Source organism: Nelumbo nucifera, chromosome 7 (genome assembly GCF_055504915.1).
Source record: "Nelumbo nucifera cultivar China Antique chromosome 7, China Antique-T2T, whole genome shotgun sequence".
Lineage (NCBI taxonomy): Eukaryota > Viridiplantae > Streptophyta > Magnoliopsida > Proteales > Nelumbonaceae > Nelumbo > Nelumbo nucifera.
The window spans coordinates 42,391,114-42,535,292 of record NC_142655.1 but is presented as its reverse complement, the minus strand read 5'-3'; the positions used below and the strand labels follow the sequence as shown (position 1 = coordinate 42,535,292).

At 39.3% G+C, this 144,179-nt stretch overlaps 1 protein-coding gene across 4 annotated transcripts; it reads right to left on the bottom strand.

Annotated features, from left to right (window-relative positions):
- Positions 1-46,796: 46,796 nt before the first annotated feature.
- On the bottom strand, positions 46,797-123,250 carry GSNAP (gamma-soluble NSF attachment protein). Of its 4 annotated transcripts, XM_010248868.3 has the most exons (10): positions 123,098-123,250; positions 122,851-122,962; positions 97,462-97,529; positions 97,274-97,358; positions 97,017-97,175; positions 96,000-96,137; positions 72,773-72,851; positions 63,115-63,194; positions 52,511-52,640; positions 46,797-47,162 (listed from the first exon to the last, which is right to left on the bottom strand). In XM_010248868.3, exons 2-10 carry the CDS (start codon positions 122,895-122,897, stop codon positions 47,058-47,060), a joined length of 891 nt encoding a protein of 296 aa, XP_010247170.1. In that variant the 5' UTR covers positions 122,898-122,962; positions 123,098-123,250; the 3' UTR covers positions 46,797-47,057. The 4 variants fall into 4 exon arrangements, 2 of the variants coding, with proteins under 2 accessions (XP_010247170.1, XP_088747480.1); XM_088891354.1 differs by lacking the exon at positions 123,098-123,250 and having other exon boundaries at positions 122,851-123,065; XR_016078570.1 differs by lacking the exons at positions 52,511-52,640; positions 63,115-63,194; positions 72,773-72,851; ... (4 more) ...; positions 122,851-122,962; positions 123,098-123,250 and adding exons at positions 49,375-51,671; positions 51,751-51,890.
- Between the last annotated feature and the right edge of the window lie 20,929 nt (positions 123,251-144,179).

The following is a 144,179-nucleotide window of genomic DNA, read 5'->3' as shown; positions in this document are numbered from 1 at the left end:
AAATATTCTACATATTATTTACATATTTAAATAACTAAATATTTTAAATAACAAAATATTTAACATAACTAGATTTTAAATAGTTAAAATAAATAAATTATGTAATAAATTTAAAAAATTATAAAATGTAGAAAAATAATTATAACATAATGTTGAAAATAATAATAATTTAATATTTTTACAAAATATTATAAATAATTAATTTCACTTATATCAAGTAATAATTCGAGAAAATAACTTTCAAAAAAATAATATTTATTAATAATTATTTTAAACTCTTAATCTGTATTTATTATATAATTATATATACTAAAATTAAAATTAATATTTATTGTATTTTGTGATAAAAGTATTTTCAATGATTATATATAAATTTATTTTGTTTAGTTATTTAGTAGAAACCTTTCAATAATTATTGGAGATTAGATTACTACTATTGAAAATTTAAATTTAATTTATTGTACTTATTATATTTATTGTATTTTTGTTATAATCTATTAATTAATATTTATTAGAGATTATACTATTTATTGAATAAGTTAATATATTTTTAGTACTTATTGTATTTTTGTCATTTCTGTAATTATTGTATTTTTCATTATCAATATATTCTCAATAATTGTGTATTTTGATATAATTTTTCAATAATTATCGGAGATTAAACTATTGTTATTTATCAGAGATAAGATTTTCAATTTAGCTGAGATAATGAGTGTTCATGAATTGGTTCGGTTTGGTGGTAGGCTATTTGGCCAACCAAACTGACTTGGTTAGGTTAGGGAGCTGGTAAGCTAAAACCGACTAACCTTTAGTGAAAACCGACTCACTCAAGTTGTACCGGTTTGGGTCGATTTTTTAGTTTGGTTAGTCAGTTCAAAAGATTTAAACTTAAAAATTTAATTTAATTTTAAAAATTATAGTGAAATTATTAAAAAATAAATTTAAAAATTAGATTTATGATATAAAACATTTTAGACTAAGAAATATGGGAAAATTCTCACTTTTTTGTATTAAAAATTATATTTAAAATATAAAATATTAATATATATCAATGGTTAGGTCATTCGGTTTTGGTCGGTTTACAAATGGCCAAAGTGAAACTGATCCAACTTAGTCAAATTGGGAAGTTTTTGAACGAAAACCAACCTAAAATACTAGAAAATCGACCAACTCGGGTCGAGTTAATCGGGTTGGTCGGTTTCATCAGTTTGATAAATAAACCTAACTAAAATTAATTATTGTTATTTTTGTATTATAAAAAATTTATTAAAAGTAGTATATAAAATATGAATAATTATTAATTATTTAAAAAGTTGAAAATATAAAACAATTGTATACTCTTATGTGTTTCTATTAGGGTCATTTATTAGAACACACTTTTAGGGATGGCAATTTTCTCCATCCTCGATAGGGACCCGACTTCCCCGACCCGATGGGGTTGGGGATGGGGATTGTTTTGGCGGGGCAGGGGCGGGGATTAATAGGAATCCTCGGTTGTGGTCGGGGTCGGGGTTGGGGATGGGGATTGAGGTCCCCGCCCCGCCCTAACCCCGATTATATATATATATATATATTAAATGTTATTTATATTAAATATACTATTATATTATTTATATTATATGTATCAAAACATATTTAAAACATTATTTATAATTTAAAATTTTATCTATTTTAAATAAATTTATTTTAAAAAATTACTATTATCTGAAAACATTTTGGGGATTTGGGTCCCCACAAGGAACCCATCCCCATCGAGGATTAGGGATGGGGGTTAATTTCAGAATTGGGGTCGGGGATGGGGAATATGATCCTCGCCCTCTTACCATTTCTACACACCTTATAGTTTTACATATTTACTTAAACCTACCTTATAGTTTTCATTTTACTAAAACATCCCATTTATTTTACAACTTATTTACTTAATCAACCTTTCATTAATGAGTGTTTGTTTTGCCCTTAGGCCCATGATTTTTTATTCAAAAAATACCCTTAACACTTTTTTATATAAAAAATAAAATTGACCAAATATAGCCAATAGAGTGGTTGCCCGTGTTTTATTAAGGGAAAAATGGTATTTTTATTTTCTTTTGATTAAATTTATTTAAATGAACATTAGGGTTAACACTGCCATTTTCACTGTCATTTAATGGTATATTTATTAAATCCATTGCAGATTATAAGTGGTGTTTTAGTAAAATGCTAACGATAGGGTAGATTTTAGTAACTCCATGAAACTATAAGGGGTATTTTAATATATGACCATTTCTATTATTTAGCTTTCTCTTTATATATCCCGTACGGGTCCCTGCTAGTTAATATTTAAAATAGAACATTTTGCAACATAAATGACCAAGTTAAGTCAAATTCTGTTTGCAAAATAGTGTTGGATGTAGGGATCGAAAGGAATCTGGGCCATTTTTCCTTCAACTTCTTTTTCATTTTCATTTGAAGATTGCAGAATATCCATTCATGCAGACGGATTGAGTGAAAGATCGACAGAGAAAAGATGTAAAAAAAAAAAAAAAAACACTTATTACAGATGGGTCTTTGCCACCGTTTAGATTTCAAGTTGAAACGCTGATGACTCAGTAGTGAGATGGTCACTCGGCATCACTCCGAATATATAGAGACATGAGATCAAGATTTGTGCTGCAATTTACACATACTTATATTTGTAATTTTGTATTTATACTCGTCCTAAACTGAGCCAAAGGGTCAGATGTTATAAATCAAACATAAAATTGACATTTTTGGTCTTGTTTACAATTTTTGATACAAAAGGTGCTGACATGTTGAGATCATGACGGAAATCTAGGAACAATCTTTTCAAGTCTGATACGCGCTAACCTGAAATTATGGTCTCTATACTTGCTAATGTGATATGAGTTCGGCTTCGGTCAGGGCAACGCCCATTCAAACAGCCTTTACAGCCTTGTATAAATTGTATTGAGAATATCTTTGTATTTATGTACTTTATTTTATAGGAGATATTCCTGATGCAAGGTTGAAAGTGGTTGTTTTGTGGGTGTGAGCACGGGCTTGCCCTGAAGCCAATCTCATCTGATATATGCTTAGTTTGAACAAGACATTATGCGTCTAATAAAGCCAGTTCATATATTCATGTCTACGCAAAAAGGCAGAAGGCATGGTTCGAGAGTTAATGATGCATTATTTACACTTAATTTGCACCCAATCTGATGCCAATCTCCTCATAATAATCCATAGAATTAGATCTGCATCTTTTCCATTCCTAAAACTTCGGCTTCACTTTTAGAAATCAGATCCACCTCAAGATTCAAACATCTACGCCTAACATTTGTTGCAACTCCATGGCTAAGAGTCAAAAAGCCTTTTGGTGGGGGGATAGTGAGGATAGGATAAAAAGTAAGATGGGTTAGTTGGGACCAAATAAGTATAAACAAATCCAATGGAGGCATGGGTTTTAGAGACTCTCATGCCTTCAATCTGGCCCTTCCGGCAAAGTTGGCTGGAGGCTTTGCTTTGACACATCTAATCTTTGGACTAGGCTCTTAAAAGCAAAATACTACCAGAATTCCTATTTTTTCTAAGCATCCATGAAAAGCAAACCTTCTTTGGGTTGGAGAAGCATCCTGGCTGAAAGAGCAGTTATTGAAAAATGTATCTATTAGAAAATTGGTAGGGGTACTGAAGTGAATCTATGGAATGATCCGTGGATTTCTGCACTTCAAGGCTGCAAGCTCATGGGGTCTAGAATTGAGAACATTGTGTCCTCTCTAAGGATTGAGAACATTTGCAAGAGGTTTCCATTCTTTTAAGGATTGGCTAAAAAACATTGTGTCCTCTCTAAGGGGTGGGACCTTGGACCTTGGACCTTTTAACCAATTTAGTGAGCTGTATGTGGGGAAAAGTTGGAAAGATAGAAACCCTTTTTGCTTTGATAAAGAGGGTGTGAGCCCTTTTATTGTGATTTCTAACATCCGCAGGTCAGTAGTGGAGAGATCTCTTCATAGGCAGTAGAAATTGGAAGACTCTTCCAACTTTAAAAAAATGGAGGATGTTTTTTTTGGAAAGATAGAAACCTTTTTTGCTTTGATAAAGAGGGTGTGAACTCTTTTGTTGTGATTTCTAACATCCGCATGTCAATAGTGGAGAGATTTCTTCACAAGCAATAGAAATTAGAAGATTCTTCCAAATTTAAAAAGATGGAAGATGGTTTTTTGTAGAAGCCTCCTGAGCAAGGATGCTTGAAGATGAACTATGATGTAGGTTTTGTGACTATAAAACTTCTTATGGCATCATTTTGCAAGATCATTGGGGTGTGTGCTGGGGTGTCGGTTGCGGACCCTTGAAAGCATCATCACCACTTATAGCTGAATTAAGGCTTTATGGGAAGCTGTTTAGTTTGCTGACCAAATGGGGCTATTAAATGCAGTTTTTGAATCAGACAGTTTCATCTTGGTGAAGGTTTTTGTTGAGAGGTTCTCTGACCCTCCTATTGATTTTCTTTTTGGCTATCATGACATTAAATCTATAGCTGAGAAGAGAAACTACAGGTTCATTTGGTGCTCTAGGAAGAAGAATAGTGTGGCTCATACTGTAGTAAAGTTAGGATTATCTACTTCTTTTAATTCTTGTAATGCTGTCTTTCAAACTTTTGGATCCCCTTTATCGGGACCTCCTTGCTTTCCTGTAGCTCTGTTTTCTGTTTGTTCTTGCTTCTTTTAATGAAAGATTTCATTACAAAAGAAAGAAAAACTCTCTCCAACCGGTTTGATGCATTCTGGTGGCTTACCAAGTGCAAGGAAGGAGTAAAGGGAGGGGATTTACTTGACAAAAAAATGGAATAGATACTTTGTTTAGGGTTTGCAGGAGAATTGGATCCATGAAAAGACAAAACAAGGAGAACCCACAAAAATAAAAAATAGATAGTTCTTTCAGGATGGATAGTTTTGCCAAAAAAAATTTAAGTTTTGTTAATTCACAAAAATTATATTTATTTTGCAAGTAGCCCTTCAGATGCATGTATGCCTGTATGAAATGTTGTCTAAGCTAAGGTGGACATGCATCAAATAATGTCCTGATGAGTTGAGGTGGATCCGATGACTTTCAAACACAAAAGTTAGAGGCCCTGAGGTGGTTCCCTGAGGAGGAGCACTACGCTCATGTCAGTAAGAGGAAGAAGAGGTTGGCTAGGTCAAGTTAGTGAAGATGAGATCGTTGTAGTTGAGTATGGCTGAAGAGCTTAAGAGAGCTAGAGAGCTAGAGAGCAACGGTGTCAGAAGTGGAAGGAGAAGGAATACCTTGGGTGGCATGCCCTTATATAACTGTATGGAAGTGTCATTGTGCTCCATATTTTTTGGCATACATGGAGTATACTAAAGTGTTTTCCAACTGAGGTCCCCGGTTTGGTTCCACGCTTATCGCATGGAGGATGAGATAATCCCAACATTCACCAATTGGCCAAGCACTCAACTTGGTGTTCATCCACATAAGTGTCCACGTGGTTATTCAACTGGGGTGAGATATGGCCCCACCACTAGCCCCCCAGTTCCAAAATCGAGGAATAGGGCGTTTGCTAGTCGTCAGAGGGACGAGCTCCTTGTGGAGAGTATTAATGTATTCTAATATTGTAGCCCTTGTTGCATTATATCTTTTATTACTTTTTTTCTCTTTCATCCCCTAGGTTTTTCTTGTAATTCTTTTGGCCTATAAGAGCCTTCTTATAAATTCTTTAAGCTCATATAGGCTTACTTGTAAATACTCATAATATAATAAAGGCTCTTTGGGGATGGGGGTTGGATTCATTTAGAGACACCCCTGAAACTTGGTTTTAGACTCTATTGTTCATCTTATTGACATGGTATCAGAGCAGATTCTATGTTCCAGCTCTAGCATCTGATTTCTGCTCAAGATTAAGGTTAGTATTGAGTTTTCACATCTAGTTTGAAGCTTCCATTGAATGTTTTGATCAGTCAACACTATACTATGTTTCGTTCTGGACTCCTATGCTAGCAACTTTAGGTCTTTCTTTGGTTCTCTTGTTTTCAGCAATAGATTTGCATAAAACTTTGTATTTGGTGTTGCCCAAAGGAGCTGTACTGATATCTCCTTGCTTGGTTTGGTTCAAATTAGTTTGGAAAGGGTTTTGAGTTCTCCTTCTTCTAGTATTTCTCTTAGAAAAGGATGCCTACTAGGTAAAGTTTCCTCTAATTTCTCTTGATTAGTTGCTTTGTTCATCTTGAAACTCTAGAGTTGGTGTCGCCCTAGCCTACTCTAGATACTATTTGGTTTGGTTGAGGATTTCAATATGTTTTTCTAGGGTTTTGATCCCTTCTTTGAATTGGTAAGATTGCAATCTCACCTTCTTGGACTATTAACTTTGAATATTTTTCTAGTTGGACTTGTTTCTTAGGAAATCCTTCTTCTATTGTGGGACTCTTCTTCATAGTTTGTTGAAGTATTTCATATTCTTTGTCTTGAAGATTAGTCATTATTTGTCCAGTCGTAGGCTCGACTTCAATATTGGCATAGTTTTCATCAGTGAACTGTTCTATAAAATGGTGGAAAAAATAGACATCATTCTAACTACAGCTTATGGAAGTTCTATTTTGATTTTTTTTTTGTTGAGGGAAAAGGTTTAGAGGGTTATTTGAATGGTAAAGTCACTAAACTTGAAGAAACTGATGTGAAAGCATTTCAATAATGGAAACTTGACAATGGAAAGTTGCTCTCTTGGATTCTAAGTTCGATAGAGACCTATATTTCAGTTCCTATGAGAAGAATGAGGATTACATATGATATGTATGCATATTTGGAGAAGGTTTACTATTAATCAAACATATCAAGGCAGTATCAAATTCAATATGAAATTTTTGCTTATTGCCAAGGGGACAAAAATATACAAGAATACTATTATGGATTTTGGGATTTATGGGTTGAATATGAGTTGGTCCACAATGACCCCTCAGATTCTACTGAATGTGTCAAATACCTTTAAAAACACTTTGAGAAATGAAAGGTAAATTAAGTTTTGGTGAGACTCAAACCCGAACATTGAAAAATTATGTCTAACATCTTGAGCCGAGGGACTTTTCCTGACCAAGACTCATGATGGGTGAATTCCTTAAGGAAGATAATATATTCTTAACCATTACTGCCCATCACAAACATATTGTTATTACCAATGGTGAAAAATTGGACATCATTGGTGGTAATGATTTGTCCATTAGGCTTTCTTTCTCTTCTTCCCTCTCCCTTACCAAGACCTTTCTTGTCCTAAATCTCATTGCAAACCTGATTTTAGTTGGACAACTTGTTGGTGAAGACCATATTCTTACTTTTTCTTTTAATGGCTATTTAATTCAGGACCGGTGCACTAGGAAGGTGGAAGGGAAGGAGCGTAGGTTGGGCCAACTATTTGCATTAGAGTTTGAGAAGCCGCTCACAATCATGTCATCTACTTATTTCAACTCCTTATTTAATTCCTTTTTTGGTCAAAGAAATAGTGTCTAGACTCTAGTTTTATAAGAAACATAATTTCCTCTTTGCAAACTTTGATACTTCATGTGTTTCTTATTGTTTGAGTAAGAACCATACTTTGCCATTTTCTCATAAGTCTAAGTATGCTATACATGGATTTATTTTATTTGGCACAATTAGAAGTCTTCCCAACATTTCAGTTATTTCATGCAATGGCACGAGTCCGGTTTCAGTGGAAGAGTACATTGATGGAGACTTCTTGTCTTTCTTGAAGACTAATGGGATACAAGTTCAACAAAGTTGTCCAGATACCCCCAGCAAGATGGAGTGGCCGAGCACAAGAATTGGCATGTCCTTAGTATGGTGAAGACCTTATTACAGGAGTCACATGCTCCCCTTTCCTTTTGGGTGGAGGCAACTAGTATGGTTGTGTTCTTTATCAAGGACATTCCTTCTTCTATTTTTTCAAAAGTCTTTCATTTTGAAAAATTGTTTGGTCATGCACCAAACTTTTCTTCTCTTATTGTGCTTGGTTGTCTATGTTTTGTACATCTTCCCTCTTGTGAGTGCTCCAAATTATCTACTCAATCTACTATGTGTTCCTTTGTGGTATCTCTTATAAGGGATTTTTATGCTATGATCCACTTGTTTGACATATCCATATCTCCCATAATGTTGTTTCCTTGAACATATTTCTTTCTTTGTTGGTGTTGCTAAATTACATATCCCTTCAGTTTTTATCTTGTATGACTTTAATTCACAGGACAATTCCTCTTCGATGGCTATGAAGGACCTTCTTGTCTTTTTCCAAAAACAGTTGCATGCACGAAACCCTACTCTTGCCCTTCTTTCCAATTGGTTTGGGTCATCCCATTGTTGTGCCTATAAGTGATACTCCTCTTCTCTTTTTCTTCTTCGTCGTTCTACTTGCATTTCTAGACCTCCTGAATGCTATGGTTTTCCTTCAAACTATAATTCCTTTTCTACAGTCTTCTCCTCTATAGATATTCCTCATACCTACCAATAAGCTAGTAGCAACCCTCAATTGAAAGCAGTTATGGATGTAGAGATTAATGCCTTACATGAGAATGAAAGTTGGGATCCTGTCCCTACATCCTCAGATGCTTCTGTTATTGGGAGTTGATGAATCTACACTATCAAATTGAAATATGATTGTTCTTTAAACCAATATAAGGTTTGGTCTATTCATTAGTTGGATGTGAAATGGGATGTCCCTACATCCTCAGATTACTATAGTTTGTGTTCATCTAACTCTATCAGTTGACATTCTTGGTCTATTCATTAGTTGGATGTGAAATGCCTCTCTTCATGGCCAGCTCAAGGAGTCAGTGTATATGAAACCTCCTCTTGAGTATTGTAGTGATCCTTCGCTTATTTGTAGATTGAAAAAGTCTCTCTATGGTCTGAAATAAGCTCCTCGAGAGTGGTTTGAGAAGTTTTGTGATGTTGCTACCGACAAGAGCCAAAGTTCTTCTAGCTATTCTTTATTCGTTTGTAGAAGATCTCAAGGCATCACAATCCTCCTTTTGTATGTTAATGATATGTTTTTGATGGGGGATGATGATGAGGGAATTAGAGAACTTAAATCCCTATTTCATAGTTCATTCCATATGAAGGATTTGGGTACTCTCCCCTACTTCCTAGAACTTGAGGTTCAATGGTGTGATTACGGATACTTCATTTGTCAACTAATGTATGCAATTGATCTTCTTAATTGGCTGATCTCACTGATAACAAGAAAGTTGATGCTCCCTTAGAATTAAGTAATAAGTTATCCAAAATAGAGGCTCTCGTTTATTTCAGCCTAGGACTTGTGGGTTCTCTCATTTATCTCACTACACTTGTCCTAACATCTCTCATGTGGTTCAAATTGTGAGTTAGTTTGTTTTCGCCTCTCGTCATCCCCATTTAATTGTTGTTCATCAGATTCTTCAATATGTTTGTAGAACATTATCCAGGCCTATTCATTTCAGCCTCCTCTCCTATTTAGTTGCAGGCCTATGTTGATGCTAATTGGGTAGGTTTCCCTAACACTAGATGCTCTACTACAGGGTGGTGCGTCTTCCTAGGTGATTCCCTTATTTCTTGGAAATGAAAGAAGAACAAACAACCTCCAAGTCCTTTATAGAAGCAGAGTATAGAGCTATGTCATCTATCTGTAGTGAAATTGTTTGGCTACAATCCCCCTTTGATGATCTTGGTGTTCATCCCCCTACTCCAATTCCTCTTTATGCTAACAATACTATTGCTATCACAATTGCCTCAAATCATGTTTTTTATGAGAGGGCTAAACACATTAAATTGGATTGTCACTTTATCCAAGACATTTTTATTGCTTGATTTATTTTCTCTTCTTCATGTGGCCTCAAATATGCAAATTGTTAACATTTTTACCAAGGCCATGATGAGGGAAAAACATCTATTTCTTATGGGCAAACCAATGCTTATGACTTCGCATTAGTTTGAGGGGGACTCTGGAGAGTATTGATGTATTCTAATATTGTATCCTCTATTGCATTATATCCTTTATTACTTTTTTCTCTTTCAACCCCTATAAGGGCTTTCTTGTAATCCTTATGGCCTATAAGGGCCTTCTCGTAAATTCTTTAAGCTCATGTGGGCTTACTTGTAAATACTCATAATATAATAAAGACTCTTTGGGAGTGGGGGTCGGATTCATTTAGAGACACCCCTGAAACCTAATTCTAGACTCTCTACTGTTAATCTTATTGACACTCATTGCGTGCTTGGCTTTGGAGCTATTTTGTTTCTATTGTAAATTGAGTTAAACCATTTAAGCCAAGATTAAATCCAGTTTGTATATTAAGTGCTAATGATAATAGGTCGCGTGGAAAATTTTGAATTTTGAAATTTGAATTCAAAGTTGCTGGGTTATGACATTTCACCTTCCTGATCTCACACGTGTGTGTGGTGTGTAGGACACAATTTGGGTCATTGATCAACCCCATCTAGGCCATCTACTGCTTCTAAAAAAGGGGAGGATAGAGCCATTTATTGGAGCAAGATTGCTTATTAGAGTTTGACTAGCATCCTTGTCCTTGTTTGGTGCATTCCCATTATGGTGTAGAGCTCATCTTCTGTAAGCATCCCATGTCTTTGTCTCATTTTTATTTAGGGTTTGGTGGCTTCAGCTCGGAGAGAAAGTAAATCTTTAAGTTGTTTTGCCAGGAGGTAGTTGAAGTGGTGGTCCTCGAGACTGATGCCAACGAGGCCAAGGTTGAGGTGGATATCCTTAGAGTGGAGTTTGGAGGAGCTTGGGAGGAGTAGGACGAGGACTTCATTCTAATAGAGATTGGGGTAGAGGGATTGATTAAGGAGGTGGAGGTCCTGTTGTGTGATTTATGCACAGTTAATTCAAGCAAGTGTACCTTAGTCAAATGTGCGTATAATGCTGAGAAAAGTATCGATCCCACAGAGACTAGATCACAGTACCAAATCAATTTTAAACTAACCTAAGTTGAACTCATGAATCATTTAAATAAAAACTAAAAGAATGAATGCAAATCCAAGAACTTAATAAAAATTGAATTGATGGATGAATGCAACTAGGGTTTAGATTTCATTCAATCAAGGTTACATAATTACCTATTTAATCCAACTCAAGACCGAAATTACCCTAAGGTATATTAAAGTTACTTGCATGTGATGGTGGATTTCCCTAAATTAATTAATAAGCTTTCTCAAGTCATATTAATCCTTTATTAATCCAATTCTACCATCAAATTTCTAAGTAGTTGTCAAAAGAAAAAATAAGCATTAATTTCTTTGGAAACCTCTAATCGTAAAAGGGGATTTGACTCACTAAGCTTCATTGATTCTCACACATGAGCTAATAATCTTTCGATATCATAGTCTATCATGCGATTTTTATTGCCTAGGGATCTAATTCATAACAATCCTTTGGTCAGTCATGCATGAATCATCAAATCACTAAAAGATTGACCAATTCTTTTAAAGCACTAAGCATAGCAATAAAAATTCCTCATGCAAATAATAAAGGTCTTGAATTGAATTAAACAAATAACTATATAATCTTAAGATCAAAATCCATTTAAACCCTAGCTAAGAGAATTTAGCTAGACATCATTAAATTCAACATACTCAAGAAAATTAAAGGGAAAACACAGCAAGAACACATCAAATAATAAATAGAATAACAAGAAAACTTTAGCCTTTGAAGGTAGAAGACGAGTGCAACAGCTAAGCCTTTTTCCCTCTTGATTTCAGATTCTTCCTCTCCTTCTCTGGCATGCTAAAATTGCTTCATCTTCTCTTATCTATTGAATTCTCTCTAAGGATGTGCCCCTTTGCCTTGAGTCTATGGTCCTTTTTATAGTGCAACCTCCTCTCAATTTCTTCTCAATGTAGACTCCTAATTCAACACAAATTAGGTCTCTTAGTCTTTATCTCAGTTGAATTCCTATCTCTTATGCATTGCCAACTGCCAGAGCCGAAACTTGTAGCTCGAATTGCACTTAGTTGGTGGCGGAATTAGGTTGAGTGATAAAGACAAGAGTTTTAGCCCTATCCCTAACCCTTCAACTAGAAATAAAAACTTACAGACACCTCATGATGAAAACGCAGCTTCTAGATGAGAAAGGGGCGAACTCTTGCTTCTTCCTCCTTGGTTGCTGATTTCCCTCTCTGAAGACTGAAGCTCTCTTGGAGGAATTGATGCCTTGGGTGCTGGTCTGCCCCCCTTTATATAGGTTTGGGGAGAGGGCTGCTCTCTAACTCCCTTAAGGAGATTATCCTCAAACTGGAAAGTCCTAATCTAATTTGAACTTATCCTATCTAACTCTTATCTCTTATCTTTCTAGGATTACAATTTGAGAATTTAAATCTGATAAAACTCTTTTATTGAGATTACATTCAACTTCTATTCTAATGCGACTCTTGGATTTTGAATTCGAATTGGGCTTCTTTAACAATTCGGGCTTGCTTCAAGACTCTTTTGCGAAATGGGCTTCAGCTTATGAAATGGGTTTTGCTGCGAAATTACTCTGACTTTGGGCCCGAATTCGTCTTCGATGCGGACCGATTCTGCCAAAACCCAAAACATAAAAGTTGTGGGTTTTTTCCTTATCATTCCAGTGCTTCTTGAATTGTCCAAATCGGAGTTTGGAATTGAGAGTTATGCCCAGATCACTGATCGGTGCCGAAACTGTGCAAAATCATCTGATTAGCCTTGTTTTCTTCCAATCGCCTTCTTGCTTGCCCTGAATCGAAATACAAGAATAATGAGTCCAATTAGGTACCAATTAAGTGTAAAATACTGAATATTGAGAGATAAAGATATGACAAATTTTATTCTCATCAAATCCCCCCACACTTAAAACTTTGCCCGTCCTTGGGCAAGTCAAAATTCAAGTAAAAAAAAGAACAAGAATAAACTAGCTATCCTACAATTTTTTTTTTTTTTTAAACTCAACTCTCCTTCATCTTTCTCTACAAATATTCTAGGTTAGTTGTTGCGAACCTTTAAATGAGCACAACCAAGTTATGCACAACTCATTCATCAGTCAATCCAATTTTTGCCACTACAAACCAGGTAGTAAACTAGGGAAAACATATTTCTCTTCTCTCTCTTTTTGTTTTCTGTGTTCTTCTTCTGAAGGAGTGAGTGCATTTTATGCTCCATCTCACTCTTGGATTACTTGGTCAGTAGGTGCATTTTATGCTCCATCCTACTGTTTGAATTGCTAGCTAGTAGGTGCATTTTATGCTCCGTCCTACTATCAGATGACTTGGCTGGTAGGTGCATTTTATGCTCCATCCTACCATCGGATTACTTAACCAGTAGGTGTATTTTATGCTCCATCCTACCAATTGTAGCAATGTTTGCCCCATTTACTTAAACCTGAATTTAGGACTAGCTTCAAAGGGGATGACTTTAGATAGGTTGTGTACTTTTTACTTTCACCCCATTACTAGGTCCACAAAAATTTTCCCAGAATATTGTTTCAATTGATTTCAAAAGAGTTGAGTTTTTTTTTTTTTTTGACGGAAATAAATACTACTTATCAGATCCTATACTTCCCCCCCCCACACTTAATCTGTGCATTGTTGAAATGTAAAGAAAAAGGAAAATAACTAAACTATAGATGAAAAAACAAGAAGAAAAAGAAAAAACAAACTTCCCTATCATAAACCGGATCCTCTAACTTTTGTAGTTGCAACTTCCGGTGTCTTCTCCTTTCATCCATCATGTGTGGGTTCAAATCTGGAATAGGAGCCTGCAAAACAGAGGGTAAAAGTTTCTTGTCAGAAATTGGTAATATAATATAAGGAGCATTACCTGACTATTGTAGCTCTGGAGAACCATTCAATGCTGCAACGGTTTCCTGCAATTTAGGACTCAAGGTTGACTCCTCTTTCTCAGGATGCTTAGTAATGGAAATTCCAAATCCCTCCTTCCCACCAAGTTCAAAAACTTCCTCCTTCTCTTACTCCTCCTTCTTGGATTTTTCAAAGCGGCTAGGAAAGGGTGGAGTTATCACTATGGCTTGGGGTTGTTCACTGCTTGCATCTTGAGTTTGGGGTGGAGGTGCTTCCTTTTCTATTTCTTCTTCAATTGTATTCTTAGGCACTTCCTTGCTATGCCTATTCAGCTCCCTTCTGCTTCTTAAAGTGATTGCACTAGCATTTTGCTTAGGGTCGACCATGGTCTAGGAGGGTAGCCTTCCTGATACTTGAGATTCCATTCAACTCATAGCAGTTGCCAATTGGCTGACTTGATTCTCCAAGTTTCGGATGCTTGTCCTTGTCTCCTGTTGAAATTGTTGAGTGTCAGTTGCAAGTGCTTTAACAATTTCATCTAGAGACATACCTGGGTTAGACGATGAATATTGTGGAGCCGGTGGTCTAGACTGATATTGTTGGTGGAAGCCAAAGGGCTTGGCTCCGTAGCTAAGGTTAGGATGATCCCTCCATCTTGCATTGTAGGTATTTGAGTAGGGATCGTATCTCTTCTGTGGGAAGCCTCTAACAACATTGGCTTGTTCATAGGGTTCATCTTGAAGTGTAGGGCACATGTCGGTTGGATGTCCCGTAGATGAACAAATCCCGCAAGCTTTCACCGTTTGCATGTTATCTACAGCCATTTGACGGACAAGAAAGGTTAGACTTGCAATTTGTTGTTCTAGGGAAGAGATGTTTACATCATTATCATGGTTTGCTGGAGGGTTGAGCCTATAGCCAAACTGTTGAGAGTTGGCCGCCATGTTTTCAATTTCGGGATCGTATTTGAGCTCACCTACATGAGAAGAATGAGGCATAAACCAAGAAAAAGGAAATAAATCTACTTAGGACACCAATCCCCGGCAACGGTGCCAAAATTTGGTGGGTGCCGAACCCAACCAAAGATAAATAGTCTTGCTCTGGGTTAATAATTTGCAGATAGTGATGAGTAAGGTCGTTCTCCATAGGGATTGGGTGGATTTATTTCCAAGTAGATGGATTAAGGGGGGTTGTAAAGCTAAGGAAAATAAGAAATAGCAGAAAATAACAGAAAACAAAGATTAAATCGATGGGAGATGGCTTCCGGTTGAAGGGACAAGTTCAGCTTTGATTCGTAGCATTGATCCTTGATGCAAAGATAGATTCATATGTCTATGAATAAATTGGTTCTAGCTGTTAACAAGCTCTAACAGCCAGCCTCTACTCTTATTATTCGACAACCAAAACAAGCTCTTTGATTGCTTCTCTTATTAATAGGCAGTCCTAAACAAGCTCTTAGGATTTAACCTATTAATAGCATTAAGAGGGGAGAGACCCAATTCTGGTCAGCGATCTCACAAGCTTGGACCGTTTAAACCAGATCATACATTTTCCTAACATAGATCGAAAATTTTTTTGCAATCAATTTATGCTAGTTGCTACCATGATCGAACCTACCAATTATATACGAAACTAGAGGTTCAATCGGCCATGGATTATTTCCATTGAATAAGCAAGGGGCCCTTCTTGCTTAATCAACAAAAGTAATCCTCACAATTAATTCGCAGAAAATATATGAATACGCATAAACAATGAACTGAAATAAAAATCAATTAGATCTCACAATGCTTACAGAATCAAGGCTTCCCTAACCCTTCAACTAGAAATAAAAACTTACAGACACCTCATGATGAAAACGCAGCTTCTAGATGAGAAAGGGGCGAACTCTTGCTTCTTCCTCCTTGGTTGCTGATTTCCCTCTCTGAAGACTGAAGCTCTCTTGGAGGAATTGATGCCTTGGGTGCTGGTCTGCCCCCCTTTATATAGGTTTGGGGAGAGGGCTGCTCTCCAACTCCCTTAAGGAGATTATCCTCAAACTGGAAAGTCCTAATCTAATTTGAACTTATCCTATCTAACTCTTATCTCTTATCTTTCTAGGATTACAATTTGAGAATTTAAATCTGATAAAACTCTTTTATTGAGATTACATTCAACTTCTATTCTAATGGGACTCTTGGATTTTGAATTCGAACTGGGCTTCTTTAACAATTCGGGCTTGCTTCAAGACTCTTCTGCGAAATGGGCTTCAACTTATGAAATGGGCTTTGCTGCGAAATTACTCTGACTTTGGGCCCGAATTCGTCTTCGATGCGGACCGATTCTGCCAAAACCCAAAACATAAAAGTTGTGGGTTTTTTCCTTATCATTCCAGTGCTTCTTGAATTGTCCAAATCGGAGTCTGGAATTGAGAGTTATGCCCAGATCACTGATCGGTGCCGAAACTGTGCAAAATCATCTGATTAGCCTTGTTTTCTTCCAATCGCCTTCTTGCTTGCCCTGAATCGAAATACAAGAGTAATGAGTCCAATTAGGTACCAATTAAGTGTAAAATACTGAATATTGAAGGATAAAGATATGAAAAATTTTATTCTCATCACCATGCTAATTCCAAAAACATTATTACCAAAATCATCATGTTAGAGGTATAAAAATATGTAAAAATATAGGGTTATCAGGTCCCAACTTGGGCCATGGAGCACTTTGATAGTGCTTCCTATTCCTTGTGAGAGAGATCTGCAAAGAATTGGAGAGGTGTACCCCATCACTCCAAAGTTTGAGCTTAGGTGCCTGAGAAGGGGAGATAGGGTTGACTCACCTCAGCCATGTGAACTTTGCGTTTATGAGGACATCCTCTATGCAAGCCTTAGGTTCCCCCCCCTAGATTAGGAGTTGGGGGCCATGCTAAGATGGCACCACGTTTTGCCCATCTAGTTGGTAACCAATTCCTTTAGATATATGATTAAGCTCCTTTGTTTCTACACCATCCACAATCTTTGAAAGACCTTCCTTATCTTCCATACTCTCTTTCACCTTAAGAAATACTAGAATGGGTACTATTATTTTTTATCTTGGTTGAACACAAAGGTGCTCTTCGGAGCTTCCTCCTTATCCATGGATGGAAAGGGAGGTTCTTTTTTGTTAAGTGCAAGGATGGATGGCCCCTAGAGCCTAAGCTATTCATTCAAAATACCAAAATGAATGTGCCTAATCCAAAGTGTTTACCCAAGGAGGACCAGGGAGCCTTGGAATATATAGCCAAGTTTGAGGTTGGCATTAAGGAGTTTACCTCCGCGGTTATGTTGGTATGAGCTGCATTAAGCCCATATCAGCCCGGTTGGTCACAGATCAATTAAGCCTTAGGTTTCTCAATGCTTCCTTCTTAGTGCCGACCTTGGTTGGTGTTGTATAGGTACTACTATGGGTTCCAGCATTGAACAATCTGTGTTGTGTTTCCAATGGGCGTAAGAAAGGAAGAAAGCAATGACCATGGGCTTGGCCCCAGCTCTAACACAACTACGAATTGACGAGCATGCAATGAAGCCATTCAAGAAGCAATAGGCTACTATAAAGGATGTAGTGGTGGTGAACTGCAATGAAGCAGAGTCTGTAGTTAGTGACATTGAAGAGCACAAAAGGTCAGATCTTGAGGTAGGGTAAGGACGATATATACCACTTGGGTTGGTCAATATGGCGTAGTGATACTTTGGAGATAGAAGGGTGGCCAAGTAGATTGCCTAGATAGCCTTGCTTCCAAAAGTAAGGGCCAGGATGATGGGGTACGCAATTGATGTGTTGGAGAGTTCAGTGGTCAATGCGGTTGTGGAGTGGTAAATAGATTCCTTTTGATTAGAATTTATGAGCTCGAACCCATGCTATCTAAGTTATTCTTGTAGAGCATCTATGTGGTCACCCAAGCAGTGAATCGAATATGAGGCAAGTAGATGTGTAGTAAGAATGGAGTGTAGTCTCGATGTTGCAAAGGCCAAGCTAGGGAAGGAAGACAAAGGCTGCCACCAAGGCAAAGGAAGAGGAAGCTTGTAAGATGAAAAATTGGGTATATGACTTAAAGGTCAAGCTAAGTTCAGCAATGTAGCTGCTCAATGAGGTTGAGGTGAAGGTGAGAAAGGAGAAGGAAGAAGCTTGGCCAAGTTTCAAGCCTTAACTGAATTCAAAGATTTGTCAGATGACTTTGGCACTAATTCCTATATGCTCAGCTTTGAGCACTACAAGAGGAGGGTCTTGAAGTTTTTTTTCGTTGGACAGTTTATGCCCTTAGCTCCAATCATATTGATGTATACTATGTTTTTGTATTAATAAATTGGACACATGTATTACTTATCTTAGTTTAAAAGGTTCTCACCTATTGGATAAACTTGGGGAATTTATCCTAACAAGGCTGACACTGATGTACTACCGAAATGGTGGAGCAACTTGTCTCAATTTCTAGTGTTAGACCCTAAGTATAGTTAATGGGTGTTTGTAAGAAACATTAAACATGGACCAAAATCTAGTTATGTTTTGGACCTTGGAGATAGATGGGCAATACCAAAATGTTACACTTAACCCAAGACTTGATAATGATACTACACAAGGTCTTAGATTGGGTTACTTTTGATTTGCCAACCAGTGAGATTCTCTTAGGGTCAAATACCTAGGTATATTGGAGTAGTTCAAAATATTGCTTGAGTGTTGATAATTGTGATAGGATTAACCCCTTTGTTAGACAAAGAAAAGATTAGAGTTTATACTCTCTCTGATGGAAACCTAAAATTATCAGCATCAGATTTCAATTGTTTTCGAAATCTCTTTGCAAAATATATTTATATTTATGATATATTGTTTTATAAAAAAAGGTTTGTAAAAGGTTTTAATCCTGGGATCCATTTGAGTAGAGGGTATAACACTACATTTAGCAGTCAAAGAAGAGGTCCTTCCTTATAAGCAATGTTTTGATCATTTAGAGTTGAGAGTTTACAACAAAAGACCATTATAGGGCTGAAACTTGATGGGCTTTATGTTATTACAATCCATTATCATTAGAATTCATTCTCGAAGAGATTAAGTGCATGAAAGAGATTCCTTATGCCTCAGCCGTAGGGAGTGTCATGTATGCCATGTTGTGTGCTCATCCTAACATTGCTCAGGCAGTGAGTGTGGTAACTAGATACTAATCTAACCAAAGGCATGAGCACTGTACCACTGTAAAAAACATATTGAAATACCTTTGAAGGACAAAAGAGTTTTGTCAGGTATTCGATGGTAGTTCACTACAGATCCAAGGGTATACTGATGTCGATTTCCAGTCAGATCTAGATGATAGAAAGTCTACATCTAGTTACATATTCATAATGGGATCGTATGTAGTTAGCTGAAAAACCAACAAACAAGGGTCCACTACAGATTCCACAACCGAGGCTGAGTACATTGCTGCAAGTGAAGTTTCCAAGGAAGCCATATGGATGAAGAAGTTCTTTTAGGAATTAGGAGTAGTTCCATCGAGCACATCACCCATTCCACTGTTGTGTGACAACACTGGAGCCATTGCTCAAGCTAAGGAGCCACGAGCCCACTCGAAGTCAAAGCACATCGAGAGGAAGTACCATGTACTGCAGAAGATAGTTGGAAGAGGGGACATTCTGATTCAGAAGGTAGCATCAGTGGAAAATGCAGCAGACCCATTGACTAAGCCACTGACACAGAAAGTGTTTGAGAAACATGTGGAAAGTATAGGACTCCGATTTGTACCCAATTGGAACTAAGTGCAAGTGGGAGCTGTTAGATAGTGTATGACCTTAGCTCCAATCAGATCGATGTACATTATGTCATTTATTGTAAATGAATAAAGTGCATGATTGATTCATGTGATTTGGTATGTTTCTATGTAATACCCTTAAACTAGACACTTATGTGACTCATGTTAGTCACATATGTCTTTGATATGCCAATCGTTGATATCCTTAGAGGGGGTTAAAACCTGGGTATGTTGGGACAGTCCGAGAATTCACCTGAGTGGGTGATCATAGTGATAGGATCTGCCCCTTTGTCAGATAAAGTGGATGATCGGGGAATGCATTCTCTCTGGTCGAAACCTAAACTATCGATAGTGGATTTGAAATGTGTTTTGAAAAATATATTTATATAGAGAGATACATATATATATTATGGTTTCAAATTGTTTGCAAATCGTTTTAATTCCTAGGATCCATGTGAGTAAAGAGTGCAGGACTGTACCTTGCAGCCGAGGGAGAGGTCCTCTCTTGTTGGGAAGTGTATGATCATTAAGGGCTGAGAGGTTAAGTGTAAGACCATTTAAGGATAATAAACCTAATGGGCTAATTTCACATAAGTCCATAGTCCCTGAGCCTTAATAAGGTGTCTGGACTTAGGGACCATCTAGTATAGATGTTGAGCCCACTAAGAGCCCATATTGATGGGTTCAGGTGTTTATTCGACGAACCTTGTAACAAAGGCTGGGTTGAACCCATATGGCTTTTGTGGAAATTAATGCTAGGGTCCCACACCATACAAAGCCCATTTTTCCATGGGTGGATGTTTGAAGGATAGCAATCTTGTTGAAGCCTTAAGAGTCTAGAACTCTCCCAACAATTTCATACATTGCACTTAGAGTACCCATACATAGGAGCCTTAGACGGGAGTAGGATACAAAGACCTTAGCAAAATTAGGACAATGACACTAAGAGTGTTGCACTATTTAGTTGCCATCCTTGGAAGTAAGATCAAAATAAACCTTAAATTCCTTGAAACAAAAAACCTTAATCTAAAAAGCATCAAAGTACCCTTTAAGCTATCAATGTTACACCAAAGATCAAAGTCTAAAAATTCAATCAAATCTAAAATCAAGATCAAAATCCATTAAGTTCTCCAAATCTAAAGCTACCATTTGAAATACTTAAAGAAGCCTATCTTACCACTCAAGGTTGTTGTTCTCAAGACTAAGTAGATGCATGCCCTTATGAGATTAGCTCTTGGGAAGAAGCATCAAAAGGCCAATTTGACCTCTTATGTGCTTCATCATGTGCCCATCTCAAGGCTAAGAAGATGTCCTTCATTATGAATAGAGTTTTGATGATTATGGGTCGAGAGATTAAGTATAAGAGACCATTATAGGGTTGATTACTTGGTGGGCTTCATCTTACATAAACCCATCATCCTTGAGTCTTCATAAGGTGGTTGAATCCAAGGATCATTTTTCTTTAAATGTTGGGACCAAATTGAGCCCAAGTTGATTAGGTCAGGGGTTCACTACCCCTAGGTAGTGAATACATTTAACCTCTTCCAATCGTGGGGCCGAATCCTTGTGGACTTATATGAGACCTTTGTGGGTCCCATGCTAATACAATGATCAGACCTATGTGGCCATGCAATGCCCATGTTAGTAAGCTATTAAAGAAAATGGACCTAAGGCGTATTACTAATGTGATTAGTCAAGTGGCCAAGTTGTCATGTGATTTGGATCAGAAATGGGTATGAAGCATCCATTCTATTAAAAAGATAATGCTTATCTTAATAGAGATAAAGTCTCAATCCAAATATGATTTGGATTAGTTCCTATAGGATTAGGAGAGTGCTCTATATAAGGGACTAAGAGGAGAGGAACAATTCCACTCTATTCTCTCCATCCTCTTGCTCTCTCTTCTTTTCCCTTGCTTCCTAGAAACCCTAGTTTGAACCATGTATGGTGGGGCTAAAATTCCTTTTACCTTTGATATGTTTTGGACAAAAACCTAAGACACACTTATACTTACATTGTTGCAACATATCCAAGAAAATTTGGAGATCAGTTTTGCAAAAGTGGGCATTGTTGAATTGGCTTTGCATTGCACTATGCCATCTTTAATTGGTGACTGGTTTGGCTCTGATATTGGGCGTGAACCACCACTTTGGGAGTTATTTTTGTGGACTCTATATCAAGTATGAACAAAAATTAATTTGGGTTTCAAATATGGTCTGGTTCAGTGAAGTTCGATCTTAAAATTTTAGATTTCAAATTATCGGAAAATCGGTTCCTATATTGGGTTAAAAAAATTTTAAAATTCAACCAGCCACTAGATCTGGTTCGCCATGTCTAATATGATTTCTAACCCTTCCAATAGGAAGTTCAATTATTAAGGTCATGCAAGCACCTTGAAGCCTTGCTAATTGTAAGGTTGGACTAGCATCTAAAGTCCCAATCGATTTTAGTGGAATTTTTAGGAAATTTGCTGAAGAGAGAGCATTAGGTTGGGTTTGGATGAACCTTTATAAAAATGTTTGTGTGCTTTTACTTTCCTACGATCTTTTACTTATTTATTTGTTTAAGATTAATTATTTTACTTTCCCTTACACTTTCAGAGCCCATACACAACCTTTCATTGTTATTACATTCATCATCTTAGAAGGCTTTAGTTAGGGAAGAAAAGTTTTTAGTACCCAATTCGCCCCCGATCTTGGGTTAGGCTAATTAGACAACATGCACATCATGAATAATCAAGACATAATTAATGATGACCTAATACGAGATGAATGCATTTTGATTAGAATTGAATACACAGTACAAATCTAATTCTATTAACTAAAACTATTTCAATGATTTTGTATATTATATTACACAAGCTTGTGAGCTGACATTGGATAGCATATTTACAATTCTTAGTCTATGGGATTAGTGTTATAAAAATGGTGTTAATCTTTTCAAGCATAGGCTCATTTAAAAAGAAATTATCACTTATGACATCATCTCCCACTACATTTTAATTCTTTTATAAAAAGTTCTTTTTGGGTGTTGTGAAAAAAAAAGGAGGTCAACAAACCATTTAGTTTTAGAGCTTTTTAAGGTGTCATTCGATAGAGAATTTCTTTGAATTCTTCTATCTAAGCTTCCGTTTCACCTTCTCTCATATGGGATTCTCTAATTTGTGTGAAATGGCAAATCTCAAAATTTTCAGATGTAAAAATGTTTGAAATAAAAGGACTTCAATTTGATCATGTTCTTCCATCTAACAACCATTCTTATTTCTTAAGAATTTTATTCCTACTTAATGATTAAAACATGAAAAAAGGTATGCTTATATTTCCTAAAAGGTTTTAATCCTGACCTTTACTATTTATATATTGTTTTCAAGTATCTTAATTTTTATGGTAATTGTCTAAAAACTCATTTGGTATTAACTTTTCGTCACAGTCTATTCACATGTGACATCACATGACTGATATAAAATAAAAATCCTAAAATACCCTTAGCCTTCTCTCATGTGACATCACATGACATCGGCAAAAGAGTGGTAATATGTCATCCCCCAATCACTTCTTTGACAAATTTTCTCTCATTCTCTCTCTCTCTTCCTCTTTTTGTTATTCTTCTTCTCCTCTTCCTTCAGTTCCGATCTCCTCTATAACTGCCGAAGCTACGGTGGTGACTCCATTCTCATTCTCTCTCTATCCCTTTCTCATTTTTCTTTCTCTTGATTCTCCTCCACCAGTTCCCTATTTTTTCTCGTTCAAGCTAAATCATTGCGCCGCCGTAAATTCTAGTGGTGGTGGTTCTTCTCCTTTCTCCTTTTCTCACTTCTTTCTTTCAAATTTAACAGTCGATATTTCTTGTTAAAGAGATCATACTGTTTCGGATTCAAGAGAGACTTCATAATGGATCGGTTTGTGATGGAGCCGACAACAACTTCACCTTGGAGATATCGTAGAGGGAGATTTTGGAGAAAGCGGCCATCACCTATTAGCTCATTGTCTAAACCAAGGGTTTTCTCTTTTTGTTACTACAGGGGCATGAAATATCCTTTATTTCGATGGAGAGAATTGTTTCCACTATCAGAATCAAGCGTGAGATCCTTCGGCGGAGGATCGTCAAAATGGACTAAGTCGTTGACCAGCCCTATCTTCATGAGATCGTCGGTGGTGGTAGAGTTCTCGTCTAGCCGATTGAGGTTCAAAGATCTTGAGGCATTTCTATCACCAGAGAGATTGAATTTGAGCCGAAGATAACATGATTGGAAAATGATCCAGAATTAGATCACCGACGAGAATTACCGGAAATTAACAGTGGCGGTGGGTTGGGGGTATAAATATCTAGGGTCATTTCTTTAATGGAGGTCGCATGCCGAAATTAATGAGTTGCCAGCTTTATAGTGGCTAGTGGTCATGACTTACAAAAGAATGGGGCAATTAATAAAAATAGATGAGTGAACCTAAGGAGCTTTCTTCCTCTCTTCGGTTTGCTTTGGTGTATATACCTCCGAAGACTGTTCTAGGGGCAACATCAAATACTGGTTTGCTTGTTACTTGTGTCAAAAACCTCCTAAAGAGCCAAGACATCATGTTGGTTCTGATGAAGGGGTTCATTGGCCTCAACAGAGCTGTGATGACGCAACTTTACCTTGCCATTTATGGGAGCAACTCCAAATCTCTTATCCTCCTCCTTGCGTGGCTACCGACCATTCATTTTCTATTACTTTCTCATCAATTGGATTTTATTTTGAAATTTTAAGAAAAATGGAGGGTAATTTTGATATTTTTTTTTTCCGTTAACGATGATGGCAATTGTCAGAAAACTTGGAGGGTACTTTAAGATAGTATATAAATAGTAAGGGTAGAGTTAGTCAATTTCATAAACCATAGGGGTACTTTTAAGATATTTGCCCTCAAATAAACTATCTAATTGTTGTTTAAACTTTTTCCCATTTAATTTCTTTCCAAACTTATTCTTCTCATTTTTAATGTCAACTAAAAAGTATAAGTTGGAAAATAGATAGACGAGAACATGTTAAAGCAAAATGTAATTTTTGGGGCTTTGAATAGAAGAGTAGTGGTTTTACTCATTTGAAACAATATTTGGATAGAAGATATCTAAATAATCATGATTGTCCTAAATGTCATTTGAAAATTTCTCATGCAATGAAGAAGCATTTAACTGAATTGGACTAAGAAACAAAAAAAAAGGCAATGGATAAGGAATTTCATAATGGATGATGATGGCATTAGATCATGACCAAGCTAAATAAGTTGATCATCACATTGATGTTGATGGTGATGATTACAATGTTAGAGATATAAAGTAAAGGGATTTTAAAATAGGAAGGCAGACTCCAGATCTCCTGCCCACAAGAACTCTACCCACTTCTACCCACAACACACTACCCCAGTGCATTGGGAACATCTCCCGTACATAATACTATGCAAGAGGATGAGATGTTCTCCATGTGTGGCTGCAACGTTAAGTGGGTAAAGGTGGGCTGAGTTCTTGTAGGCAGGAGATCCGTCATGTGTTATGAGTCACTTACTTGATTGAAGGAAGAGTAAAGACAATGGTTGGAAAGAACCATTCTTGAATTTATAGATTCATTGCATCAGCAAGGTGGCTCGTCATCATGTTCCTCTTTGTTTAGGAGTAAAAGAGCATCAATGTAGTCATAGAGTGTCAAAGAAGTGTTTGATAAATTAAAATTAAAGAAGAAGGAAATTCTTCAAGGAAAGACATTCTAAATGTAGAAGAGATGGACTCATATTTATATAAAAATAAAGATGCTTCATAGAAGAAAAATGAAGAGAGTTGGGAAAGCTCATTTGTAAGAAAGTGTTATGGATATGCTATCAATGGAATTGCAAATTTTTTATTTGTATAATCATATTCTTATAAATATAGAAATATCTCCATCATCATCATCATCATCTAAGCCATATCCCAACTATATGGGATCAGCTACATAAATCCTATTTTTCCAATACATTTTATTTAGTGGCATATCCATTATTAGACTATGAACACTAAAACCATTTCTTACTACTTTGACCCATGTTTTTTACGGTTTGCTCCTAACCCACAAAATAGAAGAAGTAGGAAAATGGTTCAAGCCCTACACTTTATGAGATCATGAATAATTTTTATTTGTAGAGATTGATAAATTAATAGATTATTTCAAATTATTTTACCACAAAAACGAAACATACAGAGTTACCATTGTGTGTTATGGGTAGATAATGTAGACAAGCAATCTTTCACAAGTCATTTAATGTTATCTGAAAACTGATCGCACAATATTTCTTTAAGATGATGGACAAAGTAGTTAAATATAGCGGATAAAAACAAGTTGTCCAAATTATGACTTTTGATAATGGAAGTATATACAAGGCAATTAAAAATTTGTTAAGTAGAAGAAAACACTTAATTATATTAGACACTGTATGAATAGTTCATTGTATTGACTCATTCAATATTAATGTGCAATGATTTAACCAATAGTCAAATTTCTTCGAATAGTTGAAGATGAGGAGTAAACAATAACTTGAGTTGTCTATGAAGCTATAGTAGAGCAAAGAAAATCATTAAAGAAATTACTCCAAAATCTGAAGGCACTTCTTAAACATTATAGAAAAGAGATGAAATAGTCAACTTCTTCATTACATATATTCAACAAGTTTATTTTTCAATTAATATTTTTAACTTTATATTAAATGAATAATTAAATAATAATATTTTATTATTTAAATTTCAACATATTATTTGAATCTAACACTTCAATATTTTATAGACCATAATGTTAACCAAGATCTATTGAGATTCTTAAAAAAAATTAATAAGGAATTGGGGATAAATGCAGATCATGTTTTCCGAGCATTCTAAGAGGTAAAAGTGTCAATAACCAAGGTTCGAAATTTTGATACATATCGGGCCGTATCGGCTGATATGTATCATATTAGGGGATTCCCAATATGCCCCTCCAGGGGGTGTTTCGGGATTTCAACTGGTTCAGGGGGTGGACGGTTAAATCGGCTCCTCTGAACCGAATTTGAAAAAAAAAACTAAAAAAACGCTATTAATACTGTCCGATACACCTCTACCAACGTATCGGGTGTATCGATATTTTGAATCTTGTCAATAACTAATAAATCTATAAATTATAAGAAAAATATATTTTGAGTTTAGATATCAATATTGCTTATCTTAAAAAATGGTAAAACAATTTTTGTGAGGTAATATATTACAATTGAGTGAATAGCATTGTAAGAAATATCATCATAAATGATTTTTTTTATTAGTTGTGAACACTAATGATGATGGTGGTTGTGGTGAGGGTGATGAAGAAAGTGATAAGCATGATGGTGATGATTGTAATGCTGACAGAATTGGTTTATAATAAAGAAGGTTACTGGGAATTAATGGTAGTAATGGACATCTTTGATTGCATAAATAATGGTGATTCCATGCAATATATTGGAAAACAACCTCTCAATTTTAAAGATGTGAGTAATTAATGCATAACTGTGGAAGACAACAATGAAAATTAATTAAAATTCGAATTCTGAACATATTAGTCAAGACAAGTGAAATAAAAGTTAATATAGATCTATACATGGAATGATGCAAGCTTGGGCAGCTTGAGCATATGTTCATTTTCAATTATAGTCTTTATGAACATGGGCACGATAAGGACTACTGTTCTTAGGTCCTAGTCTGCAATAGGTTCTTTGACCTTTTAGTTATAGATGGTCTGATAGAAGACGTGAGAATGATTTAAATTCATATAGTATACAAAAACATAATAGTATGGTTATAAATACTCCGTTTATCAACCTCCCTCAGAGTTAAAATCAGTCCCCCACAACGTCCCACAACACATCCTTCCCGTCTATTAATAACATCTCCCTATGATAATTATCTGGAATGATGATGTCATCATTGGGAGATGTTCCCAATACATGACGGGGATGTGCTGTGGGACATTGTGGGGGGCAATTTTGTTGGGAGCTGATTCGGTCTCCCTCAATAATAATTGTTGATGCTCGGTTTGGAAGAGGGTAATAAAGTAAATTAGCTCTCAAGCTTCAAAGGAAGGCCGAAGGCTTTGAGGGTGTAGAGGAGATGAGCCGAGGTCGAGGACTGGAGGCCGAGGCGAATCGCTCCTTCGGATACTGTAGAAGCCGAGGGCTAGTACTGAGAAGGGCTTCCGAAGGAGGACGAAGTTATGTTCCCGTAGTGATGAATCTGCAAGGGAGGTGTCAGAGGCCTCGGGTGAGAACCCGAGGCGAGGACTCTGATGGTAAAGTTAGTATGCGTGCAAGGTAAGTAGTGAGTCTGGATCCGTGGGGTCCAGATGAGGTCTCAGATAGCGCTAATTCCTTGGAGGAGAGAGCACCAGAGATCACAAAGGTTTCGAATCCCTTACCATGTGGGGGGTGCCTTACATTTATAGTCGGAGCTGCTAGGGAGTAGTTAGGCTCGGATGGTCCTGATGTGAGCCGTACGAGGGCCTGGCGAGATGTTCTGCCAGAGCCACGCAGCACCCTACGATTGGGTCCGCTTGGACAGCGTCGGGTAAACCTGAGCGTCCTCAATTGGCGAACCTATGCTAGCACCTTCGATTCGACATGCGTTAGTCTTGTACAAGCCAGTCGAATGCACCTACATCACTTGCCCCCCACTCCCAAGGCCGAGGTGGGGGTTTGGAAGGGGCCTCGGCTTTGGCCAAAGGGAGTGCCGATATTGGTTGCTGCCATCTGGCATGTTCAGCGGAGTGTACCCTGCAGTGGTGTCGCCTTTGTCTCGCTTCTACTTCAGCTTGATTTCAGTTCATGGAAGAGAGGTGAAGCTGTGGATGCCTCGGCTTCGACTAGGGAGCCCGAGGTGGAGGGGGCCCGGCTGAGCCGAGCTTGTGCCTTGTACTCACGCAGTGATGGTCTGGGGCCATGCGTGGTATGGGATTCACGGGCTGGCACGCCAGGGTCGTGCCCAATATGGGTCTAGCGTGCGGAGGGCCTTCCGTAGGGGAGATGGGCACTCTGGGTGAACCGGTCTACGCATCCATCAGGTATGTGCACCCAAACCGGTGGGTTGCGGCAAACGGGCTTGTCAGTACGCTCGGCGTCGTTTTGTCTTCCCGAGGTTGGGGGTTGGCTCACTAGGCATTGTTTCATTTCCCCGAGGCTCGGCACACACTGGTTCACTAGGCGTCATTTCATTTCCTCGAGGCTGGGCGCGAGTGTCACATCGCTGATGGTTAGCGAAGGCGAAGGCCTCACGACTATTGGATTCGACAGGATCTGAGCCGTTCATTCTTCCATAAATAAGGGCCTTAGTGGTGACTTTTCTTCGTCATTTGTCTCTAGGCACCCTTGCTATCGAGTGAACTCTGCTCCCAGACCTTGCTATCGAGTGAACTCTGCTCTTAGACCTTCAACTCTTCGACACACCTCGTCTTCCTCCTTTTTCTCTCCATCTCTAGGTAATTCTTTAAACCATGTCTTTCTCTGATTCTGGCCCTAAGTGCTATGAACTTCCGGCTGGTTCGAAAGGGAGCTCTATTCGAACTCCTTCCCCCCTTTCTCCCCTAAGTCCACTGGCTGTCGTCCCCCTTCAGCAAGAGGTGATGGTGTTGAGGGAGAGGGTAGCCTCCACGGGTGCCGAGGGCAACCACTGAGGCGATGACCCTCCCTGTGAGAGTGTTGCATCCGTGATGCCGAGGGATCCAAAGGGGTCCCCCCAAGCCAAGGGGGAGCGGATCCCAGAGCCCGTCCCAGGGACGATGGCCGAAGGCACTACCCAAAGGGTGGCCAAGGCTGACCTTCCACGTTTGGAGTTCGACAACACTTTGGACATGGACCAAGTGAAAGCCCTAGTTAGGAGGTTTTATATACCTCGGTCCTACTAGCTTAGGGTTCCTGATGTTGGTGACCGGGCGTGGACCCTTGATGAGGGGGAAATTTGTTTATACCAACACTTTTTAGAATTTGGCCTTGGGCTCCCTCTTCATCCTTTAATTCCGAGCTACTAGAGTGGTACGACATCACGATTAGCCAGCACGTTCCCAATGCCATTAGGACCATAGTGGCCATGCTGGTGTGGGCACGACTTCGGAACGTTGAGCTGACCCCGAAGTTATTATGTGCCATGTTTGTGCTGAGGAAGCATTCTTCGGAGGCCAGCATGTACTATCTCCAGCCACAGAGGAGGAATCCCGTCGATAACTCTACGTACGTCCACAACTGGAAGGGCAAATTCTTTTTCATCTCATGCCCCAAAGGTTGGACGTTTAGGTCAAGGTGGGGAGAGGCCTGCACGACAGTTGAGAAGTGTCTCTCTCCACTTCGGGATGAGGAGGCAACTATCGAGGCTCACCTGCTCGTGTTGGGGACAGTCAAGGCCAAGGCTTTGGTGGAGGAGGAGCTTCCCCTGATGTTCGCGGGGCTCAACCCTACCCCCTTTGTAGGAGAGGTTTGATAGTTTTCTTTAACACGTTCCTTTCATCCTCGTCTTATGGTGCTAACTTGCCTTCTTTTGCTTGCGGAGGTGCCGATGGACGCTTGGAAGTTGTTGTTGGAGAGTGCTCGGAATAAGCAGAAGGCCTAAGCCGCCAACAAGAAGAAGGGAGGGCAGACATTGAGAAGGCCTACCGAGGTCGTGCCCGCGAGGGGTGAGCGGGCATCAGTCCCTGCCAAGGGGGCCGCTCAACAACAAGTCCCCGCCAAGGGGGCCACTCAACCACAAGTCCCCACAGGTCGAGGGGACAAGAGGAAGAGGCCGGCTGAGGGGGATAAGAAGCTAGCCAAGGTAACCAAGAAGCCTGCCGAGGTGGTTGAGGCAGGTAAGAAGAGGCCTGCCGAGGAGGCCCTGAGAGAACAACCGCCAAAGAAGGCGGCGCACGGTGAGCATCCTACTAGGGATGCCACGATGAAGAAGCCTCCCACCAAGGGGTACCCTACAGGGCCCCCATCCACCCCCACATCTGTGTTGGAGCTTGCTAGAGGAGCCGAGCAGCCCTTCAAAGTCTTTCACCCCCGGTGGTCGGTTTGCAAGGGGGACTCGATTACTGAGGAAGGGGTCGGGCAGGCCCTGGTGAGTGGGGCGATCCTTTCGAGGGATCATTTCAGGATGATGTAGAGTGAGCCTAAATCTGCCCACAACAAGGGGTTATACCACTAGGCCGAGGTAAGCTTTTGTCCTCATGCTTCGTCTTTTGGTTCTTTCTTTGTTGTAGTCCTTACTGATGATTCTTGTTGCAGGCCTGTCTCATTTCGTCGGTCTGGGAGACCGGATGAGGCTCAACTTGGCGCACCTGGGCAGGCTTCAGAAGGAGAAGGAGAAGCTCCAAGAGACTATTGCCACTACCAAGGACAAGCAGGACACGTTTAGGAAGGCCCATAAGGATGAGCAGCTTCTCCAGACAAAGCTGGAGGCCGACCTGAAGGAAGCATGAGCCCACCTTGTCTAGGAGCAAGAGGAGAGGGTTCACCTCGACAACATTATATCAGACGCTCAGCGGTGGGCAACCCAGGCTGAAGGTCGGGCTACCGAAGCTGAGGCAGAGAAAAGGGCTGTTGAGGCAGTGGGCAACTAAGGCAATGGTCGAGGCAGTGGATGCCTTTAAGAAGTTGCTCGAATACCAGCAGCCCCTCGTGGAGTATCCCTCCACATTGTAGTTAGACAACATCGAGGACACCAAGAAGGCCCTCCTGCAGGTGATGCCCAATTTTGACGTTGAGGGGCTGAAAGTGATTCCCGACTCCCCTAAAGAGACTCAGGCTGCGGATGACTTTTTCCTCCCCCCGGCTGGCGGTGAAGCTTAGTGGGGTTCCTCCTATTTTTGTTTTTTCTTTTTTGCTGTAAATGTGCACGGCCTATGAGGTCGTAAATTTTTTATAAATGCTTACACTGAATGGAATGAAAAATATAAGCATTTTTTATACGATGTGTTCTCTCCTTTTCTCTTATATATATATATATATGCTAGGCCAATGCAGTCTGCCGAAGTATGGGAGGAAGGCCGAGGCCAAGGTGTAGCTTGCCTGGCTGATCTCTTTCCTTAGCGGTTACTTCAATGAGGCCGAGGTGGCGCTCCAAGGAGGTCAGGGGTCCCGGGCCTAGGTGAACAGCCGAGTTGGTCAGGGCTGCTACTTATTTAATTGCGCTAAGTATATACGACCAGGAGGGCACCCATTGTCGAGGCAAGTAGCGAGGCATGCGATGCCTCAGTCGTCTTGATGTATTTTTATTTGGCAAGGCATTAAGTTAGGGTGTTCGCCGCCAATTATGTGCCCTGGCGACGGTCCAGCTCGAGTGCATGGTCCTCGGGAGAGGCTGTGCGCTTCGACCAGTTGTGAAGTTGAGGGGTCCTAGGGACTTAGTGAGAATATGCAGTAAACATTGAGTCGAAGAGGAACTTTGCATTTCATTCATCAAAATTTGCACTTACTGGTAAAACAACCGGAGGTTCTCCGAGTTCCACATCCGAGGGACGGGTCTTCCATCTAAGTGTTCCAAATGAAAGGTGTCGGGGCTGATGACTTGCTTGATTTTGTAGGGGCCTTCCCATTTGAGACCAAGTTTACCCACACTTGGCTTGGGGACCATGACTTTCTTGAGGATGAGGTCTCCCTCTTTGTAGTGCCTCTCTTTTACCCTGGAGTTGTAGTAGCGGGCCACCTGTTGTTGATAGGGACCCACCCATACTTGTGCCTGCTCTCGGGCTTCTTCCAGCAAGTCTAGGTTTGCTTTGAGTGCTTCACTATTCTCGACTTTGTCGCTTGCTTCAATTCGGAGCGTCAGCTGGCTGATCTCTATTGGGATAACGACTTTCATACCATAGGTCAATTCAAACGGGGTTTCTCCCGTGGCCGTCCGAGGTGTGGTCCAGTATGCCCAAAGTACACTTCTTAGTTCGTCAGCCCATAGGCCCTTAGCTCGGTCGAGTCTGGTCGTCAGCCCATCCAATATAGTTCTATTGGTGACCTCGGCTAGGCCATTTGTTTGGGGGTAGCCTACCGAGGTGTAATGCTGCTTGATGCCAAGGGAGGTGCACCACTCCCTGAACTTGGCGTTGTCAAATTGCTTCTCGTTGTCGATGACTAGCATGTGGGGGAGGCCAAAGCAGCAAATAATGTTCTTCCAAAAGAAGCTCTGAATTGCTTGAACTGTAATGGAGGACAGGGGTTCGACTTTTACCCACTTTATGAAGTGGTCCATGGTGACAAAGAGGTATTTCCTGCCCCCCATTGCTAGAGGGAAAGGGGTAAGGTGGTCCATTCCCCATTTGGTGAAGGGTAAGTGACTGCTAAGAGCTGAAAGTGTTGTGGCCAGCTTATGGCAAAGGTTGGCATGTCTCTAGCCTTGGTCACACCTTCGTACCATCTTAGTTGCGTCTTTGTGAAGAATCATCCAAAAGTATCATTGCCTAAGTGTTTTTTGGGCTAGGCTCAGGTGCCGAGGTGCTTACCGCAAATGCCTTCGTGAATTTCTCGGAGCACGTACTCACCCTCCTCCTGATAGAGGCATCGGAGGTAAGGTAAGGTGAAGGATCTTCTGTACAACTTTCCTTCCAGCAAGGTGTAGTAGGCTTCCTGACGTCGGAGTCTCCTGGCTTTGTTCCTGTCTGAAAGAATGGTAGGATCCATCTAATGGACGCCATAAAGGTTGCGGAATGGGTGGGGCGAATTTCAAAAATTTCCTACCTTCTCCCAACTGGGAATCATATTCCCTGAATTTAGAATACAATATTCAAGGATCTACTTGAACCCTAATCAAACCAGATCTGTACCAAAAGATAAATGGGAGGATTATACCTGATCCGGAGAAGCAGTATCTCCCAAAGTTGGTGTTCACGCCCAAAGAATGCTCCAAGATCTGTCCCTGCTGAAGATGACACAGCTGTGGATGGAACAGAACCAGCAGGGTGCGTCCTACACACTGGATCCTTCACAAGAATCCCCTGGATGTACTAAACACTGAATCCTTTCAGTCTTTCTTGCAAGACTGATGTCAAGAACTGGTTTCTTGACTTTCTTTTCTGCAAAGATCAAATCTTGCAACAATGCAGATGGCGGCGGCAGGAGGAGATTTCCAGAAACGAAAAGGCTGAACTGTTTTCTTTTCTGGAGAGAATGAGATCTAATCTCAATTCGCAGGAACCTTTCTTGCTTACCAGAACCTCTTGGATCGAAATCTGATTTCCCTCTCTTGGTTCATTCGAAAATCTCCTCTCTTTTCTTCTTGATTAAGAAATCTCCTAATTAGGAGTTATCCCAATCCAAATCAGTATTTGGATAGGGGATAATCTTAATCCCTTTCCCAGATAGAGTTAGCTTACTCCTGATCTTATCAGGAGGTTACCAGATTCAAATCTGATTTGAATTTGGTCTCTAAGAGTGGATAAGGCTAAGAGCCCAATCCTTTTTGCTAACTTCAATCTCAAATTCGCCCCATTGATGGGTGATCATATCAGCCCACTTCGAAATGGGCTTTTGGCCCATTAAGCATTCAGTGTTTAATTAGTTTCCAATCTGCTGCCCAGTTGGGCTTCTTTGTATGGCGTGGGACCCAAGCATTGATCTACACACCAGCCACATGGGTTCGGCCCAGCCTTTAATACAAGGCCTAGCCAAATTCACTGAAAATCTCAATGAACCCCTTGAGTCCATCGTATGAACCCTATGGGCCCAACACTTACATTAAGTGGTCCCTGGGCCAAACCATCTTATAAAAACCCAGGGACTGTGGGCAGGTGCAAGATTAGCCCATCAGGTATTATCCTAAATGGTCTTACACTTAACCTCTCAGCCCTTAATGATCAAGCACTGCCCGACAAGAGAGGACCTCTCCCTCGGCTGCAAGGAACAGTGCCGCACTCTCCTCTCACATGGATCCCGGGAATTAAAACCATTTGCAAACATTTTGAAACCGTACATATATATGTAAATATATTAATTTTGCAAAAACAAAATTCCAACGATTGAAATCAACTGCCGGCAGTTTGGTTTCCATCAGAGAGAGTGCATTCCCGATCATTACCCTTTGTCCGACAAAGTGGCTGATTCTGTCACTATGACCACCCACTCAGATGAATTCTCAAACTGCCCCAACATACCCAGGTTTTGATCCCCACTAAGGATCTCACTGATTGGCATATCAAAGGCAGCCTGATCCAGCACCTAGTGAAGTGTCATAATCGAGTCTAGGGGTCAGGTGTAACTTTCCAGTTTTGCCCATCTGTCTCCAAGGTCCAGGGCTAGACTGGAAATCTGGTCCGGTTCAAGGATTCAAGTAATCCCATGCTGTATGTGCCTCGGGTCTTACCCTGATGGCTGAGACAGGCCATCCCAACACTTGGTGGCACACTAGTATCAGCCTTGGCAGGATAAATCTCCCCAGACTTATCCAACGGCTGTGAACTTTTAAAACTAACATGAGTCTCTATAAATGTCCAGTTTTAGGGTTTTACACAGAATTAAACCAAACAACATGAATCAAACATGTACTTTATTTATTTCCACTAAATAACAAAAGTGCATCAAAATGATTGAAGCTAAGGGCATACAAAACTGTCTAACAGCTCCCACTTGCACTTAGGTCCAATCTGGTACAAGCCGGAGTCCCATACTTTCCACGTGTTTCTCAAACACCTTCTGTGTCAGTGGCTTAGTCAATGGGTCTGCCACATTATCCGCTGATGCTACCTTTTGAATTAGGACGTCTCCTCTACCAACGATCTCCCGCAGTACATGGTACTTCCTCTCGATGTGCTTTGACTTCGAGTGGGCCCGAGGCTCTTTAGCCTGGGCGATCGCTCCATTGTTGTCACACAACAACGGGATGGGTGATGTGCTGGATGGAATCGTTCCCAATTCGTGTATGAATTTCTTCATCCACACGGCTTCCTTGGCAGCTTCACTTGCGGCAATGTACTCGGCCTCGGTTGTGGAGTCTGCAGTGGACCCCTGTTTGCTGCTTTTCCAGCAAACAGCACACGATCCTATCGTGAAAACATACCCAGATGTAGACTTTCTATCATCTGGATCCGACTGGAAATCGGCATCGGTATACCCTAGAACTTGTAGTGAACTACCATCGAATACCAGACAAAACTCTTTCATCCTTCGAAGGTATTTGAGTATGTTCTTCACAGCGGTCCAATGCTCCTGTCCTGGGTTTGCCTGGAACCTGCTTACCACACTCACCGCCTGAGCTATGTCCGGGCGAGTGCACAACATGGCGTACATGATGCTCCCCACAGCTGAGGCATAGGGAACGTCTCTCATGCTCTCAATCTCCTCAGAAGTCTTGGGAGACATCTTCTTGGAGAGAGTGACTCCGTGCCTGAAAGGAACGTTTCCTTTCTTGGAGTTTTCCATGCTGTATCTTTTGACAATTTTGTCAATGTAAGCAGCCTGGGATAATCCAATTATCCGCTTCGATCTATCTCTATAGAGTCGAAGACCCAGTATGTATGAAGCTTCTCCAAGATCTTTCATGGAGAACTGCTGTGATAGCCATACCTTGACCGAAGTCAACATTCCTACATCATTCCCAATGAGTAGGATATCGTCCACATACAAGACTAAAAAGGTGATCTTATCCCCACTGGATTTCCTGTAAACACAGGGCTCATCCGGATTCTGCTCAAAGTCAAACGTTTTGACTGCAGAATCAAAACGGATGTTCCAACTCCTAGAAGCCTGCTTAAGTCCATATATGGATCTATTAAGTTTACACACCATGTGTTCCTGACCAGCAGCAATGAAGCCTTGCGGCTGCTGCATGTAGATATCTTCACTAAGATCTCCATTCAGGAACGCTGTTTTGACATCCATTTGCCAAATCTCGTAATCATGGTACGCTGCTACAGCTAGCAGGATCCTAATGGATTTAAGCATGGCCACCGGTGAAAAGGTTTCCTCATAGTCGATGCCTTCTTTCTGAGTATACCCTTTCGCCACCAAACGAGCTTTAAAGGTCTCAATCCTGCCATCGGGGCCCTTCTTCCTCTTGTAGATCCATTTGCAACCAATTGCTTTTACCCCGGAGGGCGGATCCACTAGAGTCCAGACTCCATTGGTCTCCATTGAGTCCATCTCGGCTCTCATGGACTCCACCCACTTCTGGGAGTCTATGTCTAACATAGCTTCCGCGTAAGACACGGGATCCTCTTCACTAGTCAAGGCTTCCACCAGGTAACTATCCTGGTCATAACCATATCGGACTGGTGGTCTGGATACCCGGGTGGACCTTCTAGCTTGGTCATTACCTGGAACTTGTGGGTCATCTCCCACTGCTCCTGAGCTCTCCTCGTCAAGAACTATTTCCTGACGATGGGTCTCCAGGATGTAATCGGATTCTAAGAATCGGGCGTTTCGATTGCAGAACACTTTCTGCTCACTTGGGTCATAGAATAGATAACCCACCGAATCCTTTGGGTAGCCTATAAACAGGCAACGGCTGGTTTTAGATTCCAACTTGTCCGCACTTGTTCTTTTAACGTGTGCAGGACAACCCCAAATCTTCAAGTGTCTCACACTTGGCTTCCTTCCGGTCCAAAGCTCATATGGAGTTTTCGGAACTGATTTGGTTGGAACCCTATTCAGCACGTAGATAGCAGTCTCTAATGCGTATCCCCAAAAGGATGTGGGTAATTCTGAGCGTACGAGAAGTGACCGGACCATGTCTAATAAGGTCCTATTTCTCCTCTCTGAAACACCGTTGAGTTGAGGTGTAGCAGGAGGAGCTAGTTGTGACACTATCCCATTGGCCTTTAAGTAGTCCCTGAATTCGTCAGAGAGATACTCGCCACCTCGATCTGATCGAAGGGCCTTAATTTCTCTCCCTAACTGTTTCTCGACTTCCTGTCTGAACTCTTTGAACTTTTCAAATGATTCAGACTTATGTCTCATTAGGTACACGTAACCATATCGTGAAAAATCATCTGTAAAGGTGATGAAGTACACGTGTTGATTCCGTGTCCTAACACTCAGGGGACCACATACATCAGTATGTATTAGGTCAAGTGTGCCTGCACATCTTTCAGGCTTACCGTCAAATGGCCGCTTAGTCATCTTACCTTGGAGGCAAGGTTCACAAGTGGGAAGATTTTCTACGGTTAGAAAATCCAAAGGACCATCCTTTACCAGTCTTGTGATTCGGTCGACACCGATGTGGCCAAGTCGGTAATGCCAGAGGCACGTGAGATTTACTGTATCACGAGTCCTTTTCTTGGGATTTTCGACCGACGTAGTTTCGGTTAAGTTAGTTTCCAAAGAAGGATGCAGAACATAGAGACCGTTCTCTAGCTCTCCGCATGCGATGAATTTATTATTCCGTTTAACAGTAATCATATTACTAAAGTAAACAGTATATCCATCAGCACACAATTTTGAAACAGAAATTAAATTCCTTCTCAAGTTCTGTACATAAAGACAATCTTTAAGTACAAGGACTCCTTCTTTAAAAACTAATTCTACGGTTCCTATTGCCGCAGCTGCAACACTTGCAGTTGTTCCCAAGAACAGTGTCACTTCACCTTCACTCAGCCTTCTGCTAACTTTGAACCCCTGCAGTGAGTTACACGCATGAGTTGAAGCCCCGGAGTCAACACACCAGGACACAGAAGTAACTAACATATTAGTTTCTATGACACAAGTTTCGATATTACCTTTCTTAGATTCCAGGTAGGTAGGACAGTTCCTCTTCCAGTGGCCGGTCTGCTTGCAGAAGTGACAGACATCAGATGCCTTGTTCTTCTTCTGCTTCTTGGGTTTGGTAGTCTTCTTCTGGGGCTTCTTTGCCTTTCTCTTTCTCTTGCCCGATTTGTTAGCTTCAGCAAGCATAACCACAGGCTCATCCTTCTTGAGTAAATCCTCGGCCCTCTGCAACATATTGCTGAGTTCCTGGACGCTGACATTCAGCTTATTCATATTGTAGTTCATAGTGAACGCATTGAAGGAAGAGGGCAAAGAATTTAGGATGGCATCCACTTGCGTGCCAAGATCTAGCCCGGATCCAAGAGCTTCAAGTTCGTTGATGTACCCCATCTTCCGAAGACAATGGTCATGAACTTTCTGCCCTTTGGTCATCTGCGCGGTCATGAACAATTTCAGGACCTTCTGTCGAGTAGAACGGTTCTGCTCTTCATACATTGTCCTTAGACTGTCCAATATGTCCTTGGCAAGTTCGATCTGATCGAACTGCCTCTGTATTGAGTTGTCTAATGAGGCAATGACAAAGCAGCGGGCTAGGGAGTTCTTATCCTCCCAATCTTGGTAGTCCCTCCTACGGGCCTCAGAAGCCCTATCACCCGGACGTTCCGGGGCAGGATTTTTCACTACCTTGTCTAACTTTTCAGAAGTTAGGACCAGCATAAGATTTCTGTACCAGTCGGCATAGTTTGGGCCCTTAAGCTTGTTATCGTCTAGAAGCTTTGCAAATTGACCGTTTGCCATTTTCTGATAAAACAGCAAAATCATTAGTCCACAACCTTAGTTTGATTCATGTTTACCTACATAGATATGGCTTTTAATCTATGTTCCATTCCCATTTGTTCATCTCTGAGATTTCCCTCCTATCTCAGTGACGGAGACGACGAAATGTCTCTGAAAATGTGGGAAATCACATGGGGTGCGTGAAGCCAACTGTTTCAGCTGCATAACCCCACCACCTTTCTGTGACGGATCATATCCACTCATCAAATGAGTTTCCCTTTGGCCTCTGTCAGACAAGGTTCAGAGCCGTTTTCAGGTAAACCCTTCTGTCAGTGAGTGCACACCCATCATATTCAGGTTACGCCAAGGTACCGTGAGAGAGTTCCCATTTTCTGGTGAAGCCCCTCCCACATCGGTCTATGACGCCCCTATCATCTTATGAAACACTCTAACAGATCCAACAGCAAATGGATAGCCCAATTTTATGGTGCGTTTCCTCATTACTGATGGACCCATCATTGTGCTAATGACGGAAGGCCTTTAGAGAGTCCATCATATGGATCTCCCTATCACTTGCATTCATATTTGCTGGAGGGAACAAAATTACGGCCTAGTTCTAATTTAGGTCAAACCAAAGTGGCTCCCACTGACTTTCATAAAGTCAGATTTCTGGTGGGCCTTAATCGGCTAGGGGTTCCGTACGCATCCCTTTTCAGGGTTGTGGGGCCCACCAGGCAAAGAGGGGGGTCATCCAATGACCTTCAGGGACACCATGGCAATGATGTGCATTCAGCCATGGTGTGCGCAAGAGCCACTAACGAGTCATCACGGGCCAAGTACTTATGGCCCATGGTCGCAGCACATCAAACATCCAAACATCACATGTAAAGGAGGAATTGATCCAATCAATTAATTGCTGTAAAGCCCATTCAACGGCCCATTTAAAAACCAAGTCATTAACGATTAATGTCCACTAGGTGTATGGGCTGAATCGCAGATAGCAGTTCGGCCCATACAGCTTATCTCACAATAATGGGCTTTTGCAGTTTTAACCCTTTAAAACTGGGCTTTACAGGTGGGCCGAATTAATCCCTGTAATTGAACATCAGATTTGGAACAAAAGTGTGAGACAATTGGACTGAGAACAGCCCCTTTCGAAACCCAGATTCGGTCCAAACAGTTTTGGTCCAATCTAGTCCGAAATGGTCCAAAACTGATTTTCAATTCAAGAATTAATTATTGAATGATCTGAAATTAATAGTTTTGATTTCTAGCAAACACAAAACAATTATGGACTGTTCGCACCACCTGCAAAACAGAGGTTAATCACAAGGGTTGCAGTTTCATAAACTGCAAATCGCAGAAAACGATTTCTCCATCTGCAAATCTCCAGCGCCGCCATCTTCTTCCATCTTCTTTAATCAAGAAAAATAACAGAAATCCTATTTCTATTAATTACATTCTTGATCAAATCCTATACATTCAGTCTAAAAAATAAAAAAAATTATTTACAGACCGAATTGAATGAAATAAATAAATAGAAAAGAAAAAGGGTGCGCAGACCATCTGCGCTAAAACTGCACTGCGATCTCCAGGTTTGAACAGTCCATTAAATCAAAATAAATAAAGAACAATTCCAAATAAATTTTGGATTTAATAGAAATTAATTTCAGATCAATCGCCCTTAACAAGAAACAGTTTCTTGAAAAAAAAAGAAAACAATCTGCGCAAATCTTGAAAGAACACCTTCTATCCATCTGCGCAGGGTCAGATCTGATTTTCTTTTGGTTCAAGATTCGAACCTGTGGCTCTGATACCACTGAAAGAATGGTAGGATCCATCTAATGGACGCCATAAAGGTTGCGGAATGGGTGGGGCGAATTTCAAAAATTTCCTACCTTCTCCCAACTGGGAATCATATTCCCTGAATTTAGAATACAATATTCAAGGATCTACTTGAACCCTAATCAAACCAGATCTGTACCAAAAGATAAATGGGAGGATTATACCTGATCCGGAGAAGCAGTATCTCCCAAAGTTGGTGTTCACGCCCAAAGAATGCTCCAAGATCTGTCCCTGCTGAAGATGACACAGCTGTGGATGGAACAGAACCAGCAGGGTGCGTCCTACACACTGGATCCTTCACAAGAATCCCCTGGATGTACTAAACACTGAATCCTTTCAGTCTTTCTTGCAAGACTGATGTCAAGAACTGGTTTCTTGACTTTCTTTTCTGCAAAGATCAAATCTTGCAACAATGCAGATGGCGGCGGCAGGAGGAGATTTCCAGAAACGAAAAGGCTGAACTGTTTTCTTTTCTGGAGAGAATGAGATCTAATCTCAATTCGCAGGAACCTTTCTTGCTTACCAGAACCTCTTGGATCGAAATCTGATTTCCCTCTCTTGGTTCATTCGAAAATCTCCTCTCTTTTCTTCTTGATTAAGAAATCTCCTAATTAGGAGTTATCCCAATCCAAATCAGTATTTGGATAGGGGATAATCTTAATCCCTTTCCCAGATAGAGTTAGCTTACTCCTGATCTTATCAGGAGGTTACCAGATTCAAATCTGATTTGAATTTGGTCTCTAAGAGTGGATAAGACTAAGAGCCCAATCCTTTTTGCTAACTTCAATCTCAAATTCGCCCCATTGATGGGTGATCATATCAGCCCACTTCGAAATGGGCTTTTGGCCCATTAAGCATTCAGTGTTTAATTAGTTTCCAATCTGCTGCCCAGTTGGGCTTCTTTGTATGGCGTGGGACCCAAGCATTGATCTACACACCAGCCACATGGGTTCGGCCCAGCCTTTAATACAAGGCCTAGCCAAATTCACTGAAAATCTCAATGAACCCCTTGAGTCCATCGTATGAACCCTATGGGCCCAACACTTACATTAAGTGGTCCCTGGGCCAAGCCATCTTATAAAAACCCAGGGACTGTGGGCAGGTGCAAGATTAGCCCATCAGGTATTATCCTAAATGGTCTTACACTTAACCTCTCAGCCCTTAATGATCAAGCACTGCCCGACAAGAGAGGACCTCTCCCTCGGCTGCAAGGAACAGTGCCGCATTCTCCTCTCACATGGATCCCGGGAATTAAAACCATTTGCAAACATTTTGAAACCGTACATATATATGTAAATATATTAATTTTGCAAAAACAAAATTCCAACGATTGAAATCAACTGCCGGCAGTTTGGTTTCCATCAGAGAGAGTGCATTCCCGATCATTACCCTTTGTCCGACAAAGTGGCTGATTCTGTCACTATGACCACCCACTCAGATGAATTCTCAAACTGCCCCAACATACCCAGGTTTTGATCCCCACTAAGGATCTCACTGATTGGCATATCAAAGGCAGCCTGATCCAGCACCTAGTGAAGTGTCATAATCGAGTCTAGGGGTCAGGTGTAACTTTCCAGTTTTGCCCATCTGTCTCCAAGGTCCAGGGCTAGACTGGAAATCTGGTCCGGTTCAAGGATTCAAGTAATCCCATGCTGTATGTGCCTCGGGTCTTACCCTGATGGCTGAGACAGGCCATCCCAACACTTGGTGGCACACCAGTATCAGCCTTGGCAGGATAAATCTCCCCAGACTTATCCAACGGCTGTGAACTTTTAAAACTAACATGAGTCTCTATAAATGTCCAGTTTTAGGGTTTTACACAGAATTAAACCAAACAACATGAATCAAACATGTACTTTATTTATTTCCACTAAATAACAAAAGTGCATCAAAATGATTGAAGCTAAGGGCATACAAAACTGTCTAACACTGTCATCGGGCAGTTGTTCTGTTAGTAGGAAGTCGGTCATGGGGTCTATCCATGATGGCTCGGCCTCTACTAGAAGTACTTGGGCTTCTTCTATAGAGGGCCGAGGTAGCTTCTCCACACAGAGAGTGCAACTGAGGGCTACATCCGAGGTGCTAGCCAACTTAGAAAGGGCATCGACTCTTGTGTTCTCAGCTCGCGGGACTTGCTACAGGGAGAAGCGCTGTAAGTGGCGGGCTAGCTCTTGAACTTTGGTGAGGTACTTGGACATTATCTGTTCTTTGGCCTCGTACTCGCCGTTGACTTGGTTCACCACCAGTTGTGAGTCGCCAAAGGCTTTGACGTGTAGGAAGCTGAGGTCCCTGGAAAGCTGTAATCTAGCGAGGAGGGCCTCGTACTCGACTTCATTGTTGGATGCCAGGAAGTCGAACCTTAGCACATACTCTATGACTACATTATCTGGGGTGAGAAGGACGAGACCCGCTCTGCTTCCTTTGGCATTGGATGAACCATCAAAAAAGTGTTTTCATTTAGGATGAGTCCCCTTTGCATTTTCGGGGGCTCGACAAAGGGCTTAGTTGAAGGTGCATTCTGCTACAAAGTCTGCTAGTGCTTGTGCTTTGATGTCGCAGAAGAAGGGAAGGCAGTAGTTCATTGACTTCGACATGAAATGGTTGAGAGCAGCTTTCCAGCCGGTGACTCTCTGAGTTTCCTTCACCAACCGAGGGGGTGCCATGTCCAGTATGGCTTGTATCTTGTCAGGATTGGCCTCAATGCCTCTTTGAGTAATGACGAAGCCTAAATACTTGTCTGAGGTGACGCCGAAGGCACACTTGCTGGGATTAAGCTTCATGTTGAACTTCTGCAAGATGTCAAAGGTCTCAGCTAGTTCTGAGGTGTGCATCTTGGCTTTCAGGCTCTTCACCACTATATCATCCATGTAAGCGTCGACGTTCCTCCCCATCTGATTTTTAAACACCTTGTTGATGAGGCATTGGTAGGTGGCCCTGCATTTTTTAGGCCAAAGGGCATTACTTTGTAGCAATAAGTGTCGTGCTCGGTGATGAATGAGGTCTTTTGCTCGTCCTCTGGGTGCATCTTTATTTGGTTGTATCTGGAGAAGGCATCCATGAAGCTGAGTAGCTCGTACCTTGCAGTGGTGTCGATGAGGTGGTTTATCCTCGGGAAAGGAAAATTGTCCTTAGGACAGGCTCGGTTAAGGTCTATGAAATCATTCTAGATATATGCCATTTACCATTAGCTTTCTTTACCAAAACCACATTCGACAAGCAATTAGGGTAGTATACCTCTCGGATGAAGCTGACGTCGAGTAGCTTTCCAACTTCCTCTCTTATGGCATCCAATGCTCCAGTGCAAAGTTCCTCTTTTTTTGCTAAACTAGCCTAGAGCTCAGGTCCACGCTCAGCCTGTGAGTGATGACCGAATAGTCAATCCTGGGCATGTCAGCAACGGTCAAGGACCACCTGAAACTATTTATTTTGTGACCAAGTTCAGGGGGTTCCTAGCTCTTCATACCATGGTGTCTGAAGCTTTAGGAGAACTTGAGTTTGTAGTGTTTTGGGGGAATCGTCTTAGCAACGTTCCCACAAACGGTGCCAATTGTTGATGCTCGGTTTGGCCAAGGGCAACAAAGTAAATTCGCTCCCAAGCTTCGAAGGAAGGCCAAAGGCTTTGAGGATCCAGAGGAGATGAGCTGAGGCCGAGGCGAATTGCTCCTCGAATGGTCCAGATGCGAGCCGCACGAGGACCTGGCGAGATGTTCTGCCAGAGCCACGGGGCACCCTGCGATTGGGTCCGCCTGGTCCATGTCGAATAAACCTGATCATCCTCAATTGGCGAACCTAACGCCCTTCGATTTGACACGCATCAGCCTTATACAGGCCAACCGAATGCGTCTACATCAATAACTTAGAATCAATTATAGATGCATTGAAAAGCAATATTTTAATTTTTTATGATTATATATTATTTATTATTTTACGTAATTTAATGATTGCCACTATCGCAGTCATCAATTCACAGGGTCATGGCTTCATTGCAAATGATTCAAGTCAAAGCTGAAGGTATGTTTTAATTCTTGATAATAATGAATTTAACATTTTTAATGTTTCAATCAATTGAGATGTGAATATCATGCATTTGTAAAGTTGTAGTCTTATTGGATAATATTTGTATATTCCTTTTATGCTAATTAAAAAATAATTTTTCATTAAAACCATTCAAGTATATGGTTGTTATGTATATTTACCTTATTTATAGTCATTTAAGAATTAGTTTTAGAATCATTAATGCGTTTTTGAAATTTATTGAATTTACAGAACGTATCCATGTGCAACCAAAAGCAATTCTTAAAATTGCCTTTCCCAATACTCCTTTTACTTCTCTAATTGGATACGGATCAACCAAGTATAAATTTAATAGGTTGTATCCAGCCATTGTATGCAAAATTTGGATGCTTAACTGTTGGATCTTCCTTGAATCATGGTTGGTGGTCAAGGCAGCCTCCATTCAATTAGGCGGTAGGAAATTGAGAAAGTCGACCAAACAAAGTTCACCAATCAATTTGATGACGAAATGGTATTGTAGGCACGGCATTGTTATCCAGGGTAAACTGTGGAGGTATTTTTAAGGGACAGGTGTCAATTTTTTGAGTGATTACTCAGTATGCTCTTGTGTGTACTGCCTGATCCGGACATCTCACAATGAGCACTCAGTACGAATTGTCAGTGTACTTCACAATTATTAATTAGAATTAGAAAAAAAAAGGAAGTAGGGATGTACAATCGTCCGGTCGGTACAGTTCAGTTTGATTAAAACCGATAACCTAATCAATTATTCGGTTTGACCATTCTTTCCAACTGAATCGAACCGAATTAGAGTTCAGAACCAAACCAACCCTAACTGAATTCGATTTGGTTTGATCCAGTTTTCGGTTTGGTTGGGCCCTAATTCCACATAAATGACAAACATTGATCAATAATTAATAAATAATTTATAATTAATAAGTGTTATTAATTAAAAGTTAAAATGGCCCTAAAACCCATTAAAAGTTAGAATGCCCTAAAACTCAATGGTTTTAATTGATTAGCTATTATTAATTAGAAGTTATGCCCAAAGCCTTATGCAAATGGGGAATTGGCGAATTAGGTATTTTTCAAAAACAATTAATAATTAATGAACAATTAGTGATTAGTCTAGCTTCTTAATTAACATTAATTAATTAAAAGTTATTCACAAACAATTAAAGCCTAATGGGAAATTGCCAAATTGATCATTAGAAAATATAATAATTAATTAGTATATAGTATTAAATATATCACATTAAATATTTAATATACTTCACTAAATGAAAATTAATTCAGCTTTTGGTTCGGTTGAAAATCTCAACCAAACCAAACTAAAATCGAAAACCGATTTTTTTTTAAAAACAAAAACCAAACGGAAAACTGAACCGAATTTGCTTATTCAGTTTGGTTCAGTTCGGTTTTCAGTTTTAACAACCAAATTTGAACATCCCTAAAGGGAAGTCCGGAAGCTATCTACTGAGTCCAGATCCCCACTAAACACCTAATTTGACCCCTTGATCAATCGAAACCACCCCATGAATTTTGATGAGGGAAACAAACATAAAAACATGGTTTTCCAACTGTCACTGATTCGGTTGATTGGACCATTTGGCTCAAAAACCATCCAGGGCACCGGTTTCGTCACCGCTAACACAACCCTTTGCCAAAAATGTTGACTTGATCAACAACTCACTGACCTTGATGGTTGAACCATTGACCCATTTGACCCAGAATAGTTTTTGGCTGTTTTTGTTTTTATTTTGTTTTAATTTTTTAAATTTCAAATGAACCATCCATTTGGACCAACAGTCGAACGTCTGACCTAGAAACCGGTGGTCAAAGCGGTTTCATTTCCGGGTCGACTATCAGTGCTCCCTATTAACTTCTACTTACAGAACAAGTTCTACATTTTGCAGACGCTCTCGGGTAGTTACTTACTATCCAACCAATAGACTGCTGAGTTGCCAATGTTGGCATCAGAAATAGAACCCATCATTGGTTTACTGTTTATTAACTTGTATATGAATGGTTTATATGTGAATAATCTACATAATTTTTTTTTCAATATGACGCAACAGCTGTAATTATTAATGGGCAATATAGTAGTTTACACAAAACACACTTTCTCGTTTCAATATCTTGCAACATACAAACCCCCCCGTATTACAACGTATTGAAAAGGTAAGACCTGTACGAAAGTATATTCGTAGAGCTTTTTTAGTTCGACAAATTTAAGTGAGGTCATTTTCATCCAGAGGCTCTTCTTCTTCCTTGGTTGTTTCGGCTTTGAGAACACTTACATCACCAGTGGGTAGCTTCCTTGCGAGCCTGATAATCTGCAGACATTTCAAAAGGGCAAATGGTGAACAAACCGTAAAGCACCATCCTTTGGGTTGGGGAGGAAGCTTGCCATACATGGGGAATGAGGTAATAGAGTCAACACTATTGCATACGAAATCAAAACCAAAACATAAATAAATATATGAACATAAATTAAAAGCCAACCAGCAAGGACAAACTCAGGAATTTCCTGCCTAATCAGCAGGCAACTTCATTGACCATTGAAGGTTAGAGAAGCTTAAGGATGTTTGTTTATGGAAAACAATTGCAAGGATGGCTTAGTGATTGGCACAAGGCTTCAGATGCTTGTGAGAATGTAGATTCTGAGACTAAATCTTGAGATTTATTTGTGAAAGACATTCCTCCAAAGTCAAAGAACAAAGCCTAGGGAAGAGAATATGATTGATTTGGATTGAATATAGTGGATTCAAAAGGTGTAGCCATGGAGGAATTAGGTAAGAGTCTGGCTGAGACGAGGAATGCTTGATGAAGTGCATAAGTTGATAAACATGTGGATATTGACAGGGATTTCAAAAAAGAAATTGAGGTAACAGTTTGGGTCTATTCTTTTTTGGAGAAGAGATTTGCCAGAAAGATGTTCAGGGAGTTAGAAGAGAAAATGAAAAGTATAGAATGTCAGATCCAGACTATTAAAACTACAAGTAGGAGACAAGGGAATGGAGGCTAAAAGGAAGGAATGTTCAGAAACAAGAAAAAAGCATAACCAGGCCAAAGTATTTTGAGACTTCAATTGCTGGAAATAAGGTGAGTGTTAAATGTCAAACTTTTCAGAGTGGAAGAAAGACCGGGTACAGTTAGCAGAATTGCAAAATATAGTTTCAGTGACATGCCAGAATGGTGTCATAGTTGTCAAGGCGACGCCTAGGCGACAAGGCACCCTTTGAGGCTCGCCTCGCCTAATCGCCAAGCAGTTTTGTACTATGTATTGTAAAATACTTTTTTATTCTTTATTTTTTGACATTATAATTATAAAATTGGCACTATTAAACTAAAATATTCATTTTGTGTGTTTATATACTAATTTGTTTTTATTATTTTCTTATTTGTTAGGATTTAATCAATACAAACATTGCTAAATGATGTATTGAACCCTCGAAGACTTTAAAACGTGAACCAACAAATAAGGAAGAACTTAAAACTTTGTCTAATCAACACATTTTCTATACTTTAACATGAATCCTATACTTTTCTTATGAAAACTATGAATAATTATTAAGGAAATATGGCTATGGTACCTAGGGAACTACCCTAGGATCTATGTTTTCTATATAAAAAATCCATCGCCTAGGCGTTGCCTAGGCGGGCTAGGTGACAAGGCACCCCTAACACCCAGCCTCACCTTGGTGCCTTGAAAACTACAAATGGTATAAAGGAAAAGAGAAGAGGAGGGCTTGACTCTGGAGTTTGAGAAGGGGGAGGTATTAGAACAAGTAGGAAGTAGTGAAGAAAGAGGTGCCAAGCGCTTGATGGGTAAATACTCGTATCCATGTCCTTTAATGATTTTTTTCTTTAATTTAAAAGAGGATGAACAATGAAACATACCAATAATATTTCCTCAAAAACAAAATAGATAAGCACATATTACCATATTAAATGGGATACAAGTACTCGTATCTATGTTCAAGATCTTAAGAAATGGAGAATAGTATCTTGTTCTCAACATCCACATTATATCTATACCTTGGCATATTAGATTGTTCCCAATTTCTTAGGTGATCGTTTTTTGGAATCCCCAGCTCCCATGAAAAGCCCCTAATTATTTTCTTTTCCACTCTTTGTTTTTCTTAGGGCCAGTAAACATGAATAATGGCACTCAAGACACTTGAAATTACAAGGTTTCAAGCAAAAAAAAGGTGATTATTGGTTGTTCGACTTTTTCCCTTTTTCTCTGTTTAGATCAATGAGAAAGAATTTAAGAGAAGGTAAGAGTACATAGCCAAGGATCACAAAGTATGAAATCAATATAAGAGAACCGAACAAAGAAGAAACACAAACCAAAGTGCAATAAGCTGCCCCTCACAAGCAATGGGGAACCATGGTTCTACTAGAAAACTCCAATTTCTCCATTTAAGTCAATGTAAATGTGCTGAAGTGCAATGCTTCATGTATTATGAAGATAGATGCATCAGCATCCAATAAAAATATTCAATAGAACAATTTGAATCATTGAAACAGCATCAGTCTTACCATATGATCAAGGTTTGAAATGGTGCTTGAGTGAGAAACAAGAACATCAACAAAGGAACTTGACACACAATTCTCAGACTCACAGCAGAATTCACACAACTAGAACATCAACAAAGGAACTGGTGTTCATTCAGAAGAAAAGAAGAACATTAACAGTTGGTCGGTTCTTCGAGAGATCGCCGGCTCTCCCAATCACTCACAGTATTCTTCACTCAACAAAAGCCTCCCTCCCCCATCCCCCAAAGCCCCTTCTTATACTCTTCTCACAGCATAACTGACTCCCTCAATAAATGCCCAGCTGGCCAAGTTATAAATGCCCAACACTCTTCTTATTCCTAACTGACATAGCTATAAATGCCTCAAGACTCTCCTTATTCCCTGCAGCTATAATTGCCCCCATGTGATTAATTGTTCAATTATTCCCCCCCCCCCCCTTAGCCGATTGTTGACCTTTCCTCTTCCTGGCATACGTAAGGTTAATTGGGGGCCTATCATTACCCGCTGCCCAAAGTCTAACCTTGTCCTCAAGGTTAAAATGAGGAAATTGGTCTCGAAATTAGTCAAAAGGCTCCCAAGAATCTTCAAAATCAGGCAGGCCCTGACAATGAATAAGCACTTCCAAACCACTAACTCCAGGCATAGTGGATGGACGCACACCGCGCACTGATATGTCCCTGCACAGGCCAAGCAGCAGCATCGCCCAATGCACAGATGGTGTGTCTGCTTTGTCACCTCTTGAAGCATGTCTATTTCCTCCAGCTTCGCGTTTCCCACCTTCAGCCTCTCCATGATCATCCACAGCCAACCTGTCCCCTCCCTACATGGTGTGCACTGCCCACAACTTTCATGCTTATAGAAGTAAGAGAGCCTAGCAATTGCATCCACAATATCAGTTGACTTGTCCATCACAATTACAGCAGCTGTCCCTAAACCCGTTTGGACAGCCTTGAGTGCATCATAATCCATCAACACATCATCACATATGTGCTTTGGAATCAGTGGAACAGAAGAACCCCCTGGTATCATTGTAAGCAAATTATCCCATCCACCTCTAACTCCTCCACAGTGCCTCTCTATCAGCTCCTTCAATGGAATACTCATCTCCCCTTCAACCGTACAAGGCTTATTCACGTGGCCTGAAACACAGAATAGCTTTGTCTCAGAATTGTTCTTCCTGCCAAAACTAGCAAACCATTCAGGATCACGCCTTAAAATGGTGGGGAAAACAGCCACAGTTTCAACATTTGTAACAGTTGTTGGACATCGATATAGCCCTGCATTAGCTGGAAAAGGAGGCTTCAACCTTGGTTTTCCTTCTTTTCCTTCAAGGCTTTCCAACAACGCTGTCTCTTCTCCACAAATGTAAGCATCAGCTCCATAGTGGATATGAACATCAAAATCATATCCAGATCCACATGCATTTTTTCCCAAAAGTCCAGCTTGATAAGCTTCCCTCCTTGCCTTCTCAAGGTTTTTCCGCTCATTTACATACTCTCCCCTTATGTAGATATAAGCAGCAGTGGCTCGCATCCCAACCCCTGCAATCAGGCAACCCTCTAGTAGTTTATGTGGGTCATGGCGCATAATTTCTCTGTCCTTACATGTTCCTGACTCACTCTCATCAGCATTGACAACAAGATAAGAAGGACAGCCATCAGATACTTTTGGCATGAAAGACCACTTCAGGCCAGATGGAAAACCAGCACCACCACGGCCTCGAAGACCAGATTTCTTCATTTCATTGACAATCCAATTAGAGCCCTTAAGTACCAAGTCTTTAGTTCTATACCAGTCACCCCGCTTCATGGCACCGTTCAGGAAAGGGTCGTGCAACCCATTAACAAATGCTGCTTCAAGGACTGATTCCGGCAGGTCACGTAAGGGAGCGGAGAGCACCTCGAATTGGCGACAATATTCCTTAACAGTAGTAGATTGATGTAACGATAAAAGCTGCTCCTGTAAATTTCCCTCTTGAGTCGATCGAAAACGTTCAAGGAGGAGCTCCTTGAATTCTTCCCAACTACGAAAAGGTCGCCGACCATCTTCCCAATAATACCACGCCAATGCATCACCCTCTAAACAGACAATGGCCGCTCGCAAACGCTCCGCCGGAAGCAAGCCATTAATCTCAAAATAGCGCTCTGCGCGAAAAAGCCAGCCGTCTAGATTTTCCCCATCAAAAATAGGTAACTCCAACTTCCGAGGAAGTGAATCAGAAGTATGTTCCGGTACAGACATCGAAGAAGACGTCGAAAAAGCTGCACTCTTCCCTTTGTCATCCGCATGACTCGATGCGACTAAAGGAGGAGCAATGTCAATCGTAGACAAAGGAGCTGAATAAGCCTGTTGCTGAAGCAACAAATCAAAACGTCTCACCAGATCTTGAACGCCTCCTTCCAGAGATTGTATCGAGCTTTCCAGAGACGAGATTTTCGAAAGTCCAGCTGCTACCTTATCTGGATCGAGTCGCTGAAACTCATTGCGTAAGCCATCCATCTCCAAATGAAATCCAAAATGCAGAGAAGACAGGCATTCTTCGAAACCCTCCACCTGCGATGCCACTTCCTTAGTTGTCACCATGGCCGAGGAAAGACGAGCTCTGATACCACTGTTATGTCCCCTAAACTTGACACACAATTCTTAGACTCACAGCAGAATTCACACAACTAAAACATCAACAAAGGAACTGGTGTTCATTCAGAAGAAAAGAAGAACATTAACAGTTGGTCGGTTCTTTGAGAGACCGCCGACTCTCCCAATCACTCACAGTATTCTTCACTCAACAAAAGCCTCCCTCCCCCATCCCCCAAAGCCCCTTCTTATACTCTTCTCACAGCATAACTGACTCCCTCAATAAATGCCCAGCTGGCCAAGTTATAAATGCCCAACACTCTTCTTATTCCTAACTGACATAGCTATAAATGCCTCAAGACTCTCCTTATTCCCTGCAGCTATAATTGCCCCCATGTGATTAATTGTTCAATTATTTCCCCCCCCCCCCCCCTTAGCCGATTGTTGACCTTTCCTCTTCCTGGCATACGTAAGGTTAATTGGGGGCCTATCAGATAGATGCATCAGCATCCAATAAAAATATTCAATAGAACAATTTGAGTCATTGAAACAGCATCAGTCTTACCATATGATCAAGGTTTGAAATGGTGCTTGAGTGAGAAACACGTTTGATTTCTTCAATGTCCCCTTCTGCATAAGCAGAAAGAAGCTTACTGGCACAACGGTTCTGGTCACTATTAAGGAAAGCATCAATCCTGAAAATTACATGCCAAGAGCAGCAAGTTACATTTGAGCATTTGATCCAACACAAAATAGGCATGCAAGACCAGCAAGACAAAATCATCATTAAACAATATATATCACCAGCTCATTAACCATTTTCACTTATTATGCATAGCCCTAAAAGATTCATGACAACTAGTAGCTATCCCACCAGCTCATGTAATGTTTCCCCACACATGACCTGAGCTCTTTTTTCAACAAGTTTTGTCATTACATACAAAGGTTAGGATCCCACAATCAGTTTGATTGAGGCTGTATCCTATGATCCTATCAATAATTTCCTACTAAGAGTCTACGATAAGCTATTTACAACATGATCTCTCTACTTGTTTCCCAAGAGAATAGGTAAAGTTACTTCAATTGGACATGGAAATCAATGGATGTTCACAAGAATATAGGAGGTAAGATGGTTATTTCCAAGAGGATAAAATACTACATATCTCTTGGAAAATTAAGTCAGCTACTGATGGGGATCAGTCCATACATTATAAGGCCTATTCTCATAAGAAGAAGGCCAACAAACAGGTTCTGATTTGGCATGGAGAAGACTCTTGGGACTTGGACTGATCTGGTCAGGGGTATCTTCGTCATTTTGACCAGCCCAATGTGGGCTTGGGCTATAGCATCTTCTTCCTCTAGCTTAGTAGTGCTTGTCTTTCAATTTTTAGTTTATTTGCATTAGTAGATAGAAAGTTATTGTGTTTCTTGACGCACAAGACAAAGAATGGCATTTTTTGTAATTATGGTGAACAGTGTTCCGGACCACACAAGTCACTATAAATAGATGTATTCTCTTCCTTTTGAAGCTAATGAATGAATGAAGATTTCTTAAGAGCTCTCTTGCTGTATGGAGTGATTCCTACAAAACCCTAAAGTGATTCTAGGACCCCTTGGGGTGATTCCTTGGGATTTATCTCTCTTTTCTTAAGAGCTCTCTTTCTTCCTCTCTCGTTTCTGTTTTCTGATAACTTGTTCTAGCCCCACTGCATCAGCTACACTTATTCATTTAATTAAATTTACTAAGTATGCAATTTCTCTTATTGTTCTAGCTCCCAGCACTTTCATGAGAGTTATGCCTCAAGTACGTCGTTCTTTTATTGGTCGTTTCTTGGTTGTTTACTTTGATGACATTCTTGTATACAATCATACACCTGATGATCATCTTGACCATTAGTCTTGTGCCAGGAAAAGCTCTACATCAACTTAAAGTGCTCTTTTATGACACCTACTGTTATTGCTTTAGGATTTGTTATATCATCTGAAAGTGTCAAGGCTGATCATGACAAGGTGAAAGCTATACTTGATTGGCCCACCCTCACTAACATCTATGAAGTGAGAAGCTTTCATGGATTGGCTACATTTTATAGGCGTTTCATAAGGAATTTCAGCACTCTTATGGCACCAATTACAGAAGTTATGGAAAAGGGGGAATTTGTTTGGTCTAAGGCTGCAACAAAAGCCTTTGAGACTATCAAGCAAAGGATGACTGAGACCCCATTGTTACAATTGCCCAACTTTTCAAAAATCTGAGGTGTTTTGTGATGCTTCTCAAGTTGGAATAGGTGGTGTGCTTAAGCAAGAAGGGCATCCTATAGCTTTTCACAATGAAAAACTTAATGAAGCTAGACAAAAGTACTCAACATATGACAAAGAATTCTATGTTGTTGTGCAATGTCTGACATTGGCGTCATTATTTAATTTCTTAAGAGTTTGTTTTGTATTTAAATCATGAGACACTCAAATATCTCAAATTTCATAAGCATCTTAGTAGTCAACATCAGAAATGGGCTGAATTTTTAGTAGAATATAACTTTGTGATTAAGCATACAGCTGGTGTTGAGAACTGAGTAGTTGATGCATTGAGCCAAGTGGTGTATATACTTCATTCTATGTCTATACAGGTTGTGGGGTTCGATCAGTTGAAGCAAGATTATGCTAGTTGCAAGGATTTCAGCATCATTTATGGTTCTTTACAAGCTGGACAACAATCTAAATATCCTGGCTTTTCTATCCATGATGGTTATTTGTTCAAGGGAACTTGCTTATTTGTTCCTAGCACTTCACTATGTGATTATGTTATATGGGAGTTGCATGCAGGTGGAATTGTTGGGCATTTTGGTCGGAACAAGATCATTGCTATGGTAGAAGATCGCTTTTACTGGCCTAGCCTTAAGGCTGATGTTGATCGTGTGATCAAACAGTGCAGAATTTGTCAATTGGCAAAAGGGAGAGAAAAATATAGGGTTGTACACCCCTTTACCAATTCCACATGAGCCTTGGCAAGATCTCTCCATGGATTTTGTCCTAGGTCTGCCCAAGACAATAAGGTGTCATGATTCAATTTATGTTGTGGTAAGATAGGTTCTCAAAAATGGTCCACTTTATTCCTTGCAGTAAAACATCAGATGCCTCGCATGTGCCAAACCTATTCTTTAAGGAAGTTGTTTGTTTACATGGTGTTCCTGTTACTATTGTTTCTGATTGCAATGCAAAGTTTATGAGTTACTTTTGGAAAACACTTCGGAAACTCCTCAATACAAAACTGAAGTTCTCATCTTCTTTCCATATTCAGACTGATGGACAAATTGAGGTAGTTAATAGGAGCCTCGGTGATTTGCTACGTTGCGTAGTTGGTGACCATACTTCCAGGTGGGATCTCATCCTACCTATGGCTGAATTTGTTTACAACAGTTCAGTTAACAGGTCAACTGGAAGAAGTCCCTTTGAGATAGTTACAGAAATTCAGCCCAAGAGGCCTATTGATTTAGTGTCTTTGCTACAAGAAGCCAGGACTAGCATAGAGGCTGAAGGCTTCGCTCGCCACATGAGAGAAATCCATGATGAAGTTAGGTGCAAGATTGCTCTTAGCAATGATGCATACAAAGCCAAAGCTGATTTACATAGGCGCCTAGCTGATTTTTAGGAGGGTGAATGGTTATGGTGCGTACATGTCCTGAATGCTTTCCTAAGGGCTTTTATAAGAAGCTTCACTCCAAGAGTGCAGGTCCATATAAGATCACTAAGAAAATCAGTTCTAATGCTTATGTCCTAGAGCTGCCAAGCGAAATGGGAATTAGCCCAATCTTCAATGTTTAAGACCTAAGTGCATATCATGGCCATAGTGATTATCCCATAGTCCCATTGCCTAAGCTACTTTTGGTTCCACCTACTAATGTGCCTGAAGGCATCCTTGATGAGAAGTTGATTTCTACAGCAAGTGGAAGTTATCAAAAGTTTCTTGTAAAGTGGAAGAATCTACCTCTTCCAGAATGTTCGTGGATTATAGCTAAAGATTTGTATCATCTTAATCCAGAACTTTATGAGCAATATCATGCCTTTAACTCACCAGGGTTGAGTTCTTTCAAGCCAGGGAGAGATGATGGGGATCGGTCCATGCATTATAAGACCTATCCTCATAAGAAGAAGGCCAACAAACAGGTTCTAATTTGGCATGGAGAAGAACTCTTGGGACTCGGACTGATCTGGTCAGGGGTATCTTCATCATCTTTACCAGCCCAATGTGGGCTTGGGCTATAGCATCTTGTTCCTCTAGCTTAGTAGTTCTTGTCTTTCAATTTTCAGTTTATTTGCATTAGTAGATAGAAAGTTATTGTGTTTCTTGATGCACAAGACAAAGAGTGGTACTTTTTGTAATTATGGTGAACAGTGTTCCGGGCCACACAAGTCACTCTATAAATAGATGTATTCTCTTCCTTTTGAAGCTAATGAATGAATGAAGATTTCTTAAGAGCTCTCTTCCTGTATGGAGTGATTCCTACAAGCCCTAGAGTGATTCTAGGACCCCTTGGAGTGATTCCTTGGGATTTCTCTCTTTTCTCTCTCTACCCTTTCTACTCTTTCTTCCTCTTGTTTCTGTTTTCTGATAGCTTGTTCTAGCCCCACTGCATCAGCTACACTTATTCATTTAATTAAATTTACTAAGTATGCAGTTTCTCTTTATACTGTACAGAATCCACATTTTTATACTCACATTCAAAATAGGTACCATATTTCAATTTATTAATTATACATTATTCATATTTTAATTCATTTCTTGATGATATTAACTAAATCATGTACAATGGAAAAAGATGTAGGGGATTAATTGTAAAAAGATTTGTAGTTAACGCAACACATTTACAGTTTCAAATGAAAATGCTTGCAAGTGGAGAGAATGATTTTGCTTGGATTGGTATGTCCAAATTGTAAGAAAATACTATCAGCCCCATTCAGATTTGGTTCATTGGTTGATCTCGTAATTTAGGTGCTTTCATGAAACAACCCTCTATTAGTTTAATGTCTATCATAGACCATCATAGAAAGGCAACCTTCTAAGTTAGCTAACTTTTCAGCACTTTGGCAAACAGGAACTCTGTGTCACCCAGAAGCTATAGGAGGTCATTGGCATTAACTACTTTGGGTAGCAATAAAAAAATATGTTTCTTAACACCAAAAATTGAAGAAACTAACAGTCTTACATAAAGGTTAGATCACATCTTAGATTGAAAAAGCAAACTTGACAACCTCACAACACTGTCTACCAAAATCAGAGCCCTAGCCTTTATCTGGACAGAGTAACAGTTTTGCAGGAAATGTTTTTGTCTCATATGATCTAGGGAGGTTTGGAGGAGTGGGATTTGAAAGTGCCTTTGGCATTTTGGGAAAAAAATACAATTCTTTATGAAGTGTGGTTCAATGAAAGTAAGAGACAGATTTTAGTGGGAATTTATAGAGTTATATAGAGGTATCTTCTTCATGTTGGGTATGTCTACTGTAAGGTACCATGGAATTTCATCAAGAATTTGAAGGATAATTAAATTTCTATTAGCAGATCTAAGAGTCCATGAACCATTGCTCTATACTATGATTCTGCCCTTGAGATAGACACAACTAATTGTTTCCTACACCTCCATAAGACAATGTTGCCTCCAATACATTATCCAAAAACAATAACATCTATCCCATCCACCTTGAAATGACTGCTTTGCATATAAAATTCCTTTTCCTGGATATCCCTTTAGATTACAGACATATGATTCTATCCGCGGCTTAAATAGGAGTGGTTCTTGGCCAATGCATAAATTTACTAAGTTCGTAAAATATAATATGTCTGGTTTGGTACAGCATAAGTATAGCACTTGACCCACTAATCTCTTAAAGACTCCTTTGTCTTGAAGAATATCACCATCATCTACCCCTGCCTTCTAATTAGGGTCAACAAGAGTTTAAGTAGGTTTCACTCCCAGCTTGCCAGTGATGGGAATCAACTTAAGGTGTGTTAAGAGGAGAACCAAAGTTGCTCCTACGCTTACTTGGAACCATTATGATAACATGGGACCCACATGGAAGCTGGATTAGTTGTGGGATCAACTTGGAAAGATCCTAGGTTCTCATCCCACCTTAAGATGCTCTTCTTGTGGTTGAGATTGCAGCTGGACAGGGGTATTTTGTAATTTTTCATACTTAAGAGTTATGATTAGGAACATGTCTCAATCTAGAATTTTTCCTTTATTTAGTATTCTGTATGTTTAGTTGCTTGGAGCAGGTTTAGTCTAATTTAGCTTATTTTGTAAATTTTACTTGTGGGACAAGTTTCTTCCTTAGGAAGCTTCTTCTTATTAGCTTGTAAGGCGCCTTAGAGACTGAATTTTAGGATGACGAACAAAGAGGGCTTCTCTACAAGAATTTTGTGCTGTCAACAATTTAAGGGTGTGGTTGCCTAGGGTTATTTTTCTTGCATCCCTCTCCTCTCTAAGTCTGGATTAGCTAAACTTGATAGTCTGTGTTAGGGGTTGCTTAACAAATCAGAACAGCCCACATCAATATTGGACACTTCATCCTATAATAACGTGAGAACATGGCCTGGTTGGCATCTCTTACTTTTTCCTTATTTTTAACAAAACTAAAAAGATTAAAGTTAAGAAGGTTAACTGAACCAATTTGTTTTGGTTAACCTAGAAAAAAACGACGATTAACTGAACCGACTGATATATATATATATATATGTATGTATGTATGTATGTATGTATATATATATGTATATGTATATTATATATATATTTGATATATGTCACATATTATCTAAATGTTATATATAAATATATATGCATTATATATACATATTGTTGTTGTGGTCGTAAGGTGACGGAGGTTAGTCAAAGTCTCCGAAGGTCCAGAGAGGAGGCAGAAAAGAGAGAACGTGGGGAGAAATACTGGTTGTAGAGGATGGTGGGAGAAGAGCAGAGAAGGGATGATAAGAGAGAGAGGTCCCCTAAGAAACTCTAGGGTCAAGGTTATACGATTCTCTGACGTGGGGGAGTGTTATTCCCCCTTTTTATAGAGAGGACCCCAAGGCTATAAGAGGAAGGATCTAAAAGAGACTTATCCTATTAGGAAAGGGGATCTTTATCTTTATGTCGACTATTAAGGAAGCACCATTGGGATTTCGCCACGTGTCCAACGAGATCCTTTAAGGACAGAGTTTCCCTTTTCCTAAGGATTCTTGCATGACATATGTAGGCTATGCCCCCTTACGGGTTTCCCTGTGGACATGTGTCAAGGGCAAGACCTGGATCTGACTGATGTGCTTGGGTGTTCTGCTCGATTGCCTCTAAGGCGCCTTGTCACAGTTGGTTGTGAACAGAAGGAATGCCAATCTCCCGTAGGTGGGTGTCACTGGCCTCGAGGTCTATCCTCCGTTCATTACAGTAGGAGTTGCCATTTCATGCTCATTGCAAAGTGCTGATAGTGCATTGGGCTCTTGCGATATCATTTTATGTTCATCGCAAGTCTCAAGTGACGTTGATTTCTTATCGCAGGTCCGGGGAAGTGTTTTATGTTCATCGTAGGTCTCAGATAGCGCTTCATGCTCATCTCAAGTGTAGGATGGCTTTCTGTGCTCATCACAAGTGTGTGGGCCTTACATAACTTTGATAAAGTGTCATTGTGCCAATTCAAAGGTGTCTCGATTGGGATTTCTCCATTTTTCTTTTAACATCCCCACCGTAGTCCCGGTGATAGTGAGTTTGCATGTACTTACATTAGCCCCCCTGCTTATTGATAAGTGTATTATTGTCAATAAGCATCCTTTGTGGTTTGCTTTGCTTGTTTGGTGTTGTGTAATTATGATTAGATGATTGAGAACGGAGGAACTGATTAATTTGTTATAAATTGCAGCTTAATGGGTGTTGCGAAATGAAAGGAATCTTGTGATTTTATACTCTATTGGAATGAGGGACATGGTTAGGCCTACTTATTGGACATCTCTTTGTTGGTGTTGTCATATTGACTCGTACTTGAGTTCTGGGTCGTTTGAGTCATGTACAAAGTGTTGAAGGTGTAAGTGATGGTGAAACCGTAGGAGCATTTTGTAAGGTATAGCTCAATATTTCCTCTACTTTAGCCCCCTATTTCTTGATGAAAGGCCTTCTATCAAGAAACATGGCTTCTATGACTTGTTATTTTAAGTTTACAACCCCCCTATTTCTTGATAGAAGTCATTATATCAAGAAACAAGTAAAGTAAATAGCCGGTTACTTTAGAGTTTGTTAAGGGACCTCTCTCTCTTATCATCCCTTCTCTGCTCTTCTCCCACCATCCTCTACAACCAGTATTCCTCCCCACGTTCTCTCTTTCCTGTCGTCCTCTCTGGACCTTCGAAGACTTTGACCATCCTCCGTCGTCTTCCCACCACATCAACATGTATATTATATTTATAACTAATCTATTTATAATATATAATATACAATAAATATATTATATATTTATTTATAACATATGTTAACCGAACCAGTCAAAAACCGAAACCGATCAATTAGTTAACCTATGGTACCAATTCAAAGAAATGCAAAAACTAGTAGGACCAATGGTTTCAAAAAATTGCCCATGGTTCGGTTAACTGAACTGTGAGCACCCCGGCATTATTTGTTAAAATTCTCATTGGCACACCAAATCTATGGATGATGTGCCATCTAATAAAATTTTCCACATTTGTAGTTGTGACATGCTTGAGTGGGACTACTTCACCCATTTTGCAAAATAATCTGTAGCCACTAGTATCCAACAACACCCTATAGATGGTGGGGTTATCTTGCCTATAAGGTCCATACTCCAAGTATGAAGGGGCCATGGGCTGACCATGGGTTGGAGCACCTTAGCATGCATATGGATTTGTGAACTGTGAACTTGGCATTTGTGACATGCTTAGACATGAGCATGAGGAGTTTTGAGAGAGCTGTTTTATGTCAAGTACTTGGGCGACAGGGTGGTCTCATCATTTGCAGAGGATAAGGATGTTCCAATCCTAAAATTATTATAAACAGACACTATTGTACTTGCACATTTTTTCATTAATATATATACTGGACCAACTATCTTAGAGAGACAGATTCTAATCTCCTCTCCCAAGAGAGGGTCAACTGTTTCTCTTAACCCTAATTTCTCTTTCTCTTCTTCTCCTCTTCTCTTTCTTCTTTCTAGTCTGAATACTATTAGAGCTCTGTTAGATGTACCAATACTTTTGTTTCCTGGCTTATCTTCTTTATTCTGACTCTTGATAAATGCCTAAGTATGGGGAACTACTGAATTTTGCATAACTGGATTTTGTGTCCTTATTGCAGGCATATGAACTTCACATTCCTTATTCTGTGGCAGGGACTTCTGTAAGTCCATGCTCTTACAGTTCTAGCATTTGGAAAGAAAGAAACAGGACTATTTGAAGACAAAAGCAAAGCTAATAGAAGAATTGTTGCTGATATTGGTTAATTGATTATGGACTGGTTAATGGTGCATTCAAAATTTAGAGAAATGTCTAGAAATTTGTTTGGCTCAAATTTATGAATAATACTTGAATTGGGCAAGGTTTAAAATATCGGTATTGCTTATCATATCAGCAAGTTTCAATATGGATATGTATCATAATACGCTTTGGATACACATTGACACAATTGAAAGATATGGATATGCTTGGATACATTAGGGAAACTCTTGAAAATCCCACAAACACATCAATAACACTAAATGTAAGGTTGAAATAACTATTAATAAGGTATAAAAAGATAAGGAATGGCGCTGACTAAAAAAAAGATAAGGAATGGCACTTTAATAGTTTATATGAAGACTTGAAGAGATACATTGCAATCAACAATACCGGGTAATTTTTTACTTATTTAATACTTTTAATGTAGATTATATTATTAATTTAATAAATTACAAAATATAAAGTTTTAGTTTAAAAATACATAAGGTCTATTAGAATTTCTAAGATACATATATTGTAATTCAGAATTTTCCTTTAGTAATCACTAAATACCAATATAATTAAAAAATATCATTTTTGACATAAATTGTTGTTGGATTAATGGGTTTGATAAGTAGTTAATAAAAAATGTTAAAACATATAAAATAATTTTTTTTTTTGTAATTTTTGGAGGAAAATGCATCTCTTTCTTGTACTGGGCATATCGTGTCAATATTTTGAACCTTGGAATTGGGTAATGAAATATCCAACCCTAGACTCACATGGATAAGGGCTAAGCTCTTTAATAACCAGTAACAAACAACCCTAGACGAAAAGGTAACATATGTAATATATTCTTCTAATATAACTCAATTAAGTGATTCCTAAGGCCTGAACCTACAAGCAATATGCAAAATGACCAAAATACCTTGATGCCCCAAAAAATACAAAATATGTAAAAGAAGTTGACACCTATAGTTGACCAGTTGGGTTTACCATCAAGTAGTCTGAAATAAAAAGCTTTTGTGCCTGAACCTACAAGCAATATGCAAAATTACCAAAATACCTTGATGCCCCAAAAAATACAAAATATGTAAAAGAAGTTGACACCTATAGTTGACCAGTTGGGTCTACCATCAAGTAGTCTGAAATAAAAAGCTTTTGTGTGCATCGTACATCTATATATTAATAAAATTGCTTTCTTATTAAAATATTGAGAGTAGATATTACCACATCCACATGGATCATTTTTGCTGATATTGTGTTAGCAATGTTGTAAGAAATGGGTTTTACATAACCAGTCACTAAATATCCTGATTATGTAATAGAAAAAAAATCCAAGAGAAAAAAAAAACAAGAACAAGAACATGAAATTGCACTGGCAAGGAAAAATGGTTATAACACTGAAATAAATTAACTAAAACACAAATGATCATAGACTTGCCCCAACAATGATAGTCTAGATAAATTCCAATGGGTCATAAAAAAATTATTCATTGTGGAAAGCAAAGAAAGTTGGACAGTAATCACCATTTACTAATAATAATTGATCTATAATCAAATTTCTTTTGCCAGCCAAGAAATAATTTAATATATATTCAATAAAGAATTTGTTAAAATGTAGAAACGTAAAAGAAGGAACAAAAGGCATTTATCCAGATAAAGAAACTTGTAGAATTATAGGGTGCTTTGGAAAAGATAGTACTCACTGGCAACAGTCGTTATAGCACTTCTCTGCTTGCTTTAAGTCATGTGAATAAAGGTAAACAAGAATTGCACCGAGATATGCCTGAATCAAGCTGAAGGAAGTTAGAATGTATTTGAAGGCAGTTGAATTAAATCAAGTATACTGAAACTTGGGCTGTGAATTTCTACTCATATTGCATCATAGTGAGATCAAACAGGACCTGGAATCTGAATGCATTTGCAATTAGCATAAAAAAAGATCAAAAAGGACCAATATTTTAGTTGTATGAAAAGAACCCACCTTTATGATTAAAATTCGTGTGGATTAATTAATTAATCAAATATCAATCAGATCCTACATATCTGCTTCAGGAGAAGCTTATGTTATCAGTTGTAATCACTAAGAATGTACAACTGGTGGTAAACAATGGCTGCTGGTGCACATTTAAGGTCATGGATGGTCTACAACAGAAAATAAAATGATCTCCCCCCTAAAGTTCTAATACCAACAAGCATTAGATAGATACGTTTAGAGCTGTAAATGGACACTGAAAGACCAAAATCCAATCTGATTTTCCCGGATTTGAATGTTAGAACTTGCAACTGATTAATAATCGGATCAGGTGTGGATTTAACCCCATCCAATTCAATTAAAATCTGAGTTCAATTATATTATTTTGTACATATATGTAAAATAATTATGCATATTTATATATTATATACAGTTATATAAAGTTTTAACTAATAAAATTAATACTTTGTATTTATATATATTTATTATATATGTATAAGTCAAAAAGTACTTAATTTTTTTTTTCAATTTAAGTGCAATAAGCTGGAGTTGAATTAAATATGAATCCAATCCAAGTCCAACAATTGGACCTCAGATCATATTTGGATCTAACGTTTTGATAATCAGATTGGATTAGGATGTATCTGGATCTGATCCGAATCCGACCAAATTACAGCCCTATATGTGTTATTGCAACAAAGAAAAAAAGGAAACAGAAGAGAGGAATGTGGTGAGAGCAAAGAAAAATAGCTCTGCCACCAATGTTACCCAGGTATGGCAAGGACACAACTGGATCTGTTGTCAGATACAGAAGTTACACTATGAGGTATCTGACATGATACTTCACTAGTAATATGACAGTGAGTGTACATTGTAATTATTTGGGAATATAGGAATGAAATCAATAAGTATAAATGGTTCACTAGTGATATGACAGTAAATGTACGTTGGGAGAGAAGGTCAGCTAATGGGGTGGCTGATTTTCTAGCTAAACAAGGTGTCAATAGGGATCAATTATTTTGGGCAGAGTTGTAATTATTATGTGTTTTTTCTAATACAGGAAGTGAATCTCACACCACTCGTGGAGATGATTTTATTCCTGTACATAACTATATTGATTTCTCTAATAAAATTGAAATTACTTATATATATATAAAAAAAAAAAAAAAAAAAACAGAAGTATCTGACATGATACAGCACCCCAGTACAGGCATCTGGATATTAGAAGTGACCACCTATTGATTTAAATTAATAATAATAAATAGTTATAAAATTATAACAATGTCCTTGTACAATAAAGAAAAGACAAATAGTTTAACCACTGAACAGAAGTTACAATTTCTGAACTAAGATAAAACCTGACTTCCCCACCACTTCAGTTCTTCCACTATTCAATCATATCAATGAAATAGCAAACATGATTTAAGGCTGAGTTGAGTTGAGTTGTAGAATCTTTTCTTTTCTTTTTTGATAAAGATTGGCTTATCATCAAATAAATGGCTAAATACTAAATAAGGATTCTTGAATCAAGTCCACATTAGATTTCCAAATCTATCAGAAAAAATGTGTCCAGTCTTCTGTGATTAGCCATTAAACCATGTAAAAATACTTCCATCAATAAGAATACTGATGTAATCTTAGTTATGTGCTACAGGGGCACTTTTGTGCTTTTATCTTTTATTTTTTATTTTGTCGCCCTAACATATAAATTCAAACACTGGCGCTGCCAGCTTATGTTTTTTTGGTCTCAATCTTCACGCCTCTTCCTTCTCTCCTCTCTTCTTCTTCCTTCTTCTTCTCCTTCTCCTCTCTTCTCTTGATCGGGATCACCCTTCTCGCTGAAATCATGGTATCAGAGCAGGTCGGGGCTCTGTAAATATTTTTTTTATTGGTCGAAGACATCCTCTGTGTTCACTGGACTGAGAATGGAGAAAACAAGTTTGTTCTGGACCTAAGAACTCCTTGGCTGAACCTCTCCTGTTCTGGGCTGAAACTCAACTGAAGTGATTCCAGAAGAGTGTTGATGACTGTTTGAGTCCTAAGAGGTTGGCGGCCCCTTTTCTATTCTTTACTTTATTATTATTGAACTGTAAAAACCAGAATCTGCTTGAACTGAACACGAACAAAATTTAAATCTATTTTTTCTTTGGTTCTTGGTGCTGGTACCAAGAACAGGTTAAGGGCTGCCTTGACCGAATGGTATATGGGAAGTTTAACCCCTTCTTTGTGGGTCAGATGATCCAGAAACCTGTGTACTTGTGGAATTATTTGTAGTCCATGAGTGACCTGGATTGGTTGACTGGTACAGCAGCAGTGTACTGATGTTTGTGGCTTATACTAGCCTTGGAGAAGTCTGTTACACCTGTTAAAATGTTCAGATCGCTGGTACAGCAGCAGAGTACTGAGGTTTGTGGCTTATATTAGCCTTGGAGAGGTCTGTTAGATCAGTGAAAGTGTGTTGCAGCAAGGACTGTAATTGTGTTCTAACTGTCAGAACACTTAGAGTAAGGACTGTATAGTCCTTTTGTGTGTGTAGACTGAAGTGAAGGAACTGTCGTTGTCTTAGTATGTGTCAGTCATGAATTCTAAAGATTCTGCAACCTCTGGAACTTCTTCCAACCAAGGAGGAATGAACAATAGTCTTGACTCTGAGATTTCCAATGACCATTACTCCCTTAGATGGCAGAAATTATTTGACATGGTCTAAGGAGATGTGGCTGTACATCACAGCCCGGGGTAAGGAAGGGTATATCAATGGAAAAGTGGAGGAACCTAGGACTAGTACTGCTGAATATGGTGGGACCAGGAAAACTGCATGATTATGTCATGGCTTTTGACTACTATGCTACCATCAGTTAAGCAGAACTTTATGTGGGCTGAAACAGCCAAGGAAATATGGGAACAAGCAAGGATTACTCCGAGTAGAGGCACTATGCTAGAATCTATCAATTGCAAGCCGAGTCTGCAACATGTAAACAAGGGGAAAGAAGCTTATCCACCTACTATTCTGCCCTCACATCTATCTGGAAAGAGTTAGATTACTATCAGAATATTGACTGGGAGAGTGAAAAGGATGCCAAAGCCTACAAACAGTAAGTGTCACAGCAGCTGAGCAGCAGGTGTTTGCTTTTTTGTTAGGGTTTAATCCCATATATGAACCCATTTGAGTTCAAATTTTGGGCAGCAAGGATCTTCCTTCTGTCCAAGACGTGTATGCACTGGTTCAATCTGAGGAAAGTAGAAAATCTGCAATGAATCCTCTCGAGGGGGAGACCATTGCTTTAGCCGCAAGAGGTAATATCAATTCAGCAAGAAAGGGAGATGGTCAGAAAAGGTTGATGATAAGGATAAATTGTGGTGCTCTCGTTGTCAGAAATCCCGACACACACAAGAAACATGTTGGGAACTGCATGGAAAACCGAAGTGGGCACAAGATCTGAATACGAAATCAGCACAAGAACAGAACAAGAAACCAAATCAGAAAAGGTTCACCTTGGCTAACTTGGCCTCTCATGAGTTGCAAAGTGGAGGAACTACTGTGAACTCTCAGGATAGCCCCCCTAGGTCTGATCTTAAGGAAAATATTTATCACTACCTTCAGTGACCATTGGAGCAATATGGTAGGGCCCTCACACAAACAGATTCTGGACCCACTCCTTCAACCTCTTTTGCTTCTTCCTCAGGTAACTTAGCTTCTGCATTCCATGTGTTTACTGATACCTCTGAATCTCCATGGATTATTGATTCTGGTGCTTCCAATCACATGACTGGTAAGTTAACCTATTTCCAATCTTACACCCTTCTTTCTGGCAAAGATAAAGTGAGGTTAGCTGATGGATCCTTCTCCTCCAAAGGAAAGTAGGTTTTGGAATCCGGTGGTTGAAAATTTTGAAAACAGATTGGCAGCTTGGAAGAAGAACTACATTTCCGTGGGTGGTAGAGTTACTTTGATTAAAGCAACTTTAGCCAATTTGCCTTTATACTTCCTGTCAGTCTTTAGAATTCCTAAAAGGGAGGCAAAGAGGTTGGAAAAACTGATGAGGGACTTCCTATGGGAACCTGGTGTAGAGAAAAAAGACCACTTGGTCAAGTGGGAGGTGGTGAGTAGGAGCAAAAAAGGAGGACTAGGCTTAGGGAATGTGGTGAGTAGGAATGAGGCTCTTTTAGGTAAGTGGCTTTGGAGGTGGCCCCTGGAGAGGGAGAGGTTGTGGCATGAAGTAGTGAAAAGTATCCATGGCTGTTCTGAATCAGGTTGGGATGCGGGGGTATCCCGAAGGACTTTGCTCACAACTCCCTGGAAGGCTATCTCTGGCATTCTCCCTAATTTCCTCAAGTTTGTAAGGTATGATGCTTGTTCTGGAAACTTTATTCTTTTTTGGGAAGATACTTAGGTGAGCACTCAACCCCTAAAAGACCGTTTCCCTTCTCTCTATTCCATATCCCTCTTTAAAAAGAAACCCATTTCTTGGTTCCTTCCCCCCCGGTTTGCCCCGACTTTAAAATGGAATTTTAGGTTTCAGAGAGGGTTAAGGGATGAAGAATTTCTTTGTCTCAGAGTTGTTGTTGCTTCTAGATTCGGTGTTCCTGGACCCCATTAACCCGAACAAAAGAGTCTGGGCTCTAAACCCGGTTGGCTCTTTCACTTGCGCATCTTTCTTTAAAGCCCTTTGCTCTAACCCTTCCTCTCAAATCTTCCCTGTTAAAGAGGCTTGGTCAAGGCCAATACCCCCCAAAGTAGCAGTGTTCTGTTGGGAACCCTATTATGGTAAGATCAATACTGTGGAAAACTTGCAAAAGAAGAAACCTTCTTTGTGTTTGTCCCCAAATTGGAGCTTTATGTGAAAAGTGAAGGGTGAGGACTGTAACCATTTGCTGATATCGTGTTCCTTTGCTGCCAATATTTGGAATTGGGTTGTTTCTTTATTTGGGTGCAGGTGGAACTTGCCCTCTGAAGTAAAGCTGTTGTTCACTCCAAATGCTCTTGGGAGATTGACAAAAAGGGGGAAGATAATGTGGAAATGTATCAGAACCGCCACCTTATGGATTTTATGGGAGGAGAGAAATGCTAGAATATTTCAAGAAAAGGAAAGAAGTTTAGATAAAGTCAAGGAATGTATATTGACAAAGACAATTTCATGGCTGAAATCTTCACAATTGTTGGCAGATTTCTCCTTTGATGACTTAAGGAGAAATTGGGAAGCAGTGGCTTCTACAGTCTCCACTTAAGAACAAATTACAAGTTGAATGGTAACCCCCACCGGATGGAGTGGTAAAATTGAACTTTGATGGCAGCTGCCAAGGTAACCTAGGGCCATCCGGAATTGGAGGTATTTTGAGAGATAAAGACAGCAATACGTTGTCTCTCTTCTCAAGGCGATTCTGTAAGGGCAGAGCTACTAGCAGCAGTACAAGGCATACAGATGGCTAGTCAATTAGGAGTGAACAATTTGTTAGTAGAAGGAGATTCCAAGGTAGTAGTGGGCTGGCTGAATAGCCCAGACACAGTTTGTTGGGGCTATAGGGATCTGTTAAAGAAAGTTAAATGGATGACAAGAAATATGACTGTTAGGTTCCAGTGGGTTAGCAGATCAGCAAACGTAATGGCTGATTCTCTAGCCAAGCAAGGGGTGTCAAGGGGGGATCTGTTTTGGGCGACTTTGTAATTTGTATCTCAGGTTTGGGCATGTTTTAGTTTTTATGATTCAATCCTTGGGGGAGGTAACATCTCATGCCTCTTCTTAGGCTACTTGTATTTCTGATTTTATTTCAATAAAATTACTCTCATTTATCAAAAAAAAAAGAATCTCTTGGGTGAATTGGGCTTTCCTCTCAGTGATCCTATGTCACTCTACTATGACAATAAGGCTGCCATTAACATTGCAGCCAATCCTATTCTCCATGATAGAGCTAAACATATAGATGAAGGGATGAGAGATCCATCATATGGATGGCCGAACCCTGTAGGTAGGTTGGGCGAAATTTCAAAAATTTCTCTTTCTCCCATCTAGGAATCACATTCCCTGTTTTAGAAAATCTACATTTTCAAGAATCAATCTTGAACCTAAACCGAACCAGATCTGAAACCAAAAGGTAGGAGAGGAATATACCTGATATAGAGTAGCAGTAACTCGCAATGAAGGTGTTCACGCCCAAAGAAATCTCCAAAAACTGCTCCCACTAGAGATGACACAGTGTAGGGTGGAGCAGAATCAGCAGCGTTCTTCCAAAGAACCGAACCCTTCAGCAAGAATTCGATAGAGGCTGTGAGCACGACTTCACATCAGCCTTTCTCCAAAGACTGATATCAAGAACTTCTCTTGATCGCTCCTACAAGAATAGAGATCGAACTGGCAATTGGCGGCAACTGGAGGAGAACGCAAGGAGAAGATGGCACAATCACACTGTTGTTTTCTTCTCTCTGTGTGATCTAAGATCTGATATCTGGGGTTTTTGAGATGTTGTGTAGAATGATTCACCCCTCCTTTTTATAGCCTTAAAGAGAGCTCCTAATCTCATTAGGAGTTTCCTAATCCAAATTTGTATTTGGATCAGGAATTCTCTTTAAGAGATAAGGATAAGCCCTTATCTTATCTGCATATTAGATCAGCCCTCCAAATCTCATTAGGAGCTTTCCAGATCCAAATCTCTATTTGAATCTAGACTCTCTGAGTGGATAGGGATAACTCCCTATCCTATCTACTGATCCAAATCCCAGATCCGCCCTTGTTTAACTAATCATATTAGACCAGTTCGAAATGGGCTTTAGGCCCAATAAGTCCATGTGCTCAGTTACCCTCCAAATTGCTGCCCAGTTAGGCTTCTTTGTATGGCGTGGGACCCAAACATTGATCTACAAATCAGCCACATGAGTTCAACCTATCCTCTGTTACAAGGCCTAGCCGAATTCACTGTTATGGGTAGTGAACCCCTGAGCCCATCACCATGGGCTCTTAACGGGCCCAACACTTACACTAAGTGGTCCCTAGGCCAAGCCACCTTATGAAAACCCAAGGACTGTGGGCAGATACAAGATTAGCCCATCAGGTATTACCCTCAATGGTTTTACACTTAACTTCTCAGCCCATAATGATCAAACATTGCCCGACAAGAGAGGACCTCTCCCTCGACTGCAAGAAACAGTGTTGCACTCTCTACTCACATGGATCTCGGGTATTAAAACCTTTTGCAAACATTTTGAAACCATAATATATATGTATATCTTTATATAAATATATTTTGCAAAAACAAATTTCAACGATTGAAATCGGTTGCCGGCAGTCTTGGTTTCCATTAGAGAGAGTGCATCCCCGATCATTACCTTTGTCCGACAAAGGGGTTGATCCCGTCACTATGATCACCCACTCAGATGAATTCTCAGATTGTCCCAACATACCCAAGTTTTGACCCCTTCTAAGGATCTCACTGATTGGCATATCAAAGACAGCCCAATCCGATACCTAGTGCAGTATCATAATCGAGTCTAGGGGTCAGGTGTAACTTTCCAGTTTTGCCCATCAATCTCCAAGGTCCAGGGTAATACTGGAAATCTGGTCTGGTTCAGGGTTTCAAGTAAACCTACACTGCATGTACCTCGGGTCTCACCCTGGCAGCTGAGACAGGCTACCCCAACCAACTTAGCGGCACATCAGTGTCAGCCTTGGCAGGATAAATCTCCCTAGACTTATCCAACGACTGTGAACATTCTAAACTAACACGAGTCTCATAAATGTCCAGTTTAAGGGTATTACACAGAAACACACCACAATAACATGAATCATATATGTACTTTATTCATTTACAATAAATGTCATATGGTACATCATTCTGATTGGAGCTAAGGGCATACACTATCTAACAATAGAGGTTGACAAACACTTAATCAGGGAAAAATTGGAAAAGGAGAAATTTGCACTCCCTACATCAGCTCTGAGAAACAACTTGCAGACATTCTTACTAAAGGATTAAATTCCATGCAGCACTATAATCTTTGTGACAAGTTGGGGATGATTGATATCTATGCCCCAACTTGAGGGGGAGTGATGTAATCTTAGCTATGTGCCACAGGGGCACTTTTGTCCTTTTATCTTTTATTTCTTATTTTGTTGCCTTAACATATAAATACAAACACTAGCCCCGCCAGCTTATGTTTTTTTGGTCTCAATCTTCATGCCTCTTCCTTCTCTCCTCTCTCCATCTTCCTTCTTCTTCTTCTCCTCCTCTCTTCTCTTGATCGATATCACTCTTACTCGCTGAAATCAAATACTCCAAATCAATATTGAAAATCTTCCCTTCACTGCCCAATTTTGTTGCACATTCCACAATCCTTATAAGATGTCTTCAGTCTTCTAGATAAACCTTCAGCAGACAAATCCAGTGCATAATGTTAACTCAGGAATTTTGCCAAATGTCTGATATATAGGTGAGATAAATTTCCCAAGATATCTAATATGAAACATACAAGAACACACACACACACACACACCAAGTTGGATATACAAGTTACAGATTAAGTAATGCTTCACTTGAAACCAAAACAGTATGCATGAAAAGCAATCACATAAATGCCAATGCATAACTAACAAGAGTTACAATGACCTTGCAGGAAATCTGCAGAAGATAGTTTGTACCACACAATCTGTACCACAGTACTCATCTTCTGGGTTTTCCTTTCAGGAGATGAGACACTTCCACACTACCTCAGCAATACAACAGCCAACCACCATGGTCGGTGCATCGAATAAGAGAAAAAAAAAAAAAAAAGAAAGGTGGACAGCTATCTTGTAGCAGAAACCCCAGTAGAAACAGAACCCATTCCCACAAGAAGAGAAATGAAAATAGACTAAACTAGGGAAAAGTATTGCTGGACCAATCCTACTCCCATTACCATGTTCATCTGCTATATTTATTCAGAATAAAAGAATGAGAAAAGAAAATAGAAGAAAAAGACAGGATGAGTAAACAGAGATTAGCAAATGCTACTGATCAATCTACTGTGTACTTTTAACATATCATGAGATCAAAATAATGAAGTTATAAGTTGTCCCACTAGACCAATCCGCCTTCCTAAACAAACATAGAAACCAACCTTTGTAGTCCAAAAATTAACAATCTTTACAACTTTAAGACCCACATGAGAAAGGCAGCATACCAACTCATGGTCAAGACTCAATGCGATGATCAACATACAAGGTTGAACTATATTAAGAAGTTAGCTTCACAGTTCCATGGACTGCATCGAAGTTCCAGTCCCAAGAAACAGAAGACATCAGATGACAAAGAAAAGGTTTGCAGAGGATATATATACTAGATTTTGTCTTTCTAGTGTAAATCAATATTTGGTAACATGTAATTATAGGATTACGAAAGAGCATTAAATTGGAATTTCTTACCTTACATTGACTGTTCACAGCATGACATTTATCTGCCGCTAAGCCCCATCTCAGTAGAAAAGTTGCAGCATCTGTATACCTGTGTTTATGAAACAACAAAATATATCAAGTGATAACATGATTAAAAAAAAGAAAGTGCTTCTTTTACCTAGTGAAATAGGTATGATGCTGATATCTATAAATATAATTTCCAAAACAATAATTATTCTTTCATGGTAGAAATATGCTCTGGCATCATTGTCTTATAAAGAGGTTGTGGTTATCCATAGAAATCACATCTTATCACATGCAGATCTATAATTAAACTGAACATGAGTATGGTGGATGCTTTAATAGTATCAACCACATACCAATCAGGGAAAGGTTAGTGATCTTTAAAACCCCGTGACCAAGCAGTAAAACACCACTGATCGATTCCATACATTTCAAAACACCATAGTATGAAAAGAAGTCATGACAAAACTACAAATGAGGCACTACAAGTCAATGGACAATAGCCACCCATGCTTTCCTACCTAATATCATTATTTTCCTTGTTCATGCCCAAAAGGGTTAGATGATGGGGAGGATGCCTTCTTAATGTGACCATGGTCCAACTGAAGCAAAACTTGTGTTCAGAAAAAGACTTGTGATTAGTAAGTGTAGCCAACAGGATTGGTCTGTAAGGTCATGAAAGCTGAAAGAAACAAGGGAATTGAGGTTGCAAGTGAAGTCTCGAGGTCTAGAATTCTGAACCATATCTAAATAAGAATCTGAACAATGAAGTTCAGGCTTTCTCTGAGAGTTGTTCTCCAAGCTCAGAGATGCCTCTCGGAAGTCTGTGTGTCAGGTTGATGGAAGTGTCTTGAAGGTTCCTTTTAGGGCCCTTTTATAGATCCTGGCACTTCCTGCATACTCCCTTTAAGGTCACAGGAAAAGTATGATCATCCCCGAACACAGGGGAACCTTTTGTTAGCAAAGTTCACTAGTTTATTATGCCAGTTCAGTGTGATTTATGATGAGGGGAAAATAAGGGACTGATTGGACATTGGACGACATCCTAATTTGCACATGCTTATACATCTGTCCCCGCTATTAACACAATTACAGGTTTCCATCTAATACCCTCTTTCTTCAACATCAATCTTGTTTTGCGCCATGCATCAGCTTCAGCATCATGTTTCGTGAGCTTTAATAGATACCTTTTTTCGCCTCTAGTGGTTGACTGGTTGTTCTACATACCAGATCACATATATATATGGTCTTACATGCACCTTTGCTCCTACAGGAAGAAGGAAAAAAGTAGTCAAAACTCAAAAGCAAAAGGAATGGCTGAGTTCATTCCAGACAGTACAGGAGCTACGATCAGAACTGCAGTCCAAAGAGAGTGCAGACTGTACTTATAAAGCATGAAAGCGGATAATTGCAATGACATCCATGCCTTCTTAGTGCCAGTCATGCTGCCTACAAAGTTCTACTCATACTTAGGGAAAGGCTGGTGATCTCACTGCTGATTATTTGACTCAATCCAGATCCATACGAGATCAACCAAAGAATTCTCAGAACCACACTTCTAATTTCTTGGGGATGAGTTCTTTCAACCAAGCAAAGATAATAGAAATTATACAGCCTTTTTACAGGTCTACTCTATGGAAATAAGAGCCTTGAACCATGTCTTAGTTTGGTTTGATAATAATTCTTGGAGTAAGGCTGATGAATAGCTAGTGATTTTCTTCACTTGCTATGGTAACATGAATAGTAATTTGAATATTACCCTGAACAGAAACAAAAGGAAAGGGGAATACAACTGAGAGATGACAAGAGATACACCCATTGAGAGGTGACAAAGAGATACACCCAGCTCTAACATTCTCAATGGGTGTATTTTTTTTTGAAGATAAATAAAAAATGCATTAACGAGGGGCCAGGTGACAAGGCATCACCAAAAGATACAAAGAAATCACAAAACAGAAACAAAAACCAAATACAACTGTTCTCAGTACAATTAACATAGATTCAAAGTGTTCCAAAAATCAGAAAAAGAACTTCTCTTTTTGAGTCTTCAAAATCTGGAAGGAACAGCATCCAATCCAACAACCTTAAACCTATTGCAACGCACAATTTTTCCTTGTGCTTCTCTTTACCATTGAGTATTCATCTATTTCTCTCTTTCCACACTTCCCAGTGAATTGCGAAGGGAATGCAGCTCCACATGATCTTAACTTTCTTTCCCCAATAATTGCTAGCCACTTCTCAAAAATTACCTTAGGCACCCAGGGATCCCACCCCTCCATCTTGAAGAATCGAAAGAAGAACCAAATCCATCTAACATAGCTGCAGTCCACCATCAGGTGCATCTCATCTTCAGATTCAGATAAACAAAAGACAATCTATTTGCTAAATAAAAAACCTCTTCTCTTCAAGTGATCTTGTGTGAGAATGTGTCCACAGAAATCAGCCACACAAAAGCTTCAACTCTGGGGGGAATCTGATTATCCCACACACCTCCAATAGGATGTCTTTCCACTTGCTTTCAAACCGAAGCTGTATAAAAAGGTTTTACTGCAAATCTCTCATTCTAGCTCTCCTTCCACCACCTCACATTTGAGTACTCTGGATGAACCCCTGTCTCTTGAAGTCTAGTCAGCAGTATCACACACTTTTCGACCTCCCAATCAAAAAAAGGCTTCCTGAAACTTGGACACCAGAAAATGACCCCCTGCCTTCACTCAAAGCATTGAGCTATTGGTATCTCCTTTCCACTTAATCTGTACAATCTTGGACATAGGTCACACAGTTTCCTCACATTCAGCAAATCATCCTCCCAGAATCTAAACTAAACCCATCCCCCACCTTCCATGATATAAAAGATTGTGTTCCCTCTTGAAATTTCATGATCCTCTTCCACAAAGTCACCCCATTAGATGAAGTGGCCACCCTCGGTTTCCAAATTCACCACCCCATATTTACATGCAATAGCCCTCCTCTGCAAGAACTCCCTCTCCCACCAAAGCCTCTACACCCATTTCCCCAAAAGTGCTTGATTAAAAGTTCTCACCCTTTTGAAAAGAAAAAAAGGTTCTCACCCTTCTAATTCCCAATCCCCTTCTTTCTTTGCCCTACACACCCATTCCCATCTTAACAAGTGAAACTTCCTTTGAGCCACTCAATTTCTTGACTCACAACTACTGGATTTTTTAGAAGAGACAAGTAATATATTGGAAAGTTTGACAGAACACTCTTAATGATGGTAATATTCCACCCCCCCTCGAAATAAAAAAAAAAGAGCTCCCCCCCGCCCCTTCCAACCCGCCAGTATTTGCTCGGTTGCCATGTAGAAGATGCTGATGCTTTCACTCCGATAGGCAATCCCAAGTAAACAGAAACTCACCAATTAGACACCCCAACGAAACTGCACATTCTTCCAAAATGTCTTGATACACATCTCCTACTCCAGTCATGACACTTTTAGTTATGTTAATCTTCAATCCTGAGAGAACATCAAAACCTTTGTTGAGTTGGTCCGAGTTGTTTTTTATTTAGTTAGGAAGTTGTTGGGCTTTAGGCCCATTAGTTTATGTTTTTTTAAGTTGTGACTGTTCAGCTATATTAGTAGCCGCCCTACTAAGGGCATCCTTGTAATATCTCATCCTTTAAGTTAAGTATAAATATAAAGAGAGGTTGGCGGCTAGGGTTAATTTTTACAATCCTGGTTGACTTCCTACTCTTTTCTTCTTCTCCTTTCTTCTCTACTGCTGAAATCTTCATCTTTCTCCTCTTTCCTTTCACAAGAAACTCGACTAAATCTGCAATTAGTGATTTCTATTTGGTATCAAAGCAGGCCGAAGGTTCCTTGAGTTGTTCTCTCATGCATCCCTAGATCGGCCGACTGCATGGTGATTTAAGAGGCTGATCCAAGCTCTTAGGTAAGCCCAGTTTTTGGATTCTTTTGGTGGATCTATGTACCCTATAGCTGGTCTAGGGTTTCTCATCAAAATCAGGAAAAACTAGAGAAAGGGGAAGAGTCTTGCTTCTGTTGGACTCTTCAATTTTGACCTAGGAAGTGGCACCCTAATTTTTTAGGGTTCCTTGGAGTTTTCTGTAAGGGGCGATTCAAGTCCTACCTGATTTGGAGGATTCTAGAGAGAGCGGTTGCCTCTTCTCTCTCTTCTCCATCCCACAGAAAAGGAATCTTTTGTGGGAAGAAAGTCTAGGACACCAGAAAGGTGTTGTTGGTTCCAAAAAGTGTTTTGTTTGATCTTGTTGCAAATTTCAGTTATTTTCTTTACATTTTTTGAGAAGCATGGAGGGCCACGGAGTTGAAAATAAGCCCGGGAGTGAAATGGGACCAGTGGGAGGAGGTGCTGGAGACCCTTTCGAGGCTGGGACCATTACTACAGTTAGGTTGGATGGTGCAAATTACTTAGAATGGTTACAATCTACAAAGATGGCCATTGGTGCTCGTGCGAAATTAGGGTATATCACTAGTGAAGAGGTGAAACCTGAAACTAGCAACTCCCGGTGGGTACAGGTGAATTATATGGTGATGACTTAGTTGTGTAATTCCATGTTGCCCATATAAGTAAAATTTTTTTATGGGCAAATATAGCTAAGGAAATATGGGATGGGGTTGCAGAAACCTATTCAGAGGGAGAATGTTGCTAGGGCTTATCAGTTGAGAAATCAAATTATTTCTACAAGGCAGGGAGATAGCTGTTGCAGCTTATTTTTTAGCCCTTAAAACCCAGTGGCAGGAGATTGACCATTTAGAGACATTTGCTTAGGAAACCACTAAGGATGCAGCTACCTATCAGAAACATCTAGAGAAGTATAGGGTGTTTGAATTTCTTACTAGCCTTAATCCTGAGTATGATATTGAACGACAGCATCTTCTTTCCGGGGACAATGTTACTCTCTCCCAGGCATATGCCTTTGTGTCAGGGGAGGAGTGCTGGAGAGATGTGATGATGAAAAATCTTATTTCTGATCAGTCTTCCATGGTAAGTGTTGTGAAACCTAAACAAAGTGGAGATCGGGGGGGCAGTGAAATCAAGAAGGAAGATAAAAGAGATTTGATCTGTGACTACTGTAAGAAGCCTAAACGCACAAGAGATACTTGCTGGAAGCTTCACCCACATCTTGTGCCGACTAGACTAAAAAATAAGAAGGGAAATGCACACATGGCAGTTACTGGTGGCATTCCAGCCCCTCCTACTACAACTGCTCTGGAGTCTGTTGCAGCTGCTGCAGTAAGGGCCGAACTTGAGAGGTATGGGCAACTTCTGAACCAGCGGGATACAGCCAATTCTAGTTCAGCGACAAGCGGACAGCAAGGTACAGGTGGCACTGGTGGAGTCCACTCTACTTCCTTTGCTCACATAGGTAGTTCACATGTCACTGCAAATTATGTTTCTACTTCAGGTAAGGAGGGACCTCCTTGGATTATAGATTCTGGAGCCTCAGGGCACATGACCCAAAGCTCTACTATTTTTTCAACTTACCAGCTCTGTTCTGGAAAAGATAGGGTCTCCACAACTGATGGATCCCATGTTCCTATTGCTGGAAAGGGATCTGTCAAGATTAGTGATTCTATTTCTCTACCCTCTGTCCTTCATGTTCCCAGATTGAGCACTAATTTGTTATCTGTTAATAGTTTGATTAAGAACCTGAACTGCTCAGTAATTTTTTATCCTGGTCATTGTATATTGCAAGATCTAGATTCAAAGAGGACAATTGGGAGTGATCGTGAAGTGAATGGAATCTACCTCCTGATTGTACTTCCTCCTCATCAGAGTCATCATGTCAGCAAGGATAGTGAGTCAGGGTTTGTGGGTCAAATTATGCTTTGGCATAATCATTTGGGCTATTTACCTTTTTCTTCTTTGAGTTTTTTGTTTCCAAAACTTTTTGAGTCTGTTAGTTTGTCAAGTCTGGAGTGTGAAGGTTGTCAACTTGGAAAGCATTGTAGACATTCATTTAAACCTACTAATAAAAGATGTTCTTCTTCTTTTGATGTTATTCATTCGGATGTGTGGGGCCCTTACCATGTTCCTTCTATGGGAGGCTATCGATATTTTCTCTTATTTGTGGACGATTTCTAACGATACTCTTGGATTTACCTGATGAGATCCCGCGATGAAGTACCATCCTTGGTGAGGCAATTTCATCAAATGGTGCTAACACGGTTTGGAACAAGAATAAAGGTGTTCAGATCCGACAATGCCAGGGAATATTTTGAAAGACACCTTGCCTCATATCTGTTAGAATATGGTGTTGTCCATCAGAGCAGTTGTCCCTACAGTCCACAACAGAATGGTGTTGCAGAAAAGAAGAATAGACACATTGTTGAGATTGCAAGAAGCATGATGATCACATCTATAGTTCTAGTTCGGTTTTGGGGTGATGCAGTTCTAACAACAGTATATCTGATTAACAGGGTGCCCCCTCGTATACTTGAAGTGGATAGACATTTTATCAGAGAAAGGGTAACTTCTGGAGAAGTTTGTCTTCCATACATTGCTTCTGATCTGCAGCTCACTGATGTTCTCACAAAAGGTGTTGCAAAGAACAAGCTAGAGCATGATCTACGCAAGTTGGGAATGTGTGACATTTACTCCCAACTTGAGGGGGAGTGTTGAGTTGGTCCGAGTTGTTTTTTATTTAGTTAGGAAGTTGTTGGGCTTTAGGCCCATTAGTTTTTGTTTTTTAAGTTGTGACTGTTCAGCTATATTAGTAGCCGCCCTACCAAGGGCATCCTTGTAATATCTCATCCTTTAAGTTAAGTATAAATATAATGAGAGGTTGGCGGCTAGGGTTAATTTTTACAAACCTGGTTGACTCCCTACTCCTTTCTTCCTCCTCTTTCCTTTCACAAGAAACTCGACTAAATCTACAATTAGTGATTTCTATTACCCTTAAGAATCCCCCTCAAATTCAGCACTTGTTCAACTGATGCATCCATAAAACTCAAAGTGTCATCTGCATATTGTAAATGATATATGACCAACCCCATTCTTCCCACTCTAAAGCCTCTAAATAATTCTGTCTCCATTCCTTTGTTGATTAATCTACTCAAGACCTCCACTACCAACACGAACTATAATGAAGACAAAGGTTCCCCTTGTCTCAAAGCCCTTGAAGACCCAAAAAATTCAATGGTAACCCCATTTACTTACACCAAGAATGACACCAAAGAGAAACATTCAAATATTGAACTCCACCACTTCTCACCCATTGGAACCATCACCTCTTCCAATAAATAAACCACTCCATATGACCATAAGCCTTTTCCAGAAAAATTTTAGATATGATCCGCAGAATACTGCTTCTAATTCTTGCATCCACACACTCACTTATAATCACTATCCCATCCAAGATTTGCCTCCCTTGAATAAATGCCACTTTATTCAAGAAGAGGGAAGACACTGATAAAATTTTATCATTTGAAGGAGGTAGGTTGCTAAGATGCCCTGACCTTAGATTAGGAAGACAGAACCTATTGAGAGAGTTGTTTTATGTCAAGTCTTGAGAGGCAGGGTAATCTAGTAATTACCAAAAGAAAATAAGGGCTCTCCAGTCCTAAAATTATCATAAACAGGGCCATTATTGTACTTGCACTTATTCTTTTTTTTTTTTTTGAGAAATGTAAACCAAGATTCATTAATAAAAAACAGAGGTACATGAGGAGATGTACAATGCAGGGGAAGGACCCCTACAAACTACAATGGAGGAAGCTTGTCGCTATATAGCTGCTCTAAGAATACACCACATTTAGCTTAGTCATCTGCTGTATGATTGTGTTCCCTAGGAATCCAAACTAACTTTACATTTAGGCAGTCCAAGAAGTCCCTGGCCTCACCTATTCTTATTCTCTATTATTCTCTATTAATATATATATGCTGGGCCGACTTTCTTAGAGAGATTAGACTCTAATCTTCTCTTATAAGAGAGGTTCAGCTGTTTTCTCTTGCCTAATCTCTCTTTCTCTTCTCTCCCTTGTTTCTCTCTCTCTTCCTGGTCTGAATACTAATACAGCTCTTTTACATGGTATCAGAGCAGGGAGATTGAGGTATCTCGTTCTTTCTCTCCATCTTATTCCCTTTGAACTGCTCTAGAAGTTACTTTTGTGGCTAACTAAACCCTAGTTCTCCTGGTCGGCCTAGGGTTTTCTCACTTTCTGTTTACTAAGTGATCTGTGATGGGTGAAGTGAAAACCCTATAGTGTGATCATTCCAAGAGGGAGCTGTGATGAATCTGTGAAGACATCAATTCAGCAGTGATTGAACGAGCAAAACAAGTGAAGTACTGAAGTGACTTGTGATCAGTAGATACTGTGAACGGAGGGAAGTGATCAGCCCAGCAGAGTGATAGACACAGGTGTAAAGGTGTGCAGGAAACTTCTTAATACTCAGTTTGTCAATCGGTGATTTTCTAGAATTATTTCAGAATTGAATTGTGATTGATTTCATAATTTCTGAGTTGAGCGAAGGCCCTCACTAGGTTTTTACATCTGTTATTATGAAAGATATGGATTCAAAACAATCTATAGTTGTTACACCAGACTTTATGTCTGTTCAAATGGCCAATACTAAGCTGAATGGAAGTGGTAACTATGCAATTTGGGCTAAATCTGTTGAAGTATACCTTACGGCTAGAAAGAAACTGAAGTTTATAACTGAAAAGAGCAGAGGGAGAAAACGATTGCTGAAAAGAAGTGATCTTTTTGTAGAATTCGCCCCCTTATTTATAACCTTCCTTGGATCAGCTTCCTAATCCAATAAGGAATGAGTTCCTTTATCCAAATCTGATATTTGGATCTGGACTCTCAAGTGGATAAGACTTATCTTATCCAACTGCCAATCCTAATCAGATTATAAGCCCAAATTCGCCATTTAATTAAATCACTTAAGCCCAGTTCGAAATGGGCCTTAGACCCATTAAGTCATACTGCTCACTTAACCCTTTAAATGCTGGCTAGTTTGGCTCTCTTTGTATAGCGTGGGACCCTACCATTGATCTACACATCAGCCACATGGTTTCAGCCCAGCCTTTGTTACAAGGCCTGGCCGAATTCACTGTAGAACACAGTGAACCCCTGAGTCCATCAGTATGGGCTCTCAATGGGCCCAACATTTACAATAAATGGTCCTTGGGTCTAGCCATCTTGTGAAGACCCAAGGACTGTGGGCAGATGCAAGATTAGCCGATCAGATATAACCCTCAATAGTCTTACACTTAATCTCTCAGCCCATAATGATCAAGCACTACCCGACAAGAGAGGACCTCTCCCTCGGCTGCAAGGTATAGTGTTGCACTCTCTACTCACATGGATCCCGGGAATTAAAACCTTTTGCAAACATTTTGTGAAACCATAATATATATGTATATCTCCATATAATTATATTTTGCAAAACAAATCTCAACAATTTGAAATCAATTGCCGGCAGTTTAGGTTTCCATTAGAGAGTGCATTCCCCGATCATTCATTTTGCCCGACAAAGGGGCCGATCCTGTCACTATGATCACCCACTCAGGTGAATTCTCGGATTGCCCCAACATACCCAAGTTTTGACCCGGTCAAGGATCTCACTGATTGGAATATCAAAGACAGCCCAATCTGACACTTAGTGCAGTACCATAATCGAGTTTAGGGTTTAGGTGTAACATTCCAGTTTTGTCCATCTATCTCCAAGGTCCATGGCAATATTAGAATTTGGTCCGGTTCAGGGTTTCAAGCAAAACCACACTGTGTGTACCTCAGGTCTCACCCTAGAAACTGAGACAAGCCACCCCAACCCACTTGGCGGCACATCAATGTCAGCCTTGGCAGGATAAATCTCCCCAGATCTATCCGACGGCTGTGAAGATTCTAAACTAACACGAGTCTCATAAGTGTTTAGTTTAAGGGTATTACACAGAAACATACCAAAATAACATGAATCAATTATGCACTTTATTCATTTACAATAAATGTTAATAAGTACATCAATCTGATTTCCTTTCGGTTTGTTACCCTTGCCGACAGTGCTACATCCCGGGTATCTGGGGTTAGCACAGTTAGCCCAACACAATTCTCCTTTCTTCTATTTTACATGTTTCTCAATCTCCATTTAACCTTATGTCTGTGAGTAAACTTACTAACAAAACTGTTCTATTGCATTTTATCCTTCTTACTGTGTCTTTCAGGATCTAAAGACGAAGAGGCAGATTGGTAGAGGAGTTAAGTCTGGTGGATTATACTATCTTCAAGGTGATTTGGGAAGTACAGCATTTCAGTCCTCATCTACTAGTGATTCTGTATTTCAGCTACATTGCTAATTGGGTCATCCTTCATTGCAGAGCTTACGTATTTTGTTTCCGTCTCTTTCGTCTGATGCCACCATTGATTGTAATGCATGTTAGCTTAGCAAACATCATTGTGTTTTATTTCCTCCTCGAAGCATTGGTCGTGTGTTCAAACCATTCCAATTAGTTCATTCTAATATTTGGGGTCAGTGTCCAATAGTGTCATATTTGGGGTTCAAGTATTTTGTCACTTTTGTAAATGACTTTTCTGGAGTCACTTGGTTGTATTTGTTGGAAGACAGATCAGAGTTATTTTCTGTATTCAAGTAATTTGTATGGAAATAAATACCTAGTTTGGCTTCAATTTTTGTGTTTTGCAATATGACAATGCAAAAGAATATTTGTCTTCTCCTTTTTCCAATTTTCTTGATGAACATGCTATCAAACATCAAAGATCATGTGTTTCCACACCTCAACAGAATGGTGTGGCTGAACATAAAAATTGTCATTTGTTGGAAACTGCACGAGAATTACTAATTCGTATGAATGTTCCTAAAATTTATTGGAGTGATGCTATTCTCACAGCTTGTTATCTTATCAATCGGATGCCATCCTCTGTGTTGCATAATCAAATTCCTTACTCTGTTCTCTTTCCTAACTCACCTCTATTTCCTCTTCCACCCCGTGTCTTTGGATGTGTTTGCTTTGCTCATTTCTTTGGTCATCAGAGGGATAAACTTGAACCCTAGGCTGTTAAATGTGTTTTCTTGGGTTACTCTAGATCACAAAAAGGCAACAAATGCTATAGTCCTTCACTTTGTCATCATTTCATAAGTGTAGATGTCACATTCCATTAGTCTATTACCTATTTTTCTTCTCCTAATGATCCTCCCTACTTCCCCCACCCCAATTAACATACTCTTGGCCAGATTGACTTTCAAACCTATGGGCATTTCAAAATTAGCCAATCAACATACTCCTATCCCTTGTTCATGCAAGAACATCTCCAAAACCAAACACTCTTTATTAAGTACAATTTGGCTATTGCCACACCAAGTGTCAAGCCAAAATCTGATCCTTGTCCCATCTCCTAGACTCCTACAACCAGATTAATTCCTTTCAAATCTCTTTCTGATTTTTGAATGCACCTCTAGACTGCACATCCATAGGACAAGCTGGATTCTCTCAACTCCCAATTAAAATTTCTTGAGCTAAATTTGGCCAATACTAATCTTCTCCACTGACTTGTAGGTTGTTCATTTGACCTCCAATACCACTTCCAAGGCAAGCCAAATTATATTTTTTTATCAGTAAAGTAGAATTTATTTATTAATTTAAAAGCAGATTACAGTTACTTTGCTACTCTGCTTACAGAGTTCATCACTTGACAAAAACTCCTGTATTACATGGATAAACAAACACCCCTCTGTTTGATACAGCCAGTTACAGTTTTGCCCAAAATAAAGTAGGCCTATCAACTCCCAGTTTTTCTACAGTATCTGCCATTCCATTTTCTGTCCTTTTAACCCACCCAAATGTAGTGTTAAAACTCTTAGCCAGAATGTCGATCTCCCTAAATGCATGTCTGTATTTACATGGATAAACACCCCTCTGCTTTTGTGTTTCCATTTGTGCCACTTCCTTCCATTTCGTTACTATATCATTTGTTGAAATGTCTTTGAAGATATCAACAGTTTTTACCAGTGGACAGATCTGATTTTTATTGTTTCAATTACTTCCTCTCTAGATCTGCTCTTCTCATTGAAAATCCTCTGATTCCTTTCTTCCCAAATGGTCCAAATTATAGCTGCCCTTGTTGCCTTCCATAAGCATTTTGCCCTTTTTTGTGTTACTGCAGAAAATTAGAGCTGAATAAGCTAACTACATCTTGTGGGGGGTCCCATCTGCAATCAAAGAGTGAGAAAAAGTAATCCCAAATGCAAGACACAAAAGATCAAGAAATCAGTAAATGAGGAAGGGTCTCACCACTAACCAGACAGAGGATACAAACATGAAGAGATAGGCACTTATTTGGTCTTCTTTTCTGTAGCAAATCACAGGTATTGATCTTTCCAAGGAACACTTCCCAACAAAGTTTTGCACTTTGGGAGGGATTGGCTTAGACCAGATTTCTTTCACCGGGAAACTTTCTCCCAAAGGGTCTGAATGGGTAAGGTTGTTGGAGGAGGCACAAGAGAAGAGACCATCAGGGGAGGGAGACCAAACTCTACTATCCTTGGAATTTTGATCCAAGAAGACCCTTTCCAAAATTGAAAGCAGAAGAACTAGGGAGTTACATTCAAAGTCCCTCAAACCCCTTCTAAAGCCAAAATTCCAATTTAAACCAAGCTCTGAGAGTAAGCCAAACCTAACAACAGGTTCAGTCTTATATTCTGACAAAGCATAGAGTAAAGGGAACTGTTGTTTGAGGGGTGTTTCCCCCAGACAATAGGTCTTCCCAGAAAAGGACTTTATTTCCACAACCCACATTGCAACAGATAAAAGGGAGAAAAGAAGGAAGTACCTCAAAGATTGCTTTCCAAGGGGAATTTGAAGCTGCCTGTGGTGCTAGTTTTGCATCCCAGCCATTGTCTGGTACACCATAGATGCTTTAAATGACCTTGTACCACAACCTTTCTCCTTCTAGGGGATATCTCCATAGCCATTTTCCTAGGAGGGCTGTATTCCTCTACCAAATTCCCTAATCCTAGTCCTCCTTGGTCCTTGCCTTTACACACTTGTTCCCACTTTACCAAATGATCTTTCTTTTCATCTCCCGATTCCCATAAGAAGTTTCTCATTATTTTTTCCAATTGACTTGCAATTTTTACTGGAATTTAAAGGTGGATAGGTAATAGGTGGGTAGATTGGCTAGAGTGGATCGAATCAAGGTGATTCTTCCCCCCATAGAGATGTAGCTTCTCTTCCACAAGGCTAACTTCCTAGAAAATCTTTCTATTATGGGTTTCCAAAAACTTTCCACTCTTGGGTTTCCCCCCAAAGGCATGCTAAGATAATTTTGGGGCCAACTCTTTAACCTCACATCCTAGTACTCTAGCCAACAAACCAATCTCTTCCGCTCCCAAGTTTACTCTTGTCATACAACTCTTTTCCCAGTTGGCTTTTAAGCTTGAGACTCTCTGAAAAATATCAACTAGGGCCTTCAAATTTCTTAGTCTAGATTCTGAGCAGTCCTCACAAAAAATAATTATGTCATCCACAAACTACAAATGGGTTACCACAACCTGATTTCTTCCTACCCTCCAACCATTAATATGGTTTTCTAGATTTGCCTTTAAAATCAACCTGCTCAAAACCTCAACAACAAGGGTAAAAAGGAATGGGGAGATGGGATCTCCTTGTCTTAATCCTCAGTATTGAGAAGTGAGCCGAACTGATACAACCTTTAATCCAATTTCTCCACCTTCCACCCAACCCAACTTTTTGCAGTAAACCTAGAAGAAAGGACCAATCCACCATATCTTAGGCTTTTTCTAGGTCTAATTTACAAATTAATCCTTTCCCTCCTTGCTTCTTCTTTTCTGCCAAACATTCATTTGCCACAAGAATCTGGTCAATTATTTGTCTCCCTTCCACAAAGGCCCCTTGATTTTGGGAGATTATCAATGGTAAAATCCTCTTAAATCTTCTTGCTAAGACTTTAGCAATAATTTTATACAAGCTACACACGAAACATAATGGCCTATAATCCCTTGGAGATTTGGCCTCTTTCTTCTTGGGCACCAAAGCAATGAAGGTTGCATTTGCTCCTAGTGAAATCTTCCCTTTGTTGTTGGAATTCAGTGAAGACCTCCGTCAAATAAGATTTTATTATCTCCCAACAATCCTGATAGAATGCCACTGAGAAACCATCAGGTCCAAGGGCTTTAGATCTTTCCATTGAAAAAATTGCCTCATGTACCTCTTCCACACTGAAGTGCTTTTCTAAGAGGGCTACATCCACTTCTGACACTCTAGTCCAATGCAGGTCGCCCGCCTTCAATGACCTTTCACCTACAGTGGCAAACAATGACTTAAAATAATCCACAAATATTTTTATAATGTGTTCTTCTGAAGTTATCACTTGACCTTCTAACTCAACACTAGAGATTAGATTTTTCCTACTCCCATTTGCCACTGAGTGAAAAACATTTGTGTTGCCATCACCCTCTAGGAGCCACTTACATCTCAATTTTTGTCTCCAAGAAATTTCCTCCTTTCACAGCATCTCCTCCAATTCACCTTTAGGCGTCATCTCTCCGATCTTTCCTCCTTAAGATCTAACTCCTCAATCCTTTTAGCAATTAATTACTTTTTTTTTCTTCAATCCTTCCTTTTAGCCTCTTCATTTTTTTCAAAAATTTCACTCCTTTGTTGACAACATTGATCCCATCTTCCATCCACCATTCCCTTATTTTTTCAATGAACTTAGGGACTTCCAGCCACATGTTTTCAAATCTAAAACGTGTGGGGCCCCCAAGGAAGTGTTCTTGGCTAAGTCTTAGAGGACAATGGTTAGAGGTTACCCTAAGGAGTTCCTTCAAGACTAGGTTTCCCCATAGTTCTTCCCACGCAATGGAAAACAGGAATCTATCAAATTTTGAACAAACTTGGTTTTCTTGAAAATTCGACCATGTGAAAGAAGCCTGTAACAGGTAGGGTTCTTTAAGCTCTAGAGATTCCACAAGGGCATTAAATTTTCTCATACTTGTAGGTCAGTGTTTTAAAAGCGCAAGCGCAAAAAAGGCGCAAGGGCCAATTTGTGCCCGAGGCGAGAGGCGCAAGGTGAGGCACATGCCTTTTTGAAGCAATGCATAAAAATACAAAAAAAAAAAATTGCTAAAGCAAATAAAAAAAATGTCAAAAAATTCAAAAAAATGCAAAAAGATATTAAACATAATACTAATAACAAATATAAACTTAAATTTTAAAATTAATGGTTTAAAAAAAACAATTATCTAAAATTAAAATACATAAACATAACATGTAAAGCATATTCAAATGAAAATTTAAAAATACAACCAAACATATAAAACATTTCCAAGCATGTAAAGCCCACAAACTCTTTTTTTCCTCAATTGCATTACTTCAAGTAGCTAATGTGATGTAAAACATATTACATTCCTGATTCTACAAGTTGCCTTTGTGCCACACCCCTTGAGGCAAGCCCAAACAAGTCCATGTTTGGGTCTTAAATTCTCAATTCTCACACAAAAAATAATGATTTTATAATTTTAAATGCCTTTTAAGAAGATATTTTATTAAGATGAATGAATGAGCAACATTAGCAAATAGGGGGTTCTCAGAGCTTCGGTGAGCGAGCAAATTTTTTGTGTGGGAATTAAGAATTTAAGACCCGAGTATGGACTTGTTTGGGCTTGCCTCGAGGGGCGTGGTTGGGGGTCCGAGGGCAGAGCCCCCAGCCCAGCCACTAACTTCAAAAAAAGCAAAAAAACATACATTTTTCAAAAGGCACACACCAGGGCCAAGGCGCAAGGCATATCAGGCACACACCTAGGTGCACCAAGCGTGCGCCTTTTGAAAGTGTTGCACCTAGGACCTGGGCAAGGCGCCTACCCTAGGACCAGAGTCCCTCTCACAAGCCCCTTATTGCTGCAAGTTCCTCCCAAAACAGATCCCTTTCTCTATATAAGTTAGGGCCATAAACATTTGTTAACACCCATTCCCTTCCATCATTTATTGTCTTGGCTTTTATTGACATTGAAAACAACCCAATTAGTTCTTCTACACACTCCACCTCCTCATTCTTCCAAATTGTGAGGATGCCACTAGAGGCACCACAAGAAGGGGCAAATGACCAACTCATCCCTCTACTATTCCAATACTTCTTATCCACCTTCTGTCCAGATTTGAGAGTTTTGTTTCTTGGAACATTACAACCTCCAACTTCTCTTTCCTTAACGCATGTCTTATTACTCTCCTTTTTTTGCACTTCCTAATCCTCAAACATTCCAACACAAAATCTTCATTTTATTTATTTTAGTAGGTCCCCTTCTACTTTCAGTTTCTAGTCTCTGTCTTTTTTCTCCCTCTTTTTTGTTTTCAGTTTTTTCATAAGATACTCCACTCACTAACTTCTTCACTTCACTCATTTTCCTCTTCCTATTTTTATCCACACACCCTTCTTTCCTGAGGTAGACACTAAGATTTCCTTGAGCTTTACCAGAGTTTTTTGGTCTCCGCCCTTTCCCCTTTGGTTGCTCACTAGGTGCACTTCCTTTATTAATGATTTTATTAGCCTCCCCCTCCCTCTCTACTTCACTCTTTGGAGACTACTTTTCCAGTTTATTTTCAGCAAGCTTTTCCATCTCAATTAAGGTCTCTAAAATTGCCAGGACTACGTCCATGATCACCTTTTCCCCTGAGTCTACACTTCCATTTTCTGATGGTTTTTCTGGCACACTCAAGTCCAAATCCACACCAGGTGTAGATTCCGGGACTGGATCTGTACAACCAGGTACAACAGAATTAGCACCCAAGGTTCAAAATTTCGATACAATACACCCATACGGGGTGTATCATATCGTATCTTTTAAATCAAGATACGGGAAATGCATAGAAATTATGTGTACCGTATTTTTTATGTGTATCGTACATGTATCGTGTCAATACGGGCCCGTTTCGGACGTTTCGGTGCTGTATCGGGTGATACTCTACCAATACGGGGACGTATCAACCGATACACCACCAAAATGATATGGGCGGAAAATAAAAACAGAATATGAGGAAAGAAGGCTTCTCTCTCCCGAAAAAAACCTTCTCTCCCCCCCTCCCCCAAACCACTCCAAAACATTGAAAAACATACCCAAATTGTTAGATCTACAAAAAAAAAACAAGAAAAACACATCAAAGTTGAAGATTTGAGAAGATTTTTGAAGATTTGGAAAATATTGCGAAAATAGGTGAGTTTTCAACTTTTTTTTTCATTTAATCCTTTTGATTTGTTGTTTCTTTCTTGTTTGAATGCCAAGAAGTGTTCTAATCTTGGTTGATCTACATTTCCCATGTCAAAAATCACAATTTTTTGGATTATATGTGTAGATCTATGTATTTTTATTATGATTTGATATTTATTCTCCAAATATGAATTTTTTATTATTTTATAATTTTTGACATTAAAAAAATAAATAATAATTGATTACATTTTTTTGGTATGTCCATAAGGATTGAAAACTAGATATAAAATTATATATAAAAGAAGTTAATATATTCTATGATATGATTGTATAATTTATGTTGTCGTATGTTTACTATGATGCAGTTCCTCATAAATTCTATTAAAATCAAGCTTTTTAAAACCGAACCGAACAACGAACCTGTCAGGGGTCCAGTTCCTGGATCGAATGGTCCGACCGTTCGAACCGAATGGATGGCCCGTTTTAACAAAAAAAAACAAAAAATTTTAAATTTTTGTTTAAATATAAACGGCCAAACCGTTGAATGGTTCGAATGGCTTGACCGCCCGGGTCAGCGGTTTGCTGACCAAATCAACGGTTTTGGGGGAAATAACGGTTCTGGGGTAAAACGGAACCAATCACCTGACCGGTTCCCAGGTTTTCCAGTCCGACCATCCAGTCCAATCCAATTTTGAAAACCATGATTAAAATATATCAATTTAATGTATATTATCTTATTAAAGCTTGATATTTAGTGTTATTAGTGTATTTTTATGTTGTATTGAAGTTCTTATAGTGTTTCTATGTGTATCCATGTGTATCTATGCGTATCTTAATTTTTCTCTGATACACATGCATATCCAAGGCATATCTGGATACGTGTCTTAAAATTGCCTTTCCGATACACTTGCGTTTCTGATACTTTGAACCTTGTTAGCACCAAGAACAAGGGGATCAACAAAAGAAGGGGAGCATGGGGAAACAAGAAAAGGGGTAGAGACTCCCTGAAAAGGATTAATGTGAAACACTTCCCTGCCTTCCTCTTTCCTTTTGTTATCCTCCTCCAAGCTTCGGGCCACTGATTCATTCTCAGAGAGAGTCATCAGTTTCATCATCCAACAACTCAAAGTTAATCCATCCATCATCATCCATTTCCTTATCCTCAAATTGCTGCCTCGAGTAGCACCGATTGGGCCGATCAAAGACCTTGCCGCTCAAGTCTCCAGATTTTGTTCTAGGTTTCCACCATAGTTTTCAAGGTGTCTAGGCGATTCTGGGCAACACTAGGGCGCCTGGCCGCCTAGTCGCCGCCTAGGTGGGGCACCTAGGCGATAAAAATTTTATAATATAAAAAACTGACTTTTGGCTAGTTTCCTAGTTTTATATACCATTCAGCATGTATGTTAATTGAAAAAATAGAAATTCTATTTATTAAGAACACTAAATTTCCTCTAAAAATGTGGCAAATCATCACATCTAAAAGATAAAAATCTTTTACATATATTAATTTCATTATTTTCGAAAATAATACTACTATAATAAGTATTTAATAGAGCAAATTCATATTAATTAGCAGCTAAAGAAGGTTATTAACTTTATATGATAAATATTCAGGATAGAAAGTAAAACAGAAAAGAAAAACAAGGATGGAGTTTCTGTTAGAGAATAGAAAAAAAGAACTTTATTATTCTATTCTTTCTTTCCTCTTTCTTTTCTTTCTTTTTTTCTTTCTTTCTTTCTTTTTCTCTCCTCAAAACCCTTTGATCTTTTAAATTTCAATAGTAAAACATTAAAACAAAGTATAATTGATATATATAGCATATAATAAAATGTATTAACACATACATTAATAAGATACAGCAATATAAATGATATTATAAAAGGCGCCTGCCTTGTCATTTTTGTTGCCTAGGCAGGAGCTTAGTCGCTTAGGCGGGAGCCTAGTTGCTAAAAGTCAAGGCGTTTGGGTGAGGCGCCCAGCCAAGGGCACCTAGGCGATGCCTTGACAACTATGGTTTCCACTATAAGGATTGCTTAGCCAAACTCCCTAATACAGTCTTCGACTGCGACTCTTTTGGGAACGAAGATAGACCCAGATCATTGTCTATTGGTGCCCCAAGAGTCTTTTACCCCACATGACAACTAAAGGATCCACATGATCCAGTCCCACTAATAACTTTCTCCGGCCGGTTCAGATTACAGATTGGTTTAACCAGTTCCCTGACTAGCTTACACCAAGGTTCTTTTTGTCTGGTTGATATAATTGGTCCGCGAGCCAGCTCAGAAGTTGTCCCCCTTTTTAAAACCTCAAAAAAATAAGGCCCTTCTCTTCCCTTCTCACTTTCAAATAAATTTGAATTCATTCCCATTTTCGCCCAGGCAACGCTTCATCTTCCAGCTTCCAACCAATCACTTTCCCCAGGCAGATTGCCGCTTCCCCTTCCTTCTTCAACCTGTTTCCTACTGCCACGTGAGCGTCCTGTAACCACCTCAGCATCGTTGTCTTCCTCGGTACAACCCTTCCACAACCAGCCTTCTGGTTCAGTCGCCAGCCAGAATGTTTGCCAAATACCATTGGAACAGAGAGCCAAAGAGCATGGGACCTCCTCCGGCCTGATTCCTGAAACTCTAGCACTTACTGCCTGTAGGTGGATGAGATCAAAGTCTTCCATCACACATCCTAACGACCCTGCTATTTCATCAAGGGCCTTCTAGTTCCAAAGGTTGAAAGGCAGCAATACAAGTTTTACTGTGAACATACCCGTCAAGATCTTCTGTTCATTGCACGACATTTGCCAAGTCTCAATCCGGACAAGTCCTTCACCAGTATCAATCAATGAGGGCTCCACCAGACCAACTCCAATGTCTAGAATTGCTCTTGTTTCACTGAAGGGTACCGCCACCACCGAGGACTTGATTTTAAACTTCTCTACAATCAAGTCCACAATCAGTTGGCAGCCCACAATCTTCTTACTAGAAATCAAAACCCACCTCTGCTCCCACACCCCTTTACCAACCTCCATCTTCAACTTCTGAACCATCAGAGAGTTTGAAATAATTAAGTCTTGCTGTTGATTAAGTTCAGCAGAAACAGAGGGGATTGATTTTTCCCCATTCACTGTAGTGGCTTCCTCAACAGCCAACTTCTCTTTTCTTTCGCCTGTCATGGCCTGTTTACATGTCTCTCTTTCTGAAAGGTTAACCAGGTAATCTTGAAGTTTTTTTGTCAGAAGCTTCCATCCTTCAGCCTTCTTACCTTTTGGAAAACAGATTGTCTGCCTCTTCCCATCTCCAAAGAACTCGGTAAGTGCAACAAACAATCCTTTGCTATTACATTTCAACTCAGCTTGGGCAGTTTTTCTAGACAGCACCACTTGATTCTTCCACCCGTTTCTTTTCACGGAGTGGATTGCTCCACGGATCCACCAATGAAGCCTTTCAGCCACAGCATAGCTTCACTGACAAGAAACACAGTGGCCCTCTTCTCTTCTCGAATCTTCAGAGGGCAAATACCAGCAGTTCTGCAATCCTCAAACAAAAACCTTTTTGCTTCAAACTCCATTTCCCTTCTCCACCTGGTGAACCAAAGGAACCCAGCTTCTCCTCCTTCGTCATCTACTCTGAGAAAGTATTACAGTTTCTCCATGCTCTTTGGAAATTAAGAAAATAACCTGTTTACAACCATCTGTTGTAAACAGATATCACTTCAGGCTTTTGGATTGAACCTGACTTACCTTCGGACATGGGAATTAGCTCAACTTTCAATTTGGAGGATCTGTTTCCTTATCGAGGCACCTTCAAGGCTCCTACTCTACCTGCAGGTGTGCCCAATTCTAGGTATTCATTGAGTGATTCTAGGTTAACTCTTTGTTTCATCTCTCCTAATGTATAATCAGCATTACAATTAACAAATGCTATCAAGTTATAGGGAAAAGGAGTTCAATAAACATAGGCAAGAACTGATTCAGGTACATCCCTTTAAGCAACAAGTAACTATAGATCCTTCACAAGTTTATCCAGAGAGAGAAACTCTTCTCTTGATTGATCCCTTCTAGAGTGGATAAAAACCCAACCTAATCCAGCTGCCTCTCACTCACCTTTAAGACCACCCATAAATATCCCTCTGGAGCAATTTTAAAAATTTCCAAGCTTAACCCTAATTTCTAGAATTTTCTCCAACTCCCATTCTACCCAGAATTTTCATCTTTTTGTGCCAAACTCTGTTGAATTACCTTTAAAATAATCACCTCTTACATAGAACTATTCTAAGAATATCTGCAAATGCTTGGTGCTATGGAAAAATGTTGGATTCACAAGCAATGACACAGGTTTGAGTCTGAGAATGGACACCTTGTGCTAAATTCAGAGTGGTTGGAAGATGGATGCGGAGAAGGGATTCAGAGTGGTTGGAAGATGGTGTTCTGAAGTAACAATGGAAGCCAAGTCATTCAAGTTGTAAGAGGAATGGACCAAAGATAGTTGTGCTCTGAAAATCAGAGAGAACAATAAGGCAACAATATTGGTGCCGGAGAAGGTCGTTGTATGGGTGAAAGGATTCATGGATGGAGCTATCAACTCGTTTAAGGAGGAAGGGTGGAAAAATACTATGGCAGTTCCAGGAAAAACCTTTGTAATCGAAGTAAGGAGAAATACTAAGGGGTGGTTCATTACTGTGACTGAGCTTATTGGATTAAGGGGAAAACAGATGATTTGCTTACCGGAAGGTAAAAGGCAGAAAGGTTGGTTGGTCTTTGTGGAGGAGTTGCAGGCTTTCCTTGTGGCTGTGGAACGGAAGAAGAAGAAAGACGAGAAGGCAGTTGTCCAGAATTCAAAAGCTAGTGACCGAAAGGTTCAGATGAAGGAGGGTGTGGTTGGAACCAGTGGGAGTGTAGAGGTGCATGGACCTACTGCTCCTGGTGTGGCAGTTGCCTGCTCCTCTGTACATCAGCAAATTTTGGTGGGTGATGGCACAGATTTTTGGAGGAAATGGCTGGTGCTAGTGGCTGACAGGAGTGTGAAGGATTGGCAGAAGGTTCTGGATACTGTAGCTAAGGAGGTAGATTTGGAAAATGAAGCCAGTTTGTTTCCATTTGCAGAGACGAAGGCGATTCTTGATGTAAGCGACCAGGAGCTTTGTTTCAACACGGTGGTTGTGGATAGCTGCCTCTTTCAGCTTCAGAACTGGAGCCCTCTCTGCAACAAAGTGGAGGTGAAAGAAGGCTGCTTACAGCTGAAGTTGTTAGGTCTTCCCTTCAATCTTTGGAGGGACTCTGTTCTTGAACAGATTGCTCGTTGCTTGGGTGGGGTGCTGATGGAACCAACAAAAGAAGTCTGGGGGCAGTCCATGTTTTGGGCACAAGTGTAATTTTTTTGTTCTTGGGAGTGTTTAGCTCCTTTCGGAAGATAAGAAAGTTTATCTTCCTCTCTGTAATTCTTTTGTGATTAAGTAATGAATTGTTGTTATTGATCAATAAAAAAAAAAGAATATCTGCAAATTTCACACTAAAATTTCTTTTCTGAACTTAATTATTGATTTTCTTGATCACTGGTCAACTTCCTCCCTCCCATATTTCATTTATTCTAGTTTCCCATCGGTTGTGGTCATGACCTAGGCCTGAAGCCCTCCCATTATCTTCCTTGTTAAGCTAGGAAGTTTCTTATTCTTTTTCCTACTTAGGATCTGAATAAAGGCTAAAATTGTTATCTGCATTCTGTTTTGCTTGTTTTAAAATAGGAGTGACGTTTAATGTAGTTCTAAGGGTTTCATCCACATATCCAATGTCCAAAAAGTTGATCTTTTCTTTGTTCAAACAAGTTCCCTGACACCATCCCATGTATCACACAAGTTCACAGTGGTAAAATTTTTCAGTTCAACAAGTTTCATTTGTTTTTCAGGTTTTGCTTTACCTCATAGAAGAAATAAGCTACAAAATTGCAGTGGCTTCACACCCATTGTAGCTATGTATAATTAAAGCAAATCAAAACTTCCACCAACTTAGATGTGAAGTGAAGGTCATCTGTAAACCCTAAAGAAAGCAAGTTCTTACCTCTCAAGCTTAATATAGATGCTTGTTGAAGCACGATATAAATCAAATGCCATTTGTTCTTTACCATCCTCTTCAAGAATGACACAAGCATCAGTAAACATCCGAATAGCTTCCTCAGGAACAGCATTTTCCAGCTCACTATGTAAGAGATATAAAAGCTCTATCAGCATCTTAGTATTTCATGAGAATATACCAACAATGACAGAGTTGACAAGACAAAGCACAATTTCCTTGATCCAGAAATTGACATGATAAACTCTACAGAGGTTTAAAGCAATTATCTATAATGATAACTTGAAAAAGAAAAGAAATAATGACTTAATTGGATAAGGCTAAATATACCATACATTAACATCAAAACCTCAAACAAAAGAACTTGATCCTGCAAACATTTGTCATTCAAAATTCTATGGTGATTTTAGAAATTTTTCCTTCATAAGGATTACTAGGAAAGAACCGAATTATGATTCATCACCACCACCATCTAAGCCTTATCCCAATTATGTGGGGCCGGCTACATGAATCCTGTTTCGCCAGTTCAGGCTCCATGACCATAAGAGCTTGCAAAAGAACAGAAATATGACTAAAATTCAAAAAAAATAAAAGCTCAATGCAATAATCCATTAGTAAAACATCATAAGTAGGGCCCAGTGCTTAATATAATGGTAAAATCTTGAGCAAACAAGATCTGAGAACAGGGGCTCAAGTCTGAAAGTTGACACTTTGTGCCAGAAAAGAAAGAAAAGAGATAACCAACAAAGTTTATGTTTATATCCAGTCCACCCCTCCCAAGACCCCAGATAGCTGGGACCATCATTGGGTATTGGCCCCTTTAACAAAGTACAAAACCACATGAATAATCATCAGACATGCAATATCATATTATGTATCAGTTCCATGAAAGAAATTAAAATGCTTTTTGGATGTTCAGATATAAAATATAGAACAAGTTTTTCAAAATAGAAAAGATACATGCAAAAGCTTGTAAGTTACTAAAGGCAAGAGCCATGTGCACACCGAGCGCCCTTTGCAAGAGCATCTGCTGCAGGCTGTGATCTCCCACACTCAATGTATAATTCAGATGCCCTTCTGTAAAAGTCAGCAACTTCATTCCAGCTGCCTAGTTCTTTTGCTGCAGCACCAGCAGACTCCATATGCTTAGCAGCATCCCAAGGTCTATTAGACTTGTAAAGGGATACAGTTAACAAGCACAGAAATCAAACAATAAAATAAGACCAAGCACAGAAATGTGTTATCCAAGCAAATGAGGATACGATGAAAGCATCTCCTGTCCCTTCGAAGCCTTCTCAAATGCTGTTTTTGCTCTCTCATAATTTTTAGCAATCTTAAAGCCAATAGCTACAAAAAAAAAAAAATACTTATCAGAAAACCCCACTGAACATTAAACAAGTCAAGAAAATTATGAAAAACAAATACATTTACATAAATGGCAACTACCAACCAGCCTGCTCATATAGGAGAGTGGCATTCCTCCAATCAGCACTCCACCGTGTAAGAGTAAGTTTTGTTCTGAGAAAATTAAGAAAAGAAAAATGAAGAAAAAGATAAAATTATAACAATTTCAAGAAAAAATCATAAGTAACAAACATGAACTGAAAGAGATTCTCATACATGTTTTTGTCCACCCATTAAGAAAATCATATTTGTTAGTATAAAAAAAAAACTTACAACCATTCCCCTATTTTGATTTTCTATTTATACCAAAAAATTCTATGTGATAAGAGAAATGACAGAATAGTGGCCATATGGAACCAGCAAAGAGGTTAAGAACTACAAACTCTGAGCCATTACATGATCTAGAACAAACACAATTAACAATTACAAAAGTTATGACCTTGGAGCATGTCCCCTTGATCGCAGATCATGTGGCATAATCATTGGATTCTTTTTTCTTGGGAGCAAAGAGTACACAAGATAAGAGATAGGTAGAGGTGGCAGACAAACGAGGTGATGTTTGTCATGCCAGTCATAGGAGTGTATTTGGAGGTTGGAGAAAGTTTTTGGTGCCATAGAAGTTAGTTTTCATCAGGTCTATCCTTTTTCGTTACTTTTATCAGTAATAACAAGAATTTAGCAAGAAGAAAGTTTTCAAGGTGCCAATGCGAAGCTAGGTGACAGGGGGGCTTCCTTTTCACCTAGTCACCTAGGTGATATTTCAAGGTGCCAATGCGAAGCTAGGTGACAAGGGGGCTGCCTTTTCACCTAGTCACCTAGGTGATGAGTCTTTTAAAATAAAAATATAAAAATCAAGGTGGTCCTCTAGGTTTCATAATGATGAGCAGTAATCATAAACTAATAATTACCATAATTCTCATAAAATAAGTATAACCCTCATATCAAAACATGGAAAATCAACATATTTATGAGAATCAAAAGAAGAAACAAAAGATAAAATATAAAATATAGGGGTTGTGCTCCCTTGTTTTTTCTCAACATATTTATGAGAAGAAATTTCCTCGTTGCTCGTATGTTGATTGGATAAAATCTTCAAGTTCTTTACTTATCAGTTCAAGTCTTAAAGAACTCAAGACTAGGGAGAATGACTAATCAGCCCAGATCAGAATTTTATAGCCCCAAAGTACAGGGTGAATGCATCCTGACCATGAATTGATGCCAAATTCACGGGCAAGATGTAGTTTATAGGGGGGGAGAGGGCTAGTAGTAGGGGGGGGGGGGGGCTGGAATTCAGAGTTCTGCATCGGGTGTATCCGTACTTCTCCGCTCATGACTATGTCCCCAACTAGTATGTTGATTGAACCCAAATAAATAAATAAATAAATAAAAAGAAACTATTATAAGAATTACAAAAATACTATAGACCCACAAAAATGAATAAGTTAGTGCAGTAATATCTATTTTAATAGTATAATATCATAAAGTAAAAATAATAAAATATTATGTGGCACCTAATACAAAAACATGTAGGCACTTGGGCAAGACAACGCTCCAATAGTGACTTCTTGCCTGGGAATTGCCTTGACAACTTCATTAAGAATTAACATGGGGAAATGGAGAAGGAAAAACAAAAACTCAACCCAATCCCCAAAAAAGGCCTAGAAGCCTCAACTGTGCAACAAAACCTCATCCCATAGAAATTAGCATGCCAAGACCCAATAAGTTATGGTTGTCTTTATTCTTGAAGATTTAGTAGAAGAAAGATGAAGAAAAAGAGAGAAGGAAGAAAGAAGGAAAATAGAAAGAAAAGAGAGAACAGTTTATGCAAGAAAGAAATCAAAATAGGGTTGTCACACTTCTCATTCACTTTTGTTAAATTGCATATTAACCACTGCTTAACAAATTGATTAAAATACCCCTATAGCAATACATGCATAGTCTTAACATTTACCCTCAAGCTGAGCATAGATATTCCACACACCCAACATATAAATTATCTTCAGACTTAGGCCTCGTGACTCCCTTCCTGAGCAATCAGCCAATTGAGAATTTGACTTGACAAACAGCAAGTAAGGCCATGTTTGGTTCAATTGTCATTCTTTCTCATTCTTACCCAAGATGAAATTCTAAGATGGAAAGGAATGAGTAAAAATGGGAAGAATGAGATAGACATACAACCAATGAAAGTTGAAACACTAACCTTTTGTAAGTTAACTTCTTAAAAAAAATTAATGTATTAAATTTCATTGGCATAGAAATAATGGCATAGACATATTTCAGATTTTGATAGGTTTTAGCCTTTTTTTTACTTTAATTCTCCTTGCATGCTGAATATTGGTAGTTCTGTCCTGACTTGAAATAAGTATACCTTCTTTGGCTTGGTGGTCTTGTCTTTCAGGCATACGACCAACACCTGAATATGATACTAGGGGATGTTGAAGAAATCATCAAATTGATGATGAAACTTATGAAGAGATTGTTCGGGTATTACATATTGCACTTTTTTTTGTTAATTGTGAAACAAATAACTAAAAATGAATATATGCCAATGATGAGAGTAGAATTTATCACATTTTTATCCCCAAATATTCTGTCTTGCATACTTAATTAGTACTTAATTGGACTCATATTTCTTGTATTTCGGTTCAGGGCATGAAAGAAGGCATCAAGAGCAAAGAAAGGCAAATCGGATGATTTTTCACAGTTTCGACACCGTTCAGTAATCTGGGTCTAACTCGTGTATCCGAACTCCAATTGGGCTGATTCAAGACCCACTGGATAGATATGAGAAAAAGCCACAACTTTCATGTTTTGGGCTTTCGCAGATTCGGCCTGCATCGAAGTCAAATCCGGGCCTGAAGTCGGGGAAAATTCGTAGGAAGGCCCAATCCGCAGCTTAAGCCCAACTTGCAGAAAAGCCTAGCAGCAGCCCAATTCGTAGAGGAGGTCTAATACGAATCCAAGAACAAGAAACTGAGAAGAGTCTTATCAGATCTAAATTTATGATATAATCCCATAAAGATAAAGAGATTGAATTCATTAGATAAAGAGATAAGAGTAGGATTAGACTAGGACTTTCTATTTTTTGAGAGATTAACTTCAAGAAAGAGTAGGAAACCACCCCCTCCCCTTAAGCTATATAAAGGGGTAGGGGGCAGACTAGAGAGGCATCAAGAAGCAGAGGAGCAATCCAGCTATCAAGCAAGAAGTCTGCAAGAAGGAGGTGGCGGCAAGGAGAAGAGGAGATCTCAACTCCAAGGGCGAAACCATGAGTTCTTTCTTTCCTCTTGTTTGTTTTATTTCTGCTAGTATGAACTAATTTATCTGTAGTTAGGGTTGCGGAAAGCCTAATCATATCAATGAATATATTTTTATTCTGATTTATTCAAGATCGTGATTTCCATATAGTCTTTGAATTAACTTGCTTAATGCTATTAGGAGTGACCATCTCTTAATTGATCAGGCGTATGTGAATGAATCAAGAGAGGAATTCAAATAGCTGACCACATAATTCATGGTGTGAATTGAATGGTATATAGGGGTATATGCACATGATTCATCTGAATATAATAGTTTTTCCTTGAACTTAATGCGCTTCTATCTTGAGAACTCTAGTCGAGAGATCGAGGGGTTACCTGATAGAAGTAGTTTTAGTATATCTCGAGAGAGAATATTAAATAAAATTGGAAAGACTTCAGCTTATGGGAATGACAAATTATCTTGGATCTCATCCATTAATATTCATTGGAATGGTTAGGTGGACCGAAAGCCCTAGCGAATTCAACCAATCATACTTCAGCATTGTTACTTCTGCTCTTGTTTTCCTGTTTCTGTTTTTTCATTAGTTCTTATTCTCAAATCTGAAATTCGATTGTCCAAATAATTAGGGAAGGCTGTAGTTCTAATACTTATTTTGTTAAATCCTCGTGGGAACGATATTTTTATACTACTTGATAACTAGTGCACTTGCTAAGGTTATATTTATAGCTATCAGCCAAACCAAAATTATAGAGGAAAATGCAAGGAGATTATTCACTTCCATGTTCCATCAATCTTCCGCGTCTTTCTTTTTTTTCTGTTCAAATATTCTATTGCTTTTTTTTTTTACTTAAACTTTTCCTGCACTAAATTAGTTTGATCTTGTTATAACTTATAACCTTTAGTTTGTTTCCATAGGGTCTTGCTTGGATCTCTGTTTTGGTGGACTAAATTTGGGAGGGGGTGGCATATTGAAATGTTATATAGAAGTCTACTAAGAGACCTCCTATACAATTCTGAAATCCAAATATCTCAATCTCCTTTAGTGATAGTTTAGGCTAACATAGTCCATGTTTTTCTAGCCCTGTATCTATACGTATCAACCAACAGCTTACATACTATGTTATTACTCATCTCCTTTTCTCCTAGGAGAAGTAAAAGTTCCTGCTTCTACTCACACTGATTTAAAATCCTTTTGAAGATGCAATGGATTTTGCACATTCTGAGAAACCTCAACTGATTGGATTGAGCTATTTTGCAGCTGGTTTTTTACCAGGGGGTATGTATCTCAACTCTTAACTGAGTAGCACTTCTACAACAAATTTCTTTGATCTTTTGACATTATTTTTGCATATAACTGGCTATTTTGTAATACAGTCTGATCTAATAATTTGAAAGAAGAAACCACTGGAGTACTTAAGTCATGTAGATTCTGGTGCAATACCTAAGGATATAGAACAAATAGAAAGCATTAGAAGCATAATGTTACATCTTTACAAGTCCAAGTTTTTTAGGCAATTAAATCATAAATGGCATTGTCAGCACTAGCTGAGATTTTTATACATAGAAAATCATAAATGACATTGTCAGCACTGTCTGTGATTATTACAAATTGAAAATTTTCTGTTATGGTTCTTGAGAAAATAATCAAAATTAATGTAGGTAATATTTTAAGGGAACAAGTTAATTTTAACTTCCAAGTAGGCAAGTATTCATCTTCTTTTTCCATAATTATACATTTTGGAGCTCTTCTGAAAATTAAGATTTACATCCCCTTTCTTCAAGTAAGCTAACAATAAACGTGGAAAGTTTTGTGACACAATTCAACAAAAGTTAAGATGCTTTGGATTTTCTCTCTCCCCCACCCTCATAAGTTAAGAATTTTGTTTGTTTTGAAGCTTTTTAGAAGGATGTTATCTGCTGATAAAAGGATGAAAAAAGAAATCCATTCTCTGGGTTTTTTTAATGGCAAACTTACTATTGTATGAGCAATCTTGCCCTTTTCATTGCCTGAATTAATAAGTTGATCTGCATTTTATTGGTAAATATACTCTATAAAACCTTTACATGCTTTTTGAATAATTTCTGGTTTATTCCAAAAGAGGGGAATAAACTATAGAATCATAATTCTATACATGCTTAATTAAAGAGATCTGTCAAACATTTTTAATAAAAAATAATGACTTCCTACTGATTTTTAAAGTGATTATGGGAGAGACCTTAAATAGACAATGATGCTTGACTGGCAGTAGAACAAATTAGTTATCACCTTTTGGATAAGATCAAATGGGTATCTATGGTCTATAAATCGGTTTTCTTGTTTGTTTCCTTCTTTTGGATAACATGCAATGAATAAAAAAACCAAAATTCTGAAATCAACTATTTTCAGAACCTAGCTTTCTTCCGTTTTAGCTTTTGAGATAGATATCTAAGAGTTAAAGTTCAGAGGTCCATTTTGTCTTTCTGACTAGAACTAAAGGAATATATTCTACTTGGAACAAAATTCCACCACAATTAATCACGTAGGTCACCAATCAATTGCTACCTTAATCAAGAAAACTGTTGGCTAGATGTCCAAAAAAAGTAGAAATGCAACACAATCCTCTTAGATAATTATCACAAAACTTGTTAAATAATTGAAGCTCGTTAGTGTTGTACCTTAATCTGTCGTCCTTCACTGATTAATGCCCAAATATGGGATAAAACCCAAACGAATCAGCACAAAAGAAGAAGAAGAAGAAGAAGAGAGATCGATTTTACCTTTGTGCTCTATAGCGAGAGAGATCGATCTTACCTTTGTGCTATTGAGAGAGAGAGAGAGAGAGACGGATTTAGTGGAGAAAGTGTCTGAGGTTCGGGTTCAGTACAAAATACATATGATCTTTTGACATACATGCAAGTTTCATTCTCAAAAGAATGAGTCCTACGGCAAAAAATTGGTACCCAAACACCATTGTGTCATTCATTCTTGCCCATTCATTTTTAGAATCGGAAAGAATTGAAAAAATGAGGCCAGTGGCAATGAACCAAACATGGTCTTAACTTCTAAACTTACAACTCAATAGAGGAGGAATTCTCAGCTCTTGAACATAATAGCACGTAGGAATTATCACTCTTCGCCTGGGAGGCATGCTATGGGTTGTTGGTTGGTTTATACAGGCAAGTTTCCACCAAATGGTAATATAGAACAGCTTAACTCAAGATTAATTGCAAAGGGGTATACACAGATGTATGGAGTGGATTACATGGAAATTTTTTCTCTAGTTACCAAAATCAGCTCAATATATGTGTTAATTTCTCTTACTGCTAGGTATGAATGGTCGCTTTTTCAACTTGACATCAAGTATGCTTTTTTCACAATGATCTTGAAAAAGCTTATATAGAGAAACCACCAAGGTTTGTTGCTCTGGGAGAGTTGAAGAAGGCAGTTTATAGGCAGAAACAATCTCCACGTGCTTGATTTGGTAGGTTTAGTGAGGTTGTAAAATAGTTTCAAATGAAACAGTGGTGTTTATCACTCTATATTTAGCTACGATTCTATAGGAAAAAACATTCTTTTGGTGGTTATGTTGACGATATTGTAATCACTAGGAGTGATGTTAAGGGGATTGAATGGTTGGAAGTGTTCTTTCGGACAAAGGTCCTTGGTAAACTAAAGCATAAGTTAAGCTCAGTGTAGATACAAGGGAGTTGTTTAATGACCTAGGCAAGTATAGAAGACTAGTTGGAAAACTGAATTATTTAACTATTACACATCCAGATATCTTTTTCGTAATGAGTATAGTTAGCCAATTTATGGTTCCTCATTGAAATGTAGTTATTAGAATTGTACAATACTTAAAGGGAGCCATAGAGCATGGATTATTCTACAAGTCTAATTGAGGTATAAGGCAATATAGATGCGAATTGGGTTGGGATCCATCTCTGACATCCACAACAGGGTATTATACTTTCTTTGAGGTAACTTGGTTACCTAGAAATAAGAAGATTGTTGCAAGGATTGGTGCTAAAGCTAAATATAGCCATGGCACATACCATGTGTAAACTTGTATAGTTAAAGCATCTATTTCAAGAAGTTGGATTCACAATGTGTTAGGTACTGCCTAACACAGGGTTCTACTGAGGAACCACCTCCTGATAATAGAGAGAGAGTAAGAGAGGGAGAAAGAGTTTGTTTGAATGCTTGTCTCTGTTACTTCTTCCGATTGTATGTACACATGGGGTTGGTACAATCTGTTACAATCTTGGAAGTTAATTCCCACTTCTTGTTGCATTCAGTTATGCCAACCTGTCATTAGTTGGACCTGAGAGCTGACGTGGCTTCCTTCTTTTGTAGGTCTTGAGTTTGGGCTGGCTATTCCCATACACCGGCCTTGGTTCAATGTTGTCGTTTGTCCCAACGATACCCCCCCTGTCAAGATTGACCTTGGCCTCAAGGTCAAGATGGGGAAACTGGCGGTGGAGTTGGATATAAGGCTCCCAGGTTGCATCTTCCTTGGGTAATTGAGACCATACTACTAGAGCTGCAGGTTCCACATGGTGTCCTTTCTTTACCCAACGAAAGTCAATAATGGACTAGGGCTCGGTGACTAAGGCCATGTCTTCAGTAAACTTGGGTAGAGTGGGCTGACTTACTACATCAGGCTTGAGCCCTTTCTTCAGAACTGAAATGTGGAATACCGGGTGAATTTTTGAGTGTTCCGGTAGCTCTAAGCGTAAGGCAAGCTTGCCTATCTCTTCGACGATCTTGAAGGGCCCAAAGTAGCATGGAAACAGCTTATTCCAGTGTTGTTGTCTTATTGATAGCGAGTGGTAAGGGAGCAATTTCAGATATACAAAGTCACCTACTTGATATTCCACTTCCCAGTGGTGTTTGTCATAGGCGTTCTTCATCCACTGTTGTGCTCTATCCAGGTTGTGCTTGAGTTCCTGTAGAGTAGCATCCTGTTGGGTCAATGCTTCCTCCAATGAAGCCACTAGAGAAGACCCCTTTTCATAAGGCAATAAGTCGGGGAGCTCTCGACCATATAAGGCACGGAAAGGTGTCATTCCCGCAGCTGCATGATAGGTGCTGTTATACCGCCATTCAGCCCAGTGAAGCCATTGGGTCCATCGTTTGGGTGTGGACCCTGTAAAACAATGCAGGTAAGTCTCCAAGCATTTGTTAACTACCTCAGTTTATCCATCAGACTGAGGATGGTAGCTAGTTGATTTCCTTAGCTGAACACCCTATATCCGAAATAATTCCCTCCAAAATGTACAAGGAACACAGGATCCCTATCTGATAAAATAGATTTGGGAAATCCATGAAGGCGGACTATCTCCCGTACAAAAACATCGGCCACCGTCGCGGTGGTGAATGGGTGTGCTAATGCCATAAAATGACCGTATTTGGTGAGACAGTCTACCACTACCAAAATCACTGATTTACCTGCTGAAAGCAGAAGCCCAGTAATGAAATCCATCGAGATGTCTTCCCAAATTTGGGTGGGAACAGGAAAGGGTTGGAGCAGGCCTCTTGGAGATTGGGCCTCGTATTTGCATTGTTGACAAACCTTACAGCTTGCAATGTACTTCCGGATCGTTCTCATCATTCCCTTCCAGTAGAATTGCGATGCAACGCATTTGTATGTTTGGAGTACCCCCTATGGGTGACGCATGGAAGTAATCTAACAATGGGCCTATATGGGCTGAGTTGGCCGATAGTACTAACCTGCTTTTATGATAGAGCAAGGTCCCCTTGACCATGTAATCAGGCTCAACTTGCTGTGAAAGGTGGTTTTTTGTCTGCTGCAGTTCGGGACCTATTTCTGCCTCTTCCCGAATTTGGTCCCAAAGTTTAGCCATGGGCTGAAGAGAGACCAGTAGCTGCCGCAGTTTTGGGTGTCTTGACAATGCATCAGCAGCCTTGTTGGTTGCTCCTGGTCGATATTCAATTGAATAATCGAACCCCATGAGCTTTGAGGCCCAACGTTGCTGATCTGGTGATAGAATTCCCTGTCCCAGTAATAATTTGAGGCTTTGATGATCAATTCTGGTTATGAACTTACACCCCAATAGATAGGAATGCCAATGTAAGACTGCCAAGACTACGGCTATCAGCTCCCTTGTGTACACTGAGCTAGATCCTTGCTGAACTGAAAGTGCTTTACTAAAGAAGACAAGGGGTTTCCCTTCTTGCATTAACACAGCTCCAATCCCTTGACACGATGCATCGCACTCTATAACAAACGTTTTGTTGAAGTCCAGTAATGTCAATGCTGGTGGTGAAGGCAGGGTCATTTTGAGATTTTCAAAGGCCCGTTGGGCTTCGGGAGTCCATGTGACTGCATTCTTCCTTAGTAGAAGTGTTAATGGGCTAGCAATGAGACCATAGCCACTAATGAAGCGGCGATAGTATCCTGTCAAACCCAAGAAGGCTCGAAGTTCCTTCACACTTGTAGGTGCGGGCCACTATTGGATGCTTGCTACTTTCTCGGGGTCTGCCATTACCACTCCTCCTTCTACCACATGGCTGAGTTAGTGTACTTGGGATTTTCCAAAAGCACACTTGGATGCTTTTGCATATAATTGATTTTGCAAGAGAACCTTCAAGGTGACTTCTAGATCTTCCATGTGGAGCTGTAGACTAAGATATCATCAAAGAAAACCAGTATAAACCGGCGAAAGTACAGATGAAATAAATCATTCATGAGGGACTGGAATGTTGCCAAGGCATTTGTGAGACCAAAGGGCATGACCTGGAATTCATAATGTCCACCATGTGTGCGAAATGCAATCTTGTATATGTCATCCATGTGCACTATAATCTGATGATAGTCCGGTAAATCTAGTTTGGAAAAAATTCGGGCTTCCTTGAGTTCATCCAAGAGCTCGTCAAACACAAAGATTGGAAACCGATTCTTGATGGTGATGTTATTGAGTGCTCTATAATCAATGCAAAAATGCCATGTCCCATCTTTCTTTTTGACTAAGAGGACTGTAGAGAACACTGATGTGGGCCCCACAGCAGTGGTCCCTACTGTGTTCATAGGACAGCATGTGTAGTTATTTGTTTCAGTTATAGTAGTGTCAGTTTGGGTCAGTTTGTTAATTCAGTTGTTATTTATTTAAGTTTTTTATTTACTTTATTTATCATGTAAGTACTAAGGGCAGATCTGCCCTTTCCTTTATGTACTGAACATAACCTATAAATACTAAGAGAGTGGCGGCGGCAGATGTGTAAGAATCTGTCCCTCCTTTCAACCCCTTGTGTTCTCCTGTTTCTCTTCTCTTCCTTCTCCTTTCTCTCACTTTTCTTCTGCTTTTGTAAACCTAAAATCTATTCGGATTCAAGACTGATTACAGTCTTGATCTTCTACTTGGTATCAGAGCCTATCTAGGGCTTCTCATGTGTGTCTAGTCCAGCCGACCACATGAGGACTAGCTAGGGCTGGAAGCTTATGAAGAAGTATTCGGCAGCTGATTCTTGGAGATTACCAGGAGAGGTTCGCAGCAGTTGAGGACTTGCCGCGGCTTGCAGAGAGTTGGTAATCAGGAAGAAGCAGCGAAGGTTAGGGTTCAGGTAACCCTGGAAGGCAGTAAACCGAAATCCATAAGTAAGTTTTTTATTTAGTTTCAGAGACTGCAATCAGTCGAGATAGGTTGGACCTATCTAGAAGGAAAGGTCGAACTGTTTCAAGTTTGTTTCTAGGGTTTGACTGTTGGGCCGAACCCCCCTTCTCTCAGAGGTGATCAGTTTTAGGGTTTCATATTGACCCTACGACAGGTCCCACTTGTACGGACTACTTGGAGAGTGCAGCTGAGCACTTATTTCAGACCTACAGTTGAAACCCTAATTCTGCTTTCGCAGCAGTGGGCCCCACAGCAGTGGTTTCAGAAGATAGTATCTAAGATTGCTCTTCTAGAGGATAAAAACTGGACAGACTGCCTGGTACTGTGCTTGCCGATTGATTTCAGATCAGATTTGAGTTGGTTTCTTGCATATACTGTGATAGCCGATTGATTTCAGATCAGATTTGTGTTGGTTTCAGATCATATCAGATTTGTGTTGGTTTCAGATCAGATTTCAGACCTGCATTGATTTCACTCTGTTCTCTGGTGTAGTGGCTCTAACAGTTTGTAGCCACTAGTTCTTGACCAAAGACGGAGTTTAAAGGTCAGGGAGAAAGTAGTTTTGGAAACAACAGTTATGGTATTGTATCTGAAACCGGGTTTCAGATTACAACTATGAGATTTGATGGGTCAAATTACTTGGAATGGGCTCAATCAGCCATGATGGCTATTGGAGGAAGGGGAAAACTGGGTTACCTCTTGGGAGATGTGAAAGAACCTTCCAAGGAGGACCCAACATACACCAAGTGGGTTCAAGAGAACTATTTGGTTATGGCATGGCTGTGTAATTCTATGCAGCCACATATCAGCCAAAATTACTTGTGGGCAAAGACAGCCAAAGAGATATGGGATGTTGTGAAAGAAACCTATTCCCAACCCCTTAATGTTGCTAGAGCCTATGAACTGAAGTGTGAGGTGAACAGCCTTAAACAAGGAGAGAAGCCAGTTTCTGTCTACTTCTCTACCTTGAAATTCTTGTGGCATGAGATTGACCATCTAGAGACCCTTGAGTGGGAGAGTCCCAAAGATGCACAGACTCACAGAAAGCAAGTCGAGACAAATAGGGTATTTGAGTTTCTGGCTGGTTTGAATTCAGAATATGACATTGTGCGACAACAGATATTGACAAGAGATAGTATGACCCTTTCTCAAGCATACTCCCTGGTGCATAATGAAGAGACCAGGAGGAAAGTCATGATGCAGCCTCAGTCCTCTTTCCCAGCCCTGACAGCTATTAAACCTAAGTCAGGGGGTGATCCAGAAAGGGACCGGAAGAAGGAAGATAAACGGGACCTGGTATGTGAACATTGCAAGAAACCCAAGCACACAAAAGATACTTGTTGGAAGCTACATCCTCACTTGGTCCTAGCAAAACTAAGAAATAAGAAGGGTAATGCTCATGTGGCCGTGAACACTGATTCAGCATCCTCATCAGGCACATCCCTAGAGACTTTAGCCGCTGTTCGGGCTGCCCTCATACAGTTGGAAAAGGAAGTTGGGAGTTCAGCTCAGCCATCTCAGTCACAATCAGCTCCTGCCACATCTGCATTTGCACATTCAGGTACTCGAGCCTCAGCTTACCATGCTTCAGCTCCAGGTAATACTGACCACTATTGGGTAATAGATTTAGGTGCATCCAACCATATGACTAGCTTGCCATCATTGTTCACTTCTTATCACTTGTCCTCTGGCCGAGATAGAGTATCCATTGTTGATGGCTCTCTTGTTCCCATTTCAGGCAAGGGTGACATCAATCTATCGAATACTATCTCTTTATCTTCTGTCTTGCATGTTCCTAAGCTTGATACTAACCTGCTTTCAGTCAGTAGTATTACCAAACACATGAACTCTTCAGTAACCTTTTTCCCTGACCAATGTGTTTTTCAGGACTTGGAGACGAGGAAGGTGATTGGGACTGGCCGTGAGACGAACGGGATCTATCTGCTTGGAGAGAGTTCTTGTCGGGAGGAGTCAGTGGATAAGAAGTCTTTTGTTTCTCAGTCTGTGAGTCCGGTTATGCTTTGGCATAATCGATTAGGTCATTTGTCTTTTAGGTCTTTGAAGAGTATGTTTCCTGCTTTATTTGAGTCTGTTGAGTTATCAAAGTTGAGGTGTGAGAGTTGTGAGTTTGCCAAACATTGTAGAACCTCTTATTCTTTGAGTAATAGGAGTAATTCCTCTTTTGATATTGTGCATACTGATGTTTGGGGGCCATATCATATCTCTTCTATGGGTGGGTACAGATATTTTCTACTGTTTGTTGATGACCATACCCGCTTTTCTTGGGTCTATCTTATGCGTTCTCGGGATGAGGTTCCTGCTCTGACCCAAAACTTCCATCAAATGATTCTCACTCAATTTGGGGCCAAAATCAAAGTTCTTAGATCTGATAATGCAAAGGAATACTTTGCTAAGCCATTGACCTCCTACCTTCTTAGCCATGGAGTTATTCACTAGAGCACTTGCCCTTATACAACACAGCAAAACGGCATTGCCGAAAGGAAGAATAGGCATATCTTGGAGGTGGCTAGAAGCATTATGTTTACCTCCAATGTACCTATTCGCTTCTGGGGTGATGCTATCCTCACGGCAGTATATCTCATTAATCGGGTTCCTTCCCGGGTTCTTGATATGAAAACCCCTTTTTCCCTTCTATACCCAGACGAGGAGTTGTTCATTGTTCCCCTTAAAACCTTTGGTTGTACCTGTTTCGTTCAGCTTCTTGGGCCTCATCATTCCAAGTTTGAACCTAAGGCCTCCAAATGTATTTTCCTCGGTTATGCACAAACTCAAAAGGGTTATTGCTGCTATGATCCGGTTTCAGGGAAAAGGTTTGTCTCCATGGATGACACCTTCTTTGAGGAGACACCCTATTATCCTAGGGTTTCTCCTCAGGGGGAGAGCAGTGAGAGTGGGGCTGTTTTGAGTTTCTTTCCTCAGGGGGAGAGCAGTGAGAGTGGAAGTGGGGTTGTTTTGAGTTTCTTTCCTCAGGGGGAGCGCAGTGGGAGTGGGGCTGTTCCTTTACCTATTCCACTAGGTGATGAAGGCTGTAGTGGTGAGGGTGGTCAGAGGGATCAAGAGTTGAGAGTCTATCACAGGCGATGCAGGCAGGTTGATCCTAGTAACCGGCAGTCCCGGCCAGCTCCAGTTCATTCTACGGCTCCAGATCCAGAGCCTACTGAGACACCTTCCACTGTTGCCACTTCCCCTCCTTTGGATGACCTTGATCTCCCTATTGCCATCTGCAAAGGGAAACGACATTGCACCACTTCTACAACTCACAGCATCTCACAGTTCTTATCCTATGATCGCCTATCTCCTTCTTACCGGTCCTATCTCACTTCCATTGCCGATGTCCCTATTCCAAGAACAGTGCAAGAAACCTTATCAGTTCTAGAATGGAAAGATGCAATGCAAGTCGAAATGGATGCCCTGTTGAAGAATAATACTTGGGCATTGGTTGACCCACCAAAAGGAAAGAAACCGGTGGGATGTAGATGGGTGTTCACTGTGAAGCATAATGCTAATGGCTCTATTGAAAGGTACAAAACCCGGCTGGTCGCAAAGGGGTTCACCCAGACTTATGGTATAGACTACTTGGAGACCTTTGCCCCAGTAGCCAAGATGACCACCATCTGAGTTTTGTTATCCCTTGCAGCAAATCATTCTTGGCCCTTGTTCCAGATGGATGTTAAAAATGCCTTTCTGAATGGAGACTTACAGGAAGAGGTCTACATGCAGTTGCCTCCTGGATTCTCTGATACAGAGACAGATAAGAAGGTTTGCCGACTGAACAAGGCATTGTATGGTTTGAAGCAGTCACCTAGAGTCTGGTTTGATAGGTTCAGATTAGCCCTTGGAAAGTTTGGTTATGTACAGGCCCAGTCGGATCATACACTATTCATCAAGAGGGTGGAGTCCTCTCTGACACTACTTGCAGTATATGTTGATGATATTGTGGTGACAGGAAATGATAGCCATGAGATTGAGTCCCTCAAACAGCTCCTTCATCAAGAGTTTGAGGTGAAAGATCTTGGTGCACTACGGTACTTTTTGGGTATTGAGGTTGCTAGATCCAAACAGGGGATTTTTATCTTTCAGAGAAAATATGTTCTAGATCTGTTGGCGGAAACTGGAAAGTTGGGTGTTAAGCCTGCTGATACACCCATTGAACAAAATCACAAGATTAGTGCAGAGGGCGGGGAGCCTCTTGAAGACAAAGTTATGTTCCAACGGTTGGTTGGAAAGCTCCTATATCTCTGCCTCACTCGGCCAGATATCAGTTATGCAGTTAGTGTTGTTAGCCAGTACATGCATTCCCCTAGAACTTCTCATCTTCTTGCGGTAGAGAGAATATTAGCATACTTGAAGAAATGCCCAGGTAGAGGTATACTGCTCAAGAACAATAATAACATGAGGGTGGAGGTCTATACAGATGCCGATTAGGCTGGGAGTGTTGATGACAGAAGGTCTACCTCTGAATATTGTGCCCTTGTGTGAGGTAACCTTGTCTCTTGGAAGAGTAAGAAGCAGAGTGTTGTTTCCCGCTCCAGTGCTGAAGCGGAATACAGGTCAATGGCTAATGGAGTGGCTGAAATCTTATGGCTGAGATCACTACTTGAAGAGTTGGGTATTGACTATGAAAAGCCCTTAATGCTGTATTGTGATAATCAGGCAGCTATTAATATAGCCCACAACCCAGTGCAGCATGACAGAACTAAACATATCGAAGTTGATCGACATTTTGTGTGAGAGAGGGTCACATCACAAGAACTGTGTCTTCCGTATATCATATCTAATATGCAGCTCGCGGATATCCTCACCAAGGCTGTACCAAGGAAGAAGTTAGAGACAGACCTATCCATGTTGGGAATGATAGATATCTACTCCCAATTTGAGGGGGAGTGTAGAGAACACTGATGTGGGCTCCACAGCAGTGGTCCCCACTATGTTCGTAGGACAGCATGTGTAGTTATTTGTTTCAGTCATAGTAGTGTCAGTTTGGGTCAGTTTGTTAATTCAGTTGTTATTTATTTCAGTTTTTTATTTACTTTATTTATCATGCAAGTACTAAGGGCAGATCTGTCCTTTCCTTTATGTACTGAACATAACCTATAAATACTAAGAGAGTGGCGGTGGCAGATGTGTAAGAATCTGTCCCTCCTTTCAACCCCTTGTGTTCTCCTGTTTCTCTTCTCTTCCTTCTCCTTTCTCTCACTTTTCTTCTGCTTTTGTAAACCTAAAATCTATTAGGATTCAAGACTGATTACAGTCTTGATCTTCTACTAGGACTAGGGAAGAAAATGGGCTATGGCTTGGTTGGATGTATTGTTTTTCTAATAGCTCCTTAACTTGCTCCTCGATTTCTTTTTTCTGAAGTTGAGGATAACGGTAGGGTCTTACATTTGTGGGGGCTGCTCATGAAAGTAATGGAATGCGGTGGTCATGTTCTCATGAAGGCAGTAGATCTGTCGGCTCTTGGAATACTACTGCATATTGCTGGAGGAGTGCTTTCAACTGTTGTTGTTGGTCTTCTTGTGTGGTTGCATTTTGGGCCTGGGTTAACATGGGCCCTGTCTGAGTGAGTCCCCAGAGGATGGTTTGAGTGGGTTCCTGAGCTTGTTTCAAGAGGGACGAGAGGCTGATTGGACTTGGGCCTCTGGCTGGTATACCTTGGAGGCAGATCTTGGTCCCATTTGTCATGAACTCCATTGACAACTGGACCTCATCACATAGTACCGGCCCCAATTGTCTCAGCCATTGTATTCCCAATACTATATCAGCTCCACTGAGCTCGAGCGGGTATAAGTCCAACACAAATGGCTGCCCTTAGATTGTAAGTTCAATGCTTGTACAGATGCCTTCACAAGGGAAAGATGTCCCATTTGCTACTTGGACCTTAAATACCACACCCTTCTTCCTACCCTTCTTGAAGTTCTCCACACTTTCATTTGCGATTAGAATCTAATTGGTCATTTGCCTCCCCTTCACAAAAGCTCCTTGGTTTGGTGCAATAAGGGTAGGCAATAAGCTTTAATCTTAGAGACAGCACCTTTGCAATTATCTTATACAAACTATTAACCAAGCTGATGGGCCTAAAATCTTTTGGGTGTAAGGCATCCTTCTTCTTTGGGACCAAAGCAATGAAGGTGGAATTAAACCTAGGATTAATTACTCCCCTCCTGTAAAACTCATCAAACACTAGCATTAAATCCTTTTCCAATATTTCCCAACAACCCTAATAGAAGGCCATTATGAATCCATCCGGCCCAGAGCCTTTGTTCTATCCATGGAGAAAACAGCCTCCTTTACTTCCTCAACTTCCAACCTCCTTTTCAGCTTTTCTCTATTCTCAACTCCAATACTTGGCCAATCCAATCCTTCCAGCCAAACCCTCTTACCTAAAGGTCTCCTAAAGATGGACTTGAAGTGATCTATAAATGCCCCTACTATCTCCTCCAAGTGAGTGAGGACTGTGCCCTCAATTTCCAGCCTTGAAATAGAATTCTTCATCCTCCTCCCATTTGCTACACATGAAAAAAACTTGTATTTCCATCTCCCTCCTTCAACTATTTACATCAAGATTTCTGTCTCCAACAAATCTCCTCCTTATGCACACAATCCTCTAGCTGCCTTCTCAACCTCCCCCGATGTACCTTGTCTTCTCCAAAATCTCCCCTTTCTTCCTTCAAATTTAGGGCCTCAATCTAATCCATCAAAGTACTCTTTCTTTCCTCAATTCTACCAAACTCCAAGAGATTCCACTCTTTGATCTTTGCTTTCAAGAACTGGAGCTTTTTGTGAAATCTCATGCCTTCCCATTCCACTGAAGGGTGACATTGTTCCCACCATTCTCTAACTCTCTTTGTAAACCCAGGGTGATGTAGCCACATGTTTTCAATTCTGAATAGGGTGGGCCCATCTCTCCCCCTTTCCTCCTTGCAAATCACAATGGACCAATGATCATAAGTAAGCCTTGGAAGTGCCTTAGAGGATAAATTTCCCCAATGCATTTCCCAACCTATGGAAAAAAGAAACCTGTCCAATTTGGAACAGAGTGGGTCCGGCTGAAGATTAGACCAGGTGAAAGTCTTGTGGGATAAAGAGATCTCCTTAAGTTCAAAGGCATCCACAAATAGGTTGAACTTCCCCATACTTGTAGTTACACTCTAATTAGGGTTGTTAGTCTCCTCTGTAAATCTAACCACATTGAAATCCCCTCCAACACACCACAGTCCATTCCATAAACTCCAAACATCACTCAATTCCTCCCATAATTCCATCCTTTCCCTGTAGTTATTTGGTCCATATATATTCGTTAGCACCCATTCAAACGCATCCTCCACTTGCTTAAATTTCAGAGATACTGTGTATCTGCCTATTAATTCCTCCATCCCCACCAACACATCCTTCTTCCACAATGTCACAATCCCTCCAAAGGATCCCCAGGATGGAGCAACCACCCAAGTAATCCCCATTGTCCTCCATACACGTCTTGCCTATATGCTATCAAAGTCCATTCCTTTGGATTCCTGAATAAGCACTACATCCAGATTGAACATCCTAATCACTTCTTTAATTGTAGCTCTCTTCCTTGCACTTCCCAATCCCCTCATGTTCCAGCTAAGAATCTTCATGAAACCTTTTGTTCTGCTCCCTTCCTACACCCCCCCCCTACTTCAACCGTTTCCTTCTCTCACCCTTAACACGAAATTGCCTATCTCCTTCTACATCCCTTTTTAGTCCCTCAACCTCACTCAAGTTTCTCTTCTTGGTCTTACTCCTCTCCTTCTTCTTTTGTAAGAAAGCTTTTAAGTCATTCAGGTCCTTCAATTTACATCCCAATTTACCCACAAATTCTGCAACAGAATCCTCTCTGCTGGACTCTTCTTCCTTTTCTAAACTTTCCCTCACCTCCCTCCTACTCTGCCCTTCAATCCTCACTTCCTTCTCATTATCTTTTTCCTTTTCTAACCCAGGTATCACACTCCTCTGCGATTCATTTTGTTCTACTTCTCCCATAATCCTTTCAATGATTTCCCAAGCCAACTTATTCTTGTTCATTTCCCCCATTAACTCTTCCCTATCCTTCATCCCCTTCACCATGGGTGTACTTCCTGCTAAAGTGGAGAGGAATGAAGACTGGTGTTAGTATTTTCCTTTCCCTGTTCAGAGAAATAATCTCTCCCGTTTCCTTGGGCTGGTGAGAAGCCAATCCCGTCACACAGCCAACACTACGATCCCTCTCTGTACCCTGCTACTTATCCCTTTTCAGTGAATTCCTGCTCAGCCTCAAGTTGTCATGATTCTTTCCCCTTATAGGACCTTGCACATCTTGGAACAATAGAGATGAGTTACTCCTTTGTGCTCAATGATTTATCCCCCCATCTACCTAACCTTGCTTTGTTTTATTTTCTTCTCCTGTTCTGACATTCCATTCCACCAACTCAGCCTGTTTCTTTTCTTCCTCTTGCAGCTAAAACCACCTTCCTAGATTGATGCTTTCCATAAGATCTTCATTGCACATCCCCTCATTGACCACACTTCCTACACTTATGGCATCGTCTGAACTGTCATCAAAGTCATCCGTTTCCTCCTCATCCATGCTACAGTCGACCCACCCCCCATCCTCTCCCTAGCTCTCTTCCATTCTAATCCTCATATATCGCGGGTTTGGCCTCTCAGATGAGCAGTGTTGAATAGTTTCCTCTGACCCCTGGAGAGGGACCCACAGGAGAGATGTTTCTTTGCCTTGTTCCTGCCACCGCAGGCCTTTCTATTCGAGGTAGCCCAAGAAGGAAGAAGATGGACAGAAGTTCCAGTCTATAAACTCCTTAGCCTTACCCCAGTCCACATGATCACTTAAGTTATCACGTGGGTCGGGTTTTTTCCTGCCTCGGCCTACTATTGAAGCACCCCTATCCCTGACAGTTCAAACACTACAGCTCAACCTAAAGCACCTGAACCACAGTTTTTCTTGGCCACGTTAGCGTAAGAAGGCCCACCTCCTTCTTTACAATTTAATTCAAACCACTTAGAATTAATTTCCTTAAGTAGATTTCTTGTCATTCGGTCTTCCCCAACCGATTGTTCAACTTCCTTCTTTATTTCCCCTTGCATGTCAATTTGTTCCCACATTCCCTCACTGCCACATGTCCTTCCTCCTGCCCCGTCAGCATCATCTTCTACCTCCGGTCCTCTTCCCCATAGCGACACTTCAGCTCCTGAAGTCAGCCACACCCAATACCATATCCCTTCTACACAAACCTGAATAGAGCAAGGCAAACACTTTGGCTTAACTCCGGCAACACGAAGCTCAAGTGCACACAATCTTCACGGATTAACCTCCAACAGTTTCCTCTGACCCCTGGAAAGGGACCCACCGGAGAGATGTTTCTTTGCCTTGTTCCTGCCGCCACAGGCCTTTCTGTTCGAGATAGCCCAAGAAGGAAGAAGATGGACAGAAGTTCCAGTCTATAAACTCCTTAGCTTTACCCTGGTCCACGTGATCACTTAAGTTATTACGTGGGTCGGGTTTTTTCCTGCCTTGGCCAACAGAACTCCTCCCAACGTTTGTGTGATGCTTCCAAGAATTGGTTCGCACCAGAGATTGAAAGGGAGCCCTAAGAGTTTAATTAGAACACTTCCCTCACCGAGCTCAATCTTGTTGCAAAGTGGAGTCCATTTCTGAATCTGAACCAAACCACCATCCACGGAGACTGTGTTGAAGCTTAACTTCACCTCTCCAACATCCAGAAAAGCTTTCCTCTCTGCAAAGGGCAACACGGTTGCATCCACTTCCACATCCACCTTCCAAGCAACTGCATCCAAAATTTTGGTCCAATCCTTTACATCCTTCGCGGCTGTCAGAATCATTCTCTTACTCCAATCGCTACACCCAGCATCAACCATCAATCTGGAAAGTTTTGTCGAACAAGCATACACATTTCCAGGCCGAGGCAAGCTCTGCTCCTTAGTGTTCTCAACTGCTTCATTCTCGCTGAACTCCTTCTGGGTCTCTTGGCTCTTTTTTTCTTTGCTTTGCTGATTATCCCCCCTTCTTCGTTCTCCCTCCTCTCAACAGTAGTAAGGAAGAGCTGAAGCTTCTCGGCAAAGGCCATCCATCCCTTCCCCTTCTTCCCTCCCGACACGCACACCATTTGCCTTTGGCTGTTACCAAAGAGTTCTGTAATAGTGATATACCAACCTTTCCCGTTTCTTCTCAGTTCCACTATAAAGTTCTTCCCAAAGTGGGCAATAGAGTTCTTCCTCCTTCCTCCCTAACAGAGTTCAGAACAGCATCAACAAATCCTTTCACCCATAAAGTTACCTCCTCCGGCAAGAGCACTATCACCCTACTCCCTTCCTTGATTTTTAGAACTGTCTTCCCTCCAGACCAACCCTGCTCGAACCTGAAACACTTGGCTTCTACATCCAAAATACAACTGAGACCTCCATCTTCCTACTGTTCTGAACTCTCCGTTACCAACCTCCATCTTCCTTCTAGTTAGCCAATTTGTTTTTTCTCTACACCAGCCCCACTTTTCAGCAGTTCTCCGAATCATTTGTTATGTCAAGGGAATAATGTCGCATGGTTTGTTTTTCTCATCTTCTTCTTCTACTCAGCTCCGAGCTTATGCCGATGTTGATTGGGCGGGCTGCCCTAACACTCGTCATTCTACTACTGGCTGGTGTATCTTCCCCTTGGGGATTCTTTGATATCTTGGAAATGCAAGAAACAACATACAGTTTCCAAGTCATCTACTGAAGTGGAGTATAGAGCAATGTCTTCTGTATGTAGTGAAATAGTTTGGCTCAAGGCTCTACTTCGTGATATGGACATCGATCATTCACCTGCCATCCCTCTATTTGTTGATAACATGAGTGGTATCAAGATTGCATCCAACCCGGTTTTTCATAAGCACACTAAACACACTGAGGTGGGTTATCACTTCATTTGTGACCTCCTTGCGGGTCACATCTCGCTCCCACATGTCTCCTTGGGCTTACAGCTTGCAGATCTCTTCACCAAAGCTTTGACTAAAACCCAACATAATTTTCTTATGGACAAACTGATGCTTGTTCCCAGCATCAGTTTGAGGGGGAGTGTAGAGAAGATGGAGGGTAGCTTTGTACTTTTACTCTCTTTGTTGTATTTTATTAGGCGTGTATATTAGTGTACTGCCTTGTCTCTTTATTTCTTTTGAAAGGACAATCTTGTCCGTTCACCTTTTAATATAAATTCATATTTCCTAGGTTGGTTCAATCAGATTGATCAACCCTAACAGATCTGAAGTTTCTTTGTTCTCTCTTGCTGGCTTCTCTTTCTCACAGAATAACAATAACTGGCCCCACCCTTCGAACCATTTTTAAATGATTAAAAGCTTCTAGGTCCTCTATTATAATCCAATTTCCGGCCCAAAAAGCCCCATCAAACCTTTTTTTTTTAAGGTTAGAAAGAAAAAAGTACAGCAGAAGGTGATAAAACATCAGCATACGCAAGAAAGCCATGCCCAAAAAACCAATTCAATCACAACTTACAACCACAATGAAAGCCCATTCACTCAACATAAAAGGAAAACATAGACCCATAACAAAACCAAAGAAAAGGGCCTCTAGCCTGTCCCTAACCAGACACAAAGGACCCTATCCTCAAGCCTACATCAATCTTCATCAGTGAATTCATCTTCTTGGCTTGAGAAATCCTTGTCCCATTCTCTTCTCCATTGCGACTGAGCTTTGTTTTTATCTTTCTCTTCCTTTTTTCTTCTTTCAAATTCCTCAAATGCTTTCCTAGCAAAACCTTCACCGCCCAAGAAGAATAGTCACAAGATTTTCCTGATCATAACTTCTCTGTTGACTAGATTCTGTAGCTTCACTCCTTTTGAGTTTTCAACAACTACACCAGAATTCTTCATTGTGTTGGTCACAGTAGAATCAGAGCCATCGCTACTCCTCTTGACTTCCTGATGTTTCTCCAACATAAAGGTATCTGGTGCCTGAACAGGCGCAGTCACCCCCCTATGGTCAGTGTCAGAAGTTCCTTTGCCTCTCCACCTTTTCTTCTATATACCCATTTAAATTTTTTTGTAGATCCTGTCCCTGTCAGGCCAATTTTCAGCCTTGAAAAGATCTTTGTCACATGAACAATGTTGTGAGATCTCAAATTGCACAGCTTCTTGTTGATTATCCCATTATTCTGCTCTTCCTCCTTCTCTTCATGGTTAACCCTTTGACCCAAATCTACACCCCGCCTTCAAACCTCAACCTTTTCATAATGCAAACCTTCTCCATCCAAACCTTTTTCAACTTGCCTTTCAACCAGTCCTCCAATGAACTCATCACCGCAAGAGATTTCCTTTCCCATCATACTATCATATAGCCTATTTGCACTCATTATATGAAAAGTTCCTCTCCAATCCTGATTTAGCCAAGTAATCAGCCTTATGGTTCAGTTTTCTTGGTAACCATCTGAAATAGCAACTAAGATGAGCATTCAACTCTCTGACATTTCTAGAAGGAAGTGACTCCAAGGCCCAGTCTTAGGCTTACTTGCCCAGCTGATCACATTCCTGGAGTCACCCTCAACCAGCAAGGGAGCAGCTTGTATAGCTTTAGCAGTTCTGAGGACTACAACAAGGGCCCTCACTTCTGCTTCAGAGGTATCCTTTTCCGTAACAGGCCCACTAAAGGTCCAAGCCGGATTGCCATTTGAATTCAGGATTATCCCTCCAATTCCTGCTTGAACATCACTTCTGGATTAAGCTACCATTGAACAGCAGAATAAAAGCTATGGGAGGTTGGGAGAAGAGTGTAGCTGGTCTGAGGGGCAAAAGGAGAAGATTTCAAAATTTGTGTCAAGATCACCATAGCTGATACCCATAAAACATCTATTAGTCAACATCCAGAAAAATGCTAGAGCAAGAATACCTTCTGAGTGCCTCTTCACTTCTGCTTCTATTTTGAAATACCCTTCCAGTTTGCTCCTCCCAAATATCCACATCACTGCATGAATAATTTCTCCCAAATACCCTTCCATTTTTCCCCATTTTATATAACCCTTCCACTGGTGAATGAAATCACAAGTTTATTTGGAGGAGCCCAATGGTATCTGCCTTCCCAACAGAGATCAAGAAAGAATTGCCAGATTCCACAAGTCCCTTGATTTTCCTTTTCTTCCTCCTCTATCACTTCAAACTTATCAACACATCTCTACTGTTTTTTTGGAAAAATAACAGAATCAACATGTCTCCTCATAACCAATAAGACCACAAAAATAATAGAGAAGTGGTAGTCTTTCCTACTCAAAATCAAGTAATCAACTGAATTTGGATTTGCCATTCTCTTTCTGGTTAACAATCACTCCTATACTTAATGTCTTCCTAAGATTCACCATCACTTCATACTAACATACACAGATCACATTGCGGAGGATTGCAATGCTCATTGTCTAACACTATGCCTGTCTAGCTGCAATTTTCTTGCCTTGCCTATTTTATAACATAAATTCAACTGATGGAACCAGATCCAAAATGAAGATACATCAAAGTTCATCTTTGGTAATGCAGTGTCCAGAGGCGACCTCTTTAAAACCAGAATAAAACTAACCAGTCACAGCCCATGGTGTTTAGGCCATAAGACTATCCAAATCACTATTTCAAAGCAAAATAGGTACAAACAATGCAGTTGTTTACTGATTTCTAATTGCCATTTAAAATCCCATATTTACAATATTACACTTCAGACTGCTGCAGGATGTATGTGCCTCTCACCATGAATCCCTCCTATTGGACTTCTGCTCCATTTACCCGTATCTCCTTTTTCCTGAAGTACTGCATCTCCTTCTTTGACTTCAATTGCTACCTCCACCCCCCATTTTATTCAACTCAGCAATAAATTCAACTCCTTTGGCACAAAATGCATCTAAAACACAAAAGAAAGGAAAGGTCCGATACAGTAATAGCCCTAGGAAGCTAACGGCATTTTTTTGTTAATACCCAAAGCTATATACCTATATAATTTCATCTACTAAGCTTCTTACATTGGTTTTCGAGTTCAACCACAAGCTTCAATGAATAACAGAAAAGAAATTAAAGGTTGTCATAATTCTATAATTTCTATCCCAAAAAAAAAAAAAGTCATAAATTCGCTTCTAATAAACTCTAGGGCTTGACAAGCGTTAGAACGCGTGGTTGAATCTTAGAGCAGCAACTTTAGGTCCCAGGTTGCTGGCACCAAAAAAATTGGGTATTGACCCCTTTACATTATCATATTATTTATATATTATATACCAAAAAACCACTTTTTATTAGTTGCATTTTAGCCCAAAAAAAAAGAATGACATCTCCCAATTCTCGCCATTTCAAATCCATCCCTTACAGTGCAAAGAATGTAATATCCAGCAATTAAAATCTCATAAACTCTAATATATCGTAATTATTCTAGCTTGGTTTAGATAAGAATCGAATAATCATCCAGAAACAAAACAATAAATAGAGACAGATTGGATTTCATAATTCCGCTTTTCAGTTCAGTGCAAAGGAGAGAGGGGGTGGAAACTCACAGCTTATCAGCTTTGATCATCAACTTCTCGGGATCGGATCCCCCCATAGCCGAGTTCTTCCTACACCCTTTTTGAACCTTCTTCCTAGCGATCGTGCTTAATACAGACGTCTCTGCACATTGGACCGTGTTAGTTTTCTATTGCTAGCAGGTGTTAGGCACCTGCTAGGGGGCACCGTTGGGCCTGGGCGTGAACCCAAAGGGGACACCGTTCAAACTAAGTCTTTTCTTACCAACGAATTGCTTACCGTGCTGCTGAACCAACAAATTTTCGGCTTGTCACCGAAAGACTCCAAACCTTGAAAATTCCACTTTCTTCTTAACATGAATGTTTTGTATTCATTTGATCTCGGTAATTGTCGCATCAGCAAAAAAACAAAAACATCTTCTTGAATTATGAATAATACATGTTTTGAATTAAAATAAAAACAATTTTAATTATATGATTTTATGGAATATGATGTTGCTGTTTCAGTTTTTAAAACAAAAAATACATATTCAACTAAGAACATGTTTCTTGTGTTTTTGTTTTAAGAAATAAAATGTTTTCAAATAAGATAGTTTTCATTTGTTTTTGGAACCAGCAACAACAAAAACAATTCACATTATAGCACCCCCTTAAGATTAAATTAGGTTGAGCCCTATGTTAATGCATATTAATACCCTGGTATTCGGATTTCAAAACATTCCAATTGAGTACCTGAACTCCCAAAACATCTCAATTTAGTTCATGTTATTACTAGTCCATCAATTATCTATATCACATGATGACATGTGTGACTTAAAACTTTTAAAAATGTCAAAATTACCTTTTGAAATAAGGCATTGACCATCATTTCTTCTTCCTCAAGAATCAAGATTGAATCAAAGCAATGGTGAACAACCCCAAATCCACCACCAACCCAAAGAGATTTAGGCATTTGGATGGTTGATAAAGAAAATTAAATGATACCCGAAGATCATTTGTATCCTTTTACATGCCAATTAATGACAATTAACAATTTTGGACTAAATTGGAAGTTTTGGGAGTTCAAGTACTGAATTGGCACATTTTAAAATTCAGGTACCAAAGTAACACTAGGCCCTAGTTACATGATATTAATCTGCAACTTACCCCTTAAAAAATGATCATAGCATAGCAGGCTGGGTTCAGGTTGGGTTAGGATCAAGCTAGGATTGTTTTAGGCTTGGGTTATTGAATGACTAGACCCCAAGCCCAACCTAAAAATTGAAAATCCAAGTCCATCTCTTATTGGGTTAGTCCAGGTTGGGCCCACCCAAGTTACACCCCTTGAAATACATGGTTCTAGAACCACTAAGGTTGGTTTTGGTTCATGGTTAAAAATGAACTTTTCTAAACATGCCATTTTAGTGTTCTAACCTATAAAATTTAGCTCCTTCTTAAACAAACACTCGGCATGATTGGAGATGGCTTCTAGGTTCAAGGAAGTTCCTTTTCAACTCTATTTGCGATTTTTTGTTTAGCATGGATGTTCTATTAGTTGTGCTTTGTTATTTTGATTTCAAATACCTATCTACAACTGTTTTTCTTCTTTGTTTTTGCCTTTTGTTCATGTTTCTAACCATGTTCTGACTTCTCTTTGAAAGTAGTTCTCAAATTTTGGTGCAACTAGTGGTAGTTGATATCAAATCCTATGGGTATCAAAGGCAATAGGAAAAAAAGAGAAGGGAGATTTTGAAGACTGTTTACTCTACAACTAGTTACAAAGAGAGCAAAAGTGACAACTCTATGAAAATTTCAGGTACCATTGTGATTTGGATAAGAAAATTACTGGCTCTTCTAGGAATCGTCCAAAGCTAGGCTAATAGAGCAAAGATCAGCTTGTTGAAATCATTAACAAGATAATATGTGTAAATACATGTAGATCACCATCTCACAATAGCACAAAGTTAACCACCACAGGACCTGCGATGAAGACTATGTCCATCGCCAAAGGCAATACAAACCACACTGTTAGCAATTGAAATCATAGGACGTCGTAATTCCCCAAGCCACATAATCTATGATGACACTTATGATGAATATGCTAATCTCCCTACCAGTAAAGATGCCACTCACCAAAAGAGGTAACTGCAAGGATATACACTACAATGACAGTGATAAACATCACAACGCGACCAACGATAGATGTGCTATTGCATTCACCAAATCCCTCAATTCAACCTAACATCCCAGGGTGCCACTAAGAAAATAACGATACTAGTCTATTTGTGATGTCAAATACTAACTCCTAAGCGCTTGTACAAGAAGATCACCGCTCTGCATGACTATGAGTAAGCTCTCAAAAGAGTGTATAAGCATTCCCACATGAGAACTCTAAAGATAGGAAATCTTGATCCTGAGAGATTCCCACAAACATGTGGTGAGACCCAAGTTTCTTACCCATTATGTGTCCAGTGAATTATAACCACCTTTCAAAGATAGGAAAGTTTCCTCCTGTCATTTTTCTATTCCCTATTATAGTCATAGCCCTCCCTCTATAAATAAGGGGAATCCTGGAGTCATCCATATGAGATCATGTCGAGAGCACTAAGAGAGTCCTAGCATCTTAGCCTTTTACTCCCCCAGAACTGCCCCTCAGTCTTAGCCAGCAGCCTTACTTCCTTTATCTCTTTGGTCATCCACCGTCCTTTGGGGAAACCCCCTTTGTAGCCTTATCTCACAACTTATGATATGAAAATGGGACTTAAAGGTTTACTTCCCTTAATTAAAAAAAAAAAGCTTACAAAATGGAAAAATAATTTATGTGCAGTAACGAAAACATTAATTAATTCTCTAACTGATGAAGGATCTCCATTGGATCCTCTTGGCTCGATAGAAGGAAAGTCTAATAGTCCTTTCGTTAACCCTTCGATACACGGTGATTCTTCTGATTCTGAACTTTCATTAACCGGATGGGAGGAAAAAACAAGTACCTCCTAGACGGGATGCTCTAAGAACAATGATCAAACAACTAAACCTAGTGTGAATAATGAGAACTTCGGTGCTTCCGGTTCATACAAACCATTTTGTGCATTTGTTTACTGGACTGCCTGTGGCAAGAATCTTAAACATTCTTGTTCGAGAGCATGACTCTACTCATTAAGGGGGTGTTATGTAACGTGAATGAGAAATTTGTGGGTGTGGACTAGTCCACACCATACCTTGTAGCAGGGACTAAGGGTGTATTCTGTAGTGTGGATGAAAAATTGGTGGTGGGTGTGGACTAGTCCACACCACACCACTATGGCAGGGACAAATGCACATCACACCAACAACCCATAGCTGTTTTGAACTATGGATAAAGTGTGTGGACTGGTCCAATCCACATCCACAATGACATTTTGTAGGTGTTGTGTGGACCATATTTTTTGATTCCATGTATCTCATATATAGTTTATGAAATAATCTACACAACTGATTACAAATGTATAACTTTTCCAATTTATATGATAAATAAATTAAAAACAAGGCATTGATAATTGAGTGTTAACCAATAAATATTAATTTAACAAAAATGATAAAAAAAATAATTTAAAAATTAAAATTATTATTTTGTTGATAAAAATATTAAAAATAATGTTTAAGGAAACAAAATAAAAAATTATTGCAAGACGAAGGAGAATCATCTTCTTCCCCTTGTAGTGGAGCACAATAGCGAAAGAGAGCTTTGGGTGGTGGAAAAGAGCTTCAATGGTAATATTGTAGGGTCCTAACTAGTATTGTAGGGTAAAGATCAATGTATCTTATCAATATTATATTCTCAAAACATTGGGGACCAAAATCAACTACGAGAAATATGCGTAAAAGAGATATTGAGTTGTTGACAGGGCCGGTCCACAATATATTGTGGACCAGTCTCATCCATAGAACATAGAACGTTATGGTCATCTTGTGGCGTAGACTGAAACAGACCACCCATGAGATGACCACATTTCCGAACACCACACCATTTGTCCTTAGTTGTTTTGAACTATGGACAAAATTGTGTGGACAAAAAACTATCCACACCTACAAGGGTGTATTGCAATTTGTGAGATACACGGTGGATTATGAATGAAAAAGAACAAATTTTAATCTAAAAATAATATGGACTAATAATATAATAATAATAATGGATAAAATAAAACACCAATACATAATTACTAATAAATATAAAATACATATATTTTTCATTTATGTCAATTATTAGAAGATAAAATGTGTATAATATGAATTTATGTAATAGTACAAAACCATTTTGATGAACAAAAAATTATTAAAAATGGTTCAATTTTTAGAAAAGTCATTATAATATTATCTTTGGCAATAAACAACTTAAAAATGAATTTAACTATAAATGAAATTATGTTAAAAGATTAAAAACCGAGGGTGGTTAGATTGATGTAGCATAGTGTGTTACACCGAATCCTTCCCACCAACTGTCCATACCATGGTGTGGCCCATCCACAATTATTGCCGATAAATTGAAGTGTGACCCATCCCTGTCCACATTATTTTGTAGACGGGGATGGTCCAAACGAAACCGAATGCCCCATTCTATATTCATGGTATTGAACACCCCCTAAGTTTCAAGGATTTACGTAAAAAAATTAATTCAAAATCTTCAACAAGCTTAAGTTCCATACCCGAGTACTGATTCAAAGTTACACAAATCTCTTGACCTTTCTAGTGAAGGCAGTGACTAGCCTAGAGCTACTATGGGTTAGAAGCCCATTAAATGCAATTGGTAATAATAATTGAATGGTTTGGCATCCTATAATGCCTCGGTGACCCTTTCTTTCATTTCTGAGGGTATACGTTCTTGCGAACCTATAGATGGTTGTGCCCAATATATCCACATGCATGGTAACTTATTGGGTGGTTCCAAGATTATTTACCCTCGGCATGTGCTGGTCAAAAATGTGAGAATTGTTGGATCTTAATCTCATTAGAAATTAAATCTAATGGGGTTTGATTAATTAATTACATGAAAATACATCTGCACATATATCTTGAAAATAGTTTTTAAATCTCACACTAAAACCAGTTTTGAAATTGTTTTTCTTCTTTAAAGCCTTGTCCCACATTGGAAAATTACTAAAACATGTTTTTGAGTTTTCAAGTGGGAGCTTGTTTACACTCCTTAGAATTATAAGAGGAGAGTATGCAGGCTTGCTACCATGTACACGGATGTGCGTAGAACTAAGGTGATTTAGAGGCGCACTTTGCTCGCACTTCACGCGCACCCGTGTGGTTTGCGTAAGGCAGCATTGATTTTTTGGTGCGATGTTGAATCATGGCCATTGACGTTTTAATAAAATCCAATGGTCACTCTACAAATGCAAATTTGTAGAGTGCAAAACATTGTATTTTATATTATTTTGTATGTATTTGCACTATACATATTTGTATTTGTACTCCTTCCAAACTGAGCCTAACAGTCAGTGACTATTAATTAACTCTTAACAATCATAAAGTTCGAAATTGTGACTGTAAAAAGAGCCTTTCTAGAACCAACACCTTCCTCTTCAAGATGACTCTCTAGAAATTATATAAAGAGTGTGAACCAAGCAAATGAACATACAAATTTTTGAAAACTCACTCTTGTCTCTCTCAGTCCAATCTGCTATTGTCTCATAGAAGGTTTCTTTAGAGACTCTTCGACTTTCTTGGTTGCAGATTCTCGTCCAAGGCTTTGTTGTATCTTGGGAGTGAATTTGCTTATAACCCAATAGAAAACTCAGTAAAACAAAATGGGGGCAAGTAATGTTCTAAAGGCAGTGTCTTTAAATACACCTCAGAGCTTCTCCCCAAGTTTTTGTGATCCCAATTTCCAACAAGAACATAATGAACATGAAGTGCCAAGGTTATGGTCCCTAAGACTGCATTTGGAAGCGATGAAAATCAAGAACCAATGTAAAATTTACATTGGTTCGATTTTGTAGGCATTTGGAAGGAGCGTGTAATTATGATCAATGTAAAACTCCACTCCGGTTTACTTTTGCGTGTGTTTGGATGGAGTGGAGTTTTACATTGATAATCATTGTAAAACCTCATCAAGCATAAAGTTTTACATCGATAATCGACGTAAAAACTATATCGATTTTATTGATGTAAAACTTTACACTCTTCCACCCATCGTGTTTTTCAAAAAGCAGCGGTCACTTTCATGGTTCAGTATAAAACGTTATCAATGTATTTTTACACCGATGACGTTTTACACTGATTCCAAACATAGCCTAAGGATTTTATTGAGGAGGGAGCTACAAGAGAAAAAGCATAGTTTTAAGGATACATTATTGAATAGTAATAGCTTTGAGAATTGTAAAGAACACAATGATTCAACTTCTACTATGTGTGTAACCATTTTTATTCTTTCCAAAAATAATGCTTCGGTTTATGAGTTCTCATTGTATAAATTGGAGTATGGATTGGATGCAAGGTATAGAAGTTGCTCATCCCTTGTGGTGTTTTGTAACTCAAAAACAAATGGAAAACAAAATGTTGTTTGGTGAGCTAGGTGCTAGTCCTAGTAGAGCTAAATGATCCCTTGCTATGGACTTCCAAAAGGACTTTAGAGCTCAATTTGGAAGGAGTACAAATACAAATATGTAGATTGCAAAATCTTGTATTTTATATGTATTTGTACTGCACATATTTATATTTGTACTCTTTCCAAATTGAGCCTAAAGAAATTCTATTGAATGTAGTCAAAATCCAACTCAAAACAAAAAATCCAATGTAGCTAGAGCTATAAACCTGAATGAACTCAACGGAAGAAAAAAGAACCTGGAAGAAAGATGGTTAAGATGCCTAGGCCATGTTTGGTTCACTACTCTAGGCCTCATTCTCTTAATTCTTGCTCATTCTAGGCAAGAATGAATAACATTAGAGTATTTGGTTACAAAATTCTTACCAAGGGCAACATTCTTTTTAGAATGAAAAATCAGCTTCATACCACAAAAATTGAGTTGTTTGCAGCATGAAAAATAATCATGTCCATCTTGCTCATTTCCTTCTTTGAGGAAACTTTGCCTACAAAACTGTTGCCATAAATGCTTACTTTTGTGAAAGCACTTTTACAAAAACACTTTTAGAAAAGTACTTTTATATGAAAGCACTTTTATGAACCCACTTTTACGAAATCACTTTTATGAAATTACTTTTACATGAAAGCACTTTTACGAAGTACTTTTATGAAAGCACTTTTTTTGAAAGTACTTTTCAAAAGTACTTATATAAAAGCACTGTTATGAAAGTACTTTACTAAAACACATTTATGAAAGTACTTTTATAAAAGCACTTTTATGAAAGCACTTTTGTAAAAGCACTTTTACGAAAGCACTTTTATAAAAGCACTTTTACGAAAGCACTTTTATAAAAGCACTTTTATGAAAGTACTTTTATAAAAGCACTTTTACGGTGTACTTTTATGAAAGCACTTTTACGAAAATGCTTTTATAAAAGCACTTTTATGGAAGTACTTTCGTAAAAGTACTTTTATAAAAGCACTTTTAAGAAAGCACTTTTATAAAACTTTTATGAAATAAATTTATAAAAGGACTTTTGTGAAAGTACTTTTACAAAAGTACTTTTATGGATGTACTTTTACGAAAGCAGTTTTATGGAAGCACTTTTACAAAAGCACTTTTACGAAAGTACTTTTACGAAAGCAGTTTTATGGAAGCACTTACAAAAGCACTTTTACGAAAGTACTTTTATGAAAGCACTTTTATAAAAGGATTTTTACAAAAGCACTTTTATGGAAGTACTTTTACGAAAGCACTTTTGTGGAAGCACTTTTATGAAAGTACTTTTACAAAAGAACTTCTACAAAAGTACTTTTATTAAAACACTTTTGTGAAAGTACTTTTACAAAACATCTATGCCAAGTGGTAAACATTGAATGTTAGAGACCTAGGCTAGCGGTTTGTGAATACCGACATGATTTTTTTTTATGCTTTTTTTTTTAAGAATGAAAATGAGCAACATAGGACATTTGCCAAGATGAAAAGAGTTCATTTTTAGGAAAAAATGTTTGGTTCATAGCAATATTTTCTCACTTTGCCTATTTTTACCAATTCTTTTCCATTTTAGAATTTCATCTTGGGTAAGAATGAAAAAAATGAGAATTGAACCAAACATCGCCCTATTTGCTAAATTCTTAGGTAAGTCGAGCCCCTAAAAGTCATCATTGACAAAGCAAAGGAATGGAAATTGAAAGGCAAAATAGAAGTTCACACAATTGGAAGTGGGTTCTTTTTGTTTATGTTCTCATCTATGGTTCATTATAGTACTATCCTTAACAAAGGGTCCTAGGATTGTCAATGGTAAGTACCAATTTTTCTTTTAGTGGAAGGTGGGGTTCAGCCCACTTAGAGCTAAGCTAGTGGAAATTGACATATATTGGCTTGCCTTCCTATCCTACCCTTGGAATGTTGGTCGAAAGAAAACCTTGAAATCATCCTTAGAGATGTTGGTACTGATGTACTGTCATTAAGCTAGATTAACTAAGGTTACAAGCAACAAGATGGAAAAATAGTATTTCCTAGAGTATGCATAAGAGTTGATCTTACCTATCCATTTATTCTCAAAATTTCTATTATGTCTGATAATCAAGAGGATTTCATCAAGGTTTTCTATGAAATTCAGCCTTTGTACTTCCTATGGGTGGAGAGGACACAAATATTTTAACTGTCCTAAAGTGAGTAAACCCAAAGAAAATAATAGATTGACTAAGGTTACAAGCAACAAAGGTTCACGTCATCCCAACCCATGCACATGGAAAATAGAGCTATGGTAGTGGAGCCCAAAAAGAACACCAGAACCACCAAGAGTTTAAATTGGTATCAATTTCAATCTCAACAACAAGAGAGAGCTTGTAATATGTATGTTTCTCGCTTCCATAACTCAAGTCATGGTACAATTGTCCCTCCAATGGAGAAAAAAATCAACCCACTAGTGGATAATCAAAAACTCTTGTAAAGGCAAGCATATTATTACTTCTCATGATGATGATGTCAATGACACTATACAAGATGATAATACCACTGACCTTTTATGATGTTGAAAAAGAAAGATAGCCATTGATGATCTTACTAATGGAGAGGAGGACGAAAATGGGGAGAAAGGGGGAGATGGTGGTGATGCTGATATGGAAGGTTTAGAAGAGAATGAAGCTTGGGAGAACAATATAAACAACAATGGTATTGATGAACATATGTCTGAACATGGCTAGAGGGCCAGACTCGATAATATAGTGGACAATATGGGTCCAGCTGCAAAATAAATTAGGAATACGGATCATGAGTTGGAATATTAGAGGGGTTGATTGGCTCATCTTAGACGCTATGTGATTGAAATAAATAGATCTCATAAACTGGGTGTCTATTTTCTTATGGAAACTAGGGCCGATCCTATCTGAGAAAAAACCATTATTAAATCTTTGCCTTTTGATAATTCCTTTGTTGTTGAATGTGTGGGTTTTTCTGAGTCTTTGGATTTTATAAGACTTAAGCCAATGTATTGTGAATGTTATTTTATCTAATGGTAGGCTTGCCCATACTATTATTAATGATCACTGTACAAATTTGAGCTGATTTAACACTTTGTGTATGCACCTCCTACTAAACAATATCAACCTTGGAATTGGATTAGGGAAATTACTAAAACTATTGATGGAACTTAGTTCCTTATGGATGATTTCAATTCAATTATAGACAGCTCAAATAAAAGTGGTGGGAGGAGTGTCTTACAAAGCAAAGTTGTGATTTTAACAATTTAATCATTCATTGTAATTTGTTTGATTTTTTATATGAGAGGAATGAAATTTACTTGGAAAAATTCATCAACCAAGGAAAGATTGGACTAGGTGTTAATCTATGACTGTTGGAGCTAGGAATTTCTTAATGGCTACCTAATTAATATTCCTTTTCTCACTTTTGACCACAATCCTCTCCTCTTGAAAACATGCCATCATCACTTTATGGGTCCAAAGCCTTTTAGATTTGAGGCCATGTGGTCATGTGGTGTAATGACCCCAAACTAATCAATTTATACTATATATAAAAGTGTTGATGTAGCATGAAATATTTTTTGGACTAAGATTACCTTTTGTTTCTTTGTCTAAGAAAGGATATAAAAGTCATTGTATTGTAGATTTAATGCCACTTTTTTTGGACTAAAATTACCCTTTATTCCTTTACCTGTAAAAGGATATAAAAGACATTATGTTACATCTTTATTGCCAGATTTATTAGCTAGCTATTATCGATTGGATTTTTTTAATGAATTTTACATTGGAAAGCCAATGGTTTAATCGCCTCTGGTGCTCTTTCTTTGCATCTTAAATTCTATTATTTTCTACTTTTCTTCATGAAAAATTAAAGAAAAAACTCTCAGTCATGGTATAGAATAAAAGAAGAAACTGGTTTAAGTTGATTGTATTAATAACAAAATATGATTTCATCCATACAAATTAGAGCAATTTTCAAGGAACCTTTGTTTTGTATACCTCTATTCTACATACGTGAAGTATAATTTTTTGATGGAAAATAGCTAATCGATCTGCAGAAAGCTTATGGAACTATATATACTCACTACCGATGTATTTTGTTATATCACAAGCTCTACTAGAAGGCCAAAATTGAATGCATCATTAGTCAAAATGAATGCTTTTTCTATTATAGGCTTCAACTTTAATGGATATCATCGATTAGAACGTGGTTAGACTTACTTGCTTGTTATTGTTGTTATTGTTCTTCAATGTCCAGTAGATTGTGGAGTACATACTAATCTATATTGAAAAGAATGTGGTTCGTTTGCTTAAATCTTCTGGCAGTTTCTACCTTTCGAGGGCATATAAATATGGTGGGGATGTCATCTTTGTATTTTATCAAGAAACAAACCATCAAGTATGAGTCCTTTGAGTACTTCTGGAGATCGAGAGATAAAGCTCCCTTTGCATTAAGTTTCATCTGGATAGCGAGAAATAAAAAGGTGAGATTCAATGCCTATGGCTCATAGCTTTTGTACCATTTTCAAATAAGGGGAAATAGTTCATGTACTCATTAAGGTTATTTTTGTTTTACTAAAGCAAGTGAGGAAGATAAATCCTTGTTTGTAGTGTCAGTTTTGTGGAGATAGACATTACAAGGTTAGCACATGATATTTAATTTGAAATTTCCTGTTCTTTATGATTTTTTTTTTTCCTTGAGAGAATTCAGCCATTGTGTAATTTAATTATATGCAATGTGAAATTTCCTATTCTTGATGGTTTGTTTCTTGATAAAATATAATAATTAATTATTTAATTATATGCAATTTGAAATTTCTTATTTTATGGCTTTTTTCTTGAGATATAATCATTACTTAATATAAATATTCTTTAGAAAAATGCAAAGTCCTCATGGTTCTCTTGCATAAAGAACCATGTGAAATGCAAAGTAAAGTTTATGCTGAAATTTATGTGAAGGGTTACACATGAGATTTTCATGCAGTCAAGACTTAAGGTTGATTTCAGTTTATAAATTTTATGCAAGTTTTCCGCTTTGACCTAAAATTATTATTTTTTTCATTGTAATTTCTTTGTAGAAAGAATGGCCACTTCAACTGAATTTAGAAATTCATTCAAGAATGTCTTAAATGAACTTAGTAACAAAATTATGGTTTTAAAATCCTAAATTTTTTGTGCAAGATGTAAGCAGAGGTTTTAGAGCAACTATTGTGCTAAGACTTTATGGGAGTGATTGGGAAGTATATGGGAAATTAGCACCTACTAAAAAGGAAGTAGAACAAGATGCTGCTTGTAAGGCGGTTAAGAAACTTATTGATTATTTCAATAATAAAATTAAAGATATCAACTATGAGGAATATCAAAGGTATCGTTGGAATTGTAATCAATTTTAGAGTGAAATTGCAACACTTCAATATGAGATTTCTAGGCTTAAAAATAGACTTTCTGAATTTGTGATTGAAGAAGATGCAACTTTAGATGAAGAGCACCCTAAGGAAGATGATTATATGCCCAATACTAACTAGGAATTAGTTTCTTGGTTTCTTTTCAGTGTTAAGAAAATACTGTCTACTTTTCAGAGTGTTTATGTTTCTGGTTTTTTTCAAGAGTATGAGATAGTAATAGATGGCTATTCCATAGTTTTTTTTTGGTCTTCTATCCTTGGGTCAAAAGCATGATTAGTTGCATGTAATGAAATATTAGTTAAGTAGTTTCTTGTCTTAAATTGTCTTTGAAGTTGGACTTTGCCTTTTACTTTGTAGTATTTGAAATTAAAAGGATCATGAAAAACATCCCTAAACCATCCAACAAGCATTTGACACCCTATATCAAATAAAAACTTGCAATTCAAGTCACATTATAGGTAGTCCATGCATTAAACAACTTGATATTTTGTGCAATTGCTACCAAGATGAAAATTATGTCTATTGATCAATCAAATTCTCAACATATTCAAACAAAGACTAGAAAACAAAACAATATAATGATATAAAAGATTTTGTGAAAGATCCCTCATCCTTTGATAACTTGTCCACGTACAATATTAGAAGGTGGCAATGGGTGGCTGATTCTGCTAGACCAATACTAAGCAGGTTAATCCAATGGACTCTTCCCAAATTGATGCCTATAAGATAAACTTTGATGGGTGTAGCTTATGCAATCACCAAAATTAATGCCTATAAGATAAACTTTTACCTCTTTCAAACCAAGCACAACCTTAACTTTTAGAAGAAAACGAAGTTTCTGCCCAACTCTATGTACATGTTTTTTCTACCATGCCCATAAGTTATTTGGTGAAGTGGAGGCATTCCCTTATTATTATTGTTTTTTTGAAATAACTAAAACCTCCAACAATGGGTGTTACTCTGAGTTGATGATAGTCCTCCCAAGAAACAAGCCTGCTATCCTCTATAGTAGCATTGAAACCCAGAATTAGTAGGTTCACAATATTGCAGTACCCAAACATCCATTGAAAACCTAGCATCAATAGATGCTGGTCTGGGTTAAGAAAGGAGCTCTTGGTATCAGGATGAATGCATTGAATTCTATGGAGAATATACCAAAGGAAGTAGAAGGTGTTGTTATTATTATAATCTGTTAGAAGAAACTGATAGAATTATAGAAACGGAGAAATATTTGAGAACTTACTGAGGTCAATTGAAGACAAGATACCGCTTAACTAATGTTTCATTACATGCAACTAATCATGCTTTTGACCCAAGGATAGAAGACCAAAAAACCATGGCATAGCCATTTATTACTATCTCAAACTCTTGCAAGAGTATTGGTATTGAAAAATGAAAGAAAATACATAAACCTTATGAAAAGTAGATGACCGTCCTCCCAAGCAACAAGCCTATTATCCTCCAGAATAACATTGAAACCCAGAATCAGCAGGTTCAAAATATTGTGGTACCCAAACATCCATTCAAAACCTAGCATCAATAGATGTTGCTCTGGGTAAAGATAGGAACTCTTGGTATTAGGATGAGTTCATTGAATTCTATAGAGAACATACCAAAGAAAGTAGCAGGTGCTATTACTATAATCTATTAGAAGAAATTGATACAATTATAAAAATAGATAAATACTTTAGAACTTACTGAGGTCAATTGTGGCATCATTTGTTCTAGGGAACAACCACTCTCATTAACTATAAGTAATTCAAGTATCACTGTGCTTCTAAGACCTGATAAAAAATTATTGTATGGTTTATTGGTTGTCAAATATGCTTTCGAAAATTAAAGAAAGGTATTATAGTATTATCTTGTGGGAAGTTAAGAAGGCTATCTGATTATCTGAGAGGATGTGCATGGATTCAAAAGGGGTAGGAGTCTTAGAGATGGGTGCATCTGAAACTGTTTACTCTTTGCTTTGATGCTTCTCTTTGGAACCCCTTCAATATATGCCATCATTTTGTTACTGGAAAGGCTTCTCCTTGGAACCCCTTCCATGTAGAGTTTTTAGATTTTTTAATCAAAAGTAGATCTCATTGTGCTATTGTTATTTATTCTTTTTAACAAATTATGAAATTAATAAAAGACTGATCCAATCAAAAAAAAAAGTAGAAGATTTCATTAATATATAGTTATGTAGTATAACTATAGGATAGAAAGGCCTCTTTCGAGATTGTGAAAAATACCCAAGAAATAGATGGGTAATTCACTATTTCCTCTTAATTGTTGTTAAAGATAAAAGGATTGCAAGGGGATCACCTTCCATAGAAATCACCTATGAGGTTGGAAAAGGAGAAAGATTATTCAAAACTACAATCATGAGGTCAAGATGGAACTTCATCATTTCACTTAACTTAGAAGATGAACCCATGCCTGCTTTGAGCACACCCAAAGATAACTTTTAGCTTTTTATAGTTCCTTGCCACATACAAACACTATGTAGCCATTTGAGATGGCTTTTTGGGGTCAACAAATGGGTTTTACTATTGCCAAGAATTCAAGGATAGTTGTTTGGAAAATCCATGTCTTGCGAGCATGAGCACTACAAAAAGCCACTCTTAGCTGTTAAATGAAAACTTGAACGCACTACAAAAAGCCACCCTTAGCTGTTAAATGAAAAATTGAACTGTGGACATCCCATGACATGCTTAACCAAACAAGAGAGCTAACTTTTCCACAAGCTGGGCTAAAGAGGACACCTTTCTGTCATCTTCTTCCACGGTGCACCTTCTTTATGCCTGAACCTCCATAATCATTTCCCTAGGAGTGTCTCATTCACCTAAATCTTATGCTTTACAGATCCAATGCCCTATACAACTCAGTTCATCAAATTATTCTTTGTATCCTCCTTGTTTCCCAAAATAATTCTTTTTGTACCACTATCTTATTTTCCACTAACAGGTTTGTTTTAATGAAACGAAGTAGATTGGAAGACCTAACATCATGATTTTCAAGAACATTAACCTTACTCCATATGATGGATATATTGTCTTCCAATCAAACATAATTGTTATGTTTTTAAGAAGTCACTATGACCATTGGAATGTGTTTGATAGAATTAACATGTTTGAACAATGAAAAGCTTAGTTTGGTTTAATCAATGGTTATTCTACTTTCTTCAACACTTGATGTGCATTCAATAAATACTTTGCACTATTAAGTTTGGATTGGTCCAATTCAATAAGTTTGGACCATTAACACTAGTACTTAATACAAGATAGAATGTTCGGGAAAAGTTACCATCTCCAGTCCTAGAATAATTATCTGAGCATTAATTGTTCTACTTCTGCTTCTTCAGATTAGAACAAACTATATATATACCCAAATGAAAACAATTTGTTGTTCTTATTGCTTGGAATTTGGAACCACATTCATAATAGAGTTAACATGTGTAAAAGGTTGCCATGTTCCTCTTATTTTCCATGAACCAAAGATTTTCTTTCTCTATTTAAGTTGTCACATACCCTTTTCCAACAACCACCTGTCAAAAGGAGAATATATAGTGTCACTGACCCAAAAATAAATATTTCCATATGAAACTATAACAGGTTTGAAGAACAACCAATTCACAGCATGAATGGTTGAAATTTTCTATTAATATATTTGTTCAACTTTGTAATTTGCTATTTGTTGCAAGTTTCTTACACAGATTTCACATTTCAATTGTTTGTGACCTCAGGAGGAGCTATAAAATTTATTTGTAGTAGTATAGCATACCATCAATAGCAAACACATACATACACGTGTACACGTGGACATGCATGCATACATCTACATAAAAGTGGATTAATAAATTGTTATTCATGCATTTTTTGTGTTTGTACATTTTGTGAATATTAAGGCCGGCCTGAAATAAACATTTTCTTTATGTACAAGAAATCATATGCCTTAAACGTATCGGGTCTCTAATACAAGTGAAGGGATGAGAGATCCATCCTATGGACGCCCAAAGATTGCGGAATAAGGGGCGAATTTCAAAAATTTTTCTCTCCCTTCAACTGGGAATCGTATTCCCTATTTAGAAAATCATATTTTCAAGGATCAATCTTGAACCATAAACTGAACCAGATCTGAACCAAAAAGGAGTGGGAAGGATTATACCTGATACGGAGAAGTAATATCTCCCAACGAAGGTGTTCACACCCAAGGAATGATCCAAAGACTGCTCCCACTGAAGATGGCGCAGTGCAGGTGGAGCAGAATCAGCAGTGTTCTTCTCCAAGAACTCTGTCCTTCGCAAGAATCAGCAAGATGGTACGTGAGCACAGCTTCCTTTCAATCCTTTCTCAAAGGACTGATGTCAAGATCCAATCTTCACTTCTCCCACAAGTGGAGATCGAACTGGCAAACAGGGCGGCAAGAACAGGGAGGCGGCAAGAGAGTATTTGCAGGGAGCAGAAATCTCTCTTCTTGATTTCAGCACTAAAAAAAACCTGATGATCTGTGTGTATCTCGTATTTCTAAAGGCTGCCACCCCCTTCTTCTTTTATAATCTTAAAGGGATCAACTCCTAATCAGATCAGGAGTTGCTAATCCAAATCACATTTGGGTTAGAAGTCCCTTTAAGTGATAAGGGATAATCCTTATCTTATCTGGAGATCAGATCAGCCATCTCCTAATCTGATTAGGAGGTTTCCAGATCTAAATCTTATTTAGATCTTGGACTCTCTAAGTGGATAGGGTCTAAGCCCAATCCTATTAGCGGATCCACTTCAGATTTCGCCCCTTTATAAACTGAATAAACAGCCCAGTTCGAAATGGGCTTTAGGCCCATTAAGCTTATGTGCTCACTTAACCCTCTTAACTGCTGCCCAGTTGGGCTTCCTTGTATGGCGTGGGACCCAAGCATTGATCTACACATCAGCCACATGGGTTCGGCCCAGCCTTTGTTACAAGGCTTGGCCGAATACACTGTTAAAGACAGTGCACCCCCTGAAACCCATCAAATGGGCTCTACGGGCCCAACACTTACCCTAAGAGGTCCCTGGGCCAAGCCACCTTGTAACACCCAGGGACTGTGGGCAGATGCAAGATTAGCCCATCAGGTATTAACCTCAATGGTCTTACACTTAACCTCTCAGCCCATAATGATCATACACTAGCCGACAAGAGAGGATCTCTCCCTCGACTGCAAGGAACAGTGTTGCACTCTCCACTCATATGGATCCCGGGAATTAAAACCTTCTTGCAAACAATTTAGAAACCATACATATATACTTTTATATCTTATATAAAATATATTTTGCAAAACAAATCTCAACGGTTGAAATCGGCTGCCGGTAGTCTTGGTTTCCATCAGTGAGAGTGCATCCCCGATCATTACCTTTGTCCGACAAAGGGGCTGATCCTGTCACTATGATCACCCACTCAGATGAATTCTCGGACTGTCCCAACATACCCAGGTTTTGACCCCCGCTAAGGATCTCACTGATTGGTACATCAAAGACAGCCCAATCCGACACCTAGTGTAGTATCATAATCGAGTCTAGGGGTCGGGTGTAACTTTCCAGTTTTGCCCATCAATCTCCAAGGTCCAGGGCAATACTGGAAATCTGGTCCAGTTCAAAGATTCAATTAATCCTACACTATATGTGCCTAGGGTCTCACCCTGGCAACTGAGACAAGCCACCCCAACCGACTTGGTGGCACCATAGTGTCAGCCTTGTCAGGATAGGTCTCCCCAGACCGACCCACTGGCTGTGAACATTCTAAACTAACACGAGTCTCATTAAGTGTCCAGTTTAAGGGTATTACACAGAAACATACCAAGGGAACATGAATCAAATATGTATCTTTATTCATTTACAATAAACTCATAAAGTACATCATTCTGATTGAAGCTAAGGGCATACAAAACTGTCTAACAACAAGAAATCAGAGATCTTACCAACTGAGCCAACCACCAGTGGGTGCATTTTTTTTGACATGCAGATCAAGCGATCTAATCGCATTTTTGTGTTCCTTAACAATGTTAAATTATCAGAGGAATAATTTCTATCACATAAAGTTTACAATGGAAAATGTTAGAACATAGAACTACAGCCATGGTTGAGTGGATATATTGGCTTTTATTGTGAAGTCAGGTTGCTTTAGGTAACTTTAAACAATGAAGTGATCTTTCAATACTATCAATTCATTACACTAGAAGAATATTTGAGTGAGTGTACTTTGTAGCTCCAGGATTCCCTATTCACGTATACAGAGTAGGGATGCAGTGTGTGTGGAAAGAAAGAAACTTTCATCTTTTTGATAACAAAGCTAAATCTTTTGAAGAGTTTCTTTCCCACATTACCTTCTTGTATATTTGTAGGCAGTCAATTGTCATGAGTTCAAAGGAGTTTTCTTTGGTGATCTTCAAAGGAATATAATGGAGATACTTCAGTCTTCTCCTGAATCTAACCCCACTCTTCCCAACCTTGGGGGCAACATGATTTGATCCCAAATCTCTAATACAACAAATTAGAGATCTTACCAACTGAGCCAACTACAAGTGGGTGCAATTTTTTTTGGCATGTAGATCAAGGGATCCAGTAGCATCTTTATGTTCCTTAACAATGTTAAATTATTAAAGGAATAATTTCTATCACATAAGTTTGCAGTGAAAAATGGTAGAACATAGAACTATAGTTGATGTAGGTGCACATGGCCCAGACCAGTAGTGTGCGCACGTGGTAGGCGGCAGCATTCAAAGTGGACCCAATGAGTGCGTGCGCAGAGCAGAGGTCGGCGAGTGACCCAGAGCCAATGGCGTGGCCGCACACGGCAGCCTCGGATGACCGTGCTCCTTAGGGTCGGACCGCATCCTGACCGTTCAAGCCCACCTACCTCCAGGCGGCCTCAAGTATAAATAGGGGGCAACCTCCTCAATGTAAGGATTTGGACTCTGAACTACTAAGAGCTCTACAGTTTCCTGTGTGGCCTTGTCTGAGCACTCCTTACTCAGGCCTCGTCTACCTCCTACTCCTCTGTACTAACTTGATCATCAGAACCCCTGCCTCAGGTTAGCACCCAAGGCCTCTGACGTTCTCTCCCTCTTTGCAGGTCTAACCTTCCAACCCTCGGCCATAATAGACTTCGTGTTGGATTTTAATCTCATAAGAGATTAAATCCAATGGGTTTGATTGGTCAATTACATGAGAAATTGCACCTGCACACTTGATTGGGAAATTAGCTTTTCTCTTACAAAACCCAGTTTTGAACTTGTCCCACATTGGAAAATTATAAGTTTTGTTTTCAGTATTTTAATAGGAGCTGACTTACACTCCTTAGAAATAGTAGAGGAGAGTATTGTTAGACAGTTTTGTATGCCCTTAGCTTCAATCAGAATGATGTACTTTATGAGTTTATTGTAAATGAATAAAGATACATATTTGATTCATGTTCCCTTGGTATGTTTCTGTGTAATACCCTTAAACTGGACACTTAATGAGACTCGTGTTAGTTTAGAATGTTCACAGCCGGTGGGTCAGTTTGGGGAGACCTATCCTGACAAGGCTGACACTGTGGTGCCACCAAGTCGGTTGGGGTGGCTTGTCTCAGCTGCCAGGGTGAGACCCTAGGCACATACAGTGTAGGATTAATTGAATCTTTGAACTGGACCAGATTTCCAGTATTGCCCTGGACCTTGGAGATTGATGGGCAAAACTGGAAAGTTACACCCGACCCCTAGACTCGATTATGATACTGCACTAGGTGTTGGATTGGGCTATCTTTGATGTACCAATCAGTGAGATCCTTAGCGGGGGTCAAAACCTGGGTATGTTGGGACAGTCCGAGAATTCATCTGAGTGGGTGATCATAGTGACAGGATCAGCCCCTTTGTCGGACAAAGGTAATGATCGGGGATGCACTCTCACTAATGGAAACCAAGACTGCCGGCAGCCGATTTCAACCGTTGAGATTTGTTTTGCAAATGTATTTTATATAGGATATAAAAGTATATATATATTATGATTTCTAAAATGTTTGCAAGAAGGTTTTAATGCCCGGGATCCATATGAGTGGAGAGTGCAACACTGTTCCTTGCAGCCGAGGGAGAGGTCCTCTCTTGTCGGGCAGTGTATGATCATTATGGGCTGAGAGGTTAAGTGTAAGACCATTGAGGTTAATACCTGATGGGCTAATCTTGCATCTGCCCACAGTCCCTGGGTGTTACAAGGTGGCTTGGCCCAGGGACCTCTTAGGGTAAGTGTTGGGCCCGTAGAGCCCATTTGATGGGTTTCAGGGGGTGCACTGTCTTTAACAGTGTATTCGGCCAAGCCTTGTAACAAAGGCTGGGCCGAACCCATGTGGCTGATGTGTAGATCAATGCTTGGGTCCCACGCCATACAAGGAAGCCCAACTGGGCAGCAGTTAAAGAGGGTTAAGTGAGCACATAAGCTTAATGGGCCTAAAGCCCATTTTGAACTGGGCTGTTTATTCAGTTTATAAAGGGGCGAAATCTGAAGTGGATCCGCTAATAGGATTGGGCTTAGACCCTATCCACTTAGAGAGTCCAAGATCTAAATAAGATTTAAATCTGGAAACCTCCTAATCAGATTAGGAGATGGCTGATCTGATCTCCAGATAAGATAAGGATTATCCCTTATCACTTAAAGGGACTTCTAACCCAAATGTGATTTGGATTAGCAACTCCTGATCTGATTAGGAGTTGATCCCTTTAAGATTATAAAAGAAGAAGGGGGTGGCAGCCTTTAGAAATACGAGATACACACAGATCATCATGTTTTTTTTAGTGCTGAAATCAAGAAGAGAGATTTCTGCTCCCTGCAAATACTCTCTTGCCGCCTCCCTGTTCTTGCCGCCCTGTTTGCCAGTTCGATCTCCACTTGTGGGAGAAGTGAAGATTGGATCTTGACATCAGTCCTTTGAGAAAGGATTGAAAGGAAGCTGTGCTCACGTACCATCTTGCTGATTCTTGCGAAGGACAGAGTTCTTGGAGAAGAACACTGCTGATTCTGCTCCACCTGCACTGCGCCATCTTCAGTGGGAGCAGTCTTTGGATCATTCCTTGGGTGTGAACACCTTCGTTGGGAGATATTACTTCTCCGTATCAGGTATAATCCTTCCCACTCCTTTTTGGTTCAGATCTGGTTCAGTTTATGGTTCAAGATTGATCCTTGAAAATATGATTTTCTAAATAGGGAATACGATTCCCAGTTGAAGGGAGAGAAAAATTTTTTGAAATTCGCCCCTTATTCTGCAATCTTTGGGCATCCATAGGATGGATCTCTCATCCCTTCAAGTATGGGGGTTTGATACCGCGCAACGCGCGCGCACGCATGTGTGCGGCGCAATGAGGCGCTTTAGAGGCACACTTTGCTCGCATGCAGACCCACGTGGCTCGCGAAGGACAACTTTGGTTTTGGTGTGATCAA

What these genes read in the sequence shown, in the direction of transcription:
- GSNAP (XM_010248868.3), bottom strand. Translation starts at nt 122,897, where the DNA reads ATGGGGGGATCCGATCCCGAGAAGTTGATGATCAAAGCTGATAAGCT. An exon ending in GGACAGGAGATGCTTTCATC is followed by an intron (nt 97,176 to 97,273) that starts GTATCCTCATTT and finishes CAAGTCTAATAG; the next exon opens with ACCTTGGGATGCTGCTAAGC. An exon ending in ATCTATATTAAGCTTGAGAG is followed by an intron (nt 72,852 to 95,999) that starts GTAAGAACTTGC and finishes TCATAAACACAG; the next exon opens with GTATACAGATGCTGCAACTT.